General features: G+C 42.0%; 3 protein-coding genes across 4 annotated transcripts in view; 1 reads left to right on the forward strand and 2 right to left on the reverse strand.

Annotated features, from left to right (window-relative positions):
• Positions 1-11,441: 11,441 nt before the first annotated feature.
• On the forward strand, positions 11,442-67,062 carry aldh9a1a.1 (aldehyde dehydrogenase 9 family, member A1a, tandem duplicate 1). Its single transcript, XM_060830159.1, has 11 exons — positions 11,442-11,802; positions 25,823-25,968; positions 44,552-44,681; positions 50,031-50,165; positions 52,681-52,877; positions 54,356-54,496; positions 57,288-57,476; positions 58,624-58,711; positions 61,486-61,627; positions 66,543-66,655; positions 66,758-67,062. The coding sequence occupies exons 1-11, from the start codon at positions 11,637-11,639 to the stop codon at positions 66,850-66,852; spliced, it is 1,542 nt and encodes a 513-aa protein (XP_060686142.1). The 5' UTR covers positions 11,442-11,636; the 3' UTR covers positions 66,853-67,062.
• Positions 67,063-68,202: 1,140 nt separating this feature from the next.
• mgst3a (microsomal glutathione S-transferase 3a) lies at positions 68,203-96,737 on the reverse strand. Its single transcript, XM_060829694.1, has 6 exons — positions 96,631-96,737; positions 88,998-89,125; positions 83,330-83,403; positions 73,657-73,714; positions 72,097-72,169; positions 68,203-68,463 (listed from the first exon to the last, which is right to left on the reverse strand). The coding sequence occupies exons 2-6, from the start codon at positions 89,112-89,114 to the stop codon at positions 68,333-68,335; spliced, it is 453 nt and encodes a 150-aa protein (XP_060685677.1). The 5' UTR covers positions 89,115-89,125; positions 96,631-96,737; the 3' UTR covers positions 68,203-68,332.
• Positions 96,738-130,613: 33,876 nt separating this feature from the next.
• The window catches only part of LOC132818672 (coiled-coil domain-containing protein 190), a 16,058-nt gene continuing 2,492 nt past the window's right edge, over positions 130,614-144,179 (reverse strand). The window contains exons 2-5 of one of the 2 annotated variants that reach the window (XM_060829695.1): positions 139,915-140,046; positions 138,072-138,281; positions 135,386-135,536; positions 130,614-132,975 (exon numbers count right to left, since the gene is read on the reverse strand). In XM_060829695.1, coding sequence (XP_060685678.1) covers positions 132,303-132,975; positions 135,386-135,536; positions 138,072-138,267 — 1,020 coding nt within the window. In that variant the 5' untranslated portion in view covers positions 138,268-138,281; positions 139,915-140,046 and the 3' untranslated portion in view covers positions 130,614-132,302. The remainder of the gene's footprint in view (positions 132,976-135,385; positions 135,537-138,071; positions 138,282-139,914; positions 140,047-144,179) is intronic. The other variant, XM_060829696.1, reaches the window with a different exon arrangement.

Genomic DNA, 144,179 nt, shown 5'->3' on the forward strand with positions numbered 1-144,179 from the left:
GATTTTAATAGTCAAACAAAATTCAAATTGAAAAAGAACACTAAACAGAAAAGAAAGGTGACATTCTTGAAAGGTAATGAATAAATAGTAATGATTCTTTTTTAACAAAAATCCAGGTGGTGCTGTCAGTAACAATGCTATGTGTGTATTTTAGTGTTAAACTAGCTGTGTTTTTATATACTAAAACAACTTCCCAAACTTTGGATCATGCCTCTGGTTGTGAGACAAGATTTTGATTGTAGGTTTTAAGGTGTGCTCTGATGGGAGGTCCCTCTTTAAATCCTCACTTTTTAAAAAAATGTTGAGTGTAACCTAAAAAAATGTTTAGAGATGTTTCAGAAATTTCAATAAAAAGGTAGGTTCTTGGAAAACCTGGGGTGATACAGTTCTCATTGTAGAGTCATGGCATTTTGCAAGCCTTGAAATGGGACCACGTTTACATAGAATACTTAGTGTGGATGTAGGCCATTTCGCCCATTGAGTCCACACTGACACTCCAGAGAGCATCCCACTCATACCTATCCATGTAACCCTGCATTTCCCATGGCTAACCCACCCACAGGGCAATTTAGCATGGCCAATCCACCTTTAGACTGGTAGAAAACTAGAGCACCTAAAAGAAACCCAAACAGATACAGGGAGCATGTCTATTTGAAGTTTGCATAGTCACCCAAGGGTGGAATCAAACCTGGGTCCCTGGGGCTTTGAGGTCGCAGTGCTAACTGCTGAGCCAGTATGCCATCACTGCTATTTGGGAGGCACTATTCTTAAACAGGAGCAAAATGTAATGATGCAGGAAATCTGAAACAAAACAGTACATGCTGGAAATACACTCCAGAGACGCTTGCAGGTCAGGCATACTGAGTATTTCAGCATTTTAAAAAAAAATTATTTTAGGTCTTTGTGTATCTGCTGTACAAATGCCTCTTCAGAAGAACTGGAGTAATACTTTCCAAGTCTCCCTTTAGCTGTGGGGCGTGGAATAATTGCATGAGTCAATAAGGAGAGAAGGAACTGAGAAGCCCAGTCCTGTCTCCTCCACAACTGAACATGATCTAGTTTTATTTCACTGTAAATTTAAAATCTCAAATTACTCACCATCATCAAAATAAAAGATTCTCCCATGGCCATGATTTTATTTTGTTTTTATCAGCAAACAGTTTTATGTTTTTAAAATAAAATGGAAATATTTGGAAAGCAGCAATCTAATCGTTATGTTTTAACCTTGAAATGCTGAGAGTTTTCTGAAGTATGTGTAACTTTCTGACTGACTTTTGTTTTCCTCCTAAAATTGTACGTATGGAATATTCTTTATGAAAGTGACACTACACTAACACACAAATTTATCTCATTGTGATTTTTTTTTAATATAACGATCCCTTCAACTTAGAGATTCTTCACAAGACTTTATTTGTGTTATTCCATACAGCCAAACATTTGGAAGGGTTGTATGTTATTTGCTTTTGCTTATGTTCACAATAACTATGGTTGGTAGACTGTCTTCCTCTCAGCCTTCTTCCCTTCCAAATAATAACTAAACTCCACCTCCCTTGCTTGGCTAGAGAATTGATACATCAATGAAATAGACTTTTCTGGCAATTAAAAACATAATTGACAAACAAAATTGTATGAACCATCTGGAAATAGCATCTAAGCTGAAGTTCACACACATGATCTGCTATGCAGTGTATTTGAATCCCATCCATTTGTGACGGGAGACCAACACTTGATTTTTTTTGTTTTACAAAATATATTGATTTCAGATTTTTTATGGAGAAAGTGAGGACTGCAGATCAGAGCTGAAAAATGTGTTGCTGGAAAAGCGCAGCAGGTCAGGCAGCATCAAAGGAGCAGGAGAATCTCAAAATACTAAGGCACGTAGATAAAGACAAACTATTTCCATAGTTAGAATTCGGGGACGCTGTCTGAGAATTCGGGCCAGACCGTTCAGAAGAGATGCTAGGAAACACTTATGCAAACAGAGGTTTCAAAATCTATTTCACAAATGGGAGTCCCAACCCTCGGACTCAGCACCGCCTTCCTGACCTGCAATCTTCTTCCCGACCTCTCCGCCTCCAACCCCTCTCTGGCCTATCACCCTCACCTTAACCTCCTTCCACCTATCGCATTCCCACGCCCCTCCCCCAAGTCCCTCCTCCCTACCTTTTATCTTAGCCTGCTTGGCACACCTTCCTCATTCCTGAAGAAGGGCTTATGCCCGAAACGTCGATTCTCTTGCTCCTTTGATGCTGCCTGACTTGCTGCGCTTTTCCAGCAACACATTTTTCAGTTCAGATTTTTTATGCATTTTAAAATGTTTTATTATCTTTGCATTACAATTCAAATTTATTTAGAAGGTCATATTTATTTTCATTACCTATAAAGTAGGAGTTTACTGGAATGATAATTCCAGTTCTTGGATAACATTCGTTTTGGGAGCACGATTTGGCTATAACATCGCTGAAGAATTAAGGAACAGTATTTTTGAGAGCACTTAGCTTTGTTCACAATAGCATGATTCCAGCAGGGATCAGTTTGTTCTGTGCATGCGCAATGTTGGTGCAAAACTTCAGGTATTAACTTATGAAAAGAGATTATACAAATTAGGCCTGTTTTCTCTTGGATTTAGAAGGGTAAGAGGTGATCTTGTGGAATTTCTCAAAATACTAAGGCACGTAGATAAAGACAAACTATTTCCATGGTTAGAATTAGGGAACACTGTCTGAGAATTAGGGCCAGACCATTCAGAAGAGATGCTAGGAAACACTTATGCAAACAGAAGTTTCAAAATCTATTTCACAAATGGGAGTTAATGCCAGATAAGTTGTTTTCTTTACATCTGAGATAATGATTTTTTTTGTTAAGCAAAGCTATTAAGGGATAGGGGCCAAAGAAGTAGTTCTTGGACAACATGCGTTTTGGCAGCACAATTTGGCTATAACATCGCTGAAGAATTAAGGAACATTATTTTTGAGAACACTTAGCTCTGTTCACAATAGCATGATTCCAGCAGGATCAGTTTGTTCTGTGCGTGCGCAATGTTGGTGCAAATCTTTGTGCCATTCTGCGCATGAGCCAATGTCAGAGGTACAATACAGAAACAGCTTTCTTACATTTTTTAAATGTACTATGTTAAATTTACTTTTGTTTCATTGATAAATATGATTTATACCTTCATTCAGGCTATGCTGTACTTTGTGTTAGACTTTTGAGTGACATTTGAGCAATTGTGAGTGATATGTTTTGCTGATCTGATCATTATTTATATTAACCAATTTTCTATTAAATGAGGTTTCGCTAGAATGCAACTACGGCGTTGTAGGAGAACTACCTGTAGATGGAGTTAGGCCACAGGTGGCTATTATTTCACTGAATGTTGGATTAGGCTCGAGGGTGTTGGAGTGACCTGGGTCTATGAGGCAAGAAGACTGTGAGAGCGTCAGGAATTCAGCAGGAACAGTGGCTTATTTCAGCAGCAGTCAATTACAGCAAAGAGAGGAACTCAAGACCATTGCAGGACAATCAAGCTCACTCTGCAGGATATCTGTACAACACGACCTTTATATGCTTTTGCATCAAAGTCACATGAGTCTACAAGCTAACTTAACTATGCAGTTAATTACATGAAATCTGTTGTGCAGTTTCATCAAATCTCCATACATTATATATCTACTAATCTGATTCAGGTTGATGTGGTAATTCATTCATCTCTTAACCCTTGTTCCTGAATATTTTGTGGTCTGCTAGCATTCTGCTCTGCTTACTCAAGCAGTGAGCCCATCACCCCAAAAATTTCGTTCCATGCTCCGACGCCTAAAGGAACACTGCTCAGCCAGAACATCCCACACCACACCCCACACACCTCTGCTCACCAGGAACCCCAAAAGACCAGCCCCCTTCCCTGTCCTGCCTCTTTGCTCCACTGCATCCCCTATCACTGCTTCAATGGCGTACTCTGTCCCATACCTAAGACAATCCCTAATAACCACAAGTATCCTCATTCCCATACTACAGTCCCCTCTTCTGGCCCATGGCCATGCCACATAGCCATTAAGCCAGTTTGAGACTTGTTGGTTATTGGAGTTATGGTCTGAATACAAGTTTCTTTCATTACTGCCTTGTTAGTCAAGGGGATTAGTTTTCCCTCTACACAGTTTGAGTCAGCTTTCTCTGGGTGTAGCAAACAAGAATGATAAGAGTGATCAAGACAAACACTTGGAACGCGATGAGGATATGACAGGTAATCCTCATTCAAGGGTGGATATTAATATTAGTCTCCAATTCCACAAGCACTCACTCCATTTAATTCCGTGTAGAACTTCCTTAACCTTGGCTTTGGTCTTCTTAATCTGGATTCTGTCTTGCATCCACTGGTATTCCACATCCTGGGCTTCAGTTAATAATTGCTGCTAGTTATGGTGGATGGGGAGTAAGGGTGAGACAAGGCCTTACAGCAATCATGTTAATTGAGATTCCAGTGTGGAAGATTCTGTGAGATTTGCCTTTACTTCAATATTCTGGTTCAGGGGGGTCAGTAGCTCCCCCCACCCCTCACCCGCAACCAAACAACTATTTGTTCCTGCAGGTCATTCATAACCGGATAATGTCCCTCAAGGGAGCAGTTCAGATGTCCTTTGCTACTCCAGCAGCATATTATACCAATGTACACTTGCTGATTCATGAACACATGCATTTGTTGGATTTGGTCCTTTTGGGTGTCACAATAATCATAATGGTGAATCTATACTGGGTGCTTTTGGAATTCCCATCAGTTGCACATATCCAAAATGTGTCGCAGTCCAATCATTTTTCTTTGTTTTCAATTGTCTATGCTGTTTCGTTGCCCAGCTTGGGTGTTCTTGAGAGTTCAATGTTCTGTTCTGTTAAAATATCCCAGTTCATGGAGATGGAACAAAGGTAAAGATGAGGTAGCGTACTCCAGGACCTTCAACACTATCCCAAGTACATCTGGCACATCATAGCGTGTAACAACAAAAGTTTATGCCAACTCTCTGCTACTGGGGTATATTTCCACAACCCACAGATGGAGGTCTTCATCTTGGATCCAAGAGAGAGTTGGTGATTTAGAAGTATGGTCATTTGAGCTTGGTAGCTTGTCAGAATGCAGGTGGCAATCATGACACAACCACCTGATGAAGAAGCAGTGCTCCGAAAACTAGTGCATCCAAATAAACCTGTTGGACTGCAACCTGGTGTTGAGCGATTTTTAACCTTATAACACACAGACAGTTTCTGGGCGGTTCTTGTAGTATTATTGACTCTTCTGTGGATAGTCTCAGTGGCCTTCTCAGTGTCTGGCAGCAAATAAATAGTTGTAATATGTATCCTAGTATCTTCAGTACCAATGCCAATCTTTTTCTGTTAGCATTCTAACAGAAAGTGGTCTAACCCCACTTTCATTAACTTCTTTATTTCTCCCTTTAGACATATTAACTGCTGTTGCAGGGAAAACAGGTCAACAGAATTGACTCTGGCAACTCCTGCTGCACATCTGGCCCCAGCAGCCATCAATAGGTCACACTTGTCTCACTGTTGACATTGGAGGTGTACAGTTGGCTTCAGTCATAACAAATCTTGTGCAAAAGACGCAAAGAGATTCTTTATGGGTTTTGGACATCGGGTGAGGAGAGATACGCTCAACTGGATCAATATTCTTATGGTAACTATGCCTGGCTCCTGGAGTACCCCGATAGGTAGGGGTTCTAGGATTAAACTATGGTTCTGCAAATACGTTATATTTTCATTACGTGTTGGGGGTATTGGGGTAGATTGCTATACAAACCTAATCTGATAATGTGTTTCCCTGTGCACCTTGATCTACTATCTCGTCTACGTCAGATTGTTTTGGTCCCTCGCTCGTATTATCTATGGTACAATTGTATAAATATGTCCTCAATTTCCTGAATTGCTTTCCTGTCCCAGAGATACCTTGCTTACTTGCTTGTGACCACATAAGCGAACCGTTATATTCTTCGACTACAAAACCATGCTGATCCTGTGAACTGGAGTCTTTGCTAAGGTTGAGGACAGAGCTCAGGCAGGGTGGGCTGACCGAGGTATATGGAGTTGTCACTCTCATTATTCAAGTGATATTAAGCTGTAGCCCAGTGTCTGTTGTATTTGCAAATCAAAAGGGGAAACCAGGCAGTGATGTTAGCTGTCCTTTGTCAGATGGTTCAATCCATAACTCTCCATTCATGCAGGAGTCCTGCATGTTAGCATACTAAATTTCGCTATTCACCTCACGTCCTCTCTCTTCATACTGCCTCCCTTACCACTGCTTCAATGGAGGACCTCGGTCTCACACCAGAGACGATCCCCAGCAACCACTGAGTACCCTCATCCCCCTACTACAAGGGGCTGAATTGCCTACTCCTATTCCTATGTTAAGTTACAAGAATATGCTAAGGTGACAGGTTTAGCTGCCTAAGTGCCAACATTCTTCTTCACAACATTTGTAGTTTTTGGTTGGTCGCTCCCTGTCTCAGTAGGGAGTTAACAAATACCAATCATTGTACACTATCAACCTGCTTGGCAGCAAGGGTCAGGAGGAAGGTGCCAGACAAATTGCAGTCCAAAGAATTCACAACAGCAGAACAGGAAAAGGAAATCTGTGCCTCATACCAGCTGCAAAGGCTGCAGCTTTCAACAGGTCCCAGTTATTGTGGTTTGATAAGTTACTGAAATCTGACCACCAAACTATTAAAATCCTGTACACATTGATGGTGCCCTATCATCCCCACATTATGGCCATATATGTGGACCCCAGGGTCCATGCCAAGTCCATGGCAACAGAGGATTAGCATTGGGGACAGAGCTGTGAACCTGGGAATCCCTAATCGATAGACAGATGAATAAGCAGGGGATAGAGGAATACACACTATGTGTAAGTAAAAGTTTTTTTTAGTTTAGAAAGTTGTGCATCAGCGTGAAGAACATACATTTAAGAGGTATTTTTATAGACAGATAAATAGGCAGGGGATAGAGGAATACAGACCATGTGGAAGTATAAGTGTTTTTTTAGTTTATACAGGTGTCGTGTATCGGCATGAGTTTGGGGTGCTGATGGTCTCGTTCCTGTGCTGTACAGTTCGTTGTAGCTTGCCCAGAAATGATGCAGGATTTTTGCACATTAAGTCCCATTGCCATCTATTGAAATATCTTCAGAAAATACTGACTCTATTCTGTTATAGACATTTATTGTGCAATGCTTAAAGTTCAATAGAAGGTTTGAAGTAGTTTGTGCAGACTAAATACTAAAACTTACAACAGACTCATCAACCTTGAAAAGGATGGAGATCTTGATTTGCCAGTGGGCCAGACATTACAGATGATGTAAGACACAAAATGTGGAAGAAAAAGTTGTGAAAATCAGGGAATTAACTGGATCATACTTGTTAAACTAGGAAGCAAGTATTGTGATAATGTATTTCAATTGAGAAATTATGATAAAGGGCCATGCCCCATGGTGCAGGTCCATATACTTCACCTGAGACATCATCCTTTGCCTGCTCCACAATGACATGGAAATCATGGTAATGACAAATAACTCCACCATTGACCTATTCCCCGTTTGGACCAGTGTCATTGCCCCAACACTGTTCTCGCTCTATCTCTCTGCAATGCTTCATCTCACAGCTGACAAGCTCCCCGCTGGAATGGAGCTAACGTATGGAACCAGTGGGAAATCATTCAACCTCCGCCACCTTCAAACCAAAAACAAACTCATCCCAACTAGTGTCATGGAGCTGCAGTACACAGATGATGCTTATGTATGTGCAATGTCTGAGGACATACTGTATACCATCACCAGCACCTTTACAGACACATAAGAGAACATGGGTCTTACCTGGAACATCTTCATCAACTGGGTCTAGCATTGTGGAGCAAATCCCCGATCATCAAGGTCCCTGGGGAGGCCTTACAGAACATTGATGACTTGCAATACCTCAGATGTGTCCTATCAACTGCCTGAGGAAAAGGATGTTTGAGGACAATGACATCAGATCTGACACCAAGATCATGGCATACAGAGCTGTGGTAGTTCCTGCCCTCCTATATGACTCTGATAAGTGGAATGTCTACAGCAGACACCTCAAAGCACTGGAGCAGTACTGCCAATGCTGCCTGCACAAGATCCTATGAATCCGCTTGGAGGAAAGACACACCAGCACCAGTGTCCTGGATCAGGCCAACATCCCCCGTTTCAAGGCACTAACCACCCTTGATTAGCTGTGATGAGCTGGACATGTTGTCCCCATGATGTGTACAGGACATTGATTAGGCCACATTTGGAATATTGCATGCAATTCCTATTAGAAGGATGTTATGAAATTTGAAAGGGTTCAGAAAATATTTATAAAGGAAGTTGTCAGAGTTGGAGGATTTGAACTATGGGGAGAGGTTGAATAGGCTGGGGCTGTTTTCCCTGGAGGGTTGGAGGCTGAAGGGTAATCATATAGAGGTTTATAAAATGATGAGGGGCATGGATAGGATAAGTAGACAAGGTCTTTTCCCTGGGGTGGGGCAGCCCAGAACTAGAGGGCATAGGTTTAGGGTGAGAGGGGAAAGATATAAAAGAGACCTAAGGGACGACGTTTTCACTCCAACGTGAGGGTGGTACGTGAAAAAATTAAAAAGGGTAGTGCGTGTATGGAATGAGCTGCCAGACGAAGTTTTAGAGGCTGGAACAGCATTTAAAAGGCAGCTTGTCGAGGTTATGAATAGGAAGAGTTTAGAGGGATATGGGCCAAATGCTGGCAAATGGGACTAGATTAGGTTACGATATCTGGTTGGCATGGATGAGTTGGATCAAAGGGTCTGTTTCCGTGCTGTATTTCTCTATGATTCTATGACTGACTTGAGACTTCCTAAACAGGTGCTCTACTCCCAGCTCCAAAATGGCAGGCAAGCCCCAGGTAGACAAAGGGAGCTCCAATGATACCTTCAAGTCCTCACTAGCGAAGTACGGCATTCCCACAAAAACCTGGGAATCACTGGCCCAACACTGTCCAAAGTGAAGGAGGAGTATCCAGGAAGGTGTTGGATAACTCATGACTGGCCATAGGGTAAAAGTGGAAACCAGGCAAAAACAGTATAAGGAGCATGCTGCCAACCAACACCCCACCCACCCCTTCCCATTATCCAAGTATAACAGAGCCTATGGTAGTCTTCTTGGTCAGTACAGCCACCTATGGACTAACACTGACAGTGGAAGGGAGTCATCGTCTGCGAGGGACCACCAATGATGAGATCTTAGACAGGCACTGCCTGCTCTACCACCACAGGAAAAGCAAAGTTCTTGGCTTTTCACGCTAGTCTATATTCCAAACATAGTACTTACAAGGAGAAAGTGAGGACTATAGATGCTGGAGATAGTGTGGTGCTGGAAAAGCACAGCAGGTCAGGCAGCATCCAAGGAGGAGGAGAATCAATGTTTCAGGCAGAAGCCCTTCATTCCTGATGAAGGGCTTTCATCCAAAACATCAATTCTCCTGCTCATAGTATGTACAGCTGGCTACAGTGACAGCCCACCTGTACATCATGTTCATTTGGTCATTTAATCCACTTTGGATCCAAGGCAGATTTTAAATGCAGTATTTACAAGACAATTCCCCAAATCTCACACAATATCAATCATTGACTTTTATAGTGTTCTTCTTTGCACCTTCCTGACCTCCAACCTCAGTGAGCTCAGCTCATCCACAACACTCTACACATTTCCCAAGGCCGGATAAAGTCATACTTACCCTATAAGAAATAGCCTTGGGGTAGGCCATTCAGACCATCAGGCCTTTTCCACCACCAATGACTTATCGGAATGGGGCCTTAAAGTCCAATTTATTTTCTGCAAACTCGTTCTACCTCCTTGACTTTGCTTGTATCTGTTGTGGAGAAAATATAGAAAACCACCAGGAGATGCAGAGAGTTCTTCAAGAAGTAGGTCTTTTATTTGCAAACAAAAAGCTATGACACTAAGAAAGCAAATTCTCAAATGCCCACGAACCTCAGGGTCCGTGGATTTTTATATTTGTTTTATCAAGTTTCTGTTAGTTTATCAGCATGTCCAACCATATTAATCAAAGTACCTCACTCTAGCTACCCAATAAACCAGTGATGTTAGTTCCCATTATCTCTTCAGTTGTACATTCTATTTAATGTTATTCTAATGTAAACGGTTAGATATTTATTGCTAACTCAGCTACAGTGATCTTTCCATTCCAGACTAACCTGTCATGATAGATATTTAGCTATTCCATCTATTACAATAGTCTCCTGTCTCAAACCGACTCTAACTATTAATTAGATATTTTAATGTCATGTCCCAAATATTTGTTGTCCCAGTTCTGTCATAATAACACTTAATAGAGAAACTTGCTTTGTTACTTGTGTTATCTCATCATGCCATAGTGACCTTTTAGCCTTAACCTTACTCTGCTAATTGGTGTAAGAATGTTCCACAATCTTTCACAGAGCACAAATTGTCAGTGGTCTTCATGCTTTAACCCTTCCCATGCTTCATGCTCTTTATTTTCCATACATCCTGTTTCCAAAATACCTCCAAATTAAAATTCTCATCTCCCGTGTTTAAATCCATTTCCATCATGCAAAGTGACTTTTAAACATAATGCCCAAGTGTGTTGCACACAACTGCACACCCTGAATCTCTCTCCAATCACAGAGAATAGCCTAGGTTCAAGTCTGGTATGGTGGCTCAGTGGTTAGTACTGTTGCCTCACAGCACCAGAGACCTAGCTTCCATTACTCCCTCAGGTAACTGTCTGGAGTTTGCACGTTTGTCCCTCTGGGTGCACTACTTTCCTCCCACAATCCAAAGGTGTGCAGGTTGGGTGGATTGGCAATTCTAAATTGCCATAGTGTTCAGGGATGGGCAGGCTAGGTGGATTAGCCATGGGAAATGCAGGGTTGAAGGGTGGGTCAGGAAGGGATGCTCTTTTGGACAGTCTGTGTGGATTCGATGGGCTGAATGGCCTGCTTCCCCACTGTGTAGGGATTCCATGAAGTCCAATATACTCCAGAGGTATATAATAACATCCCTGAATAGGATTGAAAATATCCAGAACCACAGTACCACATTGGCCTCCGATTGTGTTTTCTCCTTTTCACCTCATTACTTTTGGTATCTGCACTATTCTTTTTGGGGGTGCTTACGCACTTTGCAAGTCGCCTCCTGCCCTTTGTGATCCTCTTTCTCTGACACCAGAGGGTACAACATAATCATTCAAATGAGTAACATTATTTAGAACCAAAGCTAAACACAGATACGCTTGTACATGCAACACAAGTGGTTTAACGTGTGAAACAAAATCCTTTTCCATCATGCAAAGTGACTTTTAAACATAATGCCCAAGTGCATTGCACACAACTGCACACCCTGAATCTCTCCAATCACAGAGAAGGGGAGGGCCGGCTTGAAAGGAAAAGACTAAAGTCAGCTTTTGTAAGAGATATTGGTGCAAGCTTCATTGAATATTTGCAATTTTTTTTGTTCCCTTGATGGAGTTTGCACTCTCGTCCTAAACGTTTGCTGAATAAACAGTCTGCGGCTGGGGGAGTTTAATCACTGGTGTGTGGGTTCTGTTTGAAGGCCCGCTATGGAGATCCTCGGTACTCGTCTCATTTCCCCCTGTCTGCTCCGTGCCGCCTCCACCGGCGCTTTCCAACTCAAGGAGCCGCTGAACTACCGGCACGGAGGCCGGGTGCAGCCGGCCGGAGGGGACGGGGACAGCAGGGTTGAGAAGGTGTATGAACCCGCTACAGGTAAAGTGAGCCTCGCAGCACGTTCACTCTGAAGTTCCACTGACCCTGACAATTGGGAATGAAATAGTTTTTGTTTTGTGAAGAGTTTAGAGAGTGCACGCCAGACTGAACTTTGCTCTACTTTGAAACTGATGCTATAGTTGCAGTAGTTTGTGAATATAACAGTTCTTGGTGCAATTAACTTCCAACCCTAATGTCAATAAATACTTTGCCATGGGGCACATGCACTGCTTGTTTGAAGTCGCTGCGTTTGCATTAGTCAATATTATAACCTCAGGCAAGTTTGCATGAGTTTAAGATTTTTGGTTAAAATCTTGTGCCAGTCTCAAGGTATCACAGCAGGCAAAAGTGAGGACTGCAGATATTGGAAACCAGAGTTTAGATCAGAGTGGTGCTGGAAAAGCACAGCAGGTCAGGCAACATCTGAGGAGCAGGTATACCTTTCTTCTGGCTTTCATGCAACAGAAGGTCGGATTGCGGCTGTAACTTTGTTTAAAAATTCCAAAGAACCTTTTTAGATTACTTACAGTGTGGAAACAGGTCCTTCGGCCCAACAAGTCCACACTGACCTGCTGAAGCACAACCAACCCAGACCCATTCCCCTACACTTACCCCTTCACCTAACGGGCAATTTAGCATGGCCAATTAACCTACACATCTTTGTGACTGTGGGAGGAAACTGGAGCACCTGGAGGAAACCCATGCAGACACGGGGAGAATGTGCAAACTCCACACACACACAGTCGCCTGAGACCGGAATTGAACCCAGGTGTCTGGCGCTGTGAGGCAGCAGTGCTAACCACCGTGCCACCCTGAATTCTCAGCTTTATTAACTTTGTCTACCTGATGGTTGTGGTCAAATTAGACTAAATAAACACTCAGAAACAATCAGTAAGACTGCCCTATTTTCAGTTTTGTAACTTTTCGTCTGTCTCAAAACATCAGCTGAAATCCTCATTTATTCTCTTGATACTCTGGACTTGATTATTGGAGAATGGTCTCTCACTTTGTATCCTCTGTAAACTTCAGTTCCTTCAAAATGTTGACTCTCTTCAAATGCTGTTTCACCAACACTCCTAAAGTTTTCTGACCTGAAGATTAGCTCAACATCTTGATTTTAAAATTTCCACCCTTATTTTCAAAACCGTCCATGACCTCCACCCTCTTTATCTTTGGTGATTGAGTTCATCATATGTGTCCTGAGATAACTACACTCATCTGTTTCTGGCCTCTTGCACAACACTATGTTAATTGTTTTATCATTCTGTTGTCTAGGCCCGGATTCAGCTATTTTAAAACGAGTCATTTTAAAACTTTAATTAGAAAATGCAATGCTTTAAGAGCTGCAAAATTGTTATGTAAATACTAATAATGTAGTCGAACAAGATGTTTTTATACTTTAAAGGCTTTTTAGCAAAGTCACAAGTACAGTTTGATGCAAGTTTTAAAAAAATGAAAACACATAATTACCATGAAAATGGATTTGTTTGGTCAAGTGGGGAGCCACATTAGTCTTTTATGTGTAGCAGGTTGGAGGTCTTTAGCCCTAGGCTCTTGAATTCTTTCTTTACACTTCCATTTGCAATACTACTGTATTTAAAACCTACTAAGCGTAGGTAATAATCTGACCTATTATCTCCTCTGTGGCTCATACTTGGCTGTATAATGCTCTTGTGCAAGATGATGTAATTATAGATATAAGCTAATGTTACAGTGTGTTCTGTGTATATAGTTTGAGCATGTGTGTACGTAGCTGTGGATTCTACTGCCCACAGACCAGGACAGTGATACTGACATAACCCAGATAATTTTGACTTGCTCTGGTGACATGTACTGCTTTTACCAGCATCTGACATATAACTATGATATTCAATAAGTTGTACTGATGTATTGAGTTTCGGTGCAGGAGCAGTCGGTTCCATGTTTTTTTGTGGTGAAAAACCTGTTGCCCAAAGAGTTTAAACTCAGTCAAGACTGAGAGCACTGCCATTTCATTCGTGGTAAAGTGGTAGAACAGATTAACATAAGCCTCCAGTGTAACTTAGAGTCATAGAGATGTACAGCATGAACCTTTATTCCTGATGAAGGGCTTTTGCCCGAAACGTCGATTTTGCTGCTCCTCGGATGCTGCCTGAACTGCTGTGCTCTTCCAGCACCACTAATTCAAAATCTGGTTTCTAGCATTGTTTTTACCTTCAGTCCAACTTGTCCATGCTGACCAGATATCCTAAATTAACCTCGTCCCATTTGCCAGTCCAGAACTTTAGGGGCGGCACGGTGGCTCAGTGGTTAGCACTGCTGCCTCACAGCACCAGGATCCTATGTTCAATTCCAGCCTTGGATGACTGTCTGTGTGGAGTTTGTACATTCTCTCCATGTCTGTGTGGGTTTCCTCTGGGTGCTCCAGTTTCCTCCCACAGTCCAAAGATGTGCAGGCCAGGTGAATTGGCCATGCTAAATTGCCCATAGTGTTAATCAAAGGGAAATGGGTCTGGGTGGGTTACTCTTCGGAGTGCAAATCAGTTTAAGGAGACTTGTTGGGCCAAAGAGCCTGTTTCCACACTGTAGGGAATCTAATCTAATCTAGAGGGGTTAGAGTGAGAGGGGAAAGATATAAAAGAGACTTGAGGGGCAACTTTTTCACTCAGAGAGTGGTACATGTATGGAATGAGCTGCCAGAGGAATTGGTGGAGGCTGGTACAATTGCAACATTTAAGAAGCATTTGGATGGGTATATGAATAGGAAGGGTTTGGAGGGATATGGGCTGGGTGCTGGCAGGTGGGACTAGATTGGGTTGGGATATCTGATCGACATGGATGGGTTGGGCCAAAGAGTCTCTTTCTGTGCTGTACATCTCTATGACTCTATGAATCTATAAAAAGTCAGGGCAGACAGGAACAAAGCAGAGAAGAACATGGGATGAATAAATTAAACTGCAGTTATTTCAACTCAAGAGTCCCAACAGGGAAGGCAAGTAAACTCAGGGCATGGTAAGTAACATGGGACTGGGATATCATAGCAATTACAGAGACGTGGCTCAGGAATGGACAGGACTGGCAGCTTAATGTTCCAGGATACAAATCCTACAGAAAGGATAGATAGATAGCAAGTGAGAAGAGGGAGTGGCATTTTTGCAAAGGGTTAGCATTACAGCTGTACTTAGGGATGATATTCGTGGGAATACATCCAGAGAAGTTATTTGGGTGGAACTGAGAAATAAGAAAAGGATGATCACCTTATTGGGATTATATCATAGGTCTCTTTTAGTTATCAGGAAATTGAGAAACAAAGTTGGAAGGACATTTCAGTTATCTGTATGAATATTAGGGTGGTTATGGCAGGGGAATTTGACTTTCCAAACATAGACTGGGACTGCCATAGCGTTGAGGGTTTAGATGGAGAGGAGTTTATCAAGCGTGCACAAGAAAATTTTCTGATTCGGTATGTGGATGTACCTACTAGAGAAGGTGCAAAACTTGACCTACTCTTAGGGAAATAAGGCAGAGCAGGTGACTGAGGTGTCAGTAGGGGAGAACTTTGGGGCCAGTGACTATAATTCTATTAGTTTTAAAATAGTGATGGGAAAGGATAGACTGGATCTAAAAGTTGAAGTTCTAAATTAGAGGAAGGCTAATTTTGACAGTATTAGGCAAGAACTTTCAAAAGCTGTTTGGGGGCAGATGTTCACAGGCAAAAGGACAGCTGGAAAATGCGAAGCTTTCAGAAATGAGATGACGAGAGTGAGTGCAGAAACAATATATTCCTGTTAAGGTGAAAGAGAAGGCTGGTAGGTATAAGGAATGCTGAATGACTAAAGAAGTTGATTCAAAACCATGTTGACTATCCCTAATCAGTCCTTGCCATTCCAAATACATGTCAGGTATAGACAGGATAGATCAAGTAAATTCTTAGAGTATAAAGGAGTATACTTGAGGGAAATAAGGAGTGCAGAAAGGGGACATGAGTTAGCTTTGGCAAATCAGGTTAAGGAGAATCCAAATGAATGTTATAAATACATTAAGGACAAAAGGATAACTATAGAGAGAGTAGTGCCCCTCAAAGATCAGTAAGGCAGCCTATATGTGGAGCTGCAAGAGATGGGGGAGATACTAAATGAATATTTTGCATCAGTGTTTACTATGGAGAAGGACATGGAAGATACAGAATGTGAGGGGATAGATGGTGACATCTTGCAAACTGTCCATATTACAGAGGAGGATGTGCTGGATGTCTCGAACACATAAAATTGAATAAATCCCCAGGACCTAATCAAGTGCATGCTGAAACTGAGGAAAGCTAGGGAAGTGATTGCTGTGCTTCTGGCTGTGATATTTGTATCCTGGATAGTCGCAGGTGAGGTGCCGGAAGACCGGAGCTTGACTAACATGTTGCCACTATTTAAGTAAGGTGTTAAGGAAAAGCCAGGGAACTATAGACCAGTGAGCCCGACGTTGGTACTGGGCAAGTTATTGGAGGGAATGCTGCGGGACAGGATGTACATATATTTGGAAAGGCAAGGAATGATTAGGGACAGTCAACATGGCTTTGTGTGTGGGAAATCATATCTCACAAACTTGATTGAATTAATTGAAGAAATAACGAAGAGGATTGATGAGGGCAGAGCAGTGGATGTGATCTATATAGACTTCAGCAAGGCATTTGACAAGGTTCCCCATGGGAGACTGGTTAGCAAGATTAGATCTCATGGAATACAGGGAGAACTAGCCATTTGGATACAGAACTGGCTCAAAGGTAGAAGACAGAGGGTGGTGGTGGAGGGTTGCTTTTCAGACTGGAGATCTGTGACCAGTGGAGTACCACAGGTTTGATGCTGGATCCATTGCTTTTCGTCATTTTATATAAATGACTTGGATATGAACTTGGGAGGTATGGTTAGTAGGTTTGCAGATGAACCAACTTTGGAGGCGTTGTAGACAGTGAAGAAGGTTACCTTAGGGTACAACAGGCTCTTGATCAGATGGGCCAAGGGGCTGAGAAGTGGCAGATGGAGTTTAATTTTGGTAAATGTGAGGTGCTGCATTTTGGAAAGACAAATCAGGGCAGGACTTACACGCTTAATGGTCAGGTCCTGGGGAGTGTTGCTGAACAAAGAGTTTGGAGTGCAGGATCATAGTTCACTTGAAAGTGGAGTCGCAGGTAGATAGGATAGTGAAGAAGACGTTTGGTATGCTTTCCTTTATTGGTCAGAGCATTGAGTATAGGAGTTGTGAAGTCCTGTTGTGGCTGTACTGGACTTTGGTTATGCCACTTTTAGAGTACTCCATACAATTCTGGTCTCCCTCCTATTGAAAGGAGGTTGTGAAACTTGCAAGAGCTCAGAAAAGATTTACAAGGATGTTGCCAGGGTTGGAAGATTTGAGATATAGGGAGAGGCTGAATAGGCTGGGGCTGTTTTCTCTGGAGCTTCGGAGGCTGAGGGGGGACCTTATAGAGGTTTGTAAAATCATGAAAGGCATAGATTGGGTAAATAGACAATGTCTTTTCCATGGGGCGGGGGTGGGTGGGTGGGTGGAGTTCAGAACTGGAGGGCATAGGTTTAGGGTGAGAGGGGAAAAATTTAAAAGGGACGTAAGGGACAACTTTTTCACAGACGTTGGTGCATGTATGGAGTGACTTGCCAGTGGAAGCGTTGGAGGCTGCAACAATTACAGTGTTCAAAAGGCATCTGGATGGATATATGAATAGTACAGTTTAGAGGGATATGGGCCAAGTGCTGGCAAATGGGACTAGATTAGGTTAAGGTATCTGGTCGGCATGGACGGGTTGGACCAATGGGTCTGTTTCCGTTCAGTACATCTCTATGACCAGGAAACTCAAAACCAGCGGGATCTTGGGGTGCTTGTCCACAAATCCCTGAAAGTTCCTTGACTGGTCAATAGGGTAGTTAAAAAAATATTTAGGATGCTTACCTTTATCAGTCATGGCATTGATTATAAGAGCAGGGAGGTCATGTTGGAGGCAAAAGTGAGTACTGCAGATACTGGAAACCAGAGTTTAGATTAGAGTGGCGCTGGAAAAACACAGCAGGTCAGACAGCATCCGAGGAGCAGGAAAATTTGACATTTCAGACAAAAGCCCTTCATCAGGAATGGAGATCATGTTGGAACTGACCAGAACTTTGGTTATGCCAAAGTGGACACTGTTCTAGTCGCCACACTATAGGAAAGCTGTGATTGCATTGGATGAAATGCAAAGGAGACTCATCAGGATGAAGCCTGGGATGGAACATTTGTTTAGTGAAGAGGGGCTAGAGAAGCTCAAGTTGTTCTCTTTGAAGCAGAGAAGATTGAGGAGGAACTGTTGGAAATGTATAAGACCGAATAGAAAGCTGCTGTTCTCCTTAGTTGAAGGGTCAATAACAGGAGGGCATAATTCAAAAGGCAGCTGGTTTAGAAGGAATTTGAGGAAAAACGTTTTCACCCAGAGACTGGTGGGAATCTGGGGGGATGCACTACCTGGGAGGGTAGCTGAGGTGGGAAACCTCAACCTTTTATAAAGTGCTTGGAAAAGCACTTTATTTGTCATAACATTCAGGGCTCTGGGCCTAGTATGGGAATGTGGGACTAGTGTAGGAAATGGCATATTTTTTGTGGTACACACTTGAATGAGCCAAAGTTCTGTAATGTTTGATTCTGTGATTGGCAGCATCCTGAGTGAGTCAAGTTCAGCAATTGATTCAGTTTAAGTGTTCTGCCATTTCACAGAAACAAAACCATTTAAAATCTAGAATGAACCATAATTTCTATGTGCACTATAAAGCCAATTGAAATTGCATAACATTGTGTTCAGTGTTTGCTGCTCCACCTGATATTAAAATACAGATGTACTTGTTACTTCTCATGGTTGCTTTGTTAATTAAATAAACTATCTTGACTAATTTCTACAAGTCTGTGGGAGATGGGAGACCAGCCAGCGGTGAATTTGAATAGCTGAATGGAAAGTAACAAATACATTTATGGTGTTTTGTGAATTTGTAGAAATTCTGACTCATCCAGAACTGAATTTCAGGCAAAGATCCTGGTATCATAGAGGATGGAATAGAATTGGGTGATGTTGGAATAATGCGTGTAATTCTGGTCTCCTTCCTATCGGAAAGATGTTGTGAAACTTGAAAGGGTTCAGAAAAGATTTACAAGGATGTTGACAGGGTTGGAGGATTTGAGCTGTAGGGAGAGGCTGAACAGGCTGGGGCTGTTTTCCCTGGAGCATCGGAGGCTGAGGGGTGACCTTATAGAGGTTTACAATATTATAAGGGGCATGGATAGGATAAATAGGCAAAGTCTTTTCCCTGGGATCGGGGAGTCCAGAACCAGAGGCATAGGTTTAGGGTGAGAGGGGAAAGATAAAAGAGACCTAAGGGGCAACTTTTTCACGCAGAGGGTGGTATGTGTATGGAATGAGCTGCCAGAGGAGGTGATGGAGGCTGGTACAATTGCAACATTAAAGAGACATTTGGATGGGTATATGAATAGGAAGGGTTTGGAGGGACATGGGCCGGGTGCTGGCAGGTGGGACTAGATTGGGTTGGGATATCTGGTCGGTGTGGACAGGTTGGACCGAAGGGTCTGTTTCCATGCTGTACATCTCTATGACTCTGTGTGGAGCCTGACTTCAGTTGTAGGCAGACGTGAGTTGTAACTTTGATTGCAAGTATTTCAGCACTGTGGTACGGGGTAAGACATCTGGTCGGAGAGAGGTCCGAGCATGTCAATGTTGTGGAAATGGGCATGTGTTTGGGGTGGGGGGGGGGAGCAACTAGAGGAGCGTAGCCCCCTGACTGGGGATGAGGATTCAGGCACGTGGCAGACTTTTACCCAAGCAGAAACCGGTCAGTGCAGGGACAGGGCCAAAGGGTCTTGTCCGAATCTGACCTCGACGTGAGAAAGCAGTTTTTCCCTTAATCTTTGGCTCAGATCAGAAGACAGATCAACGATACACTCTGATCTTTAAAATACAGTATTTTAGTGCATTTTGTGTTACATCTATAGGAACAGCCGTACATGCTTATGCATGCTAAGGTTTTGGAGGTGGGGCAGTGTAGAAGGTTGGAAGGAGTGTTGGTTGAAGCTATGGGGTCTTGGTTTCTAAGGAATTGAAAGGAAGGGAGACTCTACTGGAATAGCAGAAGTCTAGATTAGTGTGGTGCTGGAAAAGCACAGCAGGTCAGGCAGCATCTGAGGAATAGGAAAATCGATGTTTCGGGCAAAAGCCCTTCATCAGGAATGAGGCAGGGAGCCTCTGGGGTGGAGAGATAAATTGGCGAGGGGTGGTGCTGGGGAGAAGAGTACAATAGGTGGATGGAGGTGGGGATGAAGATGATAGATCGGAGGGAAGGGTGTAGTGGATAGGTGGGAAGGAAGATTGGCAGGTGGGTCAGGTCATGAGGATGGTGCTGAGCTGGCAGGTTGGAACTGGGGTAAGTTGAGGGGGAGGGGAAATGAAGAAACTGGTAAAGTCCACATTGATGTCCTGGGGTTGAAGTGTTCCAAGGTGAAAGAGGTGGAATAGCAGAAGCCAGCAAAGGAAGCAGTCAGTAGGCAGAGTTTCCAAATGTAGCTTTATTTCATTTTGTTGTTGATGGATTATTTTATTATCAAATTTGTATTTTATGGTAGTTTAAATTACTTCAGAATAATAGAATGAACATTAGTGAATATATAATAGCAGTAACGCCACAGAAATCATGCCTCATTCATGCGCACCTTACTGATAGACCCAATCGTAGATGGACGTGAGAGAAAGCAGTCATTACAATAGCTGGATTGAGAAAATGACAGTCAGTCATGTGGGTTGGAAGGGACTGCAACAGTAAGGTGGCTGCCTGTGGTACAGGGTGACCACTGTATCTGCGGGTCCCGTTACCACGGTTTCACTTAACGGTGGTTTACCATGCCCAAAATATAAAAGGGAACGTTTGGCACCAGGGACCAGGAAGCTGCCCGGGAAGTTACATTTACCATTTAAATGAATGAGTTCACACCTATCCACGGTTTCAGCCTCCCATGGTAGGTCATAAGAGATGTATGTCACAGAAACTACAAACCCTTTGGTCCAACTCATCCATGCCGACCAGATATCCTAAATTAATTCTATTTGCCAGCACTTGGCCCAGACCCCTCTCAACCCTTCCTATTCATGTAGCCATCCAGATGCCTTTTAGATGTTGCAATTGTATCCCTGGAACATAACCCCTGTGGGTGCAGGGGGGTGGAGGAAATCACTGTAATTACATATGTTTTACAGGAGGACTATGTGATGTAAATAATGGTGGGTGGCAGAGAGGTCTTGCCTTGTGTATGCTTTTTGTGTGGTGCAGCATCAGTAACAGCATTTCCTACCTTCCAACAAGTGACTGCAACTCAGAAACAAAATCCTTCATTGACCACACAGCACATTCGGAAAATTCTGATGAAATGAAAGGCACTATGTGGATGCAGGTTATTTTTGTCTTTTAGACTGCCTATTTGTATGTTTAATTTTCTCAACTTTATCCCTTCTTCTTGTGAAGGCAGCGTTTTATGCCAGGAAGTAGATTCTACAATTTATGCATCAGTCATCTCAGGCAAGATCGAGGTTGAAAGAGTCTATAATAGTAGGCAGTAGATGAACATAGACATGTTTAAAAAAGGTGAGGTGCACATTGGAAGTAAGATGCATTGCCCTTTATAGGTTCTGCTGTCTGGACTGTCAGATGAATAACACCAGTGCACATTTTATTCATTTATCTACGTGCAATAGCATAGAATCTCAATTCAGTTGTATGAAAACTGGACACTTTTTGCATCATGAAGTCATACTTCATGAAAACAGAACCTTTGGTCCAACTCGACTGTGCCGACCAGATATCCTAAACTAATCTATTCCCATTTATCATTAGTTGGTCCATATCTCTGCAAACCCTCCCTATTCGTATACCCATCCAGATGCTTTTTAAATGTTTTAATTGGACCAGCATTCACTACTTCCTTGGGCCGCTCATTCTATACACATACCAATCTCTGTGTGAAAAAGTTGTCCCTCCAGTCCCCTTTTAAACCCTTCCCCTCTCACTGTAAACCTATGTCCTGTGGTTTTGGACTCCTTTACCCTGGGAAAAAGAGCTTGACTATTCACCATCTTCATGCCCCTCGTGATTTTATAAACCTCTATATGGTCACCCCTCAACCTCCAAGTCTCCAGGGAAAATACCTCCAGTCTATTCAGCTTCTCCCTATGTGGAAAAATACTCACTTGGGCAATTTGGTTACCTTGAAGGGTTGTAGCTCCAAACCTGTTATCTTCATCACCTGTTTGTGTACTGGTTCAGACTGCAAGCTTTGGCACCACCTAAACTGGCTCCATAAGACTAAATCTAGGAGCAGAATTACACCATTTGGCCCATCGAATCTGCACCGCTACTTGATCATGGCTGATACGTTTCTCAACTGCATTCACCTGCCTTCTCCCCATAAAGCTTGATCTTCTTACTTATCAACAACTTATCTGTCTCTGTTTTGAATACCTGGCTTCTACCAGCCTTCTGCAGCAATCTGTTTAATAGATTAACAGTCCTCTGGCTGAAGAAATTCATCCTCCTTTCATTTCTAAAGGGTTGTCCCTTCATTCTCTGGCTGTACCCTCGGATCTTAGTTACTTTTACTAGTGGAAACGTTGTCTCCAGATCCACTCTTTCCAGGCCTCTCAGAATTCTGTAAGTTTCAATGAGAAAACCCACCCCCATTCTTGAGAACTCCATAAAGTAATTCCCAGCATCCCCAATTGCTTATTGACTAGTCATTCATCCACAGGTTCATTCTTGTAAACCTCCTCTGGACCCTCTTGAAGGTCAAGTCCATCCTTCCATTGACACAGGGCCCAAAACTGCTCTGTGTTCCAAATGTGGTCTGCCCAGTGCCTTATACAGCCTCAGCAGTACATCTCTGCTCTTGCATTCATTTCAAGAGGGCTAACTGTCAACTGTTGGGTTCAACCTGAGCTGCCTGATCTGAAATCCGACATGATACCTGCAATCCAGCATAGCCTTGTCCCAACGTTACCGAGGTAACTTTGAGGTATTATATGTCTATTTCCATGTTGTGAATTGGATTCACAAGAGAAATTAATCGTTTGCCTTTTGCCTCTGGTCAGTGTTACTAAAGCCCAAAACAAGATCATAAGTAAATCCGTTTGAGAATTCAGGATAAATCTGTCCACCCAGACAGTGATTAGAGCCTGGACTTAGTTTTCACTTGGTGTGGTTGAGGCATGTGGCCTGGATTTCTTTTGATTTGAAGCTAGATAAACACGAAGGTGTAAAAGAATAGAAAGGTGTGAGTTACATGAAAAAGAGTGAGAAGATGCTTGTGTTAAACGTAAGAACGGCCTGAAACAGCTTGTCCACTTTTTTTCCCTTCTCTTCTGGACTAACCACCTCTGTTAAAAACCCTCCTCTGAAATTAGTATAATGCATGATATTCCTGTGAAAGCTGTCCAATCCTTCCAGGGACCAAAGGAGCTATTTTCAACTTATTGTTGCCCTGCTGAGCTATGAATTCCCTGGTTTGATTTCTTAAATTTTTTAAACAAAGCCAGCATTTGGGGCAGCACAGTGGCTCAGTTGTTAGCACTGCTGCCTCACAGCGCCAGGGACCCAGGTTCGATTCTAGCCTTGGGTGACTCTCTGTGCAGAATTTGCAGGTTCTCCCAGTGTCTGCGTGGGTTTCCTCCGGGTGCTCGGGTTTTCTCCCACAATCCAAAGATATACAGGTCAGGTGGATTGGCCATGCTAAATTGCCCCAGAGTGATCAGGGGTGTGTAGGTTAGCTGCATTAGTCAGGGGAAATGTCGAGTAATGGGGTAGAGGAATAGGTTTTGGTGGGATACACTTTGGAGGGTCAGTGTAGACTTGTTGGGTCAAAAGGCCTGTTTGCACACTGTAGCGATCTATCTTATCCATTTGTAGCCCATCCCTAATTGTTCATTAGAAGGGAATAGTGAGCTGTTGTCTTTAGTACAGAAGTGCACGGGGTGCAGATATATCCACTGGGCTTTTTGTGATAGTAAAGAGATACTGATTCTGGTTACAGGTCAGGATGATGTGTGACTTAGAGGGGATCTTGCTGAAGTTTTCTTGAGTATCTGCTGCCCTTATCGTTCCTAGGTGGTAGAGGCCATGGGTTTGGAAGGTGCGTTTTTTTTTTCAAAACGAACCTTGGTGAGTTACTGCAGTGCATCTTGTAGACAGTACACGCTGTTGCCAATCCGTATCAGTCATGGAGGGAATGAATGTTTGAGATGGTGAATGAGATTAGATTACTTACAGTGTGGAAACAGGCCCTTCGGCCCAACAAGTCCACACCATCCCGCCGAAGCGACAACCCACCCATACCCCTACATATACCCCTTACCTAACACTACAGGCAACTTAGCATGGCCAATTCACCTGACCCGCACATCTTTGGACTGTGGGAGGAAACCGGAGCACCCGGAGGAAACCCACGCAGACACGGGGAGAACGTGCAAACTCCACACAGTCAGTCGCCTGAGGCGGGAATTGAACCCAGGTCCCTGGTGCTGTGAGGCAGCAGTGCTAACCACTGTGCCACCGTATGAAGTGCTCCTTAAGCAGATTGCTTTCTTCTGTCATCTTCGAGCTGCAAGGCCAGCGGAAGTATGCATCACTGGCTCGTGCCTTGTCGATGATGGACAGGCTTTGGGGAGTCAGGGTGTGAGTTACTTGGTGGAGTATCCTTACCTTCTGATTGTCTCTTGTAGCAAGTGTTCGTGTGGCTAGTCCAGTTGAGTTTCTAACTGACGATAACACCCCAGGGTGATAGTGGGGGGATTTGATGACGGTGTAGGTATTGAATGGCAAGGGGAGGTAGGTAGATTCTCTCTTGTTACAGATGGCAATTGTCTGGCTGTTTTGTCGGGTGAATATTAATCGCTGTTTATTGGTCACAGACTGGATATTATCCATGTCTTGCTACACAATGATATGGATCTTCAGAATCTGAGAAGTCACAAATGGTAAGTTTCTTTTATTTGCTCAAGGCATATGAGTGTCGATACCTGGGAAATTTGTTGCCCGTCTCTCGTTGCCCTTGAACATTGTGCAAGCATCAGTGAACATCCCCACTTCTTTATAATGGGGGCAGGGATGGCTTTTGATAAAGCAGTTGAAAATAATTGCACCTTGGATATTTCCCTGAGGAACTCTGATAGCGATATCCTGTGACTGAGATGATTGGCCTCCCAACAACTGAAACCATTTTCCTCATGGTTAGGTATAAGTCTAACCAGTGGAAGGTTTTCCCTTGATTCTCGTTTTGCTTGGGTTCTTTGATGCCACATGTGCTCAATTGATGCCTTGATGTAAGGGTGGTCACACTCCTCACCTCTTCACTTGAAACAAGACCTGTCTTCTGATACTCTGAAATTATTCAAGTAAAGAGGGCCATGACAATGCTGAGTAGTTCAGAGAAACAGAATTTACTTTTCATGTCTAGTAACTGTCATTAGAATATTTGAGTAAAGGGTTCCTTGCCCTGTGACATCATCTCAGTTTTCACCCCCATATTACAGTATTTTAAATTGGCTGGAGAGTGCTTTGAGGTCATGAAGGTTGCTACTTAAATGCAAGTCTGCCTTCCACAGATGCTGTCTGATTTGCTGAGTGTTTTCATCTAATGATCACAACATCTGCAGTATATCTGTTTCGTTGCTGACATGGTTTAGTCTTGTAGACAGTGCCCCATTTGAATGAAGTTAAAATAAATCACAACACCAGGTTGTAGTCCAACAGGTTTATTTGGAAGCTCCTCCACATTATGGCACCTTGAATAAGTCAAGTGTGGGCCAGGGATCAAATTTAGCAATTTTTGAAGAGCACTGTTCCAACATTGTGTGTGTTAGAACAAATTTGTGTTTGTTGTTAGAAACATTGAACTACTTCACTCATCTTTTGGAGTGTTTGATTCCCGTACTTTAGCACTTAACTGTTTCCTTTTTCATTTTTAGGGCGTGTGATGTGTGACTTTGTTTGTTCAAACCAAAAGGAAGTCGATCTAGCAGTGCAGAGCGCGAAGGAAGCGTACAGAAACTGGAGTCAACTGTCTGGATTGGAAAGAGGTCGCATCTTACTTGAGGCTGCAAGGCTTATAAGAGTAAGAGGAATATATGTTTCACCAAAATATCAACATTTCTATATCTCCATTAACTTAGTGAACTATTGGTAAAGGTTTTGCCAGAAGTTGTCAGATGAAATTTGACACTTGCTACGCAAGGAGCTATTAGGACAGGTGACCAAAAGTTAGGTCAAGAAAAGGGTTTTAAAGAGCGTCTTCGAGATAAAGAGAGCTGTAGATATGCAGAGAGGGGTAAGTTGCAAAATCCAGAGTTTAGGGCCTTAATGGCTGAGACTGGGGCCATCAGTAGAAAGCTGAAGGAACTTGGGTATGTGCTAGAGCCCAGAATTGGAGCACTGAGCTATCTGAATGTTGTAAGACTGGCAGAGGTTGAATGGGAGGAGTGTAAGATTTGCAATCGGTTATTTTCTGATCTTTCAGTAGTTCGAATTGCTCCTGGACCCCTGGTTTTGAATTCTGGACTTATTTAGGGAATGTAAAGTGAAAAGGCAGCAGACGGTTGTTTCAGAGCAAAGGAATCTCTACGTTTATTTAAAATGCAAAAGCCTAGTACTCTGTAACCTAGAGTTCTGTGGGAAGCAAGGGAATTGATTGCTGGGCCCCTTGCTGAGATATTTGTATTATCGATAGTCATAAGTGAGGTGCTGGAAGACTGGACATTGGCTAACATGGTGCCACTATTTAAGAAGGGTGGTAAGGCCAAGCCAAGGAACTATAGACCAGTGAGCCTGACATTGCTGCTGCGCAAGTTGTTGAAGGGAATGTGGAGGGACAGGAATTACGTGTATTTGGAAAGGCAAGGACTGATTAGGGATAGTCAATATGGCTTTGTGCATGGGAAATCATGTCTCACAAACTTGATTGAGTTTTTTGAAGAAGTAACAAAGGGGATTGATGAGGGCAGAGAGGTGGATGTGATCTAAATGGACTTCAGTAAGGTGTTTGACAAGGTTCCCCATGGGAGACTGGTTAGCAAGGTTAGATCTCATGGAATACAGGGAGAACTTGCCATTTGGATACAGAACTGGCTCAAAGTTAGAAGAAAGAGGATGGTGGTGGAGGGTTGTTTTTCAGACTGGAGGCCTGTGACTAGTGGTGTGCTACAAGGACAGGTGTTGGGTCCACTACTTTGTCATTTATCTAAATGATTTGGATGGGAACATGAGAGGTATGGTTAGTAAGTTTTCAGATGACACCAAAATTGTAGTGGACAGCGACGAAGGTTACCTCAGATTACAATGGGATATTGATCAGATGGGCCAATGAGCTGAGAAGTTTAATTCAGATAAATGCAAGGTTATGCATTTTGGGAAAGCAAATCTTAGCAGGACTTATACACTTAATGGTAAGGTCCTGGGGACTGTTGCTGAACAAAGAGACCTTGGAATGCAGGTTCATAGCACCCTGAAAGTGGAGTCACAGGTAGATAGGATAGTGAAGAAGGCGTTTGGTATGCTTTCTTTTATTGGTTAAAGGTTAAAGTTTGAGTAAAGGAGTTGGGAGGTCATGTTGTGGCTGTACAAGACAATAGTTAGACCACTTTTGGAACATTGCATGCAATTCTGGTCTTCTTCCTATCGAAACTTGAAAGGGTTCAGAAAAGATTTACAAGAATGTTGCCAGGGTTGGAGAATTTGGAGCTATGGGGAAGAGGTTGAATAGGCTGCGGCTGCTTTCCCTGGAGCGTTTGAGGTTGAGAGGTGACCTTATGGAGGTTTATAAAATCATGAGGGGCATGGATAGGATAAATAGACAAGGTCTCTTCCCTGGGGTGTGGGAATCCAGAACTAGAGGGCATAGGTTTAGGGTGAGAGGGGAAAGATATAAAAGAGACCTAAGGGGCAACTCTTTCACGCAGAGGGTGGTATGTGTGAGGAATGAGCTGCCAGAGGCAGTGGTGGAGGCTAGTACAATTGCAACATTTAAAAAGCATCTGGATGGGTATATGAATGGGAAGAGTTTGGAGGGATATTGGGCGGTGGCTGGCAGATGGTAGTAGAATGGGTTGGGATAACTAGTTGGCATGGCTGCATTGGACCGAAGGGTCTGTTTCCATGCTGTACATCTCTGACTCTGACTATATTACCTATTTTCTTGTATTATAATTACAATCAGTCAAGGAAATTGATGCAATCAATACACAGGAGTGTATACATGATTGATGCACCATAGTGCTTTAAATACATTAGTAACGACATGACCATATAAAAACCCTATTCTACTGACACACAGGAAACAATCGTGTTTGATTTCAGACTCTAATCAGAATTCCTACCTTTGGGATTCCAATGTACTGTCATCACCTGCCTTCCCCCTCCCTGCTAGCCAAGTAGGAACTTAGGGGTCTCAGGTGTTCATGCTCACCACTCAAACGCGGTTTTGAAGTGCACCTAGTTGCTGAGATACTTTGCCTTCGGGTTATCTTGAAACAGGCGTGTGTCTGGAAGCTCTTGTTTGGATAGCGCTTGGTTGGCTTCTGCCCTGTGCCCCCTCCCCCCTCCCCCGTCAGATGCCCACTTTTTCAATGATGCTCTTGGCCTGGCTTCCCAGTTCAGTTTCTCTGTTCTGTCTCTCAATCTGGCTTCTCTTGGCTCTTGCTTTCAGAAGCCGGTCACTGGGAGTGGAAGCCTGTGAGGAAGCTGTTCATGCAGAAGCTTGTTGTTGGAAAAGGCCGCACTGGGGTGAGATCGGGCCTGGTAGTTAAACTGACTGTGGGCCCCGTTATCTACCCTCATATCTGTAGTTTTCATTGATGTTCACGTCTGAGATTGATTGGCTTTCCGATGGTTAGTGTATGTGTGAATAGGTTTTAATTGAGATTGAATTTCCAGTATCTCTGTAGGCTCCATACCTGTCTGCACTGTGTAGTTTGAAGTGTTAAAGCTTGTTCGGGCTAGGGTCTGTTGGTTTTGGGCGGTTGTTCTTTTAGAGAGGAAGTGTAAATTGGAATTCCAGGCTGAACAATATTCCCAGATGGCATATTTCCATTCCCAGGCCTGCAGGTTGTGTATTTCCCACAGACTCATTCCAGCTTTCATTTTTGGTTTTAGTAGTTTTGAAAGTCCAGGAATCTGCCCAAAATCCAGGGTCTTGTTCATATGTTTTAATAGTGGGGATTTATGCTCACACTTACAAGAGTGATGATGTTGAGGTGCAGGTGTTGGGCTGGGGTGGACAAAATTAAAAATCACACGACACCAGATTATTGTCCTACAGGTTTATTCGTTGGACAGTAACCTGGTGTGTGATTTTTAGCAGGCCATCAAGGGTTTTGAATAGTGGGAAAATGAGTATTTTAACTTTACTGGGCCAGAAGCTAACGTAGATCAGCAAACACAGGGATAGTGGTTGAGTGGGAATTACTCTGATCCAGAATACTGGCCAGAGAATTTTGGGTGCATTTCAAGTTCAGAGAGTGGTAGATGGGAAGGTAGGCCAGGAGAGCATCGGATAGTCAACTTTGAAAATAACAGAAGTATGGATAAGCCAACTAATAAGTTTGGGAATTGATAACTATTGGAGGATTTTTTGCTTGATGATCCTCATTGGTGTTTTTTAATTCTAAATAAGTATGGTCTGCATTAAGTTCAATTTTTATGTAGTGTTACCAGTTAGAAATCAAGAGAACTAGTATTGGTTATATTAAATGTATCCCATTTAAATTATATAAAGGAGACTAATTGAATGTCAGACAAGTATGGATATATATTCTTAAAAAGAAAAGCACAGGTTAGACGACTGTGCAGGGAAATTGGAGTTGGGGTGAGAAATGTTTTTGTTTTGTTTTGGTTGTTGGTTTTCACTTTGGTTCCCTTCATTTACTGCTACTTCATGAAGGTGCAGACTCTGCGATGAAGTTCCACAGATATCCAGTCGCTTGATACCATCATTGTTGATTATTGTCCCTTGATTCAAGGGTGATGTCTACTTGCTGCAGATTTCTGCCGTGATTCTTCATGGGACTGGTCAGACCGTTTCTCGACCTACAGGTCTATGGACTCGTGAAGCAAAATATCCCAGGGAGTGATGAGATCCAAAGTATAGAACTTGCACCCATTTCCTTTCTTCTCTGCCACCATTCTGCCTCGTCATTCAGACATCATGACTCTAAGGATGATTTAGCTTGATGGGCAAGTTATAGTGATTTTTCAATTATTTGGTAGTGAGTTTCTCCCAATCCTTGACACCAATACTCTGGTGTCTTGGAGAACTGTGGAGTGGTGTTTTTTTTCTTTGATGTCCATGTTTGGAAAGTTGAGGAAACAGAACCTTTCAGGAGAGAGACATTTCAACATTCGAACAGTTTTCACACCATCGAAGTTAGTTTTGCAAGAACTTTGCCTAAATGCTCATTTCACTAAAGACAGTAGCACTTTTTTTTTTGACGGGTCTCCTTTGAATCCGGAGGCTGTGGTGGGAATGTTTCTAAAGGAATTTCTGTCATGTTTTTGTGTGTCACTGATACACAGTCGAAGTCTCTGTTCTGTGCTGGAATGCAGTAACAATAACTGCTCTGTACACCAGGACTTAAGTTGGCTTTTGGAGGTCTTTTTTTTTGTCAAGCATTTGCTGCTGTCGATGATTTGGTTGGTTTTCCTTTATAAATAATGGCCTTTTTTTTTGTCAAGCATTTGCTGCTGTCGATGATTTGGTTGGTTTTCCTTTATAAATAATGGCCTTTCGAGAGCATGATTGTTTAGTTATGGAAGTTGCTCACCCTACACCAGAGTGTCTTCCAACGTGGAATGTTTGGCTGAATGGGTTTAGGTTCATGTGAGCTTTGTTTTGGCAGCATTCTGCTCAGAATCCCAGAATATCCTTCCTCAAGGCAGTGATTCAAGCAGGCATTTGCTGCAACCTCCTCAAGAACAGCTGCAGGTGGATAAGTAAATGTTGGCCCAGCCAGAAATATCCACATCCCATGAATGAATTTTGTTTTTTAAACTCCAAGAATATGCAGAGTTTCTTGCATGTAGAATAAAGAGATTGAGAGTGGCTTGCAAATCTGTCACCAAATGGGCAACGATATGGCCATCGTTGCAAACTGTAGACCATGCATGTCAGTTGTCAGATTTGACGGAGCAACCAAGGTTACGGTTATCCATCTAGACAGTAGATGGATAATACTGCCACCAGAGGGCAGTTGATCTTTGAGGTGAATAGCTACTGTTGCATAGGTTGTAATTATAAAATGTAAAAGTTGCCGCAGTCAGTTTGGACCAGAGGGCTGCTCTCTCGTTAGAGGTAGAAAGCTAGTGGTGGTTTAGCCTGAGGGTCACCAAGCCTTGGGCAAGGGGAGAGGTGTGGAAAGAGAATCCTTCCTGACAAACGCTGCTTTCACTGCATTGGTGAAAGGAGTGAATGTTGAAGGTGTTGGATGGAATGGCAATCAAATGGCCTCTGTTGTCTTCAGTGGGGTGATAGATAAGACAGAGGTAGGTTCTTTGCTCAGAGAGTAGTAAGGACATGGGATGCCCTGCCTACAATTGTATTAACTGAACAACTTTAAGGGTATTTAAATGTTCATTGGATGAGCATATGGATGATATTGGAATAGTGTAGGTTAGATGGGCTTCAGATTTGTTCCATAGATCTGCGCAATATAGAGGGCCCAAGGGCCTGTACTTGTGCTGTAATGTTCTACAGTAAGCTCAGATGGTGTGGGAATTGAACACTCAATGTTGGCATTGCAAACCAGCCAGACAGACCAAGATTGTAAACGGTCTGGAGACTAAGGATCTTGCTTGACTCTGGTCCGGACTTTGAAGGTGTCTGTTTCAGATCTCCCCCTCAAGAAAACTGCAACTATGAATTATGGGAGAGTAGTGGCAACATATTCCACAAGTATTGGTTCTGGACCAGTATTCTAGAACCCCGGGCTATTGTTCTGAGGACAAAGTGACAAATAGTGAAATTTGAATTCCTCAAAGATCTATAGTAAATGGTAAATGCGTAACCATTGTTGATTGACATTAAGAAGTCATCTGTTTCACTTAATGCTCTTGAGCAAAGTAAATCTGCTATCCTTACTTGGTCTAACCTACATGTGATTTCAGATTGACAGCAATGTAATTGACTGTCAAATGTCCTCCGGGCAATTAGGGAGAGGCTGGCTTAACCAGTGACCCCTCCCATCCTATGAATGAACTAAAAGAAAAAGGAGAAATACAGATTTGCCCAGAAGTATCTTAGGTGTACAAAACTTTTGGAGTGCAATCCACAGAGTTTTGCAATTTACCAAATCACATGCTCTTTTCAAGTTGATGAATAAAGTTGTCACTCGTATTGATTTCAGCTGTTTTCTTTAGGTTATGTTGAACCATTGAGTATTGTAGATCGATGTCACTTTATCCTTTCCATTGTCACATGCGCAGTTTCCAGATTGGGAACGTGAGTGGGTTTTTATAGGGCACCTAATTATACCCGCAAGAGGATTGCCAGCTCTGTCCAAATCAGGGACACTTCAGGTACAGGTAGATCTGGGATACCGCCTGTTTTAGGCAGCGCAATTTGGCTATAGCTAGGGAATGGTATGTTGGAAAACATTTATCTCTGTTGGCAATAGCACAATTCCAGTGGGAATCAGTTTGTGCACTTTGTTCTGCACGTGCACCAATGTCAGCTGGCGACAGGCCAGCTTACTGTGTACAGAGAGCAGCTTTCTTATATTTTTAAAATGTACTGTGTTAAATTTACTTTTGTTTCATTAATAAATATGATTTCAACCTTCATTCAGGCTGTGCTATACTTTGCGTTAGATATTTGAGTGACTTTTGAGCAATTGTGGGTAATTATTTTTGCTAGTTTGTCCCAACCCCACTATTCCCATAGTCCCCATTATTTCTATTAATGATTTTCTATTAAGCGAGGTTATGCTGGAACGCAACTACTATGTTATTGGAGAACTACTATATCACACTAGATGATGCATTTGTGCACCAGGCCAGTTGGGCTCCCTGTTGTTTATTGTCCATTTGGCCACAGCGGCTTTCATTTATAAAATGTGTTTGCTGTAGTAAAAACACAAGATGTTTTGCAGGAACAATATCAAGCAAACTTTGATACCAAGCCACATCAGCAGCCATTGGGGCACATGACCTGAAGATTGGTTGAAGAGGTAAATTTTTATGGAGCATCATAAAGGAGGAGAGTTATGGAGAAATTTAGCGAGCGATGAGAGATTTACTGACTTAAAGATGCTATGTAAATGGAAGTTTTTGAGATGACTAGACTATAGAAGCCAGCCTTCATTTCTTGAAGCTAACGAGGGCAGAGTGGGTGGGGGTGTAAAATTGGCTATACACAAGAGGCTGGAATCAGGAACAGGGCTATCTCAGATTGCGGGGGGGGGGGGGGGGGGGGGTGTGGAGAAACGGGACGGTGTTGGGACGGCTGGGATTAGAGATGATGTGGAGGCACTGGTGTTTGTCTGGGGTGGACAAAGTTTAAAAATTACGTAACACCAGGTTATAGTCCAACTGGTTTCGGAGAGTTGCTCTTTCATCAGGTAGCTGTGAAGCAGGATCATAAGACCCAGAATTTTTAGCAAATAGATTATAGCAAAGAATAGAGAGAAAGACGAACACTATTGGGTTTGGGAATTGATACAGCCCAGTGAACAGTGAGATAAAGCTCCCAGTTGTTGTGTGAAGATTGTGCTGATCTACATGAGCCACCAGTAGCATAGAAGATTTGTGGAGGGCAGCTAAGAATGCTGTCTGAAGTCACATACAGACCAAACCATGCAAAGATGGTTGGTTTTCTTCTTCCCAAACAACTGTGGCCTTTATTAAAAATGGGAAGCCAATAACATGTTTTTTTGTTCTTGTTTTACTGATCTTGTCATTTTAATTTCCAGATTTTTTTAAACTCCCTTACAAGCTGGGGTTTGGACTTCCATTCTCTGGATTTCCAACGCTCCAATTTACTGATCCAATAATATAATGACTGCACCACCGTATTCACATCTCACTGCAGTCCTGACTATAATCTGCTGACTCAGGACAGAATGAGAGATTTGAGACCAGGACCTTGCTTTGTTACGTGGCTCTATGCTATACTGCATAGTATCTTCTCATAACCTGCCATTAGCATACATCCTGATTGTTGCGTTTGCTACTGTGCATTTGTTGCAGTCAAATTCAAATCCAATTCTGAATTGTACAGCTTGCAACTCACTTTAATTTGTGATGAACAACACTTTTAGTTTCGTACACAGTTACGTTAAGTTCCTTCTCCCTCCCAGTGAGGGAACAAAATTGAGGGCAGAAAAGTGCATAAAAGCAAGCTAATCCTCAGAATGAAGCACTTTGTGGATTCATAATCAGAATATTGTCATACATTATAATGCTGAGAAAAAAATAGGGAGGTGGTGAGATTACACCTGATTGGTCTTGTCCCAGATTTTCTATACTTTCCAAGAGCATCTGCTTGTAATTCTTCTGATATGTTGCTTTCTAAGATGGCATATGTTGTTATGCTGCAGTTATACAAAACATTGTCGGACTCCATTTGGAGTATTGTGATCTGCTGTGGGCATCACTCCTTAGCAACGATAGATTGGTCTAGGAGTGAATACAGTATAGATTTACAAGAATGATGCCTGTACTTCAGGGGTTAAGTTAAGAGGGGCGATTATTCACGGATGCAGGTATAGTTACAACTTTTAAAAGGCATTTAAATAAATACATGACTAAGAAACATTTGAAGGGATATGAGCCAAGCGCAGGCAGGTGGGATGGTTTAGATTGGGGTTATGATTGGCATAGACTGGTTGAACTGAAGTGTCTGTTTCTGTGCTGTATGACTATGACTTTGGCCTGTTTTCTCTAGAATTTAGAAGGTTAAGGAGTAATCTGATTGAAGTCTTAGCAGATAAAGGTACAGTAGATAAATATACTTTTCATGGGTCGGGTGTTCTAGAACCAGGAGGTATAGTCTAAAAGTTGGGCCAGACCATTCAGGAGAGATGTTAGGAAGCTTCTACACATAGTAGAAGAGATTTGGGATTCTCTTCCACAAATAGCAGTAGATGCTAGATCATTTGTTAGTTTTAAATCTGAGATCGATAAAATTTTGTTCAGCAAAGGTGTTCAGAGATATAGGCCAAATCAGGTATATGCAGCATAAATCACCGTTGAATGGTGGAACAGGCCCAAGGGGCCGAATGGCCTGCTCCTGTTCCTGTTCCTTTGTTCCTACATTGTAGGATGTTTGCTCAGGACATTGTAGCTGAAATCCTTTCTGATACTGTGTGCAGCATCCACAAACGGGCTAGTACTTGCTGCGATTAGGAGCAGAACTGTGGCTGATCTTCCACTATTCCATCAGCGATAGAGGGCATCAGTTTGCTCCTTGCTCCATGACCAAGTCGTGAATCAGGTGGTCAAACACTTAGACTCTGAGAAATGAAGTGAAGCTGGATTGCCTTCAGATGGGAGAGGTGCTGAGCACAGCACCTTGGCAAGCACCAGGGTGTTGGAGTCACGTCTGTGATTTTTCTGACTAGCTCCACAGTCCAGCTGTTGTCCTTCTTTCCAAAGGCAGCTTTGGCATGGCTGAGGTTCCCATCAGCTGTTGTGCTGAGCGGTAAGTTACTGTTTGCGACCAAATCCCCCCTCGGCCCTTTTAACTGGGAACTGGTATGTAAAGATTTCAAAGAGTGAAGGAAATTGATCCTTCAGACAGAGGAAGAAATTTAGAAATGAATGTAAATGACCTCACTTAACATGTTTGCATTTCTCCTTCTGGCTATAGTATAGGCTTTTTTTTTAAGTGCATGCCACTTGTTTCCAAGTATGGTCACCATGGTTACAGAAATGTTTTGTTGGAAGAATAAATTTGAGTTTTCTTTTTACTGTTTTGTGCCATCACTGATACATTCCTTGCCATTTAAATTTTCTATTACCTCCACTTCAGTACTGCCAAGACATTATTAAGCAATTATCCTTGGATGGACTGTCATTTATAAAGTTATCATCTTTCCACTGACTGAGTTCAACTGCTATATCCTCAGCTATTTGATGCCATTTGTTTAAAATCTAAATTTCACCCACACCACGCTCCTTGCCCAGAGGGCAGAACAGTTCAGTGAAGGTTGTTGCATGGTTGATAATCTGACTGTCTGAAGATTAGATTTTTAGATTAGACTTACAGTGTGGAAACAGGCCCTTCGGCCCAACAAGTCCACACCGACCCGCCGAAGCGCAACCCACCCATACCCCTACATTTACCCCTTACCTAACACTACGGGCAATTTTAGCTTGGCCAATTCACCTGACCCGCACATCTTTGGACTGTGGGAGGAAACCGGAGCACCCGGAGGAAACCCACGCAGACACGGGGAGAACGTGCAAACTCCACACAGTCAGTAGCCTGAGTCGGGAATTGAACCCGGGTCTACAGGCGCTGTGAGGCAGCAATGCTAACCACTGTGCCACCGTGCCGCCCATTTTAAAAATTAATTTCTGTGATGGAAACAAAGCCAACCTGGAACCCTTATGGAAGACCATCCAGGTACACTGAGAGAAGCAATAGGTTGATGTAACTCAGTGGCACATTCTCCCAGTGTCTCTGTGGGTTTCCTCTGGGTGCTGCAGTTTCCTCCCACAGTCCCAATCGTTTTTTCCTGTCCAGCAGCAGTGGGTGACAGAGCGGATGTGACGTTGGAGACAAGGAGGATGCCGAGAAGGTAAGGACTTAGTTTCAATTTGGGCAGCAGCTAAACCCGAGATACTACACGTGTAGTATCTCCCTCCCACCCACCATCCTCTAACCAGAAGAAAAAGGACTCTGTAAGGTAAAGTTTTTTGTTCTTTATTTTCTTTCATATATTTAAGTGCATTGTTTGGTTTTAGTTAATCAATATAAAGCTTAGGCTTAAAATGGCAGGGGACCTCAGACCCATGGCACGTTCCTCTTGCCTGATGTGAGAGCTCAGGGAAGCGGCTGACGTCCCTGACTCTTACACTTGCAAGAAGTGTGTCCAGCTGCAGCTGTTGTTTGACCGCATGACCGTTCTGGAGCTGCGGATGGACTCACTGCGGAACATCCGCGATGCTGAGGAGGTTGTGGATAGCACGTTTAGTGAATTGGTCACACCGCAGATTAGGATTGCTGAGGGAGACAGTGAATGGGTGACTGAAAGGCAGAGAAAAAGGTAGGAAGGTAGAGCAGGTGTCCCCTGCGGTCATCTCCCTCCAAAACAGGTATACTGTTTTGGATACTGTTGGGGGAGATGGCTCACCAGGGGAGGGCAGCTGTTGCCAGGATCATGGCATCGTGGTGGGTATTGCTGTTCAGAAAGGCGGGAAAAAGATACGTAGGGCCATAGTCATAGGAGATTCTATTGTAAGGGGAGTAGATAGGCAGTTCTGTGGCCGAAAACGAGACTCCTGGATGGTCTGTTGCCCCCCAGATGCTCGAGTTCAGGGATGTCACCGATCGGCTGCAGAGCATTCTGAAAGGGGAAGGTGAACATAGTTGTCTTGGTGTACATAGGCACCAACAATATAAGTAAAAAATGAGATGAGGTCCTGAAAGCAGAATTCAGGGAGCTAGGAGAGAAGTTAAAGAGGAGGACCTCAAAAGTAGTGGTCTCTGGATTGCTACCAGTGCCACATGCTAGCCAGGGTAGAAATGAAAGAATAGACAGGATTCTTGAGGGATCGTGTAGGAGGGAGGAGTTTAGATTTGTGGGACATTGGGACCGGTTCTGGGGAAGGTGGGACTATTGCAAATTGGACAGTCTACATTTGAACCAGACTGGAACTCATGTCCTTTGGGGAGTTTTTGCCTCTGCTGTTGGGGAGGTTTTAAACGAATATGGCCGGGGGCTGGGAGCCAGAAGATAAGACTACTAGACAGTGAGGCGGAAACTGGAGACTGTAATGATCACAAAGTTACATTACCAAGGGGAAGAGTAGGCAAAGAGCAGATGAACGCAAAAGAACTGGCAGCCTGAAGTGCATATATTTTAATGCAAGGAGTATAGTGGGTAAGGCAGGTGAACTTCGGGCTTAGCTTGGTACCTGGGAGTATGACATTATTGTGATCACAGAGACTTGGTTGAAGGAAAAGCATGATTGGCAACTAAATGTTCCAGGATATAGATGTTTCAGACAAGACAGGGAGCGAAGTAAAGTAGGGGAGGAGTTGCATTGCTGGTCAGGGATGATATCACAGCTGTGCTAAAGGAGGGTATTATGGAGGGCTTGAGCAGTGAGGCATTATGGGTGGAGCTGAGAAATAAGAAGGGGTCTGTATGGGGCAGAATGTGTAAGGAGCGTCCAGGAGAGTTTTCTAGAGCAATCTGTCAATAGCCTGACAAGGGAAGGGGCCATATTGTGCCTGATGTGAGGAATGAGCCAGGTGGTAGAAGTTGCAGTGGGGGATTTCTTTGGAAATAATGACCACAATTCTGTAAGTTTTCGAATACTCTTAGACAAAGATGAGAGTGGTCCTTATGGAAGAGTACTAAACTGGGCTAAGGCCAATTATATCAATATTAGGCAGGAGCTGGGAAATGTGGATTGGACACAGCTATTTGAAGGTAAGTCCACGTTTGATATGTGGAAGGCTTTCAAAGATAGTGCAGGATAGGCATGTCCCTTTGAAAACAAGGGATAGGAAAGGCAAGATGACAGGAGAAGTCATGCAACTAGCCAAGAGGGAAAGGGAAGCGTACAAAAGGTCCAGGCAGCTAAGAACAGAGTGGGCCTTGGAGGAATATGGGGAGAGTTGGACCAGTCTTAAACGAGGAATCAAGTGGGCTAAAAGCGGTCATGAAATAATGTTAGCGAGCAGAATTAAGGAGAATCCCAAGGCCTCTTATTCTTTTATAAGAAGCAAGAGGGTAACCAAAGAAAGGGTTGTTCCACTAAAGGATAAGAAAGGAAGCTTGTGTGTCGAACCTGAGAAAATGGGTGAGATTCTCAATGATTACTTAGTGTTTACATCTAGATTACTTACAGTGTGGAAACAGGCCCTTCAGCCCAACAAGTCCACACCGACCCGCCGAAGCGCAACCCACCCATACCCCTACATTTACCCCTTACCTAACACTACGGGCAATTTAGCATGGCCAATTCACCTGACCCGCACATCTTTGGACTGTGGGAGGAAACCGGAGCACCCGGAGGAAACCCATGCAGACACGGGGAGAACGTGCAAACTCCACACAGTCAGTCGCCTGAGGCGGGAATTGAACCCAGGTCCCTGGCGCTGTGAGGCAGCAGTGCTAACCACTGTGCCACCGTGCCGCCCGAGGAACGGAACAGGAACTGAGGAACAGGAAGTGATGAATGCTGAGATTAGAGAAAAAAGTTTGTTTACTCTGGATCACATTAACAAAAGGAGGGGAGATGTGTTGCGGAGGCTAAAGGATATTAAGGTGGACAAATCCCCAGGACTGGATGGGATCTATCCCAGGTGGCTGAGGGAGGCGAGAGAGAAAACAGCTGGGGCCCTGACAGATGTCTTTGTAGCATCCTTAAACACAGGTGAGGTGCCAGAGGACTGGAGGGTTGCTCACGTTGTGCCCCTGCACAAGGGTAGTAGCGATATTCCAGGTAACTACAGACCAGTGAGCCTGAATTCAGTGGTGGGGAAGTTGCTGGAGAAGATACTGAGGGATAAAATGTATTTATATTTGGAAAGAATGGGCTTATCAGTGATAGGCAACATGGTTTTTTTATGGGGTAGATCGTGCCTTACCAACCTAATAGAAGGAAGGGCTGTAGATATCACATACATGGGTTTTAGTAAGGCATTTGATAAGGTTCCCTAGGGTAAACTAATGTAGAAAGTGAAGTCACATGGTGTGCAGGGTGTTCTAGCTAGGTGGATAAAGAACTGGTTGAGCAACAGGAGACAGACAGAGTAGTAATTGAAGGGAGTTTCTCAAAATGGAGAAAGGTGACTGGTGGTGTTCCACAGGGATCAGTGCTGGGGCCACTGTTGTTTGTAATAGACATAAATGACCTAGAAGAGGGCCATTGTTGGTCTGATCAATAAGTTTGCAGATAACACGAAGATTGGTGGAGTAGCAGAAAACATAAGGGACTGTCAAAGAATGCAGGAGAATATCGATAGACTGGAGAGTTGGGCGGAGAAGTGGCAGATGGAGTTTAATCCAGGCAAATGTGAGGTGCTGCATTTTGGGAAGGCTAATTCTAGAGCGAAATATATAGTAAACTGAAGATCCTTGGGAAAAGTTGATGAGCAGAGAGATCTGGGAGTTCAGTTCCATTGTACCCTGAAGGTGGCTATACAGGTGGATAGAGTGGTCAAGAAGGCATATGGTATGCTTGCCTTCATTGGACAGGGTATTGAGTATAAGAGCTGGCAGGTCATGTTAAAATAGTATAAGACTTTGATTTAGCTGCATTTAGAATACTCTGTCCCGTTCTGGTTGCCACATTACCAAAAGGATGTGGACACTTTGGAGAGGGTGCAGAGAAGGTTTACGAGGATATTGCCTGGTATGGAAGGTGCTAGCTATGAAGAGGGGTTGAGTAGGTTAGGATTGTTTTTATTAAAAAAAACGAGATTGAGGGGGGACCTAATTGAAGTCTACAAAATCATGAAGGGTGGATAGAGATAAGCTTTTTCCCAGTGTGAGGGATTCAATAACGAGAGGTCACGCTTTCGAGGTGAGAGGTGAAACATTTAAGGGGGATATACGTGGAAAGTACTTCACACAGAGGGTGGTAGGTGCCTGGAATGCATTGCCAGCAGAGGTAGTAGAGGCAGGCACGGTAGATTTATTTAAGATGCATCTGGACAGATGCATGAGTAGGTGGAGAGCAGAAGGATACAGACGCTTAGGAATTGGGCGATAGGGTTTTAAAGTGGATTTGGATCAGCTGAAGCTTGGAGGGCCGAAGGGCCTGTTCCTGGGCTGTAAAGTTTCTTTGTTGTTTGTTCCAAAGATGTGCAGGCTAGGTGGATTGACCATGGGAAATGCAGGGTTACGGGGATAGGCTAGGATGTTGGGTCTGCATAGGATGCTTTTTCAAGGGTCGATGTGGACTCAGTGAGCCAAATGGCCTGTTTCCACACTGAAGATTCTATGAACTGCCTCCTACCTGAAACATACGACTGTCTCTTCTCCCTGCGGATGTTTTTTGACCTACTGGATGTTTTCAGCTATTCGGATGCCAGGTGTTATGGACAATATTTATTCCTCAACTCCAATAGTTAAATATCTGACCATTATCTCGTCGCTGTTTACGGAATCTTTCTGTGTACAAATTGATGGCTGAGTTTCCCCACATTGTAGCAATGACTGCGTTTCTAAGTAAGCACTTTCTTAGCTGTGGAGTGCTTTATGCATCATGGGGGCTTTAAAAGGCAGTCTGTAAATGCATGTTTTTCCCTGGTGTCGTCTTACCTGTGGGGATATTTCTGAACTTGTGGGTGAAGGTCTGTTACGGACATTTATCATAATACAATGGCTTAGTGCTTCTGTTATTGGATCTATGATCCAGAAGCATCTCATCATGAGAACTGGAGAATTTAAATTCCAGCAAACTGGATTGAAAAGCTTTGGTCAGTAACGGTGACTATGGAATTATTGTAAAATTCCACCTGGTTCACTAGGGAAGGGAATCTGACATCCTTATCTGATCTGATCTAGAACCGCAGCAATGTAGTGCATTCTTTAGCTGCCCTCTGAAGCGGCCTCATGTTGTAGTCACAGAGACGTACAGTACAGAAGTGGACCCTTTGTTCCAACTTCTCCATGCCAACCAATGAGGTTTTATCAAATTAAAGATATCCTGTATAAGTTGACCTTGTATTTTTGACCAACAGTTCTGGAATTTTCCATATATCCCCTGTAAAAGTTTACCCTAGTTCTTCACAGGAGAAAGTGAGGACTGCAGATGCTGGAGATCAGAGCTGAAAATGTGTTGCTGGAAAAGCGTAGCAGGTCAGGCAGCATCCAAGCAGCAGGAGAATCGACATTTCGGGCATAAGCCCTTCTTCAGGAAAACGGATCAGCATATTTTTTCTTGGTTTGTTTTGAGATCAATTGGACTTCAACTAATGATATGGTATTTTACACCGTAGCATGAATTTCAGCCCCTCAAAAGTATTAATAGTTGACCCCATAAATATAACCTTAAAAAAGTCTAAAAATATTACGTTTTTGACTGAGTATGTACGGTAAGTATCTTTTTGAGTAGTTAACTTGTGAATATATTGAAAACAAGAGAAAGTCAAAATGGAACTTGCTGGCTGCATTCATGGAAAAAAAGGCAAAGTTAATAAAGACTTTTCATCAGAACTAGGAAAAGGAAGAAAGTTAGCAAATGAAAGAGGAGAGGGAGGGGAAATAGACCAAAGTGAAAGTTTGTGCAAGGGAAGAAAGGCAGGAGAAATTAAATGATAAAATACAGCAAACATTGTATTAGTGTGCATCTATGGGACTTAGGAGTGTGCTGGTTAATCAAATATTTCAGTTGATCACGAGATCCACATAATCCATGTGACAATGCATACTAATTTGGGAAATGTAGTGCAGGGGTGTACACATCACTGTTCTACTTTATTTATGGTATCAATCACTTACTTCAATATTGCATTGTTATTTAAATAAAACCTACCAGCAGGGGGCATTCTCACATAGAGATTGCAATATTACAGGAAACTGTGGCATTTAAGATGCATAATTTTTGTCAGTCCGTTGAGTGCGCCGGTTAAAATGAAGTTTGTTGTAAGTTTCATGATGCAATGCCGAAGGGACTGGAAACGGGACAAGGAAACAAAAGATGGGTCTGGAGGAGGTGGGAATGGCGAGAACGTGAACACTTGCCATCGGAAAGCAACAATGAGTGCAAATCCGACACTAGGAAAGAGGAAAGAGATGATTGCGGTCTACTGCTGTTGAACGTAAAGTTGCATCCAGGCGATAGTAGAATGTCGAGTTGAAGAATGAGAGGTGGATTCTCGAACGTGCACTCAGTTCATTTCTGGAGGTAAAGAGCAGAGAGCTCAGTGACAGCAGATCGACGATTCTAAATACCAGGTGCCGAGAAGCTTAAGGGTGATGGAGAAGGCAAAAGGTGATGGTCATACTTATAGTCGGAATAGAGGTATTCTCTAAACAGGTTGACCAATCTACAGTTTGTCTCCCAGTGTAGAAAGAGTAGCACACTGAGCATTGAATACAATAGGAAAAGCATTTAGTAACAAGAATAGGCCATTTGGCCTTTTGAGTCTACTCCACCATTCAGTAAGATTATAGCTTGATCTGGTTTTGGTCTCTGCTTCACTTTTCTGTCTGTCCCCCCACTTAACCCTTAAAATTCTGTCCATTCAAAATTTATGCAACTTTGCCTTGAATGCATTTAAGGGCCTGACCATCATTACCCTCTGGGAAGTGAAATTCCACATGGCAACTATCCCCCACTAAGAGAAAAGCACTTTCCTCCTCTCTGTCCTTTAAGAGTATTTTTAAACCCTAGATTGGCACCCCTCTCGAGAAACTACCTGGGTATCCGGCCCCTCAAGATTTTGGGTTTCAGCATAATCCCCTCATAGTATCGTAGAATGCTTACACCGTGAAAGCAGGCCATTCAGCCCATCTACACTGCCTCTCCAAAGAGCATCACACCCAGACTCACCCCTCCCTTACCCCTGTAACCCTGCGTTTCCCATGGCAAATCTACCTAGCTTACACATCCCGGGACTCTTTGGGGCAATTTAGCATGGCTAATCCTCCTGGTGCGCATCTTTGGACTGTGGGAGGAAACCAGAGCACCTGGAGGAACAGTCTCCCAAGGCTGGAATCGAACCTGGGTCCCTGGTGCTGCGAGGCAGCAGTGCTCACCACTGAGCCACCATGCACCCTCCTCCCCCCACCTCAGGTTCAACCTCTCTTCACAAAGTAAACCCTTCCTCCCAGAAATGGGTAGAGTGAAGCTTTTAAATATGTTAAATTCAAGTTCAAATAAATCCCTGTTTCACCTGGTGGCTTTTGACAGTGAGAAGTGGAGATCCCAGTTGTTCCTTCTCTATGCGCAAGTGCAGAGACATGTGACACCAAAGGGAGGTGGTGCTGGGCTGACTGATGAAGACCAGGATCTCTCAAAAGGGAGCAATATCTTCAGAATGGTGGAAAGGAGATTGGGAAGGGATAGAATTAAAACTGAAGAACTGCAGGTGCTGGAGATCTGAAACCTTCACCTGGACTGGCAGCGTCTGTGGGAAGAAAACCAGAGTTCCCGTTTAGAGTCCGGTGACTCTTCATCAGGGCTGAAAGTATTTGGTGACATTGCATACAGAAATGTTAAGAGAATGATCCAGTGAATACTGAGCCTGCTGTTGTGGAAGGTGTCTGTGAGGGAACCTTGTACTAATTGGGATAGAAATATAGGGCACACTCAAGGGCCCTATTAAACAAGGTGATGGAGAGTTGTTTGAGAATAAAGCAAACTGTGATCACTCTCATGCTTCTGTGGTGGTCAGATGGTTACAGCTAAAAGAGTTGGTGTGGGGTAGTGATGAGTTAACATCAATATATTAAGTGAAAGAAAATTTCTCTTCTCCTGTCAACAGTTGTACAAAGCACCAACCTATCTGTCTTAATCCAACATAGGAACAGAGAGAAGATATTGCAATTGTAGAATCCATTAATACTGGAAAACCCATCACTGAGTCCAGAGTTGATGTGGACACTGCATGGCAGGCTGTGGAATATTACGCTGGCATTGCTGGGACTCTGGCTGGTAAGGACAAACTTTCAAATCTGAATGAACATAATACAGCATTAAACAAAGCCCTGATCAGTGAAAGTCAGGGCAACTTCACATAACGTCTTGTAAGACCAGTCTTGAATTCCAAATTTTTCTTCACTCTGAAATTGACAACTGTCCTTTTTGTTGCCAAGGCCCTAGAATTCCCTTCCTAATCCTTTTTTTCTCATTAAAGATGTTCATTAAAATATAACTGAGTATCAAATTTTGTTCCTTGATCTATCTGAAGCACATTGTAATGTCATATTCTCCAGTTGCAATATCGATACATGTTTTTTGATCCTATTACTGTATTGCTTTTTCTGAAATTTCCCCTTGTGTGCAGCACAGTGTTTAACCACACAGTGGCACCAAACTGTAATCATTACTTTGACATTTAGCAGTCCTTTCAGAGATTTCCCCAGTGAAACTAGGAAGCATTCTGCAAACTTCAATACAATAAGTTGACTTCCTTTGTTGCTGAAACAGCATGTTTGTAATCAACCCACTTCTCCTATTTGTCCAGTTCTTCCACAGAAGGTGGGTAAATTAATGTTTACATAAAGTATTAAGGAAAAGTAAACCAATTGCTCTTTGCTACGTTGCCTGAAATTTACTGCTTCATGTGGCTGACTCTCTGGTGAAAGGAACGGGTTTTCCAGGCCAACAAGTGATCTTTTGGCTGGATAGTCTATACTGGCTGTCCGCGTGAGAGCAAAATTTAATTTCAATACAGTCTTTTTTTCTTCCTAGTCCAGGCTAGTTGGGACGTAACACATCCCAAATGACATGGTTTATGTATCAAGTGAGCTATTTTCTAGAAAAGTAATACCTGTAATCTTTACTATAATCTTTAAGCCAAGTTTTTGATTATTATACTCTCCTCTTCCACCCCCCCCCCCACCCCCAAAAAAACCCAGCTTGCTAGCTAGGATGTTTTGTGACGAGTCTGGGGGCTGTTTTTGTTGAGCAAGGGTATGAGGACTGTGGAATATAGAAACAGGCTACTCAGTTTCTTGAACATGTTCTGCCATTCAATCAAATCATGACAGATCCTAAAAGTAACTCCATATCCCTGCCTTTATAAGGCATAAATATAATGCCATAATATTTTTGACCAGTAAAGTTCTGTCCGTTGCTGTTTTAAAACCAAGTAAGGAGGCTACTCCGTCCAGTGCATGTCTCTTATGTTAAGTCAACTTTATTACATTTGTGCAGGTCTGCCTTAATGCTTTTGCCAGCCTCCTTGATGCTCTGAAACTGCAAAGCTGAGATTGCTCTTAATTAAGAGCATTAGCCTTGCTGAAGAACCCAATCCACATCTAACAACCTGCTTTCAAAACTCTGCCCATGTTTTGACAGCTGTGACAAATTATCCCACATGGACTGAGGTAATCTGCAACATTCGCAAAGCATCAACAACAGTTAAAATAAAACAGTCCTCAGAGCTTTAAGTCGTTTTATCCGAATAAGCGTTTCTGCAGATACTTAACTGGGAAAAGCATGGCTGAAGTTAGTGTTAGTACATTATGCAGTGAATCTGGGGAATTAGTAATGCTGAACAAGAAATAGTGAAGATTTTGAAGCGTGCTTTGTTTGTTTTTAGTACAGGAGACTTGGAAAACTTGCCAAGGATACTTGAAATTAAGAAGTGAAAAGGAGGAAGGACTTAAAACAATCACCATTGTTGGGGAAATAGTGCTGGGAAGGCTATTAGACCTAAAGGCTAACAAGTTCTCAGAACCAGATGGGGTGTATCCTGGAGTGTTTAAAGGCTGCAGAGATAGTAGAAGCATTGATTTGGTTACATATTCCTTGGGGCCATTTCATATCTGTGTGCCAGGTATCTTTGAAACCTATCGATTCATTTTTGATGTGTATTGATCCCAAATAAACTAATGGGTGGAAACCTTCCCTCAGCCCACCTTCAGAGATGAAGGTATTTAATAATTGTTCTATCATCAAGTCTGAACTTTTGCGCACCTAAGAAATAGGAATGCAAATAGCCCACTCAGTCCCTCCACTTTGATCTGCCATTCAATAAGGCGGTAGCCAATCTGATTACTTCACAGAACCATGTAACCCTGAGAACCCTTCATCTCCTTATTTAGAAGTATTTTATCGACAGAGAGTCACAGTCAGAGAGATGTCCAGCATGGAAACTGATCCTTTGATCCAACTCATCCATGCTGACCAGATATCGCAACCTAATCTAGTCCCATTTGTCAGCACTTGGTCCATGTCCCTCTAAACCCTTCCTATTCATATACCCATCCAGTTGCCTTTTAAATGCTGCAATTGTACCAGCTCTTCACTACTTCCTTTGTAAATCTCACTCCCCACACACACACCACCCTCTGTATGAAAAAGGTGCCCTTTAGGTCTCTTTTATATCTTTCCCCTCTCACCCTAAACCTATGACCTCTAGTTCTGGACTTCCCCACCCCAGGGAAAAGACCTTGTCTATTTACCCTATCCATGCCCCTCATAATTTTGTAAACCTCTATAAGGTCACCCCTCAGCCTCCGATGCTCCAGGGAAAACAGCCCCAGCCTGTTCAGCCTCTCCCTGTAGCTCAGATCCTCCAACTCTGGTAGTGTCCTTGTAAATCTTTTCTGAACCCTATTATGTTTCACATCCTTCTGATAGGAAGGAGGCCAGAATTGCAGGCAGTGTACATCTGCCTTAGAAATCTTCAGATCTTGCCTTTTAGTCAATAGACTTCCCAGGACACACTCCCTTCTGTGGGGGGGACATGAAAATGCTGTTCCTCTCCTATCTTAAACGGGTGATCACTTATTTTAAACCAGTGACCCCCTTCGGTTCGAGGTTCTCCCAAAAGGTGGGAATGACCTTTCCATATTCATCCTGTCAAGGCCTTCAGAACCTTGTGCTTCAATTAAGTTGCCTCTCAACTGGCCTATTCCAGGTATCAGTCTAGTAAACCTCTGAACTGCTTCCAATCTGTTTACATCCTTCCTTCGATGAGGATCACCACTCTGTGTGTAGAAATATTTCTTAATTTCACCACCAAAAGATTTGGCTCTACGGCTTTGACTATGTATTATTTTTAAGGGATAGTTTATTAGAAAACAGACAATTAGAAAAGGAGGGGTACTTTCAATAGCTGGAACTAGTTGTGTACCACAGAGATCAGTGCTGGGATTGCATGTTTTTACAAAGAAACAACTTGGGTGACCGAAGTCATTGTATTATCATAAATTTGCAGAAAATGCAGTAATAGGCGGAAGGTGATGAAGACGGATAATCTACAGAGGGATTTCTACAGGTTAGGCGAGTGGAGAAAGTTTGGCAGATGGAATGCAATGTGGGGCAAATGGGAGGTTATGCACTTTAACAGGGAGATTAGAAGAGCTGAATATTATTTTAAATGGGGAGAAGTTGCAGAGATCTGCAGCACAGCAGGGTTTTAGGGTCCTTGTGCATGAGTCACAAAAAGTTAGCAATCGAGTTCAGTGCATGATGGGGAAGGCAAATGGGACGTTGGCCTTCATATCAAATGGGATAGAGTATAAAAGTAGGGAGGTCTTGCAAAAACTTAACAAGGCAGTTGCCAGGCTCCATCTGGAATATTGTGAACAGTTTTGTTCCCCTTTATCCAAGAAAAGATACACGGGCATTGAAAGCAGTCCAGAATCAGGCCATTTAGCTCATCGAGTTCACATCAAGCCTCTGAAGAGCATCCAACCAGACCAACCCCTCTACCCTATCCCTGTAACCCTGCATTTCCCATGGCTAACCTACCTAGCCTGCCCATTCCTGTACACTACAAGCAATTTAGCTTGGCCAGTCACCCTAACCTCCACATCTTTGGACTGTGGGAGGAAACTGGGGCACCCAGAGGAAACCAACAGGGACAATGTACAACTCTACACAGTCGCCTGAAGCTGGAATTGAACCCAGGTCCCTGGTGCTATGAGGCAGCAGTGCTAACCACTGAACCACCGTTTCAGCCCTTTCATTTTGTTTTTGCTAGTTTTTGAGAGATTTTCTTCCAAAAAGGAGGTTGAGTAGGTTGGCTTGTATTTGTTGGAGTTGAGGAGACCTTTAGGAGAATGAGTGGAAACATACCATATTCTCGAAGGGCTTGAAACAGCTGATGCAGAGTGTTGTACTCCCTCTCCACATGTGGGAGAGTTTAGAACTAGAGGGATAAAATAATCATAGTCCCTGAGGAATGTAGTCCCACTGCATCATTAGAGAGAGAGAAGACTAGTAGTAGTTTAACCTGAACATCACCAACTCTCTGCGTTACAAATCGGCCATCCATCCCACTGAGCTAACTGATTTCCATCCCAGTAATCATAAAGCACCTATGAGGCAATAAATCTCTCTCTGACTCATCACACAAAAAGAAACTTGTATTTTCTTGGAGAGTTCATAATGTTGTTACACCGTGTTCCACCATCTGTTTATTCCTTGTTGCACAAATATTGTCAAATCTAAAAATATGTGAAAATGCTGAACACATCTGTATTATCCTGGGAAAGTATTAGAATTCGATTTTGTGTCAAACATGTAGCCTTTTTGTTGGAATAGTAATAATAGAACTATGAACCTTATGTTTGCAAGATTAGCAGCTGTACAAGGTAGGACTTGAGCATATTTTCTCTCTTTGTAATGCAAATGTCAAGATGTTCAGTAAATAAATAAGATGGGAATTAAAATCAAGTAACCCTAAAATGATGTTAAAATACCAGTAAACTACATTGTCAGGACCATCTTACCTAGATGACAATGGATTCAGTGCTTGACTCCATGAATGAAGGTCTGTTTAGTTTGTTGGCAGAACTGTGCACACATTTATTGAACTTTACTGACGTCATTCTTACACTGAGGAAGCTGATCCAGCATCTGATGGACTGACTGGATTGTGCTGCTGGGGAGATCCTGATTTGAATGGCCCTGACACATCATTCCCTCAGTCTCTGCTGTTTGTTTGATTTGATTAGATTAGATTCCCTAATGTGTGTAAACAGGCCCTTCGGCCCCACAAGTCCACACCGACTCTCCGAAGAGTAACCCACCCAGACCCATTTCCCTCTGACTAATGCACCTAACACTGGGCAATTTAGTGTGGCCAATTCACCTGACTGGCACATCTTTGGACTGTGGGAGGAAACTGGAGCACCTGGAGGAAACCCACGCAGACACGGGGAGAATGTGCAAACTCCACACAGACATCTGCTCAAGGCTGGAATTGAACTTGGGTCCCTGGTGCTGTGAGGCAGCAGTGCTAACCACTAAGTGACGTTTTCTCTAGATCAATTGTATGTATCCTGAAACTCGCACTAAATCTCTTTCTTTTGTCTCTGTGCACAGGCCAACACATTCAGCTGTCTGGAGGATCATTTGCTTACACGAGGAGAGAGCCCCTTGGTGTGTGTGTGGGAATTGGGGCTTGGAACTACCCATTCCAGATAGCTTGCTGGAAGTCAGCTCCAGCTCTGGCTTGTGGTGAGAATTGTACAGTGCTTTCATCTTGTGGCAAAAATATATTTTCTTTGTATATGAAGAAATCCTTTTCAATCAGCTTAAGGTCTTTGTATTTTCCTGTTAGCCCAAGCTTGTCACAAGATAGAATGTATAGTGTCTAAAATACACACTACTTTCGAAAGCAATGTTTCCATTCTTCTCATGACACCACAAAAACTGAGACCATTGTTTAAGTTTGCACCATTTATTTCAGAAGCCCATTTGAGTTTTGACTATGCTTTCATTAAATGATTAACCAGCAATCTTTCTAAGTTAATTTTTATATTTGAAAGAGTATTTTTCAGGATTATCTTCACCACGTGTGTACGTCCCAATTTTTAATTACTTTATATAAGATTAAATTACACCAAGTTCTTGATCCCTTCAGAATGTTGGAGAGGAATTTTCCAAAACTTTTGCCATTGGGATTTTTGCCTTTATGAAAGTGGTCTCATTCTGCTGTGTGGTATGGATGTATATGTCAGTGATGTCTAGACATGATGCTGCAGACGCATTGAATCTGGGATTTATTTTTAAAAAATCTTTCCTACCGTGTTTTCCTTTTCTTGTAAATTTATATGATTGCTTACTCCCTGGTAGTTTTCGTCAGCTTAAAATAGCTTTGGTCCTGATTATGGAAAACTAGTCAAGCAGTTAACAGTGTTTAAGTTAAATTCCAGCTGTTTTCAGAAATAACTTATTTTTTGGCTGGCAGATGATCAAGACAACTGTTCGATTGCCACAAGCAGAATGCTTTCAGCCAACCTTCTTTTTTTGTTTGTTTCTGCAAATCTATCCTATTTATGAAGTTCTTCACGTTGGATATAAAGTGGGTTTTGGTGCAAATTCGTTTAAGATTGGGTACGGCACAGTATACAATGTAATATTTGGCGCAAATTCTACAGCCTAGTGTTGTGCCTGCCACTACTATCCCTCTAGGCTTTGCTCTAGGTAGCTTCAAGCACTATACTGCAGATAAACTGCTTCTTTTCAGTTCTGGGAGAAAGTGAGGACTGGAGGTGCTAGACATCAGAGTTAAGAGTGTGGTGCTGGAAAAGCACAGCAGGTGAGACAGCAACAGAGGAGCAGGAGAATTGACGTTTCAGGCATAAGCCTTTCATGAGGTTTCCTGATGAAGGGCTTATGCCCAAAATGTCGATTCTCCTGCTCCTCTGGTGTTGCCTGACCTGCTGTGCTTTTCCAGCATTCCACACTCAACTTTTTTTAGTTCTGCTCAAGCAAAGCACAGTGTGAATTAATTGAATACATGCATGTAAAGAATGATATGTGAATTTTTTAAAAAGTCTGCTGTCATAGAAGAGAGTCATAGAATCCCAATAGTGAGGAAGCAAGCCTTCCGGCCCATCGATTCCATACTGACCCTCCAAAAGAAACATCCATATTATCAAGACACATCCCCTATCCTATCTCAGTAACCCTGCATTTCCTATGGCTAATCCATCGAAGCTGGTCACTACGGGTATTTTAGCATGGCCAATCCACCCAACCTGCACATGTGGGAGGAAACCTGAGCACCCAGAGGAAATCCACGCAGACACGGGGAGAATGTGTAAACTCCACACAGATGGTCGCCCGAGGCTGGAATCGAACCGGGGACCCTGTTACTGTAAGCCAGCTGTGCTAACCACTAGTCACTGTGCTGCCTACTAGTGGATCTTTCACAGTGATGTTTGTGGTACAAAGAAGGAAACATTTTCTTTATGTGGATGCAAATGTGACTAATAAAATTTGAGCAAAACAAAAGTAGGGCCTATAAAAGAAAAAAAACCTCATACATCTTTCAAAATTCAGCCCAAATTTGTTTGCCCAAGCTTGTCACAACATGTATTGTTAGTGTATAAAATATATCCATCATTTTAAAAACATTTTTAAAAGCTCAACTGAGACAATTTTTTAAAGTTTGCACCATTTATTGTATGTTTGATTTTGACCAGCACAAAGTGATTAGCTAACCATCTTTTAAAGCTAACTTTCACATTTTAAAATATTTTTCAGAATATTTCAGCTTCTCTTTTCACCGCAAGTGTATGTCCCAATCTTTTTTTAATGTAAAACTAACTTACGATATGTTATCTTGATAATCTCTGGCCAAGCAGAGTTTAATTGTTATCCGGTCAAGGAGTTAGATGGGTTAAAATGTGTACGTCAGTGTTCACTAACATCTGTAGTGCGACGGTTCGGAATTGTGTGTCTCCAGGACAGGATTTATCTTCTGAGGGAGCTATTGGTATATTTTGTGATATAAATTTAGTTGCATTCCCTTTGCAATAACCAACCTTGTAGGATCACAATGACTGTATCCTCTGGTCCAAGCACGATTAAGCATCCCAGCTGATGCTGACAAGTGAGTATTATTTGCCATGTTTAGCACCATGTGTCTTACTTTTATCTCTGGGCGTTAGGAGCCAAGAAAGTCTTTGTGTTAAGAAGGAAAATTATCTTAAAACATTATGTTTTCTACCGTCTCTCCAAATAGGAAATGCCATGATTTTCAAGCCTTCACCTTTGACCCCTCTGACGGCCGTGATGCTTGCAGAGATCTACACACAGGCTGGGGCCCCAAATGGGTTGTTCAATGTGCTTCAAGGGGCTGCAGAGACTGGAAATCTCTTATGTAAACACAGAGGTGTGGCAAAGGTTTCTTTCACTGGTAGCGTGCCTACTGGAATCAAGGTAACTGCATGGTTGGGGCAACAAGGGAAAATAGTGTGGAAATGTTTTGTTGAACCTACAGAGCTGTCCTTCATTTAACCAAACCTCTCAGGATTGAGCTTTGTCCATTAGGGATGGAGCAGGAGATGTCAGTTGGATACCTCTCTACAACTGCGTACCTAGAGTACCTCGGGAAAATGAAGAAAGTCATTGGCAAACACCTCCAGTTCCATCACACGTTCCGAGCTCAACTCAGTCCTTGTTTGGGAGATTGGTTGCTTGTGATGCAGGTCTGAGTGATCCGTTTCAGAGCAGGGCCAATATAGTCTGGGAAGGAGGGGTCAGGTTAACTTCAGGAATGGGGCTGGACACCACCTCACCATTTATGGAGACCCCTGATTGGGGGGAGGACTGCCCGCCTGAAGCAGCCCTCCTAATGGAGACTGGCATCACTCCCACCTGCGGAGGTGGTGGTTGCAGCATGTACAAACACCCCTCACCTGAGACTTAGGTTCATTGCTGGATCCCATGGCTAAGTGACAATCATTGGGTGGCAGGACACTGGTTCCAGGATGGAGATTCCGTGGGTAGGAGCCAGCAACAAAGGCAGAGAGTGGCTCAAAGTAGGCTGTCATCCTTTTGGAATAAGCTGAAAAAGGTTGCACGATCTGGTTTCCTTCTCCCCATATGGTCTGGTCATTTTCCCTTTTTGAGGGTTTGCACCATGTTTAGCACCATGTGTCTTGCTTTTATTTTTGGGCATTAGGAGCCAAGAGGGAGGAGAGAAAATCTTTGTGTTAAGAAGGAAAATTATCTTAAAATATTATGTTTTGTACCCCCTCTCCAAATAGGAAACGCCATGATTTTCAAGCCTTCACCTTTGACCCCTCTGTTTTTGTCTGAGGGTTTTGACTTTGAGCATTATAGCTGTTGAGTTTGTCTCATCAATCAGCAGTTTGTTGCGTGTTGGTATTGTGAAACGTACCTCAGAGAGACAGTGCGCAGCATTTAATTATAAAATCATGTAGGACATCGTTAGAATAAATAGACAAGGTCTTTTCCTTGGGGTGGGGGAGTCCCCGACTAGAGGACATAGGTTTAAAGTGAGAGGGGAAAGACTTAAAATGACTTAATGGGAAAGCTTTTTCAGGCAGAGGGTGGTGCGTCCATAGAATGAGCTGTCAGAGGGAGTGGTGAACGGGAATATGAATAGGAAGGGTTTAGAGGGATATGGGCCAAGTGCTGGTAAATGGGACTAGATTGGGTTAGGATGTCAAGTTGGTGTGAATGAGTTGGACTGAAGGGTCTGTTTCTGTACTGTACATCTCTGACTCTTAAATGTAGATTCTCTCTGCTTATTAAGTCCAAAAGTAACACCAGTGAAATTGTTCTCTGGGGAATGTATTAATAGGTGTTTTGTCTTGGAATTTTCTGGAGGCTCCAGATCCCAAATGTGCATGGGATTGAATAAATGTTCTTTCTGTGCTCTTCCTCTCCAGATCATGGAAACTGCAGCAAAAAACGTCAAGCATGTTACTCTTGAACTTGGAGGGAAATCTCCACTCGTCATTTTCTCTGATTGCGATTTGGAGAATGCAGTGAGAGGTGCAATGCTGGCGAACTTCCTCAGTCAGGGGGAGGTATGGAAACAAAACCACTGTGATTTGCATATAAGCAACCAGTTATTGTTTTTAAACCACTTCTGTTTCCTACACTGTCGACATGGTGACCAATAAACCCTCAGTTAGTTTCTTAGTTCAGTTCTGCATAAAACAATTTACCGTTTGATTTCAATGTTTCCGGAACATTCTGTCCTTTTGTCAGCAAACAGCTTTGTTTTGATTGACCGAGCACCAAGCGCTACATCAAACATTTTAAGGCCTGGATGTTTGTCTTTGCGTTGGGTAGTTGGAGTTGGGACCACTGTAGAAAATGCCCCATCAAACTCTGTTTTGACATCAGTGATGTGGGTGTGGAATGGATTTGGACCTGCTCCCCCTCCAGAAGCAGATCAGAAGTGGCCGCAGATGTGGCTGAGTACCATGTTTTTCAAAACATCCACCTCAGTCCTTTTGGGCGAGTTTCCATTTATTTATTTGCACTTTCTGCCCTGTGACCCTCATCCTTCCCCACTCAAATTACCAAGTCGTGTTCCTCACCCACTGAAAGTCCCTTCATGGGATGCTGTACAGAGGGTGGGTGTGGACCCAATGAGGCCAAATGGCCTGTTTCCACACTGTAATTCTATAATTTTCAGACCTTCACCACTGGCCTTTTCTCAGCTTCACAATTCTCTGATTAAAGCTAACCACTCACTTCTGTAATACTGCGCAATTCTGTCTCCCTGCTGTAGGAAAGATGTTGTGAAACTTGAAAAAGGTCGGAAAAGATATATAAGGATGGAGCCGGAGTTGGAGGATTTCGTCTTCAGGGAGAGGCTGAATAGGCCGGGGCTGTTTTTTTCCTGGAGGGTCAGAGGTGGAGAGGTGACCTTATAGAGGTTTATAAAATCATGAGGGGCATGGATAGGGTAAATAGCTTTTTCCCAGGGTGGAGGAATCCAGAACTAGAGGGCATAGGTTTAAAGTGAGAGGGAAAGATTTAAAAGGAACCTAAGGGGCAACTTTTTCAAACAGAGGGTGGTGAGTGTATGGAATGAGGTGCTAGAGGAAATGGTGGAGGTTGGTACCACTACAACATTTATAAGGCATCTGGATGGGTTCATGACTTGGAAGAGTTTAGAAGGAAATGGACCATTTGCTGGCAAATAGAACTAGAGTAATTTAGGATATCTGGTTGGCATGGATGGGTTGGACTTCAGGATCTGTTTCCATGTACAGCTCTGTGACTCTGACTCTATACATCTACCCGTACCACCACCCAGTCCATATTCTCTTGATGTAGGTTACTAACCTTGTTATAGTTGACAATATTTTACAGGTTTTGCAAACTTTGATATTGTGTTCTCCACACTACAGTCTAGACCAACAGCATGGATCCAGAAAAAGCAATTATCCTAGTACTGACTCCTGGAAGCCCCATGCTATATATTGTTGTAATCTGTCAAACGTTGATTCCCTGTTTGTTTCCTGTCACTCAGCCAAGGTTTTTATCCCCATTATCACTGCCCTTAATCCAAGAGACTAGTCTGAATTTTTTTTGTGTTCTTGTCTTAACGCATTTTGGAAGTCCATGTCCTTCACATGAACTGCAGTACCCCAAATCAGCCTCCTCGCTCCTCATCAGAAAGCTCGATCAAATTGGGTTAGCAGCCCCATGCTGCCTTTCCTTAATTAATTCACATTGGTCCAAGTGTGTTGAAGTTTGTCCCAGATTTTCTGCTCTGAATGTTTTCCCACCACTGAAGTGAACCTGACTGCCCTATAACAGCTGAAATTTTCCCTGCACCCTCTTTGCAGAAGAATGTAACATCTGAAAGTTCTCAATTGCAAGCTGTACCCTCTCCCAGTGCCTGTATTCGAGTAGGGTTGAAAGATTGCCACCAGTGTCTCTGAAATTTCTTCCCTTGCATTCCTTGGTGTTCTTAAATCCATCTCAACCCATGTGGGGTGCCAACTTTGAGCACAATCACCCTAGCCACAGACTATCAATTTTTACTCCAAACAGTATGCATCAGCAATGGGGAGACAATGGCCTAGTGGTATTATCACTAGAGTATTAATCCAGAAACCTAGCTAATGTTCTGGTGACCCAGGTTCAAAATTCTGCCATGGCAGGTTGTGGAATTTGAATTTGATAAAAGGATCTGGAATTGAGGGTCTAATGGCAACCACGAAACCATTGCCGATTGTCAGGAAAACCCACTTGGCTCACGAATGTTCTTTAGGGAAGGAAATGTCATCCTTACCTGGTTTGGCCTACGTGTGACTCCAGACTTTACAGCAGTATGATTGATTCTTAACTGCCCTCTGGGCAATTAGGGATGGGCAATAAATGCTGACCTAGCCAGTGATGCTGTGACATCCTGTGAGTGAATGAAAGAAAAGCTGAGTCAGCTGTCACAATGACTTTGGCTGCATCTTCCTTGGCAAAGATAGATACTGAACATTCATTTAGTGTTGTTTGCATCCATGCATTACTCCTATTTTGGTTCCTAATTGGTTCTCCTCCTCCTTTATAACCTTCTCATATACATGTAGAAAATCTATTGCTTTAGCTGCCAGTCGCTTCTCTCCTTCTCATTGTTCCTCTTATTTATTTCCTCACTTTCCCTCTGAATTTACAAGTGAGAAACAGGTTGAACTTTGAATGAGCGCAGTTCCTGCTCTGAGGTTACAACTTGTGATTGTTTTGCCTCAGACAAGGATCCTACCATTGAACCAGAGCTGACACATCATGTTCATTGTCTATTCCATGTGATTTGAGGTAAACGTATATGGTAATACACCTTTTTTCATATTTTCATTTCAGGTGTGCAGTAATGGTACCAGGGTGTTTGTACAGAAAGACATAATGTCAAAATTTGTGGAAAAAGTGGTGGCAAAGACAAAAGCAATAAAAGTAGGAGATCCACTACTCGAAGAAACTCAAATGGGAGGGCTCATCAGTCGCCCACACTTGGACCGAGTGTTGTCTTATGTGAAGCAAGCCGAGGAACAGGTTGGTTTTGGTTGGTCTAAATTTGCTATACTAATTATTTTTTCGAAACATTGTTTGTCACGTGAGTTTGTGGTGTGGTCTGAAGCAGTGAAAACTCGTTTGCAGACTGGGTCGCCTTACATGGTTTTAGTTTGACTGCTGCATTGGAGATACATATAGCTCCTCAGCACATTAAATATTAAAATAATAAATCTAAGTGATGGTGTGTCAGATTAATATCGGCAGAAACGCTGGCTTAGTTTCCCTTAAGAAGGTGGTGGTGGTGGTGAGTACCTTCTGGAACTATTGCACTATTTGGTGTCGGTAGACCCACTATGACATTAGGGAATGAGTTCCAGGATTTTGATCCATTGACACTGGCATTTCCAAGTAAAGATGGTGGGTGGCTTGGAGGGGAGCTTGCTTCACCATGTGTTTCTGCTTCCACCCCATCTATTCCACGTGGAAATTACTCTCTCCAGCACCTACACTGTTGCCTGAGAGTTTTGGATTCTCCCCATCGAATGTCAAAACCCTAATCATTTTGTTGTTGTTGGTGCTTAGTTCCTCCATTGCCTCTTTTAGTTATTTTCAGCTTTGAGCTTCAACTCATTTAATGCGTCATAGTCAACATTTTCACTTTCCTATATGTTTTGAGCTGTTCTGACATATCTGTTACCTCCTCTCGAATTTCTGCATGGTGTTTCCCTAAGCCATCTTTAAGATATCCCCTCCATGTTGCATTGCTGTACACATCCTCTGTTCATCAAACACCCTCCCTGTACACACTCCCCCTTTCTGGCAAATGTTCTTTCTCAAATTATGATCCTCCACAACTCGCACTCTGCCTTCTTTCACACTGCCATCTTTAAAGCCTGTAATTTTTAGATTGAGGAAATCAAGGACACAGTCAAAAAGTCACAGAACGTCTCCAGGACAAAAGGAGGTTGTTTGGCCCATTGTGACTGCACTGGTTGTCTGAATGAGCAATTCTGCCCCATTTCTCTTTTTGTAATTCCTTCCAATGTCCGGTGAGCAGTGTATTGCTTTCCACATCTGTGCAAAGACACTCTGTGTGAGCACTGCTGTACAAGTACACATTGTTACTGATGCATTTCAATAGCGTTGGCTGACATGAGGCTGATGTGACTATGTTCCTTGTTTGCAGGGTGCAACTGTGCTTTGTGGTGGAGATCGTTTTGTTCCTAATGATCCGAAATTGAAAGATGGATATTTCATGAAACCGTGTATTCTAGGTATTGTTCTTCAGTGTTACAGATAAGATGTCAAATTTGAGTCAAGCTTGCTAGAAGACAAGTTCTTCTAAAATATTTGATCTCAGTTGGTATAAAGTGATATTTTGACATCCTTAACAATCATCAAAGCACTATAAATACGTAAGATGCAATTCTTCAACCGCTAAAATTAAGTGAAACAATTATTTATCTGAGGATGTATTTAGAATATATAAAGTTGCAATTGATGTTCTCCAATAATCTATACATCTCACTTCAAAAACCCACTTCCATCAGCAGGCTGTTGTCTCTAACTTTGTGGTAAATTTAGTGTTGAACACACCAACTCCTGAAATCTTATTCATAAAATGCTGCACTACCTACCATGTATATCAGGATAAGCCATGACTTTTTTTTTCCATATCACCATCCTGTGGGATGGGGTTTAACATTGACCAGAAACTGAACTGGACTATCCATATTAATACTGTGGCTACAAGAGCAGGTCAGAGGCTAGAATTCCTACAGCAAGTAACCCACCACCAGACTCCCCCAAACCCTGCCCACTATCTACAATGCACAGGTCAGTAGTGTGATGGAGTACTCTGCAACTGTCTGGATGAGTGCAGCTCCAACAACCCTTGCAGCTAACATGCCATTAACCTTCAGTCCCTCACAGCATGCACCATACACAAAATGCACTGGAACAACTCATCCAGGTTCATTCGATTGCACCTTCCAAGCCCATGACCTCTCCCACAAAGGGTTGGACATCCATTGGGACTACAATACATTCTGGTTTACGTCCAAGCCCCGCACCATCCTGACGTGGAACTGTGTAGCTTTCTTTGACAAAATCCTGGAACCCCATTCCTTACAATACTTATACATGGACGACAGCCTTGCCATGGAGGTGAGCTATCACCACCTTGAAGGCAATTGAGAATGAATTATGAATGCTGGCATAGCCAGTGATGCCAACATGCTGGGGCAGAATATATTTTTTAAAATGCCATCATCAAGTCTTGAGAACTGATTAAATTCAATAGAAACAGCAATAAATTGCCAAATTCTTTATTGCTTTTGACCGCTTTTCAAAGACTGTACTAATGGGATTTTCTACATGAATCCTCTTGATGAGCATTTTACATAAATTCTCACCTTGGCAATAACAAAGTTATTTCTCACTACAGTATAGTGATTCAGAAACAGTTTGAATTGTAGGCATTGTTAGCAAGCTCCCCCCCACCCCCTCTCCCATTTATCTGTTCATCCTGAGGCTCCCAGCCTCATTCCTGACAAAACATCGATTTTCCTGCTCCTCGGAAGCTGCCTGACGTGCTATGCCTTTCCAGCACCACATAATTCTAATCTCCAGCATCTGCAGTACTCCCTTTCGCTGAGAGGTGGTGTGTCGAGTCAGTCTGATGGCCTTTACGCTAAGGGAAATTTGATGTTGCAGGTTGGTGCTAGTTTAAGACAACAATGTCTTTCCCAGCAGGATGCTTCAGTGAGGGTCCCTATTAATGTTAATGAGTCTGCCTTTATGTTGCACATATTGTCTGGGGAATAATTTACCTCTGGAGGTCTTAATTCTGGAAGTAATTGATCAGCAGGTTGGCTATCATTTGAAGAAAGCTGCTGCCCTCCAGTTATGGGTTGGACGTATGATGTAACCCAACTCCGCCCAGGTCCATAGTTATCTGCTGTCCTTTAGGTGTCAGCTGTGACTCATGAATGTGGGAGCATACATACCTCTGAGTCATAAGGTTGTGGGTTCAAGTCTGGAAGAGCAACAGAGTACTTTGTCTGACATGTGGGTAAGGTTTAACCCTTAACTAGATCGCTTTTAAAAAAAGATTGTCAGGTGATTGTGGAATCTTGCCGTGTTGAAATTAGCTGTTGTATTTCCCAGATGATCTTGACAGCTCTTTGTGGTAGAGAGTTCCTCAGATTCACTACCTTCTAAGAGAGGAAATGCCTCCTGATCTTTATGCCTTCTGGTCCTAGACACACTATTTTGTCACAACATTATACTTCGAAAGTATTTTATGGTCTCTAAAGTGCACAGGGTGCCCTGAGGTCACAAAAGGTGCTATAGAAATGCAAGAATCCCTGTCTTTTCCATCGAATTCCTACAGGGTGGAAGTAAGCCGTTCGGCCCATCAAGTCCACACCGACCCTCCAAAGAGCATCCCACCTAGCCCCATCGCCTACCATATCATTATAACCCTGCAATTTTCATGGCTATTCCACCTAACCTGCACATCGTTGGACACTTTGGGCAATTTAGAATGGCCAATTCACCTTATCCTGCACACCTTTGGTCTGTGGGAGAAAACTGTAGAAAGACCATGCAATGGGTGGAATCAAACTGGGTCCCTGGCACTGAGGCAGCAACGCTAACCAGAGCCAACCAGATATATTAGTTAGGAACGTCATCTTCTTTAAAATCAAAGGCTTTATAAAAAATATTATAATTTTTTTTGAGGTGTTGTAACATGAAATGTATAGCTGAAGTACACTGATTCACACCCATTGGTGATGAGTTCCTGCTCTGGGCCATTCTGGTCAAGAAGTATAGTTCGATGGAAGAAACATTTCATGGAATAACCCCATTAGGTCTGTCCTGTATGTGAATCGGTGTTAGGCCTGAGAGCGCCTGACCCCTCTCTGAATTGTACATTGTCTCTGATGCTGTGGAGATGCTAAATGCAGCAGAGGAGTTAAAAGCTTCATTTCCTGTTTTGTGTTGGGGATCTATGGCATCAATAAGTAATGATCTGTGTGTGCAGGAAATTGCAACGATGAGATGACCTGTGTTAAGGAGGAGATATTTGGGCCTGTCATGTCAGTGCTGGCATTCGATACAGAGGAGGAGGCTATAGAGAGAGCAAATAACACCGACCTTGGTTTGGCAGCTGGAGTGTTCACCAGGTACAGTGGTTCATTTAATACTTACTGAGAATAGGTGTGTTTTTCCTGTAGTGTGGATCTAGTTAGATGCTCACAACCAGGATGATGATCTGGGTTGAGAAAAGAAACACTGGCTAGAATATTCAATCTTTACCACTACATGGTGCTTACTGATGAGACCAGCCCTGACCATTGGAGAGTTGCAATAGAATAACTTTCCCATATTATACCTGGTTATACACAGTGAGCATTCATATGGATGTATTTTTTCCTAACGAAAAGAATTAATCCTCAGGAGAATATGGTCCAGAACATTGATACCAGTGTTCAGAGGGTGGTTGTACCTTTTCGTGTCTCTATAATTTCAGGAAAACAGCAATGGTATGATATAATAAAGCCTCTGTGTTCACTACTTGTAGATATTTCAATCTTTAAGGCCACTTACATGTAGTCTTCTGTCTAGTTTTGCTTGCTGGATGACAATATATTTATTTTCTAAACTGAATAGTTAGATCCTCCATCATGTGATTGTCTCTGGTGTCAAAGCCCTCAAATGTGGCCTTTTGTCATAACTGAGCTCTCTACATGGCATCCTATTGAAATGTTGAAACAGAATCGGTTCCAAAACACACACTGCTGGAATAGCTCAGCAGGTCTGGCAGCATCTGCCGAGAGAAATTGGAGTTAACGTTCCAGGTCATAGAGTCATATAGTATGGAAACAGACCCTTCAGTCCAACCTGTCCATGCTGACCATAATCCCAAACTCAACAAGTCCTACCTGCCTGCATTTTGGCCCTTATCTGTCCAAACCTTTTCTTGTTCATGTACTTACCTAAATGTCTTTTAAATGTTGTAACTGTACCCACATCCACCACTTCCTCTGGAGGTTCACCCCACACATGAACCACTCTGTGTTGTTCTTTAAAAACCAATGTCCCTCCTGTCTTTTTGTGAATCTTTCTCTTCCCACTTTTAAAAAATCTTGAAATCTCCCACCCTTGGAAAAAGACACTTGCCAGTGACCCTTCCTCCGAACTCAGGGCTGCTGAGCTTTTCCAGCAATGTTTTTGTTTAGCTTCTGATTTCCAGCATCCGCAGTTCTTCCAGTTTGTAAATTGATTGCTTTTACTGATTTTGACCATCTGTTTAATGGCCTGAGTGATCCAGTTGTGTTTTAAAAAAAAGCTATTTATTGTCTAATTGTTTGAATCGGGTGTTGGGGTGCTTACATGTGAACATTCGGTTCCTGCTGTAAACCAAAGAGGAGGGAGAGTGGTTAATGTGTGGGTAAGTGAACAAATGCCTATTGGTTGAGAGCACACTATACATACTGAAACATAAAGACACTTGTAGGAAGGAATGATAATGAAGTACTGAAGTTAGAGGAAGCCAATGGCCTAGTGTTATTGTTGCTGGGCTGTTAATCCAGAGACCCAGATTTTTTTTAATTTCAAAAATATACTTTATTCTTAAAATAATTTGATGGTCTGTACAGTTGGTCATGCCATACATCCGTAAACATTCCATTTCTTGGTATACCGAGACAGAGTAATCATTCGTATATACAGGTCTGTACGATTACATATTTAGCTGAGGTGTCAGCAGAGCCCAAATGACTGGGTGGGCCCCCTGTTCTTCTTCTGGGGTTGGACTGCCCAGACCCGGATAGTATTCTGGCGAGTTCTTGAGACTGTAGAGTTCAGGTTGAATGCTGTTTGAGTGCCAACTGCTTTACATTGGTACATTTTAAAGTGGTGGTGAACAGTCTATCTGAGCCTGACTTATAGTCTTATCACAAGAATCAAACAATTGCTACAGTGTGGAAGCCATTTGGCCCATCGAGTCCACACAGATCCCTCCAAAGTGCATCCCTTTTCAGATACCCCCTGTCAGACCCTATCCCTGAAATTTCCCATGGCTAATCCACCTAACTTGTGAATCCCTGGGCATTACGGGCAATTTAGCGTGGCTGATCCACCTCATCTGCACGTCTTTGAACATAGTGATTTGAGTATAAATTACATTTTAATTTGCCCTGGTTTAAAATGTGCTCCAGTTTTGGTCACATTTTTGATCTCTGTTGCCATGGTTAAATGTTGCTAAATGTGGGATGTGGGCGTCACTGGGGAGGCCAGGATTTATTGTCCATCCATAATTGCTCAGAGGGCAGTTAAGAGTCAACCACATTATTTGGGTCTGGAGTTGCATGCAGACCAGACTGGGTAAGGATGATAGTTTCCTTCCCTACAGGACATCAGTGAATCAGGTGGGTTTATTGAGAGTCGACAGTGTTTTCTTGACTGTCATGAGATGCTTGAATTTCATTAAAACCTGAAACTAAATTCTGCCACATGCCATCAGCGGGATTTGAACCTGCATCCCCAGGATATGATCTGTGTCTCTGGATTAATAGGTTGAGCAATACCACTAGGCCATCGCCATTTTAACATCTCAAGTCGAGTGCCCCTAACATTTATAATCTAGAAACTTCTGAAGAAAGGTCAGTCGACTTGACATATTAACTCTATTTTCTTGCCAGGAGATGCTGCCAAACCTGTTGAGGCCCTCCAGCAATTTCTGATTTTTTGTTTGTTTCAGATTTCCTCCATTCACAATTCTTTGTTTTATTTTAATGCTTTATAGTCCTAGTTTATAGGTCACAATTTAAAAGTAAAGGGACGCCCACTTAAAACAAATCTGGGAATGTTTTTCCCCTTTGAGGGTTAAGTGTCATTGGCAATCCCTTCCTCAAATGGCAATGGATGCAAGAATCTTTAAATATTTTTAAGGCAGGAATAGATCATCAGGGATTTGCAGGAATGTGGTGGGATGATGATGCTCCTTTCATAAGGTTATGTTGTCATTTTTTGTTTGAGAGTTTGTAAAAGACCCAGAATCTGAAATGTCTAAATTTGAAGGATTTTAGGGCCAATTTCTTTATAACTGACAGATACTCCCTCAGGGAAAAAAACTTTCAAATTAAAAAAAACACTTGTACAATGAAAGGGGAGTGGCCTGTTCTCCCAGCCCAGCTTTTCTCTGGTTTGGTTGGGCTTTTGGCAGTCTGGCTATTCACTGAAAGCAGTGAGGCAGTCGAAAAGCTACTAGATCCAAAGAGGTAGGTCCTGGCTGATCCTCCTCCCTCTCTGACATCTCTCCATGTTTGATTTCTTTTACCTTTATGCCAAGGAGTGTTTATGGAGATTGTTGCAAGTATTTGAAACAGCTTCATTAAGATGGGATGATCTGTTGGGTTTTTGGATAGGATATGTTAGTCAGAATTCTGTTCTCTTTTGTTTTGTGACTGCATCCTTCCTGGAATATCCACATTACACTTGCTTAAAACAACTAGCAAAGTTAGGGTCTGGGCTACTTTCTTCAAAATATTTTAAGGGATCTGGCCTTGTCTGTATCGGTGGAGTTGAGGTAATATTCAGATCAGCCATGATCTTATTGAGTGGCAGAGCAGGCTAGAAGGGCCAAATGGCCTACTCTTGTTTATATGGTTATAATGTGCGCACTTAATAATGCTGATATTTAGCTAATGAAAACTTTTATGTTTACATCCAAAGCACAGGCAGTGTTCACTGTTTACCCATTTTACTGATTGTGACTTCAACTAGCAGTATGCAAGCCCATATTCTGCAAGGTTGGACTTTTGTGAGGGATAGTCTAAACAATTTCTTATACCTCACTGGGTCACATGCTGGAAATCAACCCAGCTATTCCTAGAGTTGTCACAAAAGTTAACATTTTATCAAAGTATGTTAATTTAACTGTATTCGGTCTTAGAGTAAGATTAAAAACTCGGACCGGGTTCCGGTACTTGATAAGCATTATAGGAAGGATATCTTTAAGCTGCAGAGGGTCCAGAAGAGATTTATCAGGATGTTGTGGGGAATGGAGGGTTTGAGCTATAAAAGTGGGCTGGATATGTTGGAACTTTTCTCACAGCAGTGTAGGAATTTGAGGGGTGACTTAGAGGTTTATAAAATCATGAGGGGTATAGAGAAGGTAAATAGCAGGTGTCTTTTCTCTAGAGTTGAGGATTTCAGGACTAGAGGCATATTTTTAAAGTGAGTGGAGAAAGATTTTAAAGACAGGAGGGGCACGTTTTTTAATCCAGTGGTTCATGTATGGAATGAATTTCCAAAAGTGGTGGATGCTGGTACAGTTATAACACTTTAAAAGACATTTTGGATAAATACATGAATAAGAAATGTTTGGAGGGATATGGGCCAAGCACAAGCAGGTGGGGACTAGCTTAATCTGGGATTATGGACTGGTTGGAGCAAAAAATATGTTTCCATGCTGTAATTAGATTTTAGCTACAGGTAAACAATTAGAAACTGTCAATAAATAATGCTATAAATTAAAACTCTAACCCCCTTTTACAAAGCTCCCTTTACATATCCATGCAGACCGGCACACACAAGAAAACGTTTTTGTGGGTGATGGGAAAGACTGGGAAGGCAGATCACTAGTTCCTGTCTATCGGCTGCTGAGATGATGCTTTTGACTCCTCAATGCATCTTCTCCAGGTCCTTCTGTTTTACTTGCAGGAAACAGTGTGACTGGTTCACAATTTAAAAGTCTGACTTTTTGATTAAAAGCCACAGCACTTCCATTAAGTGTCAGCAGCTTACCTTTCTTGGGGGGGGAGGGAGGGAGGGAGGAAGGAAGTGCAGCAATCCATTCCACAATCCTTGGTTCTTAAAACAGTTCATTTGCATCCTTCTGTCCGCAATCAGAAAAATAAACAAAAAACTATACGGTCTTTCCAAATTGACTACCTTCAAGTGATGAACAATTGTGAGAAATGCCACTTTTATTGGACAACTGTTAATTAAGGAGATGGTGGAGGGGGATGTTTGTTTGTGTTCACTATAGATTTGCTGGAGGCATTTATCAAGTGTGTGATGATTTATTTCCAGAGATCTGACTCGAGCTCATCGGATGGCAGCTGCTCTTGAGGCAGGGACGTGTTTTATAAACAACTACAATGTCTCTCCCATTGAAATACCTTTTGGAGGATATAAAATGTCAGGTACAAATCCATTCTGTTATTTGGAGTGGGGGGAAAAAACCTCATTATTTCCAGAGTAAGTAAACTTGCAGATAACTAAAAAAGAAATCTCAACTGTTGCAGGGTTTGGAAAAGAAAATGGAACAGCGACGATTGAATATTATACACAACTGAAAAGCGTTTATGTGGAAATGGGAGATCCAGAATGTTCTTTCTAAACTCCAATACTGTTCATGCCTAAATGCAATCTATTGTTTCAGGTTAGTTTGTAACAGCGATTGGACATTTGAATCAGAAAACTGTCCGTTGCTATTCTGTAATCCGAAAGTTTACTATCGCCATTCAGACTGTCAGTAAAATTATTTTTGCTATGCTGTCCTTCATTAAAATTGGATTGCCTTGCTTCTTAATAAAATCATAGAAATGGCTTCAATGTTTTCAATAGTAACTTATTCTTGCAGGACTTAGTGTAACTTTAGGTTGGATTGAGGCAGAGTGCATTGACCAATTTCTAATAAAAACACTTTTGTATTGATGGAAGTTTTGACCTAAACTACTGAACGTCATTGTAGCCTCTACCCCTTCGTCTCTTGCTTGAAAGAAAGGTAACCCAACATCTGTAAATTTTGCAGCTGAAATTTAAATGGGGAATCCCAAGGTGGATATGTAGCTATACAATAAATTGGATTTTGGTACCACTAATCTGTATTAAAGTTCTTAGTACTGACTTTTGATGTGTAAAAGCAGAAGATTAATGTGTTGCTTGGCAATGAATAGCATCTGAAAACTCACCACTTTCAAATGGGTGGAAAGGTAAATTACAAAAATAATTAGCAAATTCAGTTTTATTTTAAATCATGGATTCAGTTCTGTGTAAACTGCAGACAAACTACTTTGCACTTAGTTTAAAAGGTTTGTAATTTGTTTTCAGGACAGAATGAGTATACTGTTATTTCTATGCAACATGTTCATTAATGTTACTTTGCCAACTTCCAACAACTGAATTTCTTAATGACTGAAGAATACCCCAGCTTTCAAAAAAAAGACCTTGTGGAAATAAACTGAGAATTGATGTTATTCAATAACATCAATCTTGGTATGTAGTGTTTTTTGTTTATATTACTACACTTTGAAGAACCAGTTGCTGTTTTCACAGAGCCGCTGCTGAGACAGATGCTATGTTTACTAAACAGGCAGATGTGGTTTCAGTGCACTGCTGAGGATGACGTGTTATACTAAGACGTCATCTTGTGAGTAAAGGCGAAATTCCTTGGATGAGGCTTTAACCTCACTCATTTGGGTAAGAATGCTACAATAGAGCCAAGCTGATAATTAACCTTATTTTCCCATTCTCAACTTCTGCCCTTTCCAGAACTAATAGCAGGGAAAAAATATAGATTATATAATCGTGACTGATATTTGAATTGTAGTCTGGAGCTTGTCCTGTTCAACCTTCTGGTTACTGAATAAGGTGAGATGCTCAGTTTAAGGCACACTTTTTTTTTACATTTTGGAAAATGTAAAAAAAAATGTATGGAAGAATACTGCTTCATAATTTAACAAAACAATTACCACAGGCAAGAACTTTATTCTCATTTTATAAAAAAGGTCCACCATACAAACATCAGAAGCAAGTGGTTGCTATTAGAGATAAAGTTACTGCCAAGTGATTTTGCTAGGAGTGTACACTCATCAAGATTATAAATTCATAGGCCTCCCATAGCAAGATCTGTGCCATCCCAGTTGGTGAAATCCAAATGATACTGCAGTTCCCATGAGTCCCAGCAGTGCTATTGAACTAAAGTTACCATATCTTCTCTTGCTAGGATCTAAGAGGGAACACAAAGGAATTATGAATTTCAGTTAATAAAAATGTAATACAAAGTAATTAAAAGAAAAATGCCGGCTTAACCTGATGCTCATATCCATCACGTTCTTTCAATGTTGAATGATGACTAGTTCACCGTTAGACAAAGGCAACTTAGAGATAGGCAACTACTGGTCTAGAAACACCAACACCCTTCAAGTTGTGAAACCAAACATTAGTGCAGAAGAGCTTTACAGGGTCTACAGAATGCTTTTAACCCTATAAATCAGGCACATTTGATATTAGGACAGAAAAGCTTGGTCTGTGTGTTATGCTTTGAGGAGGAGATTGATTGATTGGAGCAGATGTTGCATGAGGTAAAACGTTTCTTAGCACTCAAATTATAAAATGTGACAGATATTTAACCCAGATGTTTGAAAATCCCTTGGCACATCTGTTTTAGTGCATTATCAGCCCAATAATGCTTGAAAACCCCTGTAAACACAGGAAGATGTCTTAAAAGCTCCTAACCTTTGTTGGAGTTTGCATTGGCAAACTAGCAAATTCTGTTTAACTTGGACAATTGTGAAGATCTGGATCCCAGACAGACTCCTATGCTTCGGGATCAGACAAAGAAACAACGGAATGAGGTCTGTATAAAGCAAGGTTCAGTTTATCAAAGTAAGGCAGCCTGATGCAATTCTGTCCAGCAACACACAGGTTAAAGCCTCTGTGCTATATGAAATTGCACAATAAGCAATTATGTTTTTTCAAAAATCAGTACAGTCTTAATTACAAAAAAAGTCCAAACAACTATAATAAGGTGACATGATTGACATTAGGCTAATCCAACGATATTTCCTGGGAAACAGTTCTTGTTTTACTCTATCATCATCCCATGCTAGCAGTTCAAGGTTAGTTCGAGTGGTTCATAAAATTAATTATGAAAACTCTATATAGTTTGCCTTACCTTCTATTACAGCTAATTCAGCAAAGCAGCAGTATAGGTTTCACAAAGGCAAATCATAACTTGCAGCCATTTTGGAGGAAGAGGAAGTATGGCATTCTTTGGCTGCCATCGAATTGGATTAATTTGATCCATGCCTTCACATTTATGATGTGATCATAGAATGACCAAAGGGGGCAAATAAGGATTCAAAAATTTGAATCCTGGCTGTTGTCAAAAGCAATAAATATACGTAGATTTTTAATAACACAACAAAATGGCTGCAAGGTATGGTTTGACTTTGTGAACCAATACTGCTGCTTTGCTGAATTAGCTGTAATAGAAGATAAGGCAAACAATAGTTTTCATAAAATGAATTATGAATCATTAATTGACCACTCGAACTAACTTGAACTGCTAGCATGGGATGATAGATTAAAACAAGAACTGTTTCCCAGGAAATATTATTGACATTTTCCCTGGACCGTCGGAGGCTGAGGGGTGACCTTTATAGAGGTTTACAAAATTATGGGGGGGCATGGATAGGGTAAATAGGCTAAGTCTCTTCCCTGGGGGTGGGGAGTCCAGAACTAGAGGACATAGGTTTAGGGTGAGAGGGGAAAGATATAAAAGAGACATAACCTTTTCACGCAGAGGGTGGTACATGTATGGAATGAGCTACCAGAGGAAGTGGTAAGGCTGATACAATTACAACATTTAAGAGGCATTTGGATGGATATATGAATAGGGTTTGGAGGGATATGGGCCTGGTGCTGGCTGGTGGGACTAGATTGTTTTTACCTCATTGTGTGATTTTTAACAATGACTGCAGATGCTGGAAACCAGATTCTGGAATAGAGTGGTGCTGGAAAAGCACAGTAGTTCAGGCAGCGTCCGAGGAGCAGGAAAATTATGCTACTTTTTCCCCAGCCCCCACCCTCCTCTCATTTCTCTCTCCACTCTTCAGGCACTCTGCCTGTATTCCTGATGAAGGGCTTTTGCCAGAAACATTGATTTTCCTGCTCCTCGGGTGCCGCCTGAACTGCTGTGCTTTTCCAGCACCACTATTTTAAAAATCACACAACACCAGGTTATAGTCCAACAGGTTTAATTGGAAGCACACTAGCTTCCAATTAAACCTGTTGGACTATAACCTGGTGTTGTGTAATTTTTAACTTTGTACACTCCAGTCCAACACTGGCATCTCCAAACTGGGACTAGATTGGGTTGGGATATCTGGTCGGCATGGACGGGTTGGACCGAAGGGTCTGTTTCCATGCTGTACATCTCTATGACTCTATTAGGCTAATCCAATCATGTCATCTTAGTATCGTTGATTGGACTTCTTTCGGTAATTAAGGTTGCACTGATACTTGAAAAACATAAAAATTGCTTGTTGCGCAATTTCGTCACTGAGCATTGAAGCTATAACCTGTGTGTTGCTGGACAGAATTGTCAGGCTGCCTTACTTTATTAAACTGATAACCTTGCTTTATACAGATTGCATTCTGTTGATTCTTTGACCACTGTCAAGGCCAAGGGGTCCCGCCTGGGATCCAGATCTTCAGTTGCAGTGTCTATAAGAATGCTCCATATTCCTACAACACTTCAGGGAAAAAGCATTTAAGAAAAAAAAATCTGCATATTAGCCTATAAATTAGATGAGCAATATTGTGAAGTGTTAGAGAAAAAGAGTGTGATTTTAGGTGCAGGCAGTTCAGTGCGAAACCTTAATCAGGCCCAGATTGACCCATGTGCTATTTGAGAGAGGCTTTTGAAACTATGTCTCTGACGAAGATCCTTTTGTTTCCTACTGAAAATTAATTGGTTAGTTTTTAAAGACGTAAAAATTTTGGATGTGCAGTTTTCTGAAAGAGGAAGCAAAGCCACTGATTGGCCGGAGACTGAAAATTAGAGGAAGAGATTGTAATCCAATTGAAACCAGTTAGGAAAGGCCAATGAAGGCGAACTTTAAGTTGTTCAACCTGGATCTAGGTTAGCTCTTCATATTTGTTCAGTTTGACACATGGTAGATACACAATGGCTTCAGCAGGAACATGTGGGAGACTCAAACACAGAGTGCGGGTTCTCCATGTCTCACCCCCACCTTGAGGTCAGCCTACCTCCAGGTTGGACAGGACACACACTGTAGGTGCCAGTGATATAACTACCATTCTTCTATATGCTCCCAAGCTTTGAGCCTGAGAAACCTAGCCAACTCATTGAACGTTTAAATTCCCAATCGGTCTCCCTTCACCTGCCTGCTCCTCCTGGATTGAGATCAGATTGACTTTACTTCATTTTAAACCTCTGATCTAGCTAAGCACTTGATTTAGGAGTTAAAATTAATCCCAGTGTATTTTAAGCAGTACCTTTAAATATACAGTTTTGAAAATAAAAGCAAATTTAAAACCATTGTAGATGTCCTCATTAAAGTGTATTTTTACTTTTAAAAGAGTTAACACGGAGTTGTTTTTTCAGCCGATTTTACCTTGTGCTGCTAAAAAAGTTAACTTCATTCAGGAGAATTGCTAACTTTTTAGCTTCCGTTAGTGTTAAACCCAAATAATGTTGTTGTTATTATTAGGAAATCAAAGTGCAAGTTGTCATCTCATCCTGTTGAGGATGATTAGTAAATGTCTATATTTCAAATGATGCAGAAATGTAAGCAGTTTGTTTTATACACTTGATTTAGGATAAAGTATTTACCTCCACTGGAATAGCCATGTGCATAAACAAGTCTTCCAATTATCCAAATTCCACCGAGTGTACTTGCCAGTCGCTTTTAAAAAAAGAAAAAAAAACACCATTCATAAGATTCCCTGAACTTGGAATACTTGACAGGACTGGCAGACAAGCACGTGTAAAGTTACTGCTTGTAAAGTAGGAAAGGATGCACTTTTTTTAACCTCGTGTTAATTTGAGACATTGGCCAGAGAGATGATCAAAATAGGTCCACTGGTGATAGTTCTCCTACTTTCTTCACCAATATTCCCTCTTTAGCCAAAACCACGAATTAACTGCTTTAGTTGTACATTTGCTCTTTGTGGTATCTTGTGGTAGCAGCTATATTGATGACAGATTCAGAAATATTTTGGGGAAAAAAGAAAGAGTCTAGCATGGGGAGCAAGAGGGTTACTGTAGCTCAGTTAACTGTGATCTCAGTTTTGTGTTTGAGATTCATCGTTTGATTTCATCTAACATTCCCTATATATATTAACAAGGTTCTGTATTGCCATTTGTAGCTAGGTGTGGCAGTGTGTAGCATAGAGCTTTACGACTATATTTGTTTATTTAGCAAATGCAAGTCTCTTAAGCAAAGTTCTTATTCACTTGAGACTCGGGCATTGCTAGCCAGCCAGCGTTTATTGCTGGTCTCTAGTTGCTCTTCAAGGTGGTGGTGAGCTGCCTTCTTGAACCTGTACAGACCACATGCTGTAGGTTGGCCCACAATGCCCTTATGGAGAGAATTCCAAGATCTTGACTCTGCGACCTATTTCCAAGCCAGGGTGGTGAGTTGTTTGAAGGGGAACTTGCAGATGGTGGTGTTCCTAGTGTATCTCTTGCTCTTATCCTTCTAGACGGAAGTGGTCCTGCATTTGGAAGGTGCTGTCTAAGGATCCTTGGTAAAATTCTGCAGTGTATGTTTTAGAAAGTAGTAACAGCAGAGTGTCAGTGGTGGAGGGAGTGGATGTGATACCCAAGAAATGGGCTGCTTTATCCTGGATGGAGTCAAATTTCTTGAGTGGTACAGGAGCTGCACCCACCCGGGTAAGAGGAGTATTCCATTATGCGTCTGACTTGTTCTTTGTACATGGTGGATAGGCCTTAAAAATGAGACAGAGGGTTCCATGTACAGAGGAAATTGCATGGAAGAACATTCAATTTCTCTACAGTAAGTTATTTTAAGGATTCAGTCAGATTCCCTTGCACCACAATGGTTAAAGATAAGAGGAAAATCTAACTCAGTGTTTTGGTAATGCATTATTGTACTGTTTAAACATTGTAAAATTGAAGAATCAAACTAGATTGTTGGTCAATATAAAATATCCATAAACGATCAGATTAAAAATACAATTTTTTTCAATGTGAAAACCTTCTGTCAGATTTTCCTGTTTATTTATAAGTAATTGGGAAACAGGAACATTAGCTCTTATCAGCTTAGCACCTTTGTTTAAACAATGAAGATCACTCAGCAAGATGCATTTTTCAAAATGTGAGGAAAATGATGATCAAAAGAAAACTTTAAGAAATTGTAACGTTACTTACTGGACGTTGTATTCCACCAACTGTCAGAAAGAATAGGAATGCTGGATATGTTTCTAGTCTAAAATATTTAACAAGAGAGAAGAACTTATCATTACAGTTGATTCCATTCCATCTTTTACGAAGTAAAAGTCAGACACAGGTAAAGTGTTTGAAAGTGACTAATTGCATCAACTCTCAAACAAAAGATCACTCAACTTATAGATGAAGCTAAATTCAAACAGTTTACCAGATGGAATTTCCTGTAATCTCTATCTATAGGCATCCTGTGTGGGGAGGGATAGGCAGGTTAGAGGGCCTATTCCTAGGCCTGGCTAACGTGGCAGGTAACGCCTCCAGGCATCGGTCATGTAGAGGACTGTTGCACCTGACAGGGAGAAAAATGAGGAATGCAGATGTTGGAGATCCGAGTCAAAAAGTGTGGTGTTGGAAAAGCACAGCTGGTCAAGCAGCATCTGAGGAGCAGAAGAATTGACATTTCGAGCATAAGCTCTTGATCAGGTATGCAGTCTGCCCCTCTTTTGCAGTCATTTCGTACTTGGGTGCTCCCTGGCAGAGTAGAGATCTGCAGACTAGTAGGGGCTATGGTGTATCACCACCCTGGACACCATTATTTGAATTTAGTAAGTTTCCATTTCCTTAAATTAATTTGTCAGCTACTAATTTGTATTTTGTTACAATCCCCCATCGGGAGATGTTAAACAAGAAACAAATGCTAACTGACCTCAATAGTTATCTATGTAGTCAAGCCTTGCGTACCAGTATAAAGGGAGGCAATTGCATTAAAAAACAATATTTAGTGCCTGAAGACAATGTAAGTAAATGGAGTTCTAGAATATCGAAGGTGTCAACAAACACTGGAGAAACTCAGCAGGTCCAACAGCACCATCTGCAGAGAGAAACAGTTAATGTTGAGTGTCTGATATTTTCAGAGTTCTGACTAAGTCATATCAAACTCAAAAATCCAGTTTTTGTCTCTCCAGCATACTGGATTTGAAATAAAAACCTCAATTTTGCTTTTCTTTTTCCTGATAAAATTACACTACTTGCTGGAATTTTGTGCTCCAAATAGAAGTTGAAATTTAAAAAACAAAGAATCTGTTCAATTTTGGAACAAAGTCCAGGTTAGCCGTTCATTAGTCTACATGAAACTAAGGTTTAACTAAAGAATAAATGGAGTCTTTTTAGAAAAGAAGCAGCTTTGTTACAGTAGCATATAAAGGAGAAAAAAAACTGCAGGTGTAGAATGTCTGAAATAAGCGCAAAGTGCTGGAGAAACTCAGCAGGTCTTTGTTATAACACTACGCAGGAATGTCAAGTGTTTATCCATTACAGTCACTTACATAGACTACAAATTGTTTACACTTATTTGTGATCAATCTGTTTAGAGATGTTATTACACACATCTGACTTGAATATTTGAGCAAGGAGCTCGGAGATAGAGACACTCGCCATGCAACAAGAACCTCCATTCCTTTTTATAAATTTTTTTTACATTTATTTCAATTAATCTACCACCAAATCGCCTACGTCTCGAGTTTAAAGATTTGGTGAAGTAAAATGTATGCCACCTCTCCCTTCTCCCCCCAACAGCAAAGATAGGGTAGGAAGACTTGTAGTCTACTTTACTACATTCCCTTTTTTAATCCTAATTAAAAACAATACAGCGGAGGAGAAAGCCAGTCAGTCACTCAGGTTAAAAACTAGGTGATGTGTAGTTGTGACCGAGTGGTTAAGGCAACATACCCAAAATTAGAGGTGGTCCTGCTCAGGTTTGAATCCTGCTAACCACATTTGTCTGCTTTCCTGTTTTTGAGGCTCATGAGACAGTGGTAGGGACACTACCTCTGGATCAGAAGGACTGGGTTCAAATCCCACCTGCCTTGGAGGGGTGTCATTACATTATTTTTAATGGATAAGTTAATAGCAACTTGATCAAACAGCAATGCAAAGCCCAACCTTCTGCTCTTTCACAAATTTTTTTTTCCCCAGTTTATCTCTTGGTCAGTTTAAAAGGTAGTGCAAACCAAACCCCTAACCATTCATTGCGTCAAAAAAGGTTGTGCCCTACCATATGATTGCTGACTGTTTGTCGATCATAAATGTTTCTCTGTAAATCTGTGCTCTTCGTTTACTGACCCTTCATCTTTTACAATGTTCAATATTTATCAATTCTCCTGGACTGAAACAAAAACTCTTGTTTTGCCTCCTACTTCAATCCCCTCATTCTTGGAACGGTTCAAGACCTTGCTGTAGCTCCTCAAATAGTTCCTCAGTACTAGACTTTTGACCATCTTTCCAACAAAATGGCTCACCTCCCTTTCTTATTTTGGAACTTCAGCTCCCTTTCCATGAGACAAATATCCTTCTGAAGCCTGTTGCTATTTCCCTCATGTATATCATCTTAAAGTTTTAACATTATAACCTCTAAATTCAGTACTTAAAAAACAGTGCATGCAATACTGAAAACTATGGACCGAAAATAGCCAAGAGGTTCAAAACAAAAAAAATTCAACTCCAATTGGTTTGAGATCCTTTGGTAATTGTGTTTTCCCTTAAATGTGTAGGCATCAACATTTAACAAGTGTGATACTTCAAACAGGGTTTTGAAATCCATATAGTCACTAAATACAATGCCATTATTAACACCTCAACAAAAATTCCCATCAAATACAACATCATAAGTACTGCCAAGAACATTTGGTGCCATTTAGTCTCTATGGCTGCTCAGGTTATTACTACAATGCAACTTTACTGTTGACGTTGATTTCCCCAGCCTGAGATTTCTACATTATGTGGGCCATTGCTAAGATTATAATATTCTTCCACTTCCAAACACTGCTAGCCAACAGATTCTTCACCGGTGTGCTCACTAAAGTTCAATGTCCCATCACTACATGTTCCTGAAACTTAAATTACTTGGTGACACTGCTTTCATGTTCATGTGGAGTGCTAAACAAACACAATAATGCATGGTCACTAGTTGACAAAGTTAGTTTATAACAATTAAAAGGGAGCAATTCTTGTAACCTTCAAGAATTTTGCTGTTCTAACAGATCAACTTAAAACAGTTGAATTACATGGGGAGGAATCTTGTAGGGGTGTGGGCGATGGAGAGATTTGTGGCAAATTTGGAAGAGAAGGTTGGTAAGCCTACTCTGCACTACAGGAGCATCTCATGCTTTGAGGGTTCTCACTATGCAGGATGAGTTGTCAATCAAGGGGGTTCTTTTTAGTTATTGCCCAACTCGCTTTATTAATATAAACAGAAGTTGCTGCAAAAGCTCAGCAGGCCTGGCAGCATCTGTGAAGGAAAGGTCACCACACCAGAAACGTTAACACCGATTTCTCTTCACACATGCTGTAAGACCTACTGAGCTTTTGTAGCAACTTCTGTTTTTGATTCTGATTTACAGCATCCACAGTTCTTTTGGTTTTTATTTCACTTAATTAATATTCAGCTTCCTAGCTTACCAAATAGGGTAAATGTTGAAAAACTAGATTGGGTACTTAGGGGCAAGTGCTGGGCTAAATTCACTAACAACTGCCCTTTGTGTGTGACCAAACAGCATCACTGTCTCACAAGTACAAGCTGCATACATCCCTCGTCCATTGGCATTTGTGAACACATCATGAACACATTAGCACCCCTCTGAAATACTTGCTGAATACATGTTTACATTACACTGGCAGCTAACATTGCGTGTAGGAACAGGAACCCAGTTGATGGATTGAACCAGGCTGTAACTCAGGACTTGCTTGCTCTCCTTGTGCTTGTAAACGTGGTAGCATTCCTGCCGACTTATACAGCACAGAAAGAGAGCCTTCAGTCCAGCTTGTCTGCACTGACCAGACATCCTAAACTAATCTAATCCCATTTGGCCCACATTCCCTCTAAACCCTTCCTATTCATGCACCCATCCAGATGCCTGTTAAATGTTGTAATTGTATCAATCTCCACCTCCTCTGTTCCATACACACATCGCCTTCTGTGTAAAAAGTTGTCCCTTTCCCCCTCACCTTAAACCTATCCCTCCAGTTTTCCTACCCTGGGAAAAAGACATAGAAAAATACAGCGCAGTACAGGCCCTTCGGCCCTCGATGTTGCACCGATCCAGGCCCACTATCCTCCATATGCCTATCCAATGCCCGTTTAAATACCCATAAAGAGGGAGAGTTCACCACTGATACTGGCAGGGCATTCCATGAACTCACGACTCGCTGAGTAAAGAATCTAACCCTAACATCAGTCCTATACCTACCACCCCTTAATTTAAAGCTATGCCCCCTCGTAATATCTGACTCCATACATGGAAAAAGGTTCTCATGGTCAACCCTATCTAAACCCCTAATCATCTTGTACACCTCTATCAAGTCACCCCTAAACCTTCTTTTCTCCAATGAAAACAGCCCCAAGTGCCTCAGCCTTTCCTCATACGATCTTCCTACCATACCAGGCAACATTCTGGTAAACCTCCTCTGCACCCGTTCCAGTACCTCCACATCCTTCCTATAGTATGGCGACCAAAACTGCACACAATACTCCAGATGCGGCCGCACCAGAGTCTTATACAACTGCAACATGACCTCAGGACTCTAGAACTCAATTACTCTACCAATAAAAGCTAGTACGCCATATGCCTTCTTCACAGCACTATTTACCTGGGTGGCAACTTTCAGAGATCTGTGTACATGGACACCAAGATCCCTCTGTTCATCCACACTACCAAGTATCCGACCATTAGCCCATACTCCATCTTCTTGTTACTCTTACCAAAGTGAATTACTTCACACTTAGCTACATTGAACTCCATTTGCCACCTTTCTGCCCAGCTCTGCAGCTTATCTATATCCCGCTGTAACCTGCCACATCCTTCCTCACTGTCAACAACTCCACCGACTTTCGTATCATCTGCAAACTTGCTCACCCAACCTTCTAGCCCCTCCTCCAGGTCATTTATAAAAATGACAAACAGCAATGGTCCCAAAACAGATCCCTGCGGAACACCGCTGGTAACTGCATTCCAAGGTGAACCTTTAGCATCAACTACTACCCTCTGTCTTCTTCCAGCCAGCCAATTCCTAATCCAAACCTCCAACTCCCCCTCAATGCCATACCTCCGTATTTTTTGCAGTAGCCTACCATGGGGAACCTTATTAAACACCTTACTAAAATCCATATACACCACATCTACCGCTTTACCCTCGTCCACCTCCTTAGTCACATTCTCAAAGAATTCAATAAGGTTTGTGAGGCACAACCTGGCCTTCATAAAACCATGCTGACTATCCTTGATCACATTATTCCTATCCAGATGTTCATAAATCCTATCCCTTACAATTCTCTCCAAGACTTTGCCCACAACAGAGGTAAGACTCACCTGCCTATAGTTACTAGGGTTATCCCTACTCCCCATCTTGAACAAGGGAACCACATTTGCTATCCTCCAGTCTTCTGGCACTATTTCTATAGACAACGAGGACATAAAAATCAAGACCAATGACTCTGCAATCTCCTCCCTTGCTTCCCAGAGAATCCTAGGATAAATGCCATCAGGCCCAGGGGACTTATCTATATTCACCCTTTCCAGAATTTCCAACACCTCTTCCCTACATACCTCAAAGCCATCCATTCTAATTAATTGTGACTCAATATTCACATCAGCAACAATGTCCTGTTCCTGAGCGAATACTGACAAAAAGTATTCATTCAGTGTCTCCCCAATCTCTTCAGCCTCCACATGCAACTTCCCACTACTATCCTTGACTGGACCTATTCCTACCCTAGTCATTCTTTTATTCCTGACATACCTATAGAAAGCCTTTGGGTTTTCCCTAATCCTACCAACCAAGGACTTTTCATATCCCCTCCTTGCTACTCTTAGCTCTCTCTTTAGATCCTTCCTGGCTACCTTATAACTCTCAATCACCCCAATTGAACCTTCACGCCTCATCTTTACATAGGCCGCCCTCTTCCCTTTAACAAGGGATTCCAATTCCTTATTAAACCACGGCTCCCTCACACGTCCCTTTCCTCCCTGCCTGACAGGTACATACTTATCAAGGACACTCAATAGTTGCTCCTTGAACAAGCTCCACATATCGATTGTGCCCTTCCCTTGAAGCCTACTTTTCCAAGCCACGCATCCTAAGTCATGCCTCACCGCATCATAATTTCCCTACCCCCAGCTATAACTCTTGCCCTGCAGTGCACACTTATCCCTCTCCATCACTAGAGTAAAAGTCACAGAATTGTGGTCACTGTCCCCAAAGTGCTCACCTACCTCCAATTCTGTCACCTGGCCTGGTTCGTGACCCAGAATCAAATCCAGTATGGCCTCACCTCCTGTTGGCCTGTCTACATATTGTGTCAGGAAACCCTCCTGCACACATTGGACAAAAACCGACCCATCTAACGTACTCGAGCTATAGCTTTCCCAGTCAATATCTGGAAAATTAAAGTCCCCCATAACAACCACCCTATTACTTTCACTCTTCTCCTGAATCATCCTCGCAATCCTTTCTTGTACATCTCTAGGATTATTAGGAGGCCTGTAGAAAACTCCTAACAGGGTGACCTCACCTTTCCTATTTCTAACCTCAGCCCAAACTACCTCAGATGGCGAATCTTCATCCATCGTCCTTTCCACTGCTGTAATACTATCCTTGACAAACAATGCCTCACCTCCCCCTCTTTTACCCCCACCTCTGACCCTACTAAAACATTTAAACCCTGGAACGTGCAACAGCCATTCCTGTCCCTGTTCTACCCATGTCTCCGTAATAGCCATAACATCGAACTCCCAGGTACCAACCCACGCTGCAAGTTCACCTACTTATTTCATATACTTCTCGCATTGAAATATACACACTTCAAGCCACCTTCCTATTTACAGGCACTCTCCTTCGAGATTGATGCCATGTTTCTAACCTGCCTACACTCCAGGTCCTGCACCTTAAAGCTCCAGTCTAGGTTCCCATGCCACGCATTTAACTGCTCTCTCTCCCTATTCTTCGACTCTCTCTCACGTGGCATGGGTAACAAACCAGAGACAACAACTGTTTGTTCTAACTCTGAGTTTCCAACCTAGCTCCCTGAAAGCCTGCCTAACATCCTCATCCCTCTTCCTAACTATGTTGTTGGTGCCAATGTGGACCACGACTTCGGGCTGCTCCCTCTCCCCCTTAAGGACCCGGAAAATACGATCAGAGACATCATGTACCCTTGCACCTGGGAGGCAACATACCAAACGTGAGTCTCTCAAGACCTTGGCTATTCACCCTATCCATGCCCCTCATGATTTTAAAAACCTCCGTAAGGTCACTCCTTAGCCTCCGATTCTACAGGGGGAAATAGTTTCAGCCTATTCAGCTTCTCCCTACAGCTCAAACTCACCAATCTCAAGAACATGCTTGTAAATCTTTTCTGAATCCTTTCAAGATTAGAATCTTCCTTATAGTAGGGAGACCAGACTGAACTCCGAAAAGTGGCCTCACCAATAAAGGCAAGCATCACCTTTACCACCCTATCTACCTAATACTCCATTTTCAAGTAACACTGAACCTGCACCCCTTGGTCTCCTTGTTCAGCAACACTCACCAGAGCCTGATCATTAAGTCCTGCTATGGCTTGCCTTACCAAAATGCAGCGCCTCACATTTATCTAAATTAAATTTCATCTGCCACTCCTTGGCCCACTGGCCCATCTGATCACAGTCCCATTGTAGACTGAGGTAACTTTCTTTACTATGCACTACACCACCAATTTTGGTGTCATGTACAAACTTACCAACCATACCTCACAAATTGACATCCAAGTCAGTTATACAAATGATGACAATCAGTGAACTCAGCAGCAATCCTTGTGGCACACCACTGGCCACAAGCTTCTGGTCCAGGAAAAGAAAATCTTTCATTATTACTCTGTCTCCTACCTTCAAGTCAATTTTGAATCCAGTTTGCTAGGCTCTGTATCATACCTTGGTCACTTTGGGCCAAAATACTATCAGATTGCTATACCCTTGTGCTGTTTTTGCACAGGCATACAGACCTGCTGCTTAATTTTGATAGGAATTTGTCCTGGGGTGGAATAAACAGCTTCACATAGGGCACTCTTACATGTCAATCTAACACTGACACCACCTGCCAACCGTAAATACACTGCATGTATAATTCAACCACATGGTCCCTTCAGAAACTGGAGGGAGCTAGTTCCCAGTCCAGTCAAGGGTGGTTACTGTTTATTGAGATTCCAAGTTTACATACAGTCCGGGGCTTGGCCACAGTCAGGTGTCTGCTAGCGACAGACAGGGGAGTGGTCCAAGTGCAGTCAAGGCTGTGGGCAGACATCGGGGAGCGACAAAACACAACAGTCGGGGTGGTCTTAATCACATTTAAGGGCTGCTTTTCGAAGCTACTCCAAGGTGTGTCTGAATACAGCCCTTGGGGTCTGTCTGTAGATTAGGGTGTATGTGTAGGTGTACTGTAGAGAAAACAGGTGCTAATTGCCAAATAGAGGTGTGTGTGTGTGCTTTTGGCGGGGGGGGGGGGGGGGGGGGGGAGGGGGGAGAAGAGGAGAAAGAAGGTGTGAAAATGAGGCATTTGCAGAGCTGGGGAAAGAATGATAACTGGGTGGGCTAATGGCAGGTGAATTTGGAGGGGATGTTGTTTGGGGTCGGGGGGGGGGGGGTGGTGGTGGTTAAAGTTTTCAGAACAGCAGGACATGTCAGGCCATGGGAGAGGAGTGCAGTGGAAATGACAGCCATTGTGCCTTCTAAAAGGGTACCATATAGGATCGAGGTGAGTGTCATTGCAGCGTTCTACCAGGAGAAATGGAGGACAGTCTTGGATAAAGTTCAGTGTGGTCTTCATGTTTTGGGGAGAGGGCTGGAGGCAAGAGACATGATGTTTGGAAATGTGCTGTTGAGATGGTGCAAGATGAAACAGGGACATGAAGGCACTGGGAGGTGAGGTACTAGCAACCATTTGATGGTGCCCACTGTAAAGCACATGTTGGATTTGTCTAGTTGCTTGCATGTATGTGACATTTCCCCACTTGACCATGTAGCTTTAGATGGTGGTGATTTAGAGAGAGCATTCACACTCATGGAGCTAGGGACAGGTAAACTGTAGTGGTTTAAAGAGCAAAAAGGTTGAGAGATTGGGGTTTGTATGTGCAGGGACCATCAATCATGTGAGCTCTGTGCAATGTTGCTGTGAAGGGCAAATCTGGATCGCTTGGTATGGTGTGCAGCAATCTTTCAAAGATGGCCCGAGTGCCAGGGTTTCTCCTCCATTTCAGAGGGCTTTTGGGGAATAGTATGGGACAAGATGGTGCCAGAATTAGACACAAGGGGCTCTACATGGACAGTGTGGAGAGTCAATGTGGCAAATTTGGTGAGGAAAATTCACTAGGCCACATGGTGAAAATCCTTCAAAGAAGAAAGACCTTCATGCAACTCATACCTGGCCGCCAACATCAACAACAAAAAAATCAGTTTAAAAATAGCACAAATCTTAAACATTGTGTAAATTATAAACACAATTAAGCAACTTCTTCCCAGGGTTTGACCTTCAGCTGAGAACTTTTAATTGCCCTTTTGAGATATAAAAAGAACAGATGCAAAATCGTGGAAACTGAGCGTGTGTAAATTACCGCTGATTCAATCACACTTACGTATTTTGGTGAGCACGTTGGATACAGTTGAACAAATGTCCATTTTCTGGATCGTCACTGTACATCACAGGGTACTTAATAAAGAAAAATAACGTACATTGTTAGAACAGAGGATCCTTAATGTTGCTATTTAGAGCAGGAGATTCCATACACAACCAAACTGCATCTAACATGACCATAAAACCCCTAACAATGTGGGAGGCGGCAGTTTGGCCCATTGAGTACTCACTGGCCCTCCAAAGAGCATATCACCCAAATCCAGTCCCTTACCCTATCCCATATCCCTACATTTACCCGGGATGGGTCCATTCACCGCCACCGATTAGCCACCGCCCATTGGCCACTGAAGATGATTCACCACCGCAAATAAGTCGTGTATTTTGAATATTGGTGGTAGCGTTTACTTGTTTTAATTACCATTAGTATATAAGCTGGATAACGGAGCAGAAGAAAAATTTCTTTTGGCGGATAGTGGTCAAGTAAGTAATCGTATAATATTTGGTAGAGAATCTTGGATACATCATTTAGGAGAATAGATCACAAAGCTAAAAAAAGAGAGACGCGGATGATAGAATTTTAAAAAAAATTGTTCTTGAATACGGTGAAAGAAATTGTTTGGAATATATTAGAGGAATAGCGCATAACTATCAAATGAACTAAAATTTCATTGTTTAATATCAAATGTAAGATTTTACTGCCGTTATAAAGATTTTTAAAATATATTTCCTTTTTCTGGTTAAAGTTTGTAACTCATTTTTGTATATAAACCAATAAAATGATTTATTTTACCTTTTTTTTTAAAAATCAATATGTAGTTGTATAAATAAATGGGACTGAGAAGTATGAAAGAACAGGCGGGAGGGGACACAATCAGTACATATATATATATTTCTGGTGACAAATAGTCTCCAGGGGTCAAACGACCCCAGTGGAGAACTGGCAGTGGCTAATCATCAGTGGCAAATTTGCCATGGCAAATCATCACCAACCCACATTTACCATGGCCACCATATCCCTGAACACTACGGGCAGTTTCAGTATGGCCAGTCCTCCTAACCTGTACATCTTTAGACAGCGGGAGGAAACTGGACCTGGAGTGAATTTTCAATTGGGATTTTATTAGACTTATTGTTGCACCCAAACACGCAGAAAGACTGTGACAAGTCTAAACCAATTTTTAAAAAAAAATCACTTTTTACAGGAAATAAATCTGGCCTTTATTTTCTTTTTGATTCGTTTATGGGACGTGGGTAGTGATGGCTGAGCCAGCATTTATTGTCCATCCCTAGTTGCCCAAAGAGCAGTTAAGGCTCTATCACAGAGCTGTGGATCTGGAGTCAGATGTTAGACAGAGTAAGGATGGCAAATTTCCTAATCTAAAACAGGACATTTTTGGGCGGACGAGCAAGGCGAGGAAATACGCAATGAACAGTAAGACCTGAGGAAGCACAAAGGATCAGAGCACAATATCCTTGAAGGTAACAGGACAAATAGATAAGATGGCATTTAGGATTCTTTCCTTTATTAGGAAAGGCATTGAATGCAAAGGCAGAGCTGGATGAGATCTTGGTTAGACAACAGCTGGAATACTGTGAACCATTCTGGTCACCACACTACAGGAAGGACATGATTGCATTGGAGAAGGTGCAAAAAAGATTCATCAGGAACGTTGCCTTTGCTGAAGTGCTTCAGCTTTGTAGAGAGACTGGATAGGTTGGGGTAGTTTCTGTAGAGCAGAGAAGGAGGGGGAAGGGACCTTATTGAAGTGTACAAAATTATTACAGGCTTAGATAGGAAAAAACATTTAAGACGAGGACAGGGTTGGAAGTTAAAGGAAGAATCTTTTCTGAAAGTGGGTAGAGGCAGAACCATTTAAAAATAATTTAGATTATCACTCAAAGAGGCACAGCAGGCAAGGCTATGGGCAAAGTGCTGGAAAATAGGAGCAGAGTAGTAGGTGCTGGTGACTGCCATAGGCAAGATGGGCCAAACAGCCTCTCTCCATGTTGTAAAACTTGGAGTCTAAGACTTTATTGGTGAACCAAAGGGGCTTTTATAACAATTGTCAGTGGTTGCATGGTCACCATTAGGCGAATGATCACTATTTGTGTTTTTGGGCAGACTTTTATTGAATTTGGAATTCCACCATCTGCTATGGTAGGATTTGAACACAGGTCCCTGGAACATTGGCCTCGGATTCTGGATTACTAGCCAGCACCCCAAAATTACCTAGCTCTACTTTCGTGGCAAGTGTAGTGGGTCATTAATTTGTAAAAGCAGTGACATCATGACACAGTCATAGAGAAGATAACAGCAAAGCGCTGTTTTGGCAATGTGTGTGGTACCTTCACCTCACTCACTACAAGTTACTAACTGATTTGTATATTTATAATGTAATCATTCTTTCTACAAACTCTGGCTCTTTGTAACTGAAGAGCTTGTATGCAAATAACAAACGTTGCTGAGCAGGTTCACGTGGTTCATTAGTTGGTTTCCTAACTCCCTCATATATGGGCTACATATGCTTCCTCTTGTGGGATTGTCTAGGACCAGACGGTCTAATCTCAGCGTAAGGGATCACCCATTTAAGACCATAAAATATAAGAGCAGAATTAGGCCAGTCAGTCCATCGAAGTCTGCTCCACTATGACTGATATGTTTCTCAACCCTATTTGCCTGCCTTTCCTCTGTAACCCTTGATCCCCTTACTAATTAAGAATCTATCTATCTTTGTCTTCAACAGACTCAATGACTTGGCCTCCACAGCCTTCTGTGGCAGTGACTTCTACAGATTCACCATCTTCTGGCTGAAGAAATTAGTCATCTCAGTTCTAAAAGGTCATCACATTTGAGGATGTACTCTTGGATCCTAGTCTGTCCTACAAGTAGAAACACATCCACATCCAGGCCTCTCTGTATTCTGCAAATTTCAATGAGATCACCCCTCATCTTCTATAATCCGTTGTGCTCACCTGCTCCTCATAATGATAAGCATTCATTGTCAGGATCATTCTTGGAAAGCTCCTCTGGACTCCCAAGACCTGCACATCCTTCGTTAGATGCAGGGCTTACAATATTCCAAATGCAGTCTGACCAGAACCTTGTACAGCCAAGCATTACATTCCTGTTCTTGTATTCTAGTCCTCTTAAAATAAATGCTAACACTGCATTTGCCTTCCTAAATGAACCTGCAAGTTTACCTTAAGAAAAGTTTGTACTTGGACGCCCATTCCCTTTGTACTTCAGATTTCTGAAGCATTTCCCCATTTAGAAAATAGTATACACCTCTATTCTTCGTAAGAGAGTACAGAACCTCACAATTTATGTCAGAGATGAGGAGGAATTTTCTTCTCTGAAATCAATCAGTCTTTACTGCAGAGGGCTATTGAGGCTTGGTTGTTAAGTATAGTCAAGGCTGAGATAAAACAGGGATAGTTATCACTACACTATTCAAACCAAGCTTTGGAACATCTGAAATTTAAGTTCTGTGACAGCCTTATGCAGTTTGGCCTCTTCCAACTGCTTTTCCTACCTTTACAGCTAACAAAGTCCTACCTCATGAAATCTCACCTCTCAATTCGCACATTGCTGATTCATCTCATGGTGCACACTTCATACTGTGACAACAGAACAGGAAATGTTTTCCACTCTTCTTCCAAATCACATTCAAATTTACGTTACATATTCATTCTCACACCCAGACAGAAAGATAAACATGTAGGAGTTTTTCTAAAAAAAAAGCTGAAGCAATGCTCTATTCCAATCCTTTCCCCATAGTTTCTAGATTGACAGGAAGGGTCCCAGGTTTATCAAATCAGGATTATGTTTCAAGAAGTTCAAACTTTCCAGTCAAATTCAAAAGATGAGTTCTTCTTAGCCAAACATGTATCAGTTTATGCAAAAAAAAACAATAGTATGGACATCACTCATTGTCGCTGAAAAGTTTATTCACACACAAATCAAATGCTCTATTTGGCTCAGGAAACGTTGAACCAACCTGTTTTTAGTATTTCTCCGTGTTTGATGTTGATACACAAAGTATGACTAAGTTGAGACGTATGTATTACAACATCTGGGATTCACAATAATCATTCCCTGCACATAATCTTCTTACAAAGTAGATTTGTCACTGGAATCTAAGGATGTAGAAAGCTGTAGCTATAATATATTCCTTTAAGGCTTTTCTCCCTCTCAAAGTTTGGGAGAAGATTTGTAGCTCGGGTGCTCATTGTTGTGGGTCTGTTCGCCGAGCCAGGAATTTGTGTTGCAGACGTTTCATCCCCTGTCTAGGTGACATCCTCAGTGCTTGGGAGGCTCCTGTGAAGCGCTTCTGTGATCTTTCCTCCAGCATTTGTAGTGGTTTGAAATTGCCACTTCCGGTTGTCAGTTCCAGCTGTCCACTGCAGTGGCCGGTATATTGGGTCCAGGTCGATGTGCTTATTGATTGAATCTGTGGATGAGTGCCATGCCTCTAGGAATTCCCTGGCTTTTCTCTCTCTCCTCGAGTGAGACTAGAGCTAGACAACTACAGAAAGCAAAAACCCAGAACAGTACAACATTCCTGAGCTAGAGACATCCCACATGAAGTCAGGATATAGTGGCTAACTACTGGGAGGTAAACCAATTAGATAATGATTTGGAGGCGTCAGTGTTGGACCGGGGTGTACACACACCACCAACTTATAGTCCAACAGGTTTATTTGGAAGCACTAACTTTCATCCAAATGTTAGATGGATCCTTCATCGGGTGATTGTGCCCTTTGTTAAACAAGACCAATCACTGATTGCCTTTAGCTTCTCAGGACTGAATTCCAACACAGTTTGTAGAATTCACAAAAGGATTGGAGTGAGATGAGGCAATATGCTGGTTATTCTTGCTCACCCTCCCTTTCCCACTGGTGCATCGTCTAACTTTGTTGGCAGTCAGTAATTGAGTCAACATCTTGCTTTGTTCTATTAAGCTTCTTGAGCTACAAGTCAAGCAAAGCAAAGCAAACAAGATTGAAAGACTCCAAGGGTCCAATTATAAATGACACAGCTTACAATTATACATCAAGATATCAAAATCACTGTTGAGAAACCACAATATAAAAATGTAACCAAGGTTGAGAAGTGTTACTATGAAAAGGCTGAGTGGAAAAGCCATGTGACATTACAGATCACAGACAAGAAAGTCAATAGATCAAAGATGAATGGCATAGCTAATGTGCAATTTGACAAAAATGTAATTAAGTAAAATTTGTTAAGTCTTGTAAATCTCCACATCATATGGCTTGTTCAAATGTCCTACACTTGAACTAGTCAATAACTCAGCTGGTCACAGGCATTAGCCGCTGGAATTCAGAGAGCAGTCGGAAGATATCTTGGAGTATAGAAGAATAAAGGAATTGTTCAGAGTAAAATTAGGTGAAAGGTTTTCGAAATTAAACAGGATAGGCTTCAACTTGTCATTTCATCTTTGCCAAGCCCTGCAGCACACACCACTTACACCACGCTTATATCAGACCCGAAAGGCTTTCAAACAGCCTCTACTAATTTGTCAGACACCTTAAGACATACCGAGGAAAGGTATAGCAGACGATGTATCAAACATGTCTTGACAGAAATTGCTTTTTCAGTAGGAACCACAGGCAATTCCAGCCTGTAATGCTCCTTGGCATAAACTCACCTCCACTTTGTACTTCTTGCGTGCTGCCGAAACTTTGAAAGCAAGGTAACTGACCATGGCAAAACTGGCAGCGCCAGTCAGCACCACAGCTCCATACTCTTTGGAAAGTACCACCATTTTTTTTGGCCCTTGAAAGAAAAACAAGAGAAGAAAAAAAAAATGTATTTTGTTCTGGCGATAAATATATACCTTACCAGGGTAGGTTTTTGACGACTAATTGTCCCAATTATGTCCATGTCCTGCCCCCTCACAATTCAATTAGGCTTTCAACAAGACCTTCAAAAGGCAAAACAGCCAAAATACTACAATTCCTCTCAGAAACCAGAGTCTTCCTCATCAGTTTAATAACTGAGGACTTCGGAGCAGGAACAGACCCTTTGATTCATTGAGCTTGTTCTGCCATTCAATAAGAACACAATCAGATAAGCCATTCTTAAGGCTACTATTCCATAGGATGCGAATTCCACCGACTAAAAAGGACCCTCTGATAAAGATTTCCCATCACCATCTTAGAAAAGGAGACCTCTTATTTTTAAAAATGATGTCCACCAGTCCTACTCTCCCCATCTGTGGAAACATCCTCCCAGCATCCATCCCATCAAATCCTGTTGGGATTTTATATACTTCAATAAGATCATCTCTCATTCTAAACTCCAATGGGTAAATTCAACACCTCTTCATAAAGGTAAGTATACATCCCAGAAATGGGTGAAATGGACTTTTGCCCCCAGATTGCTTCTCCCATGAAAAGAGGATGAAGATGAAGATCAAAACTGTACATGGTATTCCAGATCTGAAAATGTTTTGCTGGAAAAGCGCAGCAGGTCAGGCAGCATCCAAGGAACAGGAAATTTGACGTTTCCGGCATAAGCCCTTCTTCAGGGCTTATGCCCGAAACGTCGAATTTCCTGTTCCTTGGATGCTGCCTGACCTGCTGCGCTTTTCCAGCAACACATTTTCAGCTCTGATCTCTAGCATCTGCAGTCCTCACTTTCTCCTCGATGGTATTCCAGATACACAGTCTCACCAAGGCTCTATACAGCTGCAGTAGAATTTCAATACTTTTACATTTCATTCCCTTTGCAATAAATACTAACATTCAAATTTGCCCTCCAAATCACTTGCTGTACCTGCATATTAACTTTGACCCACTTAACTGGACACCCAGATACCGCTGCAATAACTACCCATTTAAATGGACCAGATTTCATCTAGAAGATAGCATCTCTGACAGTGCAACACTCCCTCAGCATTGCACAGGTTGGGCTTTGGTTTTTTTTTCTTCAGATGGTTTTGATTGTGAAACTTGGAGATTTAACCCAGAGCCAAGAGTGCTAACAACTGAGCAGACAGAGGGAAGGCAAAGTAAGAGGGAGGAAGGAGAGTCTACCAGTCAGCCAGATTTCCATCAATGTTGAATCCAGGTATTCGGAATGAATTTTTGAATGGCAACATAGGTCTTGTTTATAGGTAAGCAGACATTCTAGGAGAAAATGAATGGAAAGAGGTTGCCAGATAATCCACTGGCAGAGTCCACTGGGTCAATACTGGGAAGAATGAACAGGATAGAAAGGAGAAGAGGAAAATAAACGTCAAATAGGGAAGGCAAGCATGAATAGAATGGGAGAGTTTGTGTTTTTGCTAATAAAGAGCTAGGGTCCCTTGAGAGAATACTAAGAAAGTCACAGACAATAGCTGTAGAACCATCCAAGAGGAGGTCAAGTCCAGGATGGCAGCAGGAAAAACTATGATCATGGAATACACACAGCTTGTGGTACAAACAAAACCGAGCCAGATCTCCTGAAATGGGAGAAATGAAAAGATGCATGATGAAGAAGAAAAGTAGGAGGCCGAAAGAGGCAAAAAAAATGGAAATAGAATTCAAAGCTTTGGAACTGGAATGTCAGCCAAAATGGAATGGATGTAAGGAAAAATTACATAGTGAGGTTAGGATAGCTATACCCAGTAATAAACAGGGACGAGAAGGAAAAATATTAGAGGGAGCTCTCACTGCATTAAGGTAATTACCAGCAGGGAGGAGGGATTCTGCTTGGAACATTGTTAAACTGATATCATCTGATTTTGAAAATAGGCGTTGGAATGATGAATGTGGGGAGGGGGGCACATAAATAAATTTTTGATAGAATTTGAAGGGTGCTGACAGATGATCAAAAGATTTTTAATAAGTGCACATAAAGTGAACTTCTGATGGAGCCACTAACCCTGGCCACCAGGGGAAAAGAAATCTATAAGTCTATTGCAGACTTTGAACTCTCCATTAAAGTGACATTTAGACCGATCGATTATTCTTTAAAACCAAACTGTATCTCCATCTTCTGATGACAATTAAAGGTCAACAATATTTCAGTGCCAGGCTTGCTAGTGATGGTGATAGTTAAAAATTAAAAATTAAACTGGTGGGCATATTGACCTGCCAAATCTGTTAGTATGCGTCTAAACCAACAATGCACTGGACATTTTGAAGTCTTCACCTCTTATATTTGTGGGAAGAATGAATAAGATGGGGAACTGTAAATTTTTAACTGGGGACAAGGCATATCAAAGGTAGATATCATCAAACCAATTAGCAGCTCCAGATGTTTCATGGCACATTCAAAGCTGTATGTACAATGGCTGAAGACTTAAACAATTGACACAGAATTGAAGGAGATGAATTTTTTCCCCCCCACAATAAGCACAGTAGCAGTTGGGGTTTAAAGACAGGATGCAAATGTTGAGATGTACAAAGATGTGGTCAGAGATGATCAGATCTGTTGTTAAGGGTATGGGATGGAGGGTCACACAAGAGAGTGAGGTTGACAGGGTTAGTACAGGGAGAACAGATCAAGGAGGACAGGACGACAGTGAAAAATCAGAGGACTGGGAAAGTGAACTACATGGAGGCCAACTTTGAGTAACAATAGAGGCTACAGACTGACTCATTGTAGAAGCTGAGGGAAGGAAGGAAATCTTGGGCAGAAAATTGCGATGGGCATGGGATTAATCATGTCTAGATCAGAGTGGTGCCGGAAAAGCACAGCAGGTCAGGCAGCATCCAAGGAGCAGGAAAATCAACGTTTCAGGCAAAAGCACTTCATCAGGAATGGAGGTGGGGGGATGCTGGGGAGAAGGTAGCAAAGAGTACAATAGGTGAATGGGGGTGAGGATGAAGGTGATAGGTCAGAAGAGAGGGTGGAGCAGATAGGTGGGAAGGAAGAATGGCAGGTTGGACAGGTCATGAGGATGGTACTGAGCTGGAAGGTTGGAGCTGGGGTGAGTTGGGAGGCAGGGGGGAAGAAGAGGGGAGGGGAAATTAGGAAACTGGTGAAGTCAACATCGGTGCCCTGGGGTATGAAATATTCTGAGGCAGAAGATAAGGCGTTCTTCCTCCAGGTGTTGGGTGGTGAGGGAGGAGGCCCAAAACCTGCATGTCCTCGGCAGAGTGGGAGGGGGAGATGAAGTATTGGGCCACAGGACGGTGGGGTTGATTGGTGCAGGTATCACGGAGATGTTCCCTAAAGTGCTCTGCGAGGCAGCGTCCAATCTCCCCAATGTAGAGAAGACCGCATCAGGAGCAACGAATACACTAAATGACATTGGTGGATGTGCAGGTGAAACTTTGATGGATGTGGAAGGCTCCTTTGGGGCCTTGGATGGAGGTGAGGGAGGAAGTGTGGGTGCAGGTTTTGCAATTCCTGTGGTGGCAGGGGAAGGTGCTGGGGTTGGGGGGGGGGGGGGGGTGTCTGTGTGGACCTTACCAGGTAGTCACGGAGGGAACAGTCTTTGCAGAAAAGGGTGGGGAGGGAAATATATCTCTGATGGTGGGGTCCGTTTGAAGGTGGCGGAAATGCAGGTGGATAATGCGGTTTATGCAAAGGTTGGTGGGGTGGAAGGTGAGGACCGGTGGGGTTCTGTCCTTGTTGCGGTTGGAGGGGTGGGGTTTGAGGGCGGAGGTACAGGATGTGGATGAGATGTGTTGGAGGGCATTTTCAACCATGTGGGAAGGGAAACTGCGGTCTCTAAAGAAGGAGGCCATCTGGTGTGTTCTGTGGTGGATTATGGGATTAATAGTGGGAAGGAGAGAAAGGAAGCAGAACATGACGATCTCTGAAATGGATAAAGGTTGGCAGGTATGTTGTGGAAAGAGATAGAGATGAGATTTATATTTAAAAATCTCAATTTCCATGGAGAAGGCAAATTGTCATATACTCCATTAAATGCATAATACCCTAGCCCATAGCATACTTAACTAAATGAAATCATTACTTTTATTGAGGAAGTGAGTAAAACAATCAAAATTTGTCATTTTGTTACCTCTAAAAAGTGTTTCAAGCCACACAGAAAAGGAGGGAGTGGAGCTGGGCAAAGTACAGACAACATTATCAATGACCAAGTAACTCAGAGATAATCTTAATTCAATTCTTATCTCAAGTCAAACATTAGCTTTATACAAAATGGTTGAGTGAAAGGAGACTGGAATTTGTCCACTCTCACAGGAAAACTGGGTGGAAACTATCCATTTACAAAAGTCTCAAGTATAACTTATGCAGAAAATAATCAAGAAACCTATTATCATTCATATCAGGAGGACTGGAGTACAGGAATGCAGAAGTTAAACTGCAGTTAAACAAAAGGTGTGATTAGAGCCCACTTGGAGTGCTTTGAGCAGATCTGGGCAGCACACCTTAGGAAGGATAATATTGGAGGGAGTACAACATAGGTTTGCAAGAATGATACCTGAACCTCAGGGGTCATGAGGAGAGATTATACACTTAGGCCTGGTTCTCTAGAATTTAAAAAAATGTTCAGTTATCTAATTGAAGTCATCAAGACATTACCAAGAAAAGACAGTGAAGATAAAGATAAACTATTCCCACTGGTTGGGGAATTCTAGAGTTCGAGGCATTGTCTGAGAATTAGCATCCGATAATTTAGGAAGCACAGCTACACACAAAAAGTGGTAAAGGCTTGGAACTCTTCCACAAATGGCAGTGGATGCGAGATCAGTTGTTTTAAATCCGAGATCAATACATTTTTCTTCAAAACGTATTAAGGGATATGGGCCAAAGGCAGGTCTGTGGAATTCGGCCATGATCTCATTGAATGGTAGAACAGGCTTTTGAGTTGGGGTTTGCAGAAGGGTGGGAAAGACAGTTCATGAACCATTTCCTCAACAGGATGATAGCAAAATCCCAGCATCAACCACTCAAGCCTTACGGCTTTGGAAGGCAAATTAGTTACAGCCCTGCTTCCATATATGACAGTTGCGCCCCACTCTGACCTTGTCTGTCCTCAGCATTTTGGAAAGGCAAATAGAATATACACTTAACGGTAAGTTCCTGGGGAGTGTTGCCAAACAAAGAGACCTTGGAGTGCAGGTTCATATTTCCCTGAAAGTGGAATCGCTGCTAGACAGGATAGTGAAGGAAGTGTTTGGCGTGCTTGCCTTTATTTGTCAGTGCATTGAGTATCAGACTTGGAATGTCATGTTGCAGGACATTGGTTAGGCCAGTTTTGAAATACTGCATTCAATTCTGGTCTCCCCGCTATAGGAAGAATGTTATGAAACGTGAATGGGTTCAGAAAAGATTTATAAGAATGTTGCCAGGTTGGAGGGTTTGAGCTACAGGGAGAGGCTGAATAGGCTGGGGCTATTTTCCCTGGAGCATCAGAGGCTGAGGGGTGACCTTATAGAAGTTTATAACATCATGAGGGGCATGGATAGGATGAACAGCTAAGGTCTTTTCCCAGGGTAGGGGAAGTCCAAAACTAGAGGGCATAGATTTAAGATGATAGGGGAAAGATATAAAAGAGACCAAAGGGGCAACTTTTTCACAAAGAGTGTGGTGCGTGCATAAAATGAGCTGCCAGAGGAAGTGATGTAGGCTGGTACAATTATAACATTTAAAAGGCATATGGATGTGTATATGAATATGAAAATGAAAGGTTGAGAGAGATATGGGCCAAATGCTGGTAAATGGGATTAGATTAATTTAGGATATCTGGTTAGCAAGGGCAAGGTAGACCAAAGGGTCTGTATGACTATGAAATTTCAGTCTGTAATAACCAAGTTCAGGCTAGGATAGTTTTTAAAAGAATTCTATCTATAGAAAACAAAGGATTTGGAAACAAGCATATTTCCACGTGCAGGGGGATTCAAAAGCCAGAGTTATAAATACAAGCCAGGAAAGTCACCAGTAAGTGCAGAAGGCATTTCCTTACTTTAAAGATTGTAGACCTCACTGTCAAATTCAGTGACCGAAGCAAATAACACATGATTCAGGGGGAGCTAGATGAGAATGACTGATCAACACAAATCTAAGAATTGGAAACAGGGATAGACTAGACTGCCATCAACTAGGTGAAAGTGAGGACTGCAGATCAGAGTTGGAAGTGTAGTGCTGGAAAAGCACAGCAGGACAGACAGCAGCCTTTATCATAAGGGCTTACACCTGAAATGTCTATTCTCCTGTTCTGCAGATGCTGCATGACCTGCTGTGCTTTTCCAGCACGGCACTCAACTGCCAACAAGCCTGTTTCAGCATTAACCATGGCTGTATCAACTCCATTTTCCCAACCCTATTCCCATTGTGCCCAACCATTTAAGTCTAGTTCTGTCCTGAACATAGTCAGCATGGAGCATCCACGTCTCTCTGAGCTAAAGAATTCCAAAAAATACCAAACTCTTGAGCGAAAGAAAGGCTTCTATCAGTCTGTAAATTAAAAGCCAGCTGCTTTAACACTATGATTCCTAGCTCTGCAATCTCTGACATTGAAACCAGTCTCTCAGCATCGGCCAGGTCAAATACCTTTCTGAATTTACACAACATGGCACTGTTCCTCTTTCCTCCAAACTGAGGCCCATTCCATACTTAACCTTCAACTCAAGACAGCCCTCAAAACTAAAATCAATCCGATCAACATTTGTCGCCCCACCTCTTAAGGCACACAACCTTCCTGAGGCGAAGAGGCCAAAACTGCACATTGAACTGCAGGTGTGGTCTAACCCAAACTCATTACAATTGGAGCCAAGATAAGCTCGCCAACCGCTCAATGTTCATTCCTATTCTGCGTTTTAGACAGAGTTGAATCCCTGCTGAAATATCTCCCACAATCCTTAATATTGAAGGCCCCTTTTTTAAAAAAGAAAAGTCCAATTGCTCCCAAACCCAATCACCCCGTTAACAACACCCTAAAGAAGAATGAAATAAAATGGTCAAGCACAAAGGGTTCTGGTGAAGGGGACAGTTGGAATGGGATGGGAGAGGGCGGAGGGTAAAGCCGGGCCTGATGGTGCATTCAATGCAAGAAAAGGGAGTATCAAGAGCTTGTGGGCAATAAAAACCTCATTTACAAATCAACATTTTGACTTTGGGTTTGCGGGAGGGCGTGAGAGACAGTTCACGAACATTTCCCCAACAGAATGACAGCAAAGTCCCCAGCATCAACCACCCCAGCCTTATGACTGAAAGAGAGAGTTGTTACAGTCCTGTTTCCTGTATATATGGCAGCTTCGCCCCAGTCTGACCTTGTCTGTCTTCGAGTCAATTCAATCCTGTAATAACCCACGTTTCAGCTACTGCTCATCCCTTCTTCTCCTCCTCCTAACACCCCCTAATATTAGCGTACGTACCCGAGTTACTGCGAGGTGCTCCTACTCCTGCCTTTGTCTTAGCCCGAGTCTCCACTCACGCGAGTCAATCAATGACAAAGCCGGGCGTTCACTGAGACACAGCGCAGGGGTGGTTTGGAAAAGGCGGATTGCGGAGTACGGGAGAGTGGCGCACGAACTCTGCAAGAATATGTACCAGAGGATCATAGAGTCATAGAGATGTACAGCACGGAAACAGACCCTTAGGTCCAACTCAACCATGCCGATCACATATACTAAATTAATTTAGTCCCATTTAGAACATTACAGGCAGTACAGGCCCTTCAGTCCTCAATGTTCCACTGACCTGTGAAACCAATCTGAAGCCCTTCTAACCTACACTGTTCCATTATCATTCATATGTTTATACAATGACTATTTAAATGCCCTTAAAGTTGGCGAGTCTACTACTGTTGCAGACAGCGCATTCCATGCCCTTATTACTTCTGGGTTAAGAACCTATCTATGTCTATCACCCCCCACCCCCAACTTAAGGCTATGTCCCCTCATGCTAGCCATCACCATCCAAGGACAAATGCTCTCACTGTCCACCCTATCTAATCTTCTGATCATGTTGTGTGTCTCTGTTATATCACCTCTCAACCTTCTTCTTTCTAACAAAGTCCTTTAGCCTTTCCTCATAAGACTTTCCCTCCGTACCAGGCAACATCCTGTTTAATCTCCTCTGCACCCTTTCCAATGCTTCCGCATCCTTCCTGTAATCTGACAACCAGAACTGTAAGTCAGATTGATCCTGAGGGGAAAAACAAAGCACACGCCAAAAGGAGTTCCCTTGATTGATTGTCACTTGCACCACTAATGGCCTCAGCTGGGACTAGTTTGGATTGAATGTAGCTGGTACAGACCTTGATGGGCTGAAGGGCTTCTTTGTACTGTATGGTTCTGGGAGCTGCATATTTGGAAGGAATGTGAAGACATCGAAGACAGTGTAAAACAAAATTCATCAGAATGGCTCCAGCCTGCAGAATTCATGGACTGGAGAAGTTGGGATGGTTTTCTTTGGAAGAGAGAAGGGAAATAGGAAATCAGATAGTGGTATTCCAATTCATGAGAGATCTGGAAAGAGTGATAAGGGAAAGATTTCCCATTCATGGGAGGATCAAGAATGAGAATACACTTGATTAAAGTTGTTGCCAAAATAAGCAAAAGTGATATGAGGCAACACATGTTGCAGTCTGAAATGCACTTTCTGTGGGAAATCCTGACAACAGTGTCCTAGATTTAAAATGTGTTGCTGGAAAAGCGCAGCAGGTCAGGCAGCATCAAAGGAATAGGAGAATCGACGTTTCGGGCATAAGCCCTTCTTCAGTGTCCTAGGCCAAACCAACTTCAGTTGCTTCATCATTTGTGACTCCTCAGAGACCGAAATAATCTGTGTCTAAATACAGTAAGACCTAGACAATGTTAGGGCTTGGGTTCACACCACACAAGTGCAATGACAAGACAGAATCTGACTATCACCTCTTGACATCCAAGGACATTACCATCACTGAATTCCCTACTATATCCATACTTGGGGTCATTATTAAACTGAAACTGAACTGGACCAGCCATATAAGTACTGTGGCTGCAAAAGCAGGTCACATGCTAGGAATTCTCTGTTGAGAATCTCACCTCCTATCTTCCTAATGCCTGTTCACTATCCAAAGATAAAGGTCAGAGTGTGAAGGAATACTTCCCCATTGCCTGGAGAAGTGTAGTTCCAATGGCACTGAAGACTTGACATAGTCCATAGCATCTAATACACCTCTTTCAACCTCTTTTGTGGAGCTGTGTGTACCATCTACGTGATGCACTTTAGAAGCACATCAAGGCTCCTTTGATAGCACCTTCCAAAACTGCAATCTCTACCATCTAGAAAGATGAGGTTTAGCAGGTACAAGGGGGAACACCACCATCTGCAAACTACCCCTATAAAGCACACATCATCCTGTCTTGGAGCAATATCACTGTTACTTTACTGTCACTGGGTCAAAATCCTTCCCAACAGTATTATGCATGCCTTTAGACGTTTTAAAAATTCAGCTGTGGGATTTGGGCATTGTTGGCTGATCAGAATTTGTTGCTTGTCCCTAGCTGCCCTTGAGAAGGTGGTGGTGAGCTGCCTTCTTGAACCGCTGCAGTCCTTCTGCTGCAGGTTGACCTACAATACCTTTAGGGAGGGAACTCCTGTTAAGGCAGTGCACCACTGTAAGTAGGGATGAGCAACAAATGTTGGTCTAGCCAGCACTACTCTCACCCTGTGAATGAAATATAAAATAATGTAGTGGAGACAAGCTAAAAACATTCAAAAGGAAATTGGACAGAAGGTGGAAGAATTTATGGGAATAATGCAAGAGGATGAAAAGATCATTTGGAGAATCAGTGGACCAAGTGGGTTCCTTCTGCACTTTATTAATGCTATAATTCTGTTATTTTATTCAGCAGTTTTAGGGACCATTTTACTTGAGTCATCTGACTGTTGCTAAAACCTAGCTGTTGTGCCCCTGGTATTCCAGTCCTGAAATTAGTTGGATTTCAGAGCTTCACTAAAATCTGCGTTGCTGCTGATCTATTCTATGCTGTTTTGTCATTTAACCTTTGGACTTAGTTGGATTCAGTATTGAAATTGAGAAAAATTAAAGTGAATTTCAATTATTATGTGACCGTGTTATATATGGGACACACAGTAGATTATATTAGGATATTTTCTAATCGGCCTGTTCAGAGATGTTTTGACACACTTTAGGAGCTGTGGGAGTTGAATGCAGGCCTCCTGGCTCAGATATAGTGATACTCCTATGGTGCCAAAACACCCCAAATTCAGACTAATCATACATGTACAGTAAATGTCACATTAAACGACAATTAAAAGATGCATTTGTACAGCAACATCAATACAGCTAAATGACCCAAAGTTCTGCAGTCAATCAGACTCTGTGAAAAGATCGTACCACGAAATAATCTCCTTTTTAGATTGTGACTTGAGCCTGTTGTCAATTGTCTCAGCTGGAAAATTGTGTCCAGTTCTGGGTATCAAACTTTAGGAAGGATGTGAAGGCGCTGGAGAGAGTTTAAACCAGAAATAAAGATTGGACACAAAGTCATGGATAGGGACTTGAGGACAAGTGTCTAAATGCTTCGTCAAAGATATAGGTTTTAAACAAGAAGTTAAATAAAGGTAGAGACACAGAGATTTCAGGAGAGACAGCTGAGAGAGAGAGATTTCAGGAGATTTCAGGCATAGACAGCTGACTTAATAGCCCCCAGGTGATGCAGAAATCATGTGATATATAGAAGAGGACAGAGATGGAGAAATGCAGAATTCACAATGTGCATAAAGACACATAAATACCGAGTCTATGGGGGAGATCAACAATGTAATCCTTGGTCAATTTCACCAGGAAAACCTTGATGCCATTGATTTCATTATAGAGGTTTATAAAATCATGAGGAGCATGGAAAAAGGTAAATAGATAAGATCTTTTTCCCCAGGCTGGGGGAGTCCAAAACTAGAAGGCATAGGTTTAAGATGACAAGGGAAAGATATAAAAGAGTCGTAAGGGCAAACTTTTTCACACACGGAGGGTGGTGTGTGTATGGAATGAGCTGCCAGAGGAAGTGGTGGACGCTGATACAACTACAACTGTTAAAACGCATGTGAATGGGTTTACGAATTGGAATGGTTTATAGGGATGTGGGCTGAAAATGTGTTGCTGGAAAATCGCAGCAGGTCAGGCATCATCCAAGGAACAGGAAATTCGACGTTTCGGGCATAAGCCCTTCATTATGCCCGAAACGTTGAATTTCCTGTTCCTTGGATGCTGCCTGACCTGCTGTGCTTTTCCAGCAACACATTTTCAGCTCTGATCTCCAGCATCTGCAGATCTCACTTTCTCCTATAGGGATGTGGGCAAAGTGCTGCAAATGGAACTAGATATGTATATAGGATGTCTGGTCAGCATGGACGAGTTGAACCGAAGGGTCTGTTTCCGTGCTGTACATCTCTATGACTCTTTATACACCATTATTGCAACTTGTTGCTTGCTCACAGACAGTAAAGTTCAACATTGGTTGACCTATAATATGAAAGCTAAAGAAATAATGATTAAAAAAAACCATGGTCAGATCTTGTTGAATTTGAACCAAAGAACAAAGAACTTCCTTCATGCCAATGCAATATCAATTTCAGGTTTGAAGTTCCTTACTAATAGTTAAAATGGCAAGTAAAGGATTCCAATGAAAGCTAGTGTTTTGGACCTTTTGGAAATAATATATTGGACTTAAAATATATTTTCCCTTTGCAATTTAAAATATTGTTCTCTTCCTGTTTTTCTAATGGTTTTGTTTAAATTGATTTTGAAATCAAAAATCTTTAGCAACTGCAATTGTCTTTTCAACCCCACCCTCGTTATGAATATCTTACATGTATATATTTATCTGTGGCAGAACAGGTTTGAGGGCTATCTCTAAATGAAATCATTTCCCCCATTTCTCCCAGCCTGCTCTGCATGTTCCAGTCTCCATTTTGATCTCCTAGTACCATGCCCCCGTTCCTTTCCTCCTACTGCCCTACCCACGTCCATTCCCCGTTCACATTTGGGAGCAACAATAATTGTACTTATGAGATGCAAGTAAGTCCAAGTCACTTTATGATGAAAAAAAAAAGATTGGAAGAAGTGACAAAAATCTGAAGACTTTATCAACGTTTATAAAATCATGAGGGCATGGATAAGGTAAATAGCCAAGATCTTTCTCCTAGAGTGGTGAAGTTCAAAATTAGACAGTACAGGTTTAAGGTGAGAGGGGAAAGATGTAAAAGGGACTTAAGGGGCAACTTTTTTCACGCAGAGGGTGCCGTGTGTATGAAATGCGCTGCCAGAGGAATTGGTCGAGGTTGGTACAATTACAACATTTATGAGGTACCTGGATGACTACACGATTAGGAAAAGTTTAGAGTGATATGGACCAAATTCTGGCAAATGGAACTAGGTTAGATTAGAATATCTAGTCAGCATGGACAGTTTGGACTGAAGGGTCTGTTAACGTGCTTTATGACTCTATGACTGTATAAGGAGGATATGAAGGGCTCTGGCCCGAAACGTCGAATTTCCTGTTCCTTGGATGCTGCCTGACCTGCTGTGCTTTAACCAGCAACACATTTTCAGCTCTGATCTCCAGCATCTGCAGACTTCACTTTTTACTCGATATGAAAAGGCAACAAATTTAGGAGGTCGATGCCTGATCATGGTTAAGTATAGTCAGAAATGATAGGATAAAGGTGCTACACAGAAGAATGGGAGTTCAGAGTTCCAGTTTGGCAGAGCTCACAGGGACAGGTGGGGAGATGGCCATGGAGGATTTTAACTAAAATAATATGCTGAACTCTGAGGTCTTGGGAGATTAGGTGCCAATGTAGACCACAGAATAATAGTGATGGAGTGAATAGTGTCTGGTGGAGATAGTGTATGGGAGAAGAATTTTGGATCTTCTTAATCACCCCCTCCCCTTTTCAAATATTTCTTCCCATCCTGCTTGTTCTCTTTTATCACTGTATTTCAGTTCCATCATTGCCCTTTTAACTCTTGCTTGATCTGAACACTGTGCTTTGGTCTCAACTCCTGATATGTAAAGCACGGAAGGTCAACCCATTATAAATGTTATTTGCTGCTCCAATATAATTTTCTGTTTGCACAACCTTGTGCTGATTACTATATTTTATTTGACTGTACAAAGGTAAACATTCCAATTCAAAAAAATCTTGGCGTGCAAGTTGCAACTTTTATGATGCTCAAAATTTGACATTGGGAAGTACATTGTCACCAGTACCTGTTCAATGGGTGGTGCACATTATATTTGATTGGTTGTCATGACCTTTGTCTTTGGTTTGACAATCCGATTGGCCAATATTATTGTAGTTAATCACAAAAAATTACTCACAACTAAAGTATGTCATTAATACTTAATTTTAAAGGAAATGTTTCAACAATTGAGGTTCAAAGGATAGTGTAATAAAACCATTAGTAAATGAATAATTAGAATCAATAAGATAATAACTGTTGCCTAGAGTTTTGATTGAAATTGAAATCTGAATTTTTTTTCAAAATAAAATTGCCAACAATTTTCAGTGATTGCAACTGGAAAGGATTGAATGTCAGGGATTTTCAAAGATATGCTCAAAGAAAATAGGCCAGTTTAGACAGAGCATGAAAATGTTCTCGCTGTTTTATCTATTTTAAGTTCCTTACTGTTGGAGCTTTTACACAGGAGGTGCAGAGTTATGTCATTTGGGGATATGGTGAGGGATAATCAACAGGAGATAGCAAGACTATCTTTAGGGCCAATAAGTTACTGGAATGAACTGGGCTCAGCAAAGTGAATTGCTTATTCAAAACATGGTTAATTGTAGCAGTGCAGGACTATTCTGCATCCATGCATGCCACATAAGCATAGTGAAAATTAGAGTGAATGAAAAGGCTTTTGCCAATGTAAGATATCACATGGTCTGTCTCATTATTCCAATATTTGTTTGTGTATGTTTAGATTTTAAGACTTTGCCCACAAAAGTTCTGCAAGTGTATATTATTAGTAGCGCAGTAAAGAAAACAGGACATTTGGGATTTTGTTGAAAAACAAGTCCAACAGTTCATTTTCTTAACTAATGAGTTTTAAGAAATTAGAAAAATAGCAGACAGAGGAATAAGAAGCTACTAAATAAACTAGAAAAGGAAGAAAGACTTAAGTCAGGTGTGGAAATCATGGAAAAGAAACCTTGGATTCAGAGGAAGAGTAAAGTGTAAACAAATTTATTTTTCCTGTGACCAACAAGGGACCAAAACAGAGAGCCAGAATTGGTAAGAGAGGGGAATCCCATAGATGTTCCTGAGGAGGTTCTGTGAAAAATAAAATACAGCAAGGGAGAAAGTAAGGGTCAATTTTACATTTGAGGATTCATTAAGTACTAGGGAACACAACTGTGGAATTCAAATGTGGCTGAATTGGGGAGAAATGCTACCTTATGTAATGTTGATTTTTTTCAGTATATGATTAGTTCATTGTTTTGTCAAGAGGAATTTGTGAGAACATCTAAGTGCTTTATTTACTAAAATACGAGGAAGGTACAATTGAAAAAAGAGCAGAGAATTCTGTGACTTGGGTAGTGAAGAAGTTTATCTCAGAGTACAACAGGACCATGACTGATAGTTCGAGGAATTGCAGAATGGAGTTTAATTTAGATAAATGTGAGGTTTTGCATTTTCGTAAGGCAGATCAGGCCAAAACTTATATACTTAATGGTAGTGTCCTGGGGAGTGTTGTGAAACAAAAAGACTTTGGAGTGCAGGTTTATCGTTCCTTGAAAGTGGAGTCACAGGTAGACAGGGTGGTGAAGAAGGTGTTTGCCTTCATTGGTCAGAACTTTGAGTATAGGAGTTGAGATGTTAAGTTGTGGCTCTATAATACATTGGTTAGGTCACCTTTGAAATATTGCAATTCAATTCTGGTTTCCTTGATACAGGAAGGATGTTGTTAAACTTGAGAGGGTTCAGAAAAGATTTACAAGCATGTTGCTGGGATTGGAAGGGTTGAGATATTGGGAGAGGCTGAATAGACTGGGGCTGCTTTCCCTGGAGCATCAGAAGCTGAGGGGGTAACCTTACAGAGGTTTATAAAATCATGAGCAACTTTGATAGCGTGAATAGACAAGGTTTTTTTCACCAAGGTCGGGGAGTGCAAAACTAGAAGGGTGGTTAGGGAGGTATGATTTAAAAGGTACATGAGGAGCAACATTTTCCACACTTAGGGTGGTGAGTATATGGATTGAGCTGCCAGAAGAAGTGATGAAGGCTGATAGAACTCCAACATTTAAAACGTATCTGGATGGGTGCATGCATAGGGAAAATTTAGAAGGATACGGCTCAAATGGGACTAGATTTATTTAGAATATAAGGTTAGCATGGACATGTCAGGCCAAAGGACCTGTTTCCATGCTGTATAACTCTGACTTTGTAACCAGCATCTGATCTGGTCATTTATCTGACTGATCTTTGTGAGAGCTGGCTGTACGCAAATTGGCCGATCCATTTGCTACATTACAACAGTGATTATATTTCACAAGGACTTAGCTGGAAACAAAGTGGGCCATATTGACGAGTGAAAAGCATGATATCAATACAAGTACTTCTTTTTGAGTGTTTAAAGGTACAGTCACAAACCACTTTCATGTTGCCTGGTAATGTCAGAAATATTGTTCAAACAAGGGTCGATGACATAGTTTGAATACCTGACCTAGTTATGGAACCTACTCAAGTAGATGGTTTCTGCCAGACATGCCTCAGTATTAATGTGTACATATTAACTGAAAATTTGCTGGGTTACCTGAAATATAGTTAAATTAAATTGAATGAAATGTTGAGAAAACATTAAGGCTGGAGATGATCGAATGATTAGAAAAGGTTTTTAAGTACGTCTGTGTTTTGCTGATGGAATGTATGTTTACTTCAAGTACAGGTACACAATCCTTTATCCGAAATCCGAAGTTCCTTCCATGATTGGTGTGCGAACGGGTGACCCTACTCCACATCCACTTGACCCACATCACTCAGATGTGACCTGGTGGCATGGCCCAGCACTGCCAGGCGTCAGTTGTGTCTCAGCGCACATACTAGTCACACGTGAGTCTGTTGTCAGTAATTTTAAAATATATTTCACTGTGAAAAATGTCATTTATTCCGAAATCCAAAAAATTCCGAATTCCAAATAAAACTACTGGCCCCAAAGGTTTCTGATAAAGGATTGTGTACCTGTATTATAATCCAACAGTAATGGGTTGAACTGTCACAGTTACTCTTCAGCTTTTCCAGTTTTGTTTAAAAACAATGAATCAGATGTGACAATGTATCAGGTTGTCACAGAACTGTGCTGTGCAACTATCAAATGGTTGATTAGATGACATAAAACTGGTGAAAAGCAAGAGATAAACCTCTTTCCACGGAGACACAAGCATGTCAGAATGAATTAAATGATTAAACTGGTTATGGTAGATGATATGTTTGTGATGTTTGCCAGAGGTCAAACTGATCATTTGCTGGAGACTGGTCAATGTCAGTTTTGAAAATACAGGGAAAGCTTGCCTTATGTGCAATTAGCTAGTTTGGGAGGTTATTTAATCAATGGCTGGAAGTTGGGACACAACAGGCTGATCACCTATTCTGGTCTAATCTTCGGACAAGGGTTCTCTTGTGATTGTGAGCTTTGTGCAGGTAAGATTCTTGAAGGATGTTTTGTTGTGTAATATGTTTAATATAAGAACTCTGAGTATATTTTGTTGTTAGTAATGCCTTGAGTTGTTGATATCCAGGGTAAACCTGACAGGCGACGAAAAGTGGGGAAAAAAAGCCCATGTCATTAGTTGAGCTCCCAAAGCTCCCAAATCATACTACCAGTCATTAAAACTAACTCTGCAGGGGCATGGGAACCTAGACTGTAGCTTTAGGGTGCAGGACCTGGAGTGTAGGGAGATTAGGAACATGGCATCAATCTCGAAGGAGGGTGCCTGTAAACAGGAAAGTGGCTTGAAGTGTGTATACTTCAATGTGAGAAGTATATGAAATAAGGTAGGTGAATTTGCAGTGTGGGTTGGTACCTGGGAGTTCGATGTTGTGGCTATTATGGAGACATGGTGGAACAGGGACAGGATTGGTTGTTGCAGGTTCCAGGGTTTAAATGTTTTAGTAGGGTAAGAGGTGGGGGTAAAAGAGGGGGAGGTGTGGCATTGCTTGTCAAGGATAGTATTACAGCAGTGGAAAGGACGATGGATGAAGACTCGCCATCTGAGGTAGTTTGAGCTGAGGTTAGAAATAGGAAAGGTGAGGTCACCCTGTTAGGAGTTTTCTACAGGCTTCCATTAGTCCTAGAGATGTAGAAGAAAGGATTGCGAGGATGATTCAGGAGAAGAGTGAAAGTAATAGGGTGGTTGTTATGGGGGACTTTAACTTTCCAGATATTGACTGGGAAAGCTATAGCTCGAGTATGTTAGATGGGGCGGTGTTTGTCAAATGTGTGCAGGAGGGTTTCCTGACACAATATGTAGACAGGCCAACAAGAGGTTTTGGTTCTGGGTAACGAACCAGGCCAGGTGTTAGAATTGGAGGTAGGTGAGCACTTTGGGGACAGTGACCACAATTTGGTGACTTTTACTCTAGTGATGGAGAGGGATATGTGTGCACTACAGGGCAAGAGTTATAGCTGGGGGCAGGGAAATTATGATGCAGTGAGGCATGACTTAGGATGCGTGGCTTGGAAAAGTAGGCTTCAAGGGAAGGGAGCAATCGATATGTGGAGCTTGTTCAAGGAGCAACTATTGAGTGTCCTTGATAAGTATGTACCTGTCAGGCAGGGAGGAAAGGGTCGTGTGAGGGAGCCGTGGTTTAATAAGGAATTGGAATCCCTTGTTAAAGGGAAGAGGGCGGCCTATGTAAAGATGAGGCATGAAGGTTCAATTGGAGCGATTGAGAGTTATAAGGTAGCCAGGAAGGATCTAAAGAGAGAGCTAAGAGCATCAAGGAGGGAACATGAAAAGTCTTTGGTTGGTAGGATTAGGGAAAACCCAAAGGCTTTCTATAGGTATGTCAGGAATAAAAGAATGACTACGGTAGGAATAGGTCCAGTCAAGGATAGTAGTGGGGAGTTGCATGTGGAGGCTGAAGAAATTGGGATGATACTGAATGAATACTTTTCGTCAGTATTCACTCAGGAACAGGACATTGTTGCCGATGTGAATATTGAGTCACAATTAATTAGAATGGATGGCTTTGAGATATATAGGGAAGAGGTGTTGGAAATTCTGGAAAGGGTGAATATAGATAAGTCCCCTGGGCCTGATGGCATTTATCCTAGGATTCTCTGGGAAGCGAGGGAGGAGATTGCAGAGCCATTGGCCTTGATTTTTATGTCCTCGTTGTCTACAGGAATAGTGCCAGAAGACTGGAGGATAGCAAATGTGGTCCCCTTGTTCAAGAAGGGGAGTAGGGATAACCCTAGTAACTATAGGCCGGTGAGTCTTACCTCTGTTGTGGGCAAAGTCTTAGAGAGAATTGTAAGGGATAGGATTTATGAACATCTGGATAGGAACGATGTGATCAAGGATAGTCAGCATGGTTTTGTGAAGGGCAGGTTGTGCCTCACAAACCTTATTGAATTCTTTGAGAAGGTGACTAAGGAGGTGGACGAGGGTAAAGCGTCTAGATGTGGTGTATATGGATTTTAGTAAGGTGTTTGATAAGGTTCCCCATGGTAGGCTACTGCAAAAAATACGGAGGTATGGCATTGAGGATGAGTTGGAGGTTTGGATTAGGAATTGGCTGGCTGGAAGAAGACAGAGGGTAGTAGTTGATGGTAAAGGTTCATCTTGGAGTGCAGTTACCAGCAGTGTTCTGCAAGGATCTGTTTTGGGACCATTGCTGTTTGTCATTTTTATAAATGACCTGGAGGAGGGGCTAGAAGGTTGGATGATACGAAAGTCGGTGGAGTTGTTGACAGTGAGGAAGGATGTGGCAGGTTACAGCGGGATATAGATAAGCTGCAGAGCTGGGCAAAAAGGTGGCAAATGGAGTTCAATGTAGCTAAGTGTGAAGTGATTCACTTTGGTAAGAGTAACAAGAAGATGGAGTACTGGGTTAATGTCGGATACTTGGTAGTGTGGATGAGCAGAGGGATCTTGGTGTCCATGTACACAGATCTCTGAAAGTTGCCACCCAGGTAAAGAGTGCTGTGAAGAAGGCATATGGTGTACTGGCTTTTATTGGTAGAGGAATTGAGTTCCGGAGTCCTGAGGTCTTGTTGCAGTTGTATAAGACTCTGGTGCGGCCGCATCTGGAGTATTGTGTGCAGTTTTGGTCGCCATACTATAGGAAGGATGTGGAGGCACTGGAACGGGTGCAGAGGAGGTTTACCAGGATGTTGCCTGATATGGTAGGAAGATCGGATGAGGAAAGGCTGAGGCACTTGGGACTGTTTTCATTGGAGAAAAGAATGTTTAGGGGTGTCTTGATAGAGGTGTACAAGATGATTAGGAATTTAGATAGGGTTGGCCATGAGAATCTTTTTCCATGTATGGAGTCAGATATTACAAGGGGTCCTAGCTTTAAATTCAGCTGTGGTGGGTATAGGACTGATGTGAGGGGTAGATTCTTTACTCAGTGAGTCGTGAGTTCATGGAATGCCCTGCCAGTAACAGTGGTGGACTCTCCCTCTTTATGGGCATTTAAACGGGCATTGGATAGGCATATGGAGGAAAGTGGGCTAGTGTAGGTTAGGTGGGCTTGGATCGCCGCAACATCGAGGGCTGAAGGGCCTGTACTGCGCTGTATTTTTCTATGTTCTATTCTGGAAGGGGTTTTTTCTTCTGGAGGAATGTGGAAACAAATGCTTAATTGGAACAAAATTCTTCAGACAGTTGCAACACAATGTGGTGGTTCTACAGCTTTAAGAACCAAGTATTCCACTGAGCCAAAGTGGAAGATGACAGATGACCAGCACCCATCAAGAGTCCAAACTGCCGCAGCATATTAGATTAAGAAACTAGAATAGAATCATAAAATCACTACAGTGTTGAAACAGACCATTCTGCCCATCGGGTTCATGCTGATCCTCTGAAGAGTACCTCATTTCACTGTAACTCCAGATTTCCCTTAACTAATCCACCTAACCTGCACATCTTTAGATTGTGGGAGGAAACCAGAGCACCTGAAGGAAACTCATACAGGTATGAGGAGAATGTGCAAACTCCACACAGACAGACAGTCCTGAGGGTGAAATTGAATCCAGATCCCTGGCACTGTGAGGCAGCAGTGCTAACCACTGAGTCGCCTGGATGTATACATAAGTTGCTCTAAACTGCAAGTTAACAGCTTGCCTATGTGGGATAGGGTTCAAATAACATCCAAAATCGGGGAATGGCAAAAACAGCATCTTTATTCAGCTACCACAGTAACACAAGGTCGAGGCGCCAATAGAATCCCGAAATACAGTTCTTACAAGTGCTCCTACTACTCGCTGGTATGAGTTTCATTCATTCATGCAATTTCTCATAAGCACTGCTTTGATAGTTTCTTAATGGGATAGTGGTTCACTTAAAAGGTATTTAGCAGGTACAAACTAATTGGGGAAACTGGTGTTCTGTAATCTATTCAGGTCCAAGAGACAGTTGGTAATGGCGGATTAATATTATAGTCTTTTGTGGAGGTGTGCTGGCAAGGTTAGTATTGTTCTGAGCTGAAAATGTGTTGCTGGAAAAGCACAGCAGTTCAGGCAGCATCCAAGGAGCAGGAGAATCGACGTTTCGGGCATGAGCCCTTCTTCAGGAATGAGGAGAGTGTGCCAAGCAGGCTAAGATAAAAGGTAGGGAGGAGGGACTTGCGGGAGGGGCGTTAGAAATGCGATGGGTGGAAGGAGGTTAAGGTGAGGGTAATAGGCTGGAGTGGGGGTGGGGGCGGACAGGTCGGGAAGAAGATTGCAGGTCAAGAAGGCAGTGCTGAGTTCGAGGGTTGGGACTGAGACGAGGTAGGGGGAGGGGAAATGAGGAAACTGGAGAAATCTGAGTTCATCCCTTGTGACTGAGACAAGGTGGGGAGAGGGGAAATACTGAGACAAGGTGGGGGGAGGAGAAATGCTAAGACAAGGTGGGGGGAGGGGAAACACTGAGACAAGGTGGGGAAGGGGAAATACTGAGACAAGGTGGGGTGAGGGGAAGGCACCGCCTTCTTGACCTGCAATCCTCTTCCTGACCTCTCCACCCCCACCCCCCCTCCAGCCTATCACCCTCACCTTAACCTCCTTCCACCTATCGCAATTCCAACGCCCCTCCCCCAAGTCCCTTCTCCCTACCTTTTATCTTAGCCTGCTTGGCACACTCTCCTCATTCCTGAAGAAGGGTTCATGCCTGAAACATCAATTCTCCTGCTCCTTGGATGCTGCCTGACCTGCTGCGCTTTTCCAGCAATACATTTTCAGCTCTGATCTCCAGCATCTGCAGTCCTCACTTTCTCCTAATATTGTTCTGAATATGCTACACTTATTCAGAAGTAAATAGGCCTAAACACTGCTTGTAGCAAGGGCTAATAGGAATTGATGGTGTGAAAAAGCAGTAATGGTTGAAAAGGGTTGTTTTAATTTGGTCTATCTTGTCATAGTAAAATATACTGCAGAACCGCAGTTTTATGAATGAATAAAAGTGCTTTAGTAAATAATGGTTTGTAAAGAGTTATGAATGAATGAACAAACAGGAACCAAGTATTTATGAATATAGCGAGCTGGTGAGTGAGTGAATAAAGATAACCTATAATATAATATCTCACACCTGTTAAGTAAACCTGTTTTGAGATTGTCAAGTAAATGGCGACTGGTACGATTAACAAAAAGAAATGACATTGATTAGTGTTGCGTTTTCTTAATCGCACATGCAGTGATGTGCACTTGAAAAACCACAGGAAAGAGCTTCAGAAAAGGGATAGAACATCACAGAGTGATATTTTCTCCAGGAGCCCAGAAGGGGAAAAACAATCCCGAGAGAAATGCACTGGCTAAACAGTGAGCACTTAATTTGTGAGGTGGCTAGATCAGTGATCATTATGGATGGTGAATTGGTTCCGAACTGGTTTGTAAGTGCTACAGGACCATCAAAACAAATTTAGATGCCATTCCTATGCAAAAAAGGAAACTAATACATGAAAGAAAAATGCTTGAGCAATTGCCACTAATGGAAAAAACATTTTTCAAAAAAAGGTGCAAAAACATCATAGCAGATGCATAGCTGAATATTCAGCCTTATATTCTCACTAATATAAAATCCCTTGCACATTAATAGTGTTTTTTTTTAAAAAAAGAGTGGGAACATCAGAAAAAGAACTACCAAATTCTCTAGATGAATTGGGAGGCCACCGATTTCCTATCTGAATTTACACTTTTTTTAAATAGAGGATGGAAGTGTGCTTCCTAGATTTAGCCATTGAAGAACCAAATAAGCAAATGGTGATAATTAATATAGTCACTGGAAATGAGGGGTTGCACAGAGTCAACATATAAAGCCTGCCGGAAGAGGACCAGAGAGATCCTGCCACACTCCAGAAAATGCTGTGGTGTCAGTTTTGCAGAAAAGTTAACTTCAAAATTCACCATTAGGTGCTGATGACTTATAACCAACAGCCAGAATAACCAGTTAATATGTTTGTTAGTAGGTGCAGTGAGAAAAGCAAATGTAATGCATGCTGGGATGCCAACCATTTACAGCTGTGGGCGTTTTCTACTATTGTGTCTTTTTGATTGAATCTAAGAGCCTATTTGATTTTCACTGATAGAGAGAAATTATGAGTCTTATGGCAATTATCTCTTCCCTTTAAACAAGATCTGGTTTATTACATGATAGCAATAAGGTACAAGTTACATTATTAAGTTAGTCATTGTTACTATTGGGAGACCTGTGGATATAGTTTTTCATTCTGCAAGATCTTAAGACGTTCTGCCTTTCCCAACCTTTATGGCATCAGCAGATTGATTAGACCTTAAATGTAATCACCAGCATTAACTGTTCCAGAACCATACAGCTAGCCCCCACTCTTTTCTTCCCCTCATTAACATTTATATATTCATCTCTATAATTACATTTACCACAACCCCTTTTCCCCCAAAATTTCTAACTTCACAGAATTCAGGTATCCTGGAAATTTCACAATTTTTTTCCAGAAGGCTCTTTGGGCCTGGAAGTTTGGTGAATATTTGGCTTATTAAGAACTGTTGAACCTGGATTCTGTTCTTGATGCTGCGAGTTTTGTAACTGAGGAGTTTCCTCATTGGGTACACTCCAATCAATTATTGGTGGACAGTTGTTCCGTGAAGAGGAGGTTCCTTCATATAATTCTCACTTATTCTAATGAAATATATCGCTGCTGGTCTGCTGTCTCTCGACTGACCACACCTTTCTTGCAATGATCCCACATCTATATCTGTTGCCCTTGATCCAAATATGTCAACTGTCAGGCACTGTGACATTGGTTTATAGGTACGATTGTCCTTCTTACATACATTGTTATTGTCTCCTTGATCTAACCATAGTCAGCCTCTTTGGCAGGAAAGGATGTTAAGCATTTAAGTTTTCTTCCATCAGCAAGTCTGATGTTGATTAGCCACACTGGAGTTGGGAGGATTGGTAATTTAACACCACTTTTCTTCAAAAGGGTTTTAACCATCTGGGCCATTAAGCACAGCCTTCCCATTCAACAATGGGCACCTCAGCCAATGATCAAAGACAGAGCTAGCTACAAATCAGCAGAAGGACCCATTTGTGAAATTACCTGACTCAACAGCAGAGCTTCCAAGTGCAGCAAATATTTCATGCAAGATGTAGCTGTAGCGGTGGTTCATAAGAAACTTTCATCTCTATCCACTGTGAAAAATAGTTGACAGTGGTAAGGTGAAGATCATCTGTCAAAAATAAATAGGTCTGATACCACCCATTTGTGGCTTTGGTGGGGAAAGTGTTGAGTGTCAGCAGCTCAGACCGGAGGGTTCACAGGTAGTAATGAGATGCTGAATCTCTTGACATCACTGGCTACCACAGTAACAATTGAGAACCGATTCTGCACTTAGTGATCCTCAACTATCTCTACCACCTCTACCATATCTCCCCAAAATAAAGCTGGTATGCACAGTGTTTCAAGGAAACATAAGTAGATCACCCACAAATCATGAAAACCTGCATATCCTCAAAAAGAGATCTTCATGGTCAATCCATTGAGCTTTTGGTCAGGCCAACATTAATCATCAGATGAGAGGCGGGACTGTATTCTCAGATTTTTCTTTTGTTTCTGATTATGTTTGACTAAGCCTGTTCTGGCTTGCTAGCTACTGTATTATTGTGTCCTGAATCTCCTCAATTTCACAAGCAAATTCCCCATTATTTGCAGTAAGTGTCTATTGTTGCATCCACTGTCATCTGTATTTTGTTCTCATAGGTAAGCTCCATAGGGCAGAGTCAGAATCTTGGTATCCATGGAGACATCCTTCACAACACATTCTCTAACAGGGAGACCAGAATTTGTGGTCTATCAGTGTGATGGCCATGGAAGTCATCTGAAAATCTCTCACACATCTGTGTGACCGAGACAGTCTCTTTTCTCTGTAACTGTTTGGCGTGTCTCCATAACAAACAGAATGCTGGGGAAACTCAGCAGGTCTGGCAGCATCTGCGGAGAGAGGAACAGAGTTAATATTTCAAGTCTGGTGTGACACTTCTTCAGAAATGCATGTCTCTATTGTTTGATATCGCACCATTGTTTGATATTCACCTGGTTGCTCTCAAAAGGATACTGCTTTAATGCATGTAGATAAAGCATCCACAGCTATAATAATTGGAAACGATGGATTGTTGTGGCGAGGATATGGATGTTGATCTTTGGGAAAGTCTCTTCCTCATGATGGTACCAGTACCATCCTTGAATCATCGGATTCCATTGGACTATGTAAAATGTACATGCCATTCTGGGGCGGCACGGTGGCTCAGTAGTTAGCACTGCTGCCTCACAGCACCACGGTCCCAGGTTTGATTCCAGCCTTGGATGACTGTCTGTGTGGAGCTTGCACATTCTCCCTGTGTTTGTGTGGGTTTCCTCCAGGTGCTCCGGTTCCCTTCCACAGCCCAATGATGTGTAGGTCAGATGAATTGACCATGCTAAGTTGCCCATAATGTTAGCTGCATTAGTTAGAGGAAAATGGGTCTGGGTGGGTTACTCTTCGGAGGGTCGGTGTGGACATGGGCCAAAGGGCCTGTTTCCATGCTGTAGGGAATCTAATCTAATCTAAAAAAAAATCAGCCCAATCAGACTATGCTTGTGCTTATGAATTACTGAAACGTCATCCCATTTTTCCTCAGCCAAATTCTTTAGCATAACCATCTATTCCTGCCCATCATATGTTTACCTGGCGTCTCTTGGAATGCATTCTTACCATTCACTTCAGCCATTCCTTCGATTGGAATTCCTTCTTCGCACTCCACTTGTTAGATACAGGATAAACTCAACTAGGATCATCAGGGGTTTCCAAAATGAAGATGTTGGTGCGTACAATTGGACCAAGTGGCAGATGGAGTTTAGTTTAAATAAATGAGAGGCATAGCTTTGCTTTTTGGTGGGCAGGACTTACACAGGGCCCAGGGCAGTGTTGCAGAACAGAGAGATTTAGGGATGCAGGTTCATAATTCCTGGGAAGTTGTGTCACAGGTAGATAGAAAGATAAAGATGCATTTGGCGCACTTGTCTTCATTGCTCAGACCATTGAAGATAGGAGTTGGGATGTCATGTTGAAGTTGTACAGGATGTTGTTGAGGCCCTTTTTGGAGTACTGTGTATCGTTCTCATCACCCTCCTATAGGAAGGATGTTATTAAATTGGAGAGGGCACAGAAAAGATTTACAAGGATGTTACCAGGACTGAAGGGTTTGAGTTATAAGGATCGGCTAAATAGGCTGGGACTTTTTCACTTGTTTGGAGCATAGGAGATTGAAGGGTGACCTTATAGAGGTTTGTAAAATCTTAAGGGATCTTTTCCCTAGGTCAGTCAGTTCAAACTTGAGGGCATAATTTTTGAAGGTGAGGGAAGAAAGATTTAAGAGGGACATGAGAGGCAACATTTTCACAGAGAGGATGGGTCATTATGGAATGAACGACCAGAGGAAGTGGTAGATGCAGGCACAGTGCCTACATTTAAAAAGATACTTGGAAAGGTTTGTGAATAGGAAATGTTGAAAGAGATATGGAGCAAACACAGGCAATAGGATTAGTTTAGTTTGGGAAACTTGGTCAGCATGGACCGAAGGGTCTGATTCCATGATGCATGATTCTATAACCCCCCCCTTGAGCCATGCATTTAACTCTCGAATCTGCTAACTCCTGTGCAACTGCTGCATGGCTGAGAGGTTATTACTTTTGCATTTTAATATCGATGTTAACTTCTCAAACTTCCTCAGCATAATGTCATTCTTCCCTCTAACTATGCTGTTGGTTCCTGTAGGGTTAAAAAAAACAGCAACTAGACCTTCCCCACCATCCTACTCCAACCACAAGCAGATGTCTCTAACTTCAGCAGCACACGCTTCAGAGCTCCCAGTCAGGGCTGCAGTGAACAGCATCTATCCCTCTGACTCATACTATCCTTTATACCACCACATGCCACAAATATATCATATACTTCTGTGGCTGGAACGAAGAAATAAGAAGGGGATGGTGATGTTAGATTAGATTACTTACAGTGTGGAAACAGGCCCTTCGGCCCAACAAGTCCACACCGACCCACCGAAGCGCAACCCATCCATACCCCTTATCTAACACTACGGGCAATTTAGCATGGCCAATTCACCTGACCCACACATCTTTGGACTGTGGGAGGAAACCGGAGCACCCGGAGGAAACCCACGCAGACACAGGGAGAATTTGCAAACTCCACGCAGTCAGTCACCTGAGGCGGGAATTGAACCCGGGTCTCTGGCGCTGTGAGGCAGCAGTGCTAACCACTGTGCCACCGTGCCGCCCACTAGGTTGTAATGCAGACCCCCAAACAGTCAACGTGAATTAGAGGAATAAATATGCAGGGAGTTTGGGGAATCTTACAGGAGCAATAGGATTGTCATAGTAGGGGATTTTGATTTTCCTAACATAGACTGAGACTGCCAGAGTGTTAAGGGCTTAGAAGGGTGGAATTTGTTAAGTGCATTCTGGAAAGTTTCCTCAAGTAGTGTATTGAGGGTCCTACTCGGGGAAAGGGCAAAACTCAACCTAATCTTGGGAAATAGGGCAGGACAGGTGACAGAGGTGAGAGTGGGGGAGCACTTCGGGACCAGTGACCACAGTTCTATTGATTTTAAAATAGTTATGGAGAGGGACTAAACTGGCCCACAGGTTCAAGTTCTAAAATGGGGCAAGGTGAATTTTGATAGAATTAGACAGAAGCTTGCAGGGGATGATTGGAGTAGTTTGTTTTGCAGTCAAAGGGACGTCTGGCAAGTGTGGGCAACCTTTAAAAGTGAGATAGCTAGATTTCAAGGTTAATATGTTCTTGTGAGGGTGAAGGGCAAGGTTGGCAGGAGTAGGGAACCCTGGATTACAAGAGATATAGAGGCTTTGACCAGAAAAAAATGAGGCATGGCTCAGGTACAGGCAGCTGGGATCAAGGGAATCCCTGGAGGGATACAGGAGTTTACTGAAGAAGGAAAGCAGGAGGGTGAAAGGGGGGCAACGAGATAGCCTTGGCTGAGAAGATTAGGGTGAATCCAAAGAGGTTCTTTAAGTATATTAAAGGAACAAAAATAACTAGAGAGAGAATAAAACCTCTCAAGAGCCAGGACATGTATAGAACCATAGGAGATGGGTGAGGTTTTCAATGAATATTACTCCTGTCTTTACCATGGAGAAAGACATGACGACTTGGGAAAGTTAGTGCTAATATCACAACAGAGGGGGTGTTGGATGTATTAGAATATATGAAGGCAGCTTAATCTCCTGGTCCTGACCAGGTATATCCAAGAACACTGCAAGACGCTAGATAAGAAAATGCAGGACCCGAGATATTAAAGTGTTATTTTGTTATGCTGACATGTAACAAATTGAATGTCCTGTGGGGGTGTTTTTCTGTCTTGTAGGCAGGATGTGACTAATCGTACACTGTATGCTGCAGATTGAGGAATAACCTGATCACACACTGTTTTAAGGAATAATCTAATCACTTTACATTGCTTTTGGATGGCATGTGACTACGGGGGAGAGGCAGGGGGTTGTGTTGTACATGACTGACTGACTGATGTAAAATCCTGTATAAAGGGAGGATAGTTCCCTTGTTCAGGGAGCCTCACTTGACATGCTCCGCAAGCTCATGAAGAGTGTTAAGTGATCCTCCAAAAGCTTGTACTTGCAGAAATAAATTGTGGCTGTTCACAGAAGTTGGCGTACTGCAGTTGTGTCAAGCATGTGAGAATCTCAAGAAGGGAACCTAACAGCCCCTGGCTGATATTTTTGCATTATTGTTAGCCACAGGTGAGGTCCCAGAAGACTGGAGAGTAGCAAATGTTGTGCCCTTATTCAAGAAGGGCTGCAAAGAAACAGCTTGGAACTATTGAAAAGGAAGCTTAACATCATTGTTGGGTGTGTTACTTGAGAAAATTCTGAGGGATAAGGTGTACAGACATTTGGAAAGACAAGGTTTTATTAGGAGTAGTCAGCATGGCTTTGTGAGCTTTTGGCACAATGGCCTTGATCAGTCAGTGCATTGATTATAGAAGTTGGGAAGTTATATTGCAGTTATACAGGATATTGGTGAGGCTTGGGGTATTGTGTTCAGTTTTGGTCACCTTGTGATAGGAAGGATGCTATTAAGCTGGAAAGAGTGCAGAAGAAATTTACAAGGATGTTGCCTGGACTCAATGGTTTGAGTTATAGGGAGAGGTTACACAAGTTAGGACATTTTTCTTTAGAATGTAGGAGACAGAGGGACAATCTTATAGAAATGTATAAAGATCATGAGAGGCATGGATAGAGTGAATGCACTTAGTCTTTTTCTCTAGGTTGGGGAATTGAGGACTAGAGGCCATCAGTTTAAGGTTAGAGGGGAAAGAATAGAAGGGAACCTGAGGGGCAACTTTTTTTTTACACAGTGGGTGGCATGCATATGGAATGAGTTGCCAACAGAAGTGGCTGAGACAGATAAATTAACAATATTTAAAAGACATTTGGACAAATACATGGATAGGAAAGGTTTAGAAAGATATGGGCCAAGTGCAGGGAAATAGGGTTAGCGTGGATGGATATTTTGGTTGCATGAACCAGTTTGGGCCAAAGGGCCTATTTCCATGGTGTAAGACCCTGATTCTAATCCATGTCTTTGTGGGTTAGTATCTTGGATTGCTTTTTTAGCTATTGAGTTTTCTGGGATAGTGTTAGCATTTCTTTTGAGAGGTATTGGTCAGGTTGGCCTGGACATAACTTCTCATGTTTGTGTATGTTATTGAAATCCAGCCTCTATTTGTGAATCTGAGCCAGGCAGTCTGGGTTCCTGATATTTCTTCAGGGAAAGTGAGGGAAAATCTTAAATTTCACCAACTGGGACATTATCCCTTAAAATCTGATTGAAGATTTGTAGCTCGGGTGTCCGTTGTTGTGGTTCTGCTCGCCGAGCTGGAAGTTTTTGCTGCAAACGTTTCGTTCCCTGGCTAGGGAACATCATCAGTGCTGTTGGAGCCTCGTGTGAAGCGCTGCTTTGATGTTTCTTCCGGTATTTATATTGGTTTGTTCTTGCCGCTTCCGGGTGTCAGTTTCAGCTGCAGTGATTTGTATGTGGGGTCCAGGTCGATGTGTCTGTTGATGGATGTTCTTGCCGTTTTTGGGTGTCAGTTTCAGCTGTAGTGGTTTGTATATGGTGTCCAGGTCAATGTGTCTGTTGATGGAGTTTGGGGATGAATGCCATGCTTCTAGGAATTCTCTGGCTGTTCTCTGTCTGGCTTGTCCTATGATAGTGGTGTTTTCCCAGTCAAATTCATGTTGCTGGTTGTCTGAGTGTATGGCTACTAGAGATAGCTGGTCGTGTCGTTTTGTGGCTAGCTGATGTTCAAGGATGCGGATTGTTAGCTGTCTTCCTGTTTGTCCTATATAGTGTTTTGTGCAGTCCTTGCATGGTATTTTGTAAACTACGTTAGTTTGGCTCATGCTGGGTACTGGGTCCTTTGTTCTAGTGAGTTGTTGTCTGAGCGTGGATGTTGGCTTGTGTGCTGTTATGAGTCCTAAGGGTCGCAGTAGTCTGGCTGTCAGTTCTGAGACGCTCCTGACGTATGGTAGAGTGGCTAGTCCTTTTGGTTGTGGCATGTCCTCGTTCCTCGGTCTATCGGCCAGAGAATTCCTAGAAGCATGGCATTCATCCCCAAACTCCATCAACAGACACATTGACCTGGACACCATATACAAACCACTACAGCTGAAACTGACACCCAAAAACGGCAAGAACATCCATCAACAGACACATCGATCTGGACCCCACATACAAATCACTGCAGCTGAAACTGACACCCGGAAGCGGCAAGAACAAACCAATATAAATACCGGAAGAAACATCAAAGCAGCGCTTCACACGAGGCTCCAACAGCACTGATGATGTTCCCTAGCCAGGGAACGAAACGTTTGCAGCAAAAACTTCCAGCTCGGCGAGCAGAACCACAACAACATTATCCCTTTTCCTAAGCCCAAGTGAAAATTACAATGAAGGGATCAGGGTGTGGAATTATGGATGCTACTGCAAGAATGGTAAAACATGAAAAAAAAGTAATCTGCAAAAGAAAGGCAGGCACTGAATCATGAAATGTTCCATCTGGTATATCCTCTAGTTTATACCTTTATATGACATTTTTTAATTGCGGGGAGAGAACAATGGAATAGTTAATTCCTCGGTGTAGGTGTTGCAAGTTGGCATCTCATTACTGACAGCCAATGTAAACCATAAATTGGGGAGCTTGCATGACAGGTGACAGAATCCCATATGGGCCCTGGCAAATCAGTGAAAATCTATTCTTCGGTCTTTAGATTAATCGACTGAGTGCACAAACAAAACAGTCTGCAACAGCAAATTGTGGAATAAAGAATCATAATTTCCTTCTATATCTTTCTTATAACTTGGATTTCCCAGAGATTGGTAAGAAGCTGCTCAGCATTTACATCGCCAAATCTATGTTCTGTAGGCCAGCATCAGTTTTCTGACAAGCAAGAAAGCAGAAATGTCTCAAGCAAAAATTGTGCAATGCAGAGAAAGGTGATTGCGAAAATAAAACCCACAAAGAAGTGAATAATCAAATAGGCTTAGCACTGTTTATTGGTGTCTATTAAATACAATCAATTTCTGTTCGCTGTAAATTTGAATTGACTTTTCAGAACTTCATTGTGGGGGCATTTGCATCTGAACAGTGCTAGGACTAGAATTCTAGTTAATTGTATCACATGGCAAGTAGAGAGGACTTTAAACTAAGCAATTGGGCTGAAAGGGCAAGCTTGTGTTGATAATAAAATATATTGGATGATTGTGCTAAAGGGACAACAATAATTATTTGTTATTTTAGTCTCTTCATAAACTGCAAAATCAAATTGGCACTGGTAATCTGGAACAGAAGTATCAGAACGCATGCAAGTTAGTTGCTTAAAACAGCACGCTGGGGAAGCAGAGAGAATTTTATACTTGAATTGTGTAAATGTGCTCGGATTAATGATCGCAGAGGTAAAAACAATGACTGCAGATGCTGGAAACCAGATTCTGGATCGGTGGTGCTGGAAGAGCACAGCAGTTCAGGCAGCATCCCACGAGCAGCGAAATGCACTTTGGATGCTGCCTGAACTGCTGTGGTCTTCCAGCACCACTGATCCAGATTAATGATCGCAGAGTAAAGGCACTGAGGAAACAGTGATTATAATTTAATTTTCATTCAGTTTGAAAGGGAGAAAAGAGTGGGTCAGAGACAAAATATTTTAAACTTAAATAAGGGCAACTCTGTGGACGGGAAAGTGCGGTGCTGGAAAAGCACAGCAGGAAAATTGACGTTTCGGGCCAGAGCCCCTCATCAGGAATCTAATAAAGGGCTTATGCCCGAAACATCGATTCTCCTGCTCCTCGGATGCTGCCTGACCTGCTGTGCTTTTCTAGCAACACACTCTCAACTCTGATCTCCAGCATCTGCAGTCCCCACTGTCTCCCTGTGGACGGGAAAGCCGAGCTAGCTGAAGTGAACGAGGATCCTAGATGAGGGGATAGATCAATTGAAAAGCAGCGACAGACACTTAACGGGTTTATTTAACAAGCATTTATCTAATTCAATGGGTTAGATTATATAGCTCCATTTTTAGCCGACTCTTCTTCCTTTTACCTTTGATTATTCATTTCTTGTCAAGTTTCGATTTATGTTCAGCCCATGGCTCGTGCGCTCCACCCAATTTACTTTTCGTTTCTTTCTCCTTCCAGCTGACCTCTTGTTGAAGATCCCTCTCGCGGTGACGGCGTCAGTGGGGCCAGCAGCACGGAGCCGTGGCGCCTGAGGCAGGTTTCTGCATCATCAAAGGCAGTCCTAATGTTGACTCATGAGGGCCTGCTGTGACAGAGACAGGTCTGGGTGCCAGTGGGGTGGTCTTCCAGCGCAGCTTCATGGGGGCGGCTGTGGCGGTGAGTTGAGCCCGGCGTCTGCATTGGCAAGGAACCAGTGGCGAGATGGCATGGAAGAGTGGCAACTTCTGTTCCATTGGCAAGAGTGAAGGAGACTTGTGCCTGGCCGTCAACAGCCATGATCCATGGAGGAGGACTGTAAAATTGGACTTGATTTCTACATTTTGGTCTAGGTTTGTGTTTTTAAGATGGTGCCAGAAATTGGTAACACTATCCAACACTCTTCACTGTATTTTGTATCAAAATACACACAATATATCAAACATTATTATTTCATCAGTTTCCCAGCATACTCTAATTGTGTGTTATTAATGGAATTTCTCTTCGTGATTTCATGCAACTTCCAGTTTTTAAAAATAAAACTCTCAGACATTTCCGTTGTGTGCTCTTTTTTCATTTGCATATTTTCCCATCACAGACTTGTTGAAATAAGTCTCCACATGAAATGTGGCTCAACTCAAACTGTGTCGTTTGTTGCCAGATCCAGCAGCTGAACACTTATTAAGTACCCAGATCTTACCAAACAAGATTTCACCTTCCTTGAATACATTAGGGTCCATTAACAAACAGTTCTGCCCATGGGATATTATTTTCCATACATTTCAAATTCATTTTCAGGATATAGGTATTACTGACAATTATAGTTGTTGCTTCCCAAGTTGTTCTGGGATGGTGTCAGAATTTTCCTTGTATTGCTATTTCTGAGTGCCTTGGAAAGAGGAGAGATACCAAAGTTGGTGTAGAGTTGCAACTTGGGGTAAGAAAGGAATGATTTTTTTTCTTTAGAAACTGTTGGGCTTTTATAATAGTGCAGTGGTTTACTTTGAGTTTCACATGTTTCTAAACCAATTGGTGTTGGGAGTTCTGTCAGTATTAAAAGTAAAGTTGCTACAGTTCCAGGTTAGGGAGATGACTGGTAGTGGTATAAATGTCACCATGCCTCAGGTGAGAGGGGAATTTGAGAAGGAGAGTCCTTCATTGTAACCTCAGCAAATGCAGGAATTAAACCCACACCATTGGCATTATTCTGCACTTCAAACTAGCCAAACAGCCAACTGAACCATTGTTATTTGTCCACAATTGTCTGAAACATGCTGACCAGTGGTAAGACCATGGACCACCTCTTTTTACTTTGAGCATCTTGTGCAGATTAATCCTTAGGTCCTGTCATGGAAGTGCATTGGATAAATGCAATGTTATAACCATATACTAAGGGGAAGGGAGATAACAGGGGAAAAATGAACAGAACATACTAGCGAGGTTAGATGAAGCAGAATCTGTCACAAATAATTTGGGTCAATGGCTGCTTTGCATTACAAATGCTACATAACTCTAATAACTATTTCATGCTGCATTTTCATAAAGTAACCGCAGAGAATTTCAACGAGCAAACCTTTCACGTGCGCAACTGATACAAAATCGACCAACAGTATATTGACATTATGGCTGGAAGCTTCGATGTCAGCAAAGGAGCACACAGGGTCTGTGGTGAAATTGCTTTCACTAATTTGTGTGGTCAGAAGCAATATTTCAGATCCAGAGTAAGTGTTGGTAGTAGCTACAGTTTATTTCTGCCATCTAATGATTAGGGAAAAACCTCCTCACTGAAATGCTCAATGCCTCAGGGTGCACTGGTGGTACATTGCTGACTTGAGAGAGTTGTTTCCAACACTATTTCCAGAGAGAACCGGCAGTCAGAAACCAAGGTTAAAAACAGGATCATGGCACGGCAGAAGGCCATTTGCTCCACTATCTGCCAAAACCTCACATGTGCTGACCAAATGTTTTGCTTTCTCGCTGTAGTTTAGGAGTTATTCCAAATCGAAACAGAACAATTAAAATAAATTGTTGCTCTATACTGAGTTTTGGTATGAATGCCTCAAGTCTTGGAATTCTACTTAAAAAGTTCCAACCATCATCATCTTACATTTTTGATGTTTTTTCCACCATCTTTTGAGCAATCAGAGAACTTTTCAGAGGTCTTGAGGTAGCATGTTTGGCTGGAAACACCAATTAGCAGCTTACATTGTAGGTAGTCTGGCTGCACTCCATTCTATGCCCAGAATCAGCCTGTAAATGCCACATTTTGACCAACAACCCACATTACGATCTGTGACCCAATATTGATCCTACATCACTGTGACATCTTGACTCTTACACAATCACGAGTCCACATCCTCACATCTTCAGACGCCTCAATAAACCTTGACATTGTAACCCATAGAGACTGCACTGACTGATGTTAGCCCTCTTCAAACACAAACATGCATTCTCCTTTGCACTTCTAACTTTCATCATCTCTTCTTACCCATAACTTCTACCCAGCTCCATTAATTTATTAACTTCTTTCTCTGCATTCTGTACTATAAACATATTGATTCAGTGGTGCACGACTCTGCACATTCAGAGGTTTGTTAGTGAGTGATCAGTGAGACAAATTTACTGATTCAATGCTTTGTCTTTTCATGTAATTTTATGATAATGGTTGACGGCACTTTTAGAAAAAGAAATCATTCATGGGCAATGGTGATGCTTGCTGGGCTAGCTTTACTGCCCATTCCTCCTTATCTTGAGAAGGTGGCAGTGAGCTGCCTTCTTGAACTGCTGCGGTCCATGTGCTGTAGGTAGACCCACAATGACCTTAGTGAGGGAGTTCCAGGATTTTGACCAAGTGGCACTGAAGGAACAGCAATATATTTCCAAGTCAAAATGGAAAGGGACCTTGGAAACTGGTGTTCCCACGAATCTGCTGCTGTTGTCCTTCTAATGGTTGTAGTGTTGGGTTTGGAAGGTACTATCTAATGAACCTTGCTGAATTTCTGCAGTGTAGTTTGTAGATGATACACCTTGCTGGTACTGTGTGTCAGTAGTGGAGCAAGTGAATGTGGATATGGACCCAGTCAAGCTGGTCACCTGAATGGTGTCAAGCTTCTTGAGTGTTGTTAAAGCTGCACCCCACCTGACAAGTGGATAGTATTCCATCATATCCTGATTTGTGATTTACAGATGATAGACAGGATTTAATGAGTCAGGAGGTGAGCTACCCACCATAGGATTCCTAGTCTCAGACTTGCTTTTCGAGCCACGGTATTTATGTAATAAGTTAGTTCAGTTTCTGGTCAATAGTAACCCCAAAGATATTGTTAGTGGGTGAATCAGTGATTGAAATATCAAGGAGTGATGGTTAGATTCTTCCTTGTTGGAGATTATCATTGCCTGGCATTGGTATGGCATGAAAGTAACTTGCCACTTGTAAACCCAAATCTGCATTTTGTCCAAGTCTTGCTGCATTTAGACCTGGACTGCTTCAGTATCTGTGGAGTTGTGAATGGGGCTGAACAATCACCAAACATCCCCACTTCCAAATTTATAATAACTAATATGCTTGGCACAGTCTTAAATGTATTAATTTGCAGCGTCTGCTTTATGATTGATTGATTTGTGGCCTCATAAGAACAGACAAGCACCAATTTCTTAAAATCAAATTGTGTTGACTACAAAAGATTGAAATTTTTGATGAAGTAACAAAGTGAGTGGATGTGAGCTGTGTAGTTTATACCTGGGTAGACGTTTAAAAAGCATTTGATAAAGTGCCATGTAATAGACTTCTTAACAAAATAAAAACCCATGGCTAAAAAGCAGTAGAAGCATTGATACAAACTGTCTAAGGGATAGAAATCATAGTGCCATATAATTGAAGGTGTCCTTTGGGACCTTGCAGAAGTCCTGATATGTTGATTTACCTTTGAATAGCCTGATGCCTGTCTTCCCCTGAGTTTACCCTACTCTGATGGAGTTCTTTGTTGGATGTTACATTCCACATTTTTGGAAACCCAATCTCAGAAGGTTTTGGAAGTAACGTACAGCAATGCCAAGTTCAGAAAAACTTCAAGCAGTTTTGGAAACTGATGATGATGGATACTCCATGGGAGATCCAGGCTGTGGTGTTGCAATGAATTTCTGCCTGTTGAGTGATGTTCCTCGAGGTTCAGTACTCAGACTATTGCTCGTGAGTGTGGATTAATAAGTTACACTTGGAGGCACAGAGCATCTTGAATTTCTATTTGATATGAGACCTGTCTAATTGTGGTGTTGCAGGAAAGCAAGTGGTAGAATGGATGGACAATGACAAAATTCAATCCATGAAATTACCAGATGAACATTTTGCTAATAAGAATGAGAAGGGACAAAAGAAGCTAAATCAGGCTGCTTAAAGGGGGCTGCGTGTTTCTGTGTAATAGGGTTACTATTGACCAGAAACTGAACTAACTTATTATATAAATACCATGGCTCGAAAAGCAAGTCTGAGACTGGGAATCCTATGGTGGATAGCTCACCTCCTGACTCATCGAATCCTATCTATCATCTATACAAATTCCCAAAGTAGTTACTAAAGCACTTAGGATCCTGAGGTTTACAAATAGAGTACAAAACCCAGGAAGTTGAGCTAAACCTGTATAAAACACAATTTACTAGAATGGTTCCATGGATGAGGTCACCATTATGTTGGCAGACTGGAGCAAATGGTGTTTTCCACAGAAATTTTGAAAGGGGAAGTTTGGTAAAGGTGTTTAAATAGCATAAATAAAGAGAAAGTAGCTCCAATCAGTGCAGGGATGTTAGTGAGAGGGGATAGTTCTCCTTTGGTCAAAAAAGAAAGTGACATGAGGAAAAATACTTTTATGCAACAAGTAGCTAAGTTGGAATTGCACTGTCTGATAGGATGGTAGATATAGGCTTAATAGCAACCTTCAGAAGGAATTGGCTAAATACTTGAGGGAGAAATAGAATTGTAGAGGTCTAGGCGAAGAACAAAGCATTGGAACTAACAGGATTACTCTTCAAAATACCTGGCACTGACTTTATAAAATAAATGGTCTCCTTCTGTGTTCCAACCATATAATGGTGACCTCTCATCCATGGAATGTTCTAGTAAATCACTTCTTGAGACTTTCTTAAACTCTTCCCTCGTTCCTATAGTATGATATCCAAAACTGGACACAACATAGCAGCCTGGGCAAAAAAAATGGTGTTTTGTATAGGTTGAGCACAACTTCCTGGGTTTTGTACTCTATTGCCCAGTATCAATAATTGATTGTCTCAGGTAGTGAGTTGTTCTAGTGTCCTGGATGCAGTCTTCGTGCTGCAATTGTGAGATGTTAAAAAGATTCTCTGAAAAAAAAGTTACATTTTGTTCCCGTTTAAGTTCTTTAGCAGATTCTGTTACTTTGAAATTTAGAAGCTATTGCAGTCACAGCCTGTGTTGTCCACTGTGTTTGGGTGAACCCTCATCATGGTCATTGGGAACATTATTACTTTATAGGCTTTGAAACCATGTACAAATATAACTATATACTATATATCTAATGCATATATAAACAGATCTATGCGTCTCTAGCATACACACAATCATATACATGACAAAATGTACACATGTGTAAATAGGATTGAAGGACTGAATGGCCTACTCCTATGTCTTACATTCTAATGTACCCTTATAGACATAATTATGACTTTTGTGTTCTGCTTTTAAAAAATTGCCAATATCCTAAACATTCCAATCAATGTTGGAACAGGCAGTGTTTGTTCTGTCTTGGACTCTGCAATGTAATTTACAAAGAAGAAAACAGCTCATGTATTGAATAAAGTAGTAAACAATTGTAACATATCCACAAGGACACAGCTAGTTTTACAGTGGAAAGTAGTAATACAATTTGACATTTGCAGGAGCTGAAGGAGCAAGGGCACAAAGTGAAATAAAAAAACAAGTGATGTCTGATATATTACTACAAACTGTGGTTTCTAGAAATGTTCTTATATCAGTACATTTGTTTTTAAATTGCATGCATTATAAATATTGTAAATATGCACTGACAGGACTGGTTTTGTCCCATTCTTGGAAATAAATGGAACTGGAACAGGAGGAATGAGGTAGGCATGGGTTGCATGTTGGATGGTGTGTTAAGGCTTGTGGGACAGCATTAAATTAGGCGCATAAAAACACCATAGAGGAAGTCCAAAAGGAACCTGTTTGTATTACTACAGATGGGAACCCACGGTATCTCTCAGATGAGCACAAGCTGCATAGACAAAGGTATCCTTACTGAGCAACATGTTCTCAATGAAATAACATAGTAAAACTGTTGCTCAGTGTTGAGACTCCAATTTCAATAAACATGGAAGAATTTCATCCAACATAAACAAAACAGCAACAGCTATGGACTTACTTGCAGAATATAGAGTCTAATGTCGAGAATAAGAACAATGGTAGTGATTATGCAGTCCTCATAACCTATCACATAGCAATCTATAACCCATTCACTTCATGAATCATTATGTCCCATGCTGCCCTTTGAGATATTTCTGCTGCTTTCATTGGAATCGCCAAGGGTTTTGAATGGGTCAATTAGAGTTACTCCTCTGCCTGTGCAATCAGTCATGAGGGAATGACCAATATAAAGATTATCACTTCTTGAGTTAACAGAAAGAGAATAGGAAAGGTTTTATTTCAAAAGAGTTGCTGATATATAGGACTGGAGGGGAGCAAGGAAATATAAGTAGCAATTTTGTGTGTTAGTTATTCTATGTAAGTGTTCTAGGGAGAAGTACTAAAATAATAAACTCTTGCACATTTAGACTTAAGACTTTATTTAATATAGTCTTCAACTGTGATGAGAAATTTCAAATGATTTGTTTCATAATGTAGAGATTTAGAAAGCAAAATTATACTCATCACTTTTACATTTCCCAATTTGGAAAAAAATGACCTTATTTCATACACGCCATGACTTCACAAGTTATCGCGATGACAGTGAGAGAAGTGAAACATCTCATTTTGGGTTTAGTTCATGTAAGTAAGAAAATTGAATATATCTCAGTGTCTCAGTAAAATAACTCACAACTAAATAGCAACATATTATAGCATAAGATCTCACAGTTGTATGAGACCAGAGAAATGATGTACTTTGTCCGCTAATAAATTGTGCCACTCACAGTTTAAAAGTAAAAGCTGTGAATTTTCAAAAGACTTAAAGTACAAAAATAGGATATTATAATAATGCATTTAATTTGCAGGATCCAACTTGAAACATAAATGTTAGATGTAGTCTACTCTACCACAGGTTTATATATACATTTTACTTGATGCTACTTCATGGTGTAGACCACTATTTTGCCTTGCAACACGTATGTTTTGCAATGTAGACTTAAAGGTTTCAACCAGAAGTATAATTGGCATTCCTAACTATTTTAAAGAAGTATTTTCATTAACATTGATGGTAAAAATTAGAAATAAAGAATTAATGTTGCAAGTTATCAGTATTACTTATTAGTCCACAATGTAATAAACTTTACTAATAGGTTAGGGTTAGATGCCTTTTAATCTGCATTTCCTCTTTAGTTTCAGTTTACTGTTACACTGTTTATGTCTTCTCTATAAAAGAGTTTTGGGGCAGAAATGGAAATGGACAGGTATGAAATTTCCCTGATGTGGACAGATGTACTGGTTCCAATTATCCATATGTTCACAATTCATGGATTATTTCTGGCTCACCATAAATTGCTGAATGACATAAGTTATGAATAGCATACACATTAAACCCGATATTCTGGCAGCCAAGTCCCTTTATGAGGGGCATGGATAGGGTAAATAGGCAAAGTCTTTTCCCTGTGGTTGGGGAGTTCGGAACTAGAGAACCTTAGAGTTCGCGAACCTTAAGAGTTTCACCTTTTCTTTAAAGAAGTGAGCTTTCTGTTTGGCTGTCTGGAGAGTAGAATCTACACTGCAGTTACTGGTCTCGGCCTGTGGGAATATGGCCAGGAATAGAAGTTACTGACATCTATGTACCCAGGTCAGTGACGAATAACCTCTGTGTATTTGTGCTCTGACAACTGAGCTTAGCTCTGACCAATTTTTAAAATGATGAATGTTCAGGGAGAAGGACTCCTTTTCTTCCAACACTAAAGCCATAGAGATGTACAGCATGGAAACAGACCCTTCGTTCCAACCTGTCCAAGCCAACCAGATATCCCATCCCAATCTAGTCCCACCTGCCAGTACCCAGTCCATATCCCTCCAAACACTTCCTATTCATATACCCATCCAAATGCATTTTAAATGTTGCAATTGTACCAGCCTCCACCACTTCCTTTGGCAGCTCATTCCATACACATACCACTCTCAGTGTGAAAAAGTTGCTCCGTAGAACTCTTTTATATCTTTCCCCTCTCACCCTAAACCTACGCTCTCCAGCTCTGGACTCCCTGACCACAGGGAAAAGACTTTGCCTATTTATCATATGCATGCCCCTCATAATTTGTAAACCTCTATAAAGGTCACCCCTCAGCCTCCGACGCTCCAGGGAAAACAGCCCCAGCCTGTTCAGCCTCTCCCTGTAGCTCAAATCCTCCAACCCTGGCAACATTCTTGTAAATCTTTTCTGAACCCTTTCAAGTTTCACAACATCTTTCCGATAGGAAAGAGACCAGAATTGCATGCAATATTCCAACAGTAGCCTAACCAATATCCTAGGTAAAAAACAATGACTGCAGACGCTGGAAACCAGAGTCTAGATTAGAGTGGTGCTGGAAAAGCACAGCAGTTCAGGCAGCATCCGAGAGCAGTAAACTTGATGTTTCGGGCAAAAGCCTTTCATCAGTATTCCTGATGAAGGGCTTTTGCCTGAAACGTTGATTTTACTGCTCCTCGGATGCTGCCTGAACTGCTGTGCTTTTCCAGCACCACTCTAATCTAGACCCTAACCAATGTCCTGTACAGCTGCAACATGACCAAGGAGTTATGAACCTGCACTCCAAGGTCTCTTTGTTCAGCAACACTCCCTAGGACCTTACCATTAAGTGTATAAGTCCTGCTAAGATTTACTTTCCCAAAATGCAAAATGCAGCACCTCGCATTTATCTGAATTAAACTCCATCTGCCACTTCTCAGCCCATTGGCCCATCTGGTCCAGATCCTGTTGTTATCTGAGGTAAACCTCTTCGCTGTCCACTACACCTCCAGTTTTGGTGTTATCTGCTCTGGTCACTGCACCTCAGCTAAGAAGCACCACCCTTGAGGGAATGCAGGATAGATTTACCAGAATGATACAAACTTGGAGCAGCAACATCTGTAGAGAGAAACAGCATTAACATTTTGAGTCCAGTAACCTTTCTTTATTTTACACAAATGATACCCGGCGTCAACATTGACTTCACTAGTTTTCAAACCTCCCCTCCCCCCACCTCATCCCTCCAACTAACCATCCAACTTGGCACTGCCCTCTTGACCGGTCCATCTCCAACCTCTCCACTGACCTGTCACCATCACCCCCACCTGCATCCACCTATCACCTTCCCAGCTACCTTCTCCTCAGCTCCACCCCAACGCCCCTACTTATCTCTCATCCCCCTTCCCACACCTTTCCTGATGAAGGGCTTATGCCCAAAACATCAATTCTCCTGCTCCTCAAATGCTGCCTGACCTACTGTGCTTTTCCAGCACCACACTTTTGGACTTGCAGGATTAAAATAGAGAGACTATTTAATTAGCTGAATCAAAAACTAGGTAGCTCAGTGGCAAAATCAGGAAGTAGTTTCTTGTGAAATGGGGAATAGGAATTTAGAATTCTCTTTCTCAAGACACTAGGTCACTTTCAACTTTCAAGACGGACAGCGATTGGTATCACATATTAAAAAGCAAAACACTGTGGATGCTGGAAATCAAACAAACTGAGAATGCAGGAGAAACTCAGAAGGTCTGGCTGCATCTGAGAGGAGAAAATGAGGACTGCAGATGCTGGAGTCGAAGAGTGTGGTGCTGGAAAAGCACAGCCAGTCAGGCAGCATCCAAGAAGCAAGAGAATTGACGTTTCAGGCATAAGCCCTTCATCAGGCATCTGTGAGGACAGAAATGGAGTTAATGTTTCAAGTCCTGTGTGACTTTCCTTCAGTATAATGTATTATTATTCACTTGGGTACAACATCTCAAGGATATGGGGCAGGAGGTTTGAAGTCAGGACTTGGCAGCAATGCTGCAGTGCAGCCCGCAAGTTCAATGAGGTAAGCTATACATGTACTCCATAAAGGCACATATAGAGGCTCAACTGAGCAATTTTTTTCACTCTATGAAACACAAATTTGGTTTGGAATGATTGAACCAGTGCATGGGTCAAAAGGGAACTTTACTTGACATCTTTCATTTGGGGTATCTGGTCATACTTCCACCTGCCAGTGCCAAGCTGACAAGATGCCCTCCCATGACCCTTGCAAGGTCCCTGGCAGGGTCAAGATTGGAGAACAGGGCATTATTCTAACTCAACCACTGCAATGGAAACCCATGCATATTTTGGGACTATCTCACAAAAGGAGGATGTTGTCATTATGGCACGGAATTTATTTTCATTTCTTTTAATAGATCCTTGAATGTTCTTTTAAGCTGCATGTATTCCTGGGAAGAGCTTTTCCTTGTTGGTTTCCACCTCTTTGACAGCGTTATGTCGACCAAGCACCTTTCTCTTCGCAAAGATTTCGCTGATCGAGAGTTCCCTCTCATCTTCGGTTTTGACCCGGTGCCTGATGTACCTCGCTTTCTTTGCTTCGGCAAAGGCCTCCAGAAAACTGGGCATGGTGTGCATGGTTCTGGGCAACCCATCCGGAGCGTAAAACTCTGAATTGTATCCGGGATTTCCATCGCAAGCTGACAGCTGTGGGCTGCTTGTGGACTCCCTGGATCTGATTTGCCCTTGGGCCTGATCGCTGCTATCTGTCTCAACGTTGCTCACTTCCTGCTCTGTTTGGCCATCTGCCCTTTGGTTTTCTCTCCCACTGGCTTCATTCAGGACTGCTGGCTTCTCAGGAACACTCACGTGCTTGGCATTGGGGTGCTTCAGGGAGGACAACTTGATGCTGTTGATTGAGGGTTCGGTTTTGAGCTTGCCAGATGGCATGCCAGGCTGGGTCTGTTCTGCGCCTGAGTGCCCATCAGACTTCTCCTGCTTGCTGCTCAACCCGTTGAGGAAGTCATTTATCTGTGTCTGCAAAGCGAGAGAGGCACTGGGTGGCATCCCAATCCTGCCAGCCTTTGCAGGGTAGCAGCTTTGTGTCCTAAAATTGGAAAGGAAAACAAAACATTTGAGCTGCAAAATCACGGCATGTTCTTTTGCTTGTTGGCTCCAGTGTAAGCTGGCACTTTAAACTTGGTTTGAGACTGAAAATGCCAGTCATGCCATATCTCTAAACCATTTCAAATATGCTCCCACTGGACTGACTGAAGTGGGCAAACAGGGATAACTCAAGCGCTTCATAGCCTGAACAGTTTCAGCAAGAAACCTTGGTTCTTAAAAAATTAAGCCCAAATCACACTAGATCACATAGGCAGCATTTCTTGAGCACTTTGAAAATACATATGTATATACACACACTCACGCACTATCTCAACCCAAAGTGATCAACGTTTTCAAGCACATTCCTGATGATGGGCTTATGCCCGCAACATCGACTCTCCTGCTGCCTGACTGGCTGTGCTTTTCCAACACCGGAATTTTTGCCTCTGATCTCCAGCCTCTATAATCCTCACTTTCTCCCTATTTCATGAAGCTGCGTTCTCGCTAATTTCAACAGCACACAATGGGCTGGCATTTGGCATGGGTGGTGGGTGGATGGTGAGTAGGAAATGAGAGCATCGAGTTCTTAGCTCCTACTTACAAATAAAGAATATAGATTTTTGTTTGGACGGGTGGAATTTGTCAAACTAAAAATTGCAGCACTTTATCTGAAGTGCTCAGCTGATTTCTGAGCTGAAGAACTTTCTCTGTTGAAAATAGGTAGATCTGTGAAAAGCTGCAGCATCACAGAGATTAGAAATGCTGCTCTGAAAATATTGGCCAGGGGTGCAGCGTAATTACTTTGTCCCGATCACCCCACTGAAAACTGAACAGGTAGCTAAAACTCTGAGTCACTTAAGTGAGTTCCTCGATAGACAGCTACGTTGCATGTTCAAAGCTTGTAGAATCCTAACTTACACATTCTAACTGAAGTTTGATCTTGACTATCAATGATGCTAACCAGCCTGAGTGTGGAGAATGAGGCAGGTTGTGGGTGGTGAGATGGCGGGGGCGGGGCAGGGGGGAATTCCAGACAATTTTGCAGCCGACATAAAATAGATGGAAAGGCAACCACTGACAATAACTCAGTCTGCAGAGGGATATGGACAAGTCAGGCAAGTGGGCAAAGACTTGGCAGATGGAATATACTGTGGGAAAATGTGAGGTTACACATTTCGGCAGCAAGAATACAGGAGCTGAATATTATTTCAATGGAGGAAGACTGCACAACAGAGGGATTTGTTAGTCCTTATCCATGAATCATAAACGTCCAAGTTTGGTGGGAAATAAGGAAAGGCAAATGGAATTTTGGAATTTATTTCAAAGGGGATGCAGTGTAGAAGTAGGAAGTTTTATTCAAATTACACAAGGTATTTTCAGAGACCACACTTGAAACATTGTGAACTGTTGTGGGCCACTTGTCAAAGGAAACATATCCTGGCATTGGAGGCAGTCCAGGGAGGGTTCAGTAGGCTGATACCAGGTTTAGAGGGGATGTCTTATGAGGAGATGTTGACTAAGCCGGACTTGTACACATTGGAATTTAGAAGAATGAGAGGGAACTTTATTGAAACATACAAGATTCTTAGGGGACTTGACATGATAGATACAGAGAGGTTTTTTTTCCCATTTATGGGAGAGACTAGGACCACAGGGTATCATCTCAGAATAATGGGTCACACACTTAAGACAGAGATGAGGAGGAGGGTAATGAATCTGTGAAATATTTTACCATAGAGTGCTTTCAAGCCTGGCGTGTTAAGTATATGCAAGGCAGAGACAGACAGATTTTTAATCAGTAAGGGAATCAAGGGTTATGTGGAAAAGGTTGGAAAGGAGAGTTGAGGATGATCAGATCATGATTCCATTGAATGGAGGAGCAGACAATGGGCTGAATGGCCTACTTGTGCTCCTATGTTTTATGTTCTTATGATTTTCTCCGCCAGATAACGAGACTAGGAAGTCCCTTTTTAATAAGTTCCTTTGATCTCTACCCTATCCACTCAGTGAAGGTCTTGTGGTGTTGTGGATAGAGTCCCTATCTCTGAACCAGAAACTCTATGTTCAAGTCCCAATCCTTTGACAGGCCAGGAAAGGGCATTCACGACATGATCAAACACATTGCAAATTATTCTAATAGAATACCAGTGGCAGATGGTAAGGGTACATGAAATTACTGGTTGGTCATCTGTTGGCAAGTACATTGGAGCTTTTATCATCACTATCCAATGAAAATATTGCCACAGCAATTTGGACAACTTTGACTCTCTGACTGAACCACTTGGACCTGAAGGTAAAATAAAGTTCTCATGATCACTGAGGTTTCTTCTTCACATTTAATGTTGTGCAACTACCACGGATTACTGTTAGGGTCTTTAGGTTCACACAAATGCAGGTAAGTATTTTGTTACCTGATTCTTTCTGTCTCCAGTGTGACAGCGTGATTCTTCGCACCCGGAATGCTGGGTAAAATGAGGTTGCTCAAGCCAGACTTTCCTCTGGTTGAAGTGCTATAATCTGGATGCAGCATTCCGAGATTTCCCAATGTCTTCTTGGAATAACCTAGGGGTTGGGAGTGTTAGATCCGTGAGCCAGAACTTCAGATAGGAAGTAAAACTTAATAACACAACAGCATTAGGAACCGTGGTGAAGGAGCTAGGTTTGAAGCTCAGTGAGAGCAGAGTCTCAATGTTGAACACATCCAGATCAGCCATCAGAAAATTCAAAGGAATATTGAATTTCCCATCAAAAACAGTGGACGAAAAGTCAAACTAATCTATGATCAAACCACGTCAGAGCTTCCCAAAGCGGTCAATAGGTCAGAATCCCCCAAAGGGATGGCAAGCTACAATTTTGGGGTCGTGACCTCTGAGTCGCAATGGCCACCACGTCTTCAATTGACATCCTGACCTCACAGGCACTCACTCTCATAGTACTCCACCTCCGCTCCACCCAGCACAATCAGATCTTACTCCACCTCGCCTCTCTACCACCCAGCTCACTGAGAGATTGTAATAGATCTAAAACAGCCTGGGACACACTGAAATAGAGGCCCTGATCAGGTCCGATTTTAAATATTGTGTCAAGTAGTGTCAAAGAGACACAGGTAGATATCAGTTCCGGAAGGGTGTGTGGAGATGAGTACACAAGGATTCCTTAGAATTCCCAGTTTCTGTTTCTCTGTCTGCAGATGCTGCCAAACCTGCTGAGTTTCTCCAGCACTTTCTATTTCTTTTCAGGTTTCCAGCATTTGCAGTATTTCATTTTTATAACAGTATTTGTGGATTCAAACCTGATGCAAGTCCTGGGTAACTATTAACTTGATCCTCTGCCTCACCACTGAACATCATCCCCTCAATCCCTGCCATCCCTGGATCCAGCAGATGCTGACATGAGCCCTCTCTCAAATGAACGTCCCAATCCCTCCAGCCGACCCACAGCACAGAGCATGAGACTCTCACTACACCCTGTTGACCTCCACAGACCCTCTTCCCCCCTCGGCCTCACATTCACCCCGGGCCTGGCCTCACTGAATCCAACAAAGCTCACCCTCCTTGCCTCCGCATCCCCAATCCAGTCCCTCAACCAAGCATAAGCCCTCACTCACTCACTCACTTTCCTTCAGCCATGTGCCACCCTAAAACCCTCACTCACCTGTCACCCTACCCCTTACACTCTCCTTATCTACCACATTGAAACCCGCATACGTAACACCTCTCAGAAGTTTACATGCCCTTTCAATCATGGAATATGATACTTACTTGTGAAAAGATTTTGGTTGATAAATGGCAAGTAACATTCATGCCTTGCAATGACCATCTCCATTAAGAGTGAACCTAAACATCATCCCATTATGTTCAATGGTATGACTGTCACCAAACCCCTCAATATCCCGGGCAATGGACCCTCTAACTATTTATCCTATTGCACAGACCTCCATGTCAATCAGCATGGGTGGTACTTCCAAGATGGCATACAGTGACTTAGAGGAAATATAGAGGGTTACCACTGCCCAGGCAGTGGTAGGATCTTTGTGGCAAGTACTCACCCAAAGCCTGTCCACTATTTACAAGGCACAAGTCAAGAGTGTGATGGAATACTCCCCACATGCCTGGTTAACTGTCAAGAAGTTTGACACCATCCAGAACAAAGCAGTCTGCGTGATTAGCACCCCCACCCACAATTCACCACTTTGACTCCCTTTACACCAAATCACAGTGGCACTACTGTGTACCAGTTCCAAGATACACTGTGTAATTTACCAAATTTCAATCACAATACCTTCCAAACCCACATTCTACCACCTAGAAGTATAAGGGTCACAGGTGCATGGGAATACACCGCCTGCAAACTTGCCTGCAAACCACATACCATAGCGAAAATGTATGTCCATCTCTTTACTGTCACTGGGTCAAAAGCCAGAAAGGTCCTCCCTTACAGTACTGTGGGTATCCCTATACTTTAAGGACTGCAGTGGTTCACAACCACTTTCTCAAGGGCAATTAGGCATAGGCAATAAATGCTAACTTCGCCAGTGACACCCAAATTCCATGAATGAATAAAAAGATGCATGATTTTCATGAAGACCCTCTCTTGGGGATTAATTTAAGTTGCTTCAGAAAAGAAGCAGGAAATATGGAAGGAGGACTTATCTGAAGCAAACTGTCTTTTTTTTTTGTCTGTTTCTGTGTCGTATGACTTTATGACTCCTTCTCAGAGAAACCACCCAGGAAATTCATGAGTGGCAATTCAACTGAAGAAGTTTACTTCTGCACAAATTTCCTCAGAGAAATTGCCACATTTATGTTATAGGCCTGATGATATTTTCGGGGAGTTTCTCAGGTGATTTTCCTTCCCTCCATTGTTTTTCCTATGGTGACAACTCTTTTGAAAGAGAGGGAAACAATGCACGGAGACTGCATGGAGGTTGTGCTAAACAATTGACTTTCAGGATAACTTCCAATTAAGGAGATTGACCTTGCATCAAACTGTGAAACAGCTGAACTCTGAGGATATCGGTATTCTACTCCCCAGACTGTCCATCATCATTGTGTGTGTGTGTGTGTGTGTGTGTGTGCACGTGCGTGTGTTGCTCACCATTTTTTATTCTTATCAGGTCTCTCTGGATCTGCCGTTGTTCTTTGATCATTCTATCAATGCAATAAAATCTTGCCTCCTCCAAATTGTTTAGTCCATTCCGCAGCCTGGCTTCTGCACGCTTGGACGCACGCATCTCTACATCCAGCCGCCTTGTTCTATCTCCTTCGAAAGTGTGTGACCTGAGACGTTGCATTTTCTTGGGGGAAACTGCAAGGCAAACGTTTCACGTTACCAGCAATTCTGTACATTGATACTCTGGCAAAGACAATCCTGCCTGTATTAGGATTGTTATGAATTTGAAGGCATGTATTGTACTTTTTAAGAGAGAGAGAATGCTGTTCCGAACTGAGAGATTACAAACACCTGTGAATATGACTAGGTCCCAGAGCATAGTGGAAAATTGAAAATATGTAATATTTGGCTGTGAAATGGATACCTGAATTTAGACTATAAGACATAGGAGCAGAAATTAAGCCATTCAGCCCATAGAGTCTGCTCTGCCATTCAATCATGGCTGATAAGTTTCTCAACCCCATTCTCCCACTTTCTCTCCCTTTCTCCCCGTAACCCATGATCCCCTATACAATAAAGAACCCATTTATCTCTGTCTTAAATATATCTAATCTTTGTGGTTTTCATAAAGTTCCTTGAGCCTGTTCTCTCATTCATTTGGTACATAGTTGATGTAACATCTCTGTTGATTGATCTTGTCTCTGTAAATGTTAATACCCCTGTCTACCAAAATCAGTTTGAATGGTTTCTATTGACGCAGTCACAACAGGCTTTTGGGAGAGTATGGTAGATTTCCACTGTTCGTTTCATGAACTACTTCCTGCCATCACCATACATATCACTTCTATCTCCTTTGTTGGTTGTTGTTTTAACAACAATTCGAGTTTAACCAATCAGTTTTAATTATGCTCCAGGATACTAAAACCCAATCGAATTTGAATTTATTGGTTTGCCAACATTGAACCAATGAGACGATCTGATGTATGGGGATATGAGAATGTGGACATTTCAAAAATTGGTCAGAGAGTAACTGTCATAGAGAGAGAAACTGCTGGAGAACTAACCGCCAATCTAACATCTTGCTCTCAAAGAAATTAGGAAACACTCTCTATCAAAAGGTACATTTTCATGTGAAACATACTCACAGTAAAAAGAAAGATGATGACTCAGAGAGATCAACAGCCAGAAGAGTGAAGACACAGAAGAAGACAGACTGTGTGGTTTTGCGATTAAGTTAATCTAATTTTAATTCGTGTCTTATTGGATCAATTATTGCCATAGAGCTGGAGTCAGACAGTAAACAGTTAAGAGAAAGGGAGGCATAGGTTTGTGAATAGTTTTTGGTTTAATATACAATTTTAAAGTGAGAAAGTAAATTGATGTTATTTCTTTAAATAGTGGAATTTAGGAGATCTCTGTCACTCATATTTTAACAGATTTTGAGGTGAGGCGAACTTTTCTGGGTGTTTGGTTTATTTAACAGAAATGCTTCACCTACATGTCGTAACAGGTAAATCTCATTATTAGCACAACATGGAGAAGAATTTTGATTGTCATTTGCAGAATTAGAGATATTTGAAGGTCTTTCAGTCTGTTTAGAAGTTAGAAAGGAAGGAAGATAGGAACAGGAGTAATTTTCATACAGTTCCTTGAGCCCGTTCAGTCATTCATTTGAAACATGGTTGATCTGTTACAGCTTTTTTGATTGATCTTGTCTCTGTAAACATTAAAAGCCAATTAAAAGCCCGTCTACCAAAATCAGTTTGAATGGTTTCTAATGACCCAGTCACAACATCCTTTTGGGAGAGTATGGTAGACTTCCACTGACCTTTTCATGAACAACTACTTCTTGCTGTCACCATCAGCTGTGTCACAGTAACATTAAGATTATGCTCCCTTGTTGAAGTTCCTCCACTGAAGGATATAGTTTCTTCTTGTTATGAAGATGTGGGAACTATACCTTTAAGAGAGTAAAAGCTAGCAATGTCAGCACCAAGTGTTCTCAATAAGACACAATGTAACATGTGCTCCAGCTACTGGAGTAGCTAGTTGCCTGGAAAATGACAAAAAATAGATTCAAATTAGGCCAATCAGTTTAAATAATAACCCCCAAAAATACCAAATTTCAATCAAGTTTGAATTAAGTATACTGACGACCTTAAAAGCCAATGACACAATCTGATGCTCTGGGGTATAAGACCAGGGGAAAAAAAATGAACAGTTAGGAGAAGAACTGCCAAGCCCCAACATGTAAACAGACTGCCTGAAAAATAGCTCTCTTAATTACCTTTACCGATCAGTAACCTGTGACACAGAATGCCTAAGAAGGAGAAAAGAAGACACAGGAACATCCAAATAGAAGAAACGAAAGCTGCCTGGTTTTGAGATAAGAAGTTTTGTTTTGTAAATCTTAATTGAAAGTTTTATCGGACTAGCAATTTGGAAGGGAAGGTAAAAGACAGGTTAGAGTAAGGACTTGTGAATAGTTGATAGTTAATTATTTACTTTAAGAAGTAAAGCTGTTAATTTTTACTTTAAATAGTTTTTGACCACTCTAATTTTTACAGATTACTGCACGGGATAAATCTTTTCTGTGTTGGTTTCAAATTAAGGAGGAAGGTTTACCCCGTGTCATAACAGTTGTCAGTCTTAGCAACTCATATAAGCAAACAGAACATCCCTTAGTCATATCTCTAGGTAAGAAAACAACCTAGTCAAGGCAATCTATTCTTAGAAATTAACCCTTTCAAGCCTGGCATCACTCTGGTAAATCTATTCTGCATCCTGTCTTGTATCTCTTCCCTGTAGGAAGATGTCCAGGCTGAACGAAGTACTCTGAACTGGATCTAAACAGGGCAAAACTATTGCATGACTTCAATCACTGTATATTCCAGTCCCCTTCGGGGACAAAGAACAACATTCCATTTAACATATTATAGCCATCAGTAAATATTTAGAGTAAGATTTTTAGCTGGGGGAAGGGATCGGGAAAACTATATCATGGGCAGTTTTGAGAATGTTTGTTCCGAAGGGAGAAAGAAAGAATGATGGCAGGCTGATTCGAATACTAGTTTGGCGATCTAAACATTATTGTGATTGAAGTGGTTCAGGGTCATAGCTGCTAAACGGACAGAATTGGAAATGATCTTAGCGAGATCCTGGCAACAGGAACTCTAGAAAGTTTTGAAGTTTACAGTCAATTGGTAGGGTATCATATATGCTTTAGCAATTTTCACCTGATGCTCGTTGATGTTAGGAATGGAACAAAATTGATCTTTATCTGTTAACTCAGAGATAGAGAATGAGTATTGTGGAAAGGTTGCTGTTCAAATTACTTTATAGTTACCTGATGAAGGAGCGGTGCTCCAAAAGCTTGTACTTCCAAATAAACCTGTTGGACTGTAACCTGGTGTTGTGTGATTTTTAACTTTGTCCACCCCGGTGCAACACCGGCACCTCCACATCAAACCTCTTTATGGTAGTGTGAATGTTGCCAGCTCATAGCAGTCACAATACTTTATCGTAATTTCAGAGAAACTTAGGGCCAGATTTCTGTGAAAAGAGCCTTCAAAATCCTATGGCACTTCTCACAGCTTAATTAATTAGGATTGATCTTTCTTCCACCTCCATTTGTGACAGTGCCATGGATTACACAATCGGTGCTTACCAGTGATCTTGAACAAAACTTCCCACAATGACCTAGTGTCTCTGTGGCATGGTTCACCCTTTCGAGATGTCAAATTGAATCTGGCACCAAATCAATGGGATCACTAGGTGCCTAGCAACAATGATGTCATCAAGCAGGATAAGCAGCCATTCACGGTGAAGTATTCTCACAGACACCAAACCAGGAAGTAAAATGCACTGCTTGCACTGAACTTTAAAAATGAGTGTTAAATAAAACAAATGATTGGGGCTTACACAAGGGATTAAGGTGGAAGCTGAGATATGATAAAGTTTTAAATTGAAATATAGAATTGGTCATAATAGAGATACTTAGACATTAATATTAATTTATCAAGGCCAGTCAAGCTGCTCAGGAATACGGCTCCTACCTCAACTATAGCCCAAGTTACTATAAATGCCCCTAATGTTTTTAAAAGAGTGACTTATTTTCTAATCAACTTGTTCAGATGTTATTGCACACATCTGGAGTAGGTAGGACTTGACCCAGGCCTCCTGGTCTTTGTGCTCTCACGTGAACTACAGAGTCAAAGATGTACTGTATGGTACAGATGTACCTGCAGTCCAAAACATCTATGCCAACCAGATATTTCAAATTAATCCTGTCCCATTTTTTAGCATTTGGCCCATATCCTTCTAAACCTTTCCTATTCATATATCCATCCAAATGCATTTTAAATGTTGTAATTGTACCAGCCTCCACCACTTCCTCTGGCAGCTCATTCCATTGACACACCAACTTCTGTGTGAAAAAATTGCCCCTTAGGTCCTTTCTAAATCTTTCCCCTCTCACCTTAAACCTACGCCCTCCCTACTCTGTGGTAAAGCCCCTGGCTATTCATCCTATTTATGCCCCTTATGATTTTATAAATATGTTTAAGGTCACGCTTCAGCCTCCAATGCTCCAGGGAAAGTAGCCCCAGCTTATTCAGCCCCTCCCTATAGCTCAAACCCTCCAACCCTGGTAACATACTGGTAGATCTTTTCTGAACCCTTTCAAGTTCTACAACTTCTTTCCTATAGCAGGAAGACCAGAATTGAATAGTGTTCCAAAAGTGGCCTAACCAATTCCTGTACAGCCACAAGATGACCTCCCAGTTCCTATAACAACTAGACATTTGAGATACAATTAACAAGCAGCTTTTAGCAAAATGTTTCTGTTTTACAGTTTCTTTGCAATTTTTTCTTTTTGGAATGCTTGTGAATATCTTCTGATTGCACACTGTAGTGAGGCGGGGCAATTTTCCTTTGTTTTTCAGAAAAACATTTAGGATTACATAATGCCCAGAAAAGATCTTCCCTCACTGTGTTCGAATCATCAGGCAGAATTAGAACCTTGGGAATAAGAAAAGGCAAGCAGCTCACTTACGAAGTGTTACTAAGTTAACACCAAAAGTTCTGTCTCCTACAAAAATAAATTGCCTGACATGCCACTTTAAGTTTACCTCCTGATAGCACATGTTGCTCTTTTTTGCTTTGAGGAGACGTACGTCATTCTACAACTTGGAAGCATTTGCTGTGTATGACTTTTCAACACTTCCCTTTCCAATTATCTAAGGAATTTGCCAACAAAAGATTCAGGATTCAGGCTTTTTAATCTGGTATAAACTAATCTTATAAAAGTATTTTTTACATTCACCCTATAATTCAGAATCTTAAGATTGGGGTAGTCTTGTTGCTACAACAATGGTAACATTCACTAAGGTTTGTAATATCCATAAAAACTTGTCTTTGTTTGTGGTTGCTTGGCTATAAGCTTCAATAATTGGATGTCCATTGTAAGCAATATTGAAATCTTTTATGTTAACTGTGTTTATGTATCTAGGATTTACGCATTGTCATGCTTATGTATCATCTGAACTCTAAAGGTCTTCAAAAACTGGCCATGAAAGACTGCAAGAAAGCTGGCTGTAGAAGGAGCATCTGAACTTCACTGATTGAAGTGGTTCACGTCAAATCTGATAAAAAGATAGTCAGAATTGAAAATTATCTTCGCGAGATTATACAAAGCTCTCTATCCAGCATCAGGAACTGAAGAAAGTTTTGGAGTTTAAGGTCATAGAGAAGTACAGCACGGAAACAGACCCTTTGGTCTAACTCGTCCATGTCAACCAGATATCCTAACCTAATCTAGTCCCATTTGCCAGCCCTTGGCCCATATCTCTCTAACCCCTTCCTATGCATATACCCATCCAGCTGTCTTTTTTTTTGTATATGCATTAGCAGTTTTCATCTGATGCTTGAACAAAATCGATCCTGATTTGTTAACTCAACAGCAGCTGTCTTATTTTGTGGAGAGTATCACCTCACATAGTCTGTAAAAGTTGAAACATCCAGACTGATGTTGACTACAGACCTTTCTGTGAAACTAAATCAAAAGGCAAATTGAAATTGAATGCAAAGATCCTG

This window comes from Hemiscyllium ocellatum, chromosome 9, assembly GCF_020745735.1.
Source record: "Hemiscyllium ocellatum isolate sHemOce1 chromosome 9, sHemOce1.pat.X.cur, whole genome shotgun sequence".
In the NCBI taxonomy this organism is placed as follows: Eukaryota; Metazoa; Chordata; class Chondrichthyes; order Orectolobiformes; family Hemiscylliidae; genus Hemiscyllium; species Hemiscyllium ocellatum.

What these genes read in the sequence shown, in the direction of transcription:
- aldh9a1a.1 (XM_060830159.1), top strand. Translation starts at nt 11,637, where the DNA reads ATGGAGATCCTCGGTACTCGTCTCATTTCCCCCTGTCTGCTCCGTGCC. An exon ending in AGGCTGCAAGGCTTATAAGA is followed by an intron (nt 25,969 to 44,551) that starts GTAAGAGGAATA and finishes AATCCAACATAG; the next exon opens with GAACAGAGAGAAGATATTGC. An exon ending in CATGAAACCGTGTATTCTAG is followed by an intron (nt 58,712 to 61,485) that starts GTATTGTTCTTC and finishes CTGTGTGTGCAG; the next exon opens with GAAATTGCAACGATGAGATG.
- mgst3a (XM_060829694.1), bottom strand. Translation starts at nt 89,114, where the DNA reads ATGGTGGTACTTTCCAAAGAGTATGGAGCTGTGGTGCTGACTGGCGCT. An exon ending in GCAAGAAGTACAAAGTGGAG is followed by an intron (nt 83,404 to 88,997) that starts GTGAGTTTATGC and finishes TTCTTTATTAAG; the next exon opens with TACCCTGTGATGTACAGTGA. An exon ending in ACATGGCTATTCCAGTGGAG is followed by an intron (nt 68,464 to 72,096) that starts GTAAATACTTTA and finishes GTTCCCTCTTAG; the next exon opens with ATCCTAGCAAGAGAAGATAT.